The 144179-nt window shown below is 36.3% G+C and overlaps 2 protein-coding genes and 2 pseudogenes across 2 annotated transcripts; 3 read left to right on the forward strand and 1 right to left on the reverse strand.

Annotated features, from left to right (window-relative positions):
* Nucleotides 1-35991: 35991 nt before the first annotated feature.
* On the forward strand, nucleotides 35992-38628 carry LOC129894740 (uncharacterized; annotated as a pseudogene).
* Nucleotides 38629-56529: 17901 nt separating this feature from the next.
* Nucleotides 56530-98096, forward strand: LOC129894741 (uncharacterized). The gene is made up of 3 exons (XM_055970395.1): nucleotides 56530-56708; nucleotides 77050-77237; nucleotides 97915-98096. Exons 1-3 carry the CDS (start codon nucleotides 56530-56532, stop codon nucleotides 98094-98096), a joined length of 549 nt encoding a protein of 182 aa, XP_055826370.1.
* Nucleotides 98097-99129: 1033 nt separating this feature from the next.
* LOC129894240 (filament-like plant protein 3) lies at nucleotides 99130-104057 on the forward strand. Its single transcript, XM_055969829.1, has 5 exons — nucleotides 99130-99546; nucleotides 99657-99793; nucleotides 99999-100179; nucleotides 100772-102456; nucleotides 103513-104057. The coding sequence occupies exons 2-5, from the start codon at nucleotides 99686-99688 to the stop codon at nucleotides 103648-103650; spliced, it is 2112 nt and encodes a 703-aa protein (XP_055825804.1). The 5' UTR covers nucleotides 99130-99546; nucleotides 99657-99685; the 3' UTR covers nucleotides 103651-104057.
* A 19739-nt stretch (nucleotides 104058-123796) lies between these two features.
* LOC129897996 (5S ribosomal RNA) lies at nucleotides 123797-123916 on the reverse strand (annotated as a pseudogene).
* Nucleotides 123917-144179: the final 20263 nt, after the last annotated feature.

The raw sequence follows: 144179 nt of genomic DNA on the forward strand, positions 1-144179 counted from the left end.
AAAATGACCTATTCTATGAATTATTAAGTTTATGAATAATATATGTTAAGTATGATTACTATGTTATGTATTCCGTGGGATTTAGCTTAGCACCGAATGATGACTTGAGGTGGGGGCTCTACCTACGGGGTCCTTATAAAGAGTCTCTTGTCTCATAACTACGTGCCACCATAGAATTTTCCTTTATGGCCTAGCTAGTGGATCCACATATAGCGTATGTACATGACCCACCTAGCGGGGTATAGTCTACCTTGGCAAGTAGATTCCCCTTTCTTTTGTTGTATGGAGAGACATTTGGTTTCCATGTTATAGCTCGCATAGTCTTATTATCGGTTATGGTTTTATCCCACATATGTATGTTCTATTATGTTCTTTCATAATTTCAACTATGCCTTTTAAATGCTTCGATCATTAGGTTTTCTTATGACTTTACCTATCCTCTTTATCATATATATTAATTGATCATTGCATCCTATGATTTATGTTGCATGTCATGCCCACATACTTAGTACATTCAAACATGCTAACTTATATTGTTGCCTACATTGTCTGATAATGTAGGAGTTGAGGCTCACATTCCCACACATGGCTAGTTGAGCTTCCATATCGGCGGAGTTTTGGTGAGTCTTCATCTATTAAGGACTAGTTATGAGTTATTTCCTTTTCTAAAGACTTTGTTATATTAATATTGAGAGTGAGCTAGGGACATGTCTTAGTCACCGCCCATCTTACGTAGTAAAGGAATTATTGGACCTATGTTGTAGAGTCTATGTAATCAAGTTTACACTTCTTTTATGATCATGTTTTTTACTCTTCCTATGTTATTTCCGCATTTTCTTTACCTTATGTATGTTTAGGATATGTCAAGAGGCTTGGTTGGAGCCCTTCGGAGTTTCGATCACCGTGTTATTGCTAGGCCCTAGGTCGAGTCATGACAAGAAAACTTACCTCAAATCACAAGCAAATTTATCCCTTTGATGAACATATTATCAAAATTTCAATTGCTAAGAAAAATTTATATCTAAACTTATGTTTCAAGAAAAACTTCTCAATTAACAATTGTTTATTAAAAATTAATGAGAATTTATTATTATAAACTTCAAGATCATATAAAAATCACATAAAAAAAATCTTAGTTAATAATTGTCTATCAAGAATATATGATAATTTACTATTTAAATATCAAGAACATAGTAAAATTAATAAGTAGAAGCAAAAGAAGTTGTCCAAAAGTCCTGACTCCCTTTTTCAGATGCTCAACGTTATTATTTTGGTTTGTTTCCTTTTTTTCTTTTAAATTTTTGTGTGTACACATTTTTTTTGCGTAACAACATATATAGGTTGTTAATAATTTTTTTTTGAAAGAAAAATGAAAACTCACATTCTTATGAAGGATAATAGGAACAACTCATTCAGTCTCCCAACAAATGAAAAATGATTTCTTTGAACTACCATACTAATTTTCTTAATAACTCTTACCGTATATTTTATTGTTAATTGTTACCATATATTTTAGACTCTTTAATTTTTAAAAAGATGGTTTTGTCTAAAGGAGATACTTTTAATGAAGGGCAAAAACTTCAAACAACATTATTAAAGACCTTCACACTTTTAATATCGTACTAGTATCTATAAACGTGCTTTGCACGTTACTTCGTATAAATTATCATACAAAAAGAACTCTGATGACTAATTATCACGACCCGCTTTCTCCGGTCATGATGACGTCTACTATGAACCACCATTAAGCAAGCCGACCCATATTCCAGAATTGTGAGTAATGGAATGTCAGGGTAGAAGACCAATAATTCAACTAAAACAGTAATAAAATAACAAAAACACAAATGAACGGCGAAAGCACAATGAAATATATACAAGCCAAAAGATCCCTCCTATAACCTAGAAGCCACATGTATAAAGCTACTACAAAAAGAGTATAAGTCCCAAAAATGGACCACAGAAACAAGATTGTCTCAAAAAGTAAAAATAGAAAAATTATTATTACAGAAGGAGACGGGTAAATCCAGAATGTGCTCACCCTCGCCTCCGATCAATACTGCAGTTGGCTCGAGATCAATGTTGATAGCTAGTACTCAGACTTTTATCACAAAAATAGATGATGAGTGTAGTATGAGTACAAAAAAAATATGTACCCAGTAGGCATCATAGGCCAACTAAGCAAGGTAAGTAATACTAAACTGAAAGTCGAGAAACTTATCACAATTAAAGACAAAAATAAGAAATCAAGGTAGGTATGTACATGAGCGTACTCAACACAAAAAGAGAGAGAAACTAACTAACTTTGTCGGGCTCCCATAAACCCGATGGGTACGCTCATGTACAGGACTAAAAGTAACAACCTTGACGGACCACCATAAGCCCGACAGGAGCAAGAATAGTTGAAGTAAGATGGGAGAATCTGATGAAGTTCCAATGATGCCGCAACTTTCCTTGAACTTGAACCGAACCATTCTATAAGCTTGAGGATTTAACCAAAGCTGAACATAGCTAAGGACTTAAACCTCAGAGTCATAAAGGGATCAGGGACTTGAGACGAGATTTGAAACTAACCAAGGACCTGAACCCAGGTTTGGATAATCGTGGACTTGATCTAAGTTAATAGATAATAGTGGACTTGAACCCGAGTAAGAGAGACCAAGGAATTAAACCAAGGTAATAGATATTCATGGTTTTGAACCACGGGTAAGAGAGACCAAGGACTTGAACCAAGGTAATAGTAGAAATGGACTCTAACCAAAGCTAGTAAGTAATAGTGGTGATGTACTTGAACCAAGGTTGATAATGACAGTAGACTTGAACCACGACTAAGTAAGGCCAGAGACTTGAACCAAGGCAATAATAGCAAGGCAAGGACTTGAACCCTGCCCGATGGAGTGAATTGGGGATCTGAACCACGAACAGAGGCAAGTCGGTCAGAATCAGGATCAACAACCAATCGAGTTCCACGGGGAGTATCCTTAATCTGAGTGCCATCAATAAATCACTTTAGTCCAACCACATCCAACCAAAATTGACAAAAAGAATTTTAGAACAAAGAACCAGGTGATACAAAACTGATAGAAGGGTAGGACATTATGGAGGTAAGGTTCCAAAGCTGTAATACTACCTAGCTAAAGCTCAGACTATCAGACTCAAGTCTGCTATATTAGTCTAGAAGGAGCTAAGCTATTCGAAATGACATCAGAGAACTTCCAAAGCCCGCCCCGTACAAAAAATATGCAAGTCTAAGGGAAACACTAGTCTAAGTCTAGATTAAGGCCAAACATGCTTCCAAGGACATAAACCAAACACACAATACATGCCACTAGATGTTGATGATCAACACTAGACAAGAGATATGCTCAACTAGCCCGAATTACCCAAAAATAGAGCCTACAATATGAATTTTAGGAATTTAGCATGCTCAACACCCAAACACCCCCAAACACATACAAATCAGCATACAATTGCCTAAACATGCTTAGTCTAAAGAGGAGAAACCGTAGCCTACTTGTAGGATGACCGCGCGTGCTCCAACTCACGGAACTAGAGCTTTTCCCTTTCGAACAGCCTCAGAACAGTGCCACGCTGTCAACAATAGAATCACAACGTCAATACAGTTATTTTGACATAAAAATTATCAAGTTTGGAGATGGTCTAATTTCGGAGTCAAAATAGGGAATTGAGGGACTCGTTCTATAGTTTATGGAATTGACTTTGAGAATAGGTCCTAAAAACTACCTCTAGCTTGTGTTCCAAAAAGGAACGTAATTCACCCATCAAAACAACTACAACGCCAACATGCACCATAATTGACAGCCTAGCTCAAGAACAACTAAAATCTCAGGGAAAAGGTCAAATTACCTCAAACAAAGACTTTAATCCTACTTATTAACACACCACTGGATTCCCCTCGAAAATCCATGCAACTTAGCATTTTGAATTGCCTTAATCGCCCCAATATTGAGAGAGAAATTGTGTCTCAATGATAGAACTATAACTAAAAATGGGACTTTAAAATAAGCCTTAGGTGTCGCAATAGCGACCCCGATGATTGCTTAAGCAACACCCACCAATATCTAGGCATCACTTTAGCGACACAAGGTCACTTAAGTGACCTGTTGCTTTAATGACCCCTGTACCCTGGTGCTTGGTTAGCTTAGCGACCTTCTGGTTGCTTTAGATGTTTTCACTTTAGTGATCAGGAAATGCTTTAGCGACGGCACCAAACTTAATTGGTGCAAAATGGACTTTGGCTTGTTCAATCCTCCGACAAGGTGCTCGGAATTTGTTTGAAACCCCATGCGCACAAATGAGATATGCTACCCCACCAAATTCGATGTTATGGACTAAATGACACATTCGAAATTCCCATACAAGGTCATTTCAACGAAAAATGGGTCCTACACCCAAATACCATTTGAGCTAAATTCTACAACGGGCCTCGAAATTAGGCCGGAAGTCTCAGAAGGCGAACGAAGAGTCATTCTAGACCAAACTCGATATTCTAAAACAAACCGCACTGACAAAATTTTTATCCGAGTGAGTTTTCCAAAAATATTGACCAAAGTCAACCACAAACTAAATTTCAAAGGCAAAAGAACCAAAGTGTCATAACCCGATTTCTCAGTTCATAATGGCGCCTACTATGACCCACTAGTAGGCAAGCTGACCCATATTTCGGAATTATTTGTAATGGGATGTCAGGGTAGAAAACCAACACTATAACTATAAACAATAAAGAAATAACAAGAATTTAATTGAACGGCGGAAGCAAAACAAAGTATATATACAAATAAAAAGATCCATTCCAAAACATAGAAGTTACATATACAGGGCTACTACAAAAAGAGTACAAGTCCCAAAAGTGGACCACAGAAACAGGGTTGTCTCAAAAAGCAAAAGATGGGAAAAATATATGTACAGAGGGAGATGGGTAAATCAGAATGTTAAAAGCTGATAGATAGTACTCGGGCCTGCATCATGAAGATAGAAACAATGTGTAGTATGACTACCAAACAACACGTACCAAGTAGATATCATAGGACAACTGAGCAAGATAAGCAAAAGTAAAATGAAATGCAAGAAAATAATCACAACTAAAGACTGGACAAGAAGTAAATGTAGGTATGTACATGAGCGTACTCAACACACAAAGAGAGAAAAAAATGGCAGCCCGGTGCACTAAGGCTCCTGCTATGCACCGGGATTCCATAAACTCAATGGGTACGCTCCTACACAAGTCTAAAGGTAAATACCTGAATGAACTCCCATAAACCCAAAAGGATTAAAAATAGTTGAAGTAAAATGAACGGATCCGATAAAGTTCCAATAATGCCACCAATTTCCTTGACTTGAACCAAACCATCCCAAAAGCATGAAGCTTTAACTCAAAGCTGAGAATAGATAAGGACTTCAATCAAAGATTCATCAGAGGATCAAGAACCCCAATTGAGATTTGAAAGCCACCAAGGACTTGAACCAAGGTAAAAGATAATCGTGGACTTGAACCATATGCAAAAAGGTACCAAGGACTTGAAACCCGGTAATAGATAATCATGGATTTGAACTATGTGTAAGAGAGACCACGGAATTGAACTGAGTAATAGTAGCTAAGGGCTCGAACCAAAGCAAGTAAGGAGTGATGGACTTGAACTGAGGCTATATAAAGGCAGTGGGCTCGAACCATGTCTAAGGAAGAAGTGATGGACTTAAATCAAGGCTATAATACAAAGGAAGGGGCTTGAACCCCGCCGGTGGAATGAATTGGGGACTTGAACCACGAACAAAGGCGAGTCTAGAAGAATTAGGATCAGCAGCCAACTAAGCATCATGGGCAGTACCCCCAAACCGAGTGCCATCAGTAAATCACTCCAGCCCAAACCACATCCAACTAGAATCGTTAAGAAGACTTCCAAATCCAAGAACCAAGCAATACATGAATATTAGAAGAATAGGGCATTATGGAGATAAGGTTCCCAAATTTTGTAACTGCCTAGCTAAAGCTTAGACTATCAGACTCAAGTCTGCTATATCAGTCTAGAGGGAGCTATGTTGTTCGAACAATGTCAGAGAATTTCTCAGGACCAACAACACTAAAATTGCGCAACTCTAAGGCAACACTAGTCTAAACCTAGACTAAGGACAAGTATGCTTTCAAATATATAAACCAAAGACACAGCACATACCACAAGGTAGGGATACTCAACAATAACAGGAGTCATGCTTTATCAGTCTGAAACTTCCCCCAAAATAACACCTAGGACATGAATTCTAGTAATTTAGCATGCTCGACGCCCAAACCCCTCCAAGCTCATACAATTTACTATAAAAGTGCCTAAACATGCTCAATCTAAAGGGAGAAAAATCGTAGCCTACCTGTAGGCCGACCACACGTGCTCCAACTAATAGAATTAGAGCTTTTCACTTTTAAAAAACCTTCGAACACTGTCATGCTATCAATAATAGAATCATAATATTAATATGGTCGTTATGATACTAAAATTATCGAATTTAGTAACGGGCCAATTTCAAAGTCAAAATTAGGAATTATGGGACCCGCTCCATAGCTCACGGAATTGACTTTGAAAGTAGGTTCTAAATACTATCCCCCAACTTATGTTCCAAAAAGGAACACAATTCACACACAAAAATCAGCCACAAGCAAGCATGCAACACAATTGACAACTTAGCTCAAGAATAACCAACTCGAATGAAAAAAGGAAATTTTCCTCAAGGGAAGAATTAATTCCTATTTCTGATCATACCACCGGAATCCTCTTGAAAGATCACGCAATCTATCCCTTGGAATCACTCAAATCACTTCCAAATTGAGAGAGAAATCGCCCTTCAAAATTGTAAGAATAAAGATGAAATTGGGACTAAAACAAGCCTCAGTGTCACAAAAGCGAATACCCGTTAGTCGCTTAAGTGACCATCTCAAAAAGGAGGGTATCACTTTAGAAACACCAGTCACTTTAGCGACAATTGCATTAGCAATCAGGATTCGCTTTAGCGAGCACCAGAATCAGCTAGTGCAAAAAGAAACTTAGCATGTCAAATTCTCTAACGGGGTGCCCGGGATTCATTTGGAACCCCGTGCGAGCAAGAACATATATACTACCCCACTAAATTAGACATTTTGGACTCAATGGTGCATTCAAAATTACTATATGATGTTATTTTAATAAAAAGTGGGTCCCACACTCAAGTGCCATTTTGAGTCTAATTCTACAATGGGGTAGAATTAGACCAAAATCCCCAGGAAGCGAACCAACGGTCATTCTAGACCAAACTCGACATTATAAAACTAACCGTGCTATCAGAATTTGCATTCGAGCATGTTTTCATAGAATGTTGACCAAAGTCAACCATATGCCAATTTCAAAGGCAAAGTGCTAAATGGCCCCAAACTCGTACTGATTGCCTCGATACTTATGCCGACTATGATACTAGCCTAATTTGGTCATTCTAGAGCTGATAGAACCATTAGAATTCTGATATGAGGTTGTTCTCCTAAAGTTACGATCAAAGTCAACTTTTTAAAGTTATAAAAGCTTCAAAATAAGGAAACGGGCCTAAAACCCAAACGAACGACCAGGTGACCAAACAGTTAGTGCCAGCAAGTCATAAAAGACTTGGGGTCACTACAGGAATGCTCTAACTGATGAAATGAATGCTTTATTTCTAAAATGGCCTGGAGGGTCATTACAACATTCACTACTAAAAAACCTTTCGTCCATGAAAGTAAACATCAAGAAGTACTTGAATGCTCAAATAAGCCAGAGAACTGTGCTTTCATCTCCTATTCAGTCTCTTAGGTAGGGATGATGTCTCCAGCAGAGATACACGAAGGAACACCCTTTCACTAACATAAAATCTCAACGGCCGGCGCCTACGGTCTGCATAACTCTGGTTTCTACTCTGAGTTGTCCTGAGCCTATCCTGAATCACCCTCATATGATCTAAGTCCTCCTGCATCAACTCTAGTGTCGCTCCGTAGGATAGCGACAACGCCTACCATATAAGGCCTCAGACGAGGCCATCTGAATACTGGAGTGGTAGTTTTTATTGTACGCAAACTCTGCCAAGGGAAAAAACTAATCCCAGTGACCCTCAAAATCTATAACACAAGCCCGCAACATATCCTTGAGAAGTTGAATAGTGTGCTCTGACATGCTATCAGTTTGCGGGTGAAACGTTATGCTAAGGTTGACACAAGTACCCAACTCCTCCTGAAATGTCCTCCAAAAGGTGGATATGAACTGTAAGCCCTGCTCTGAGATAATAGAGATAGACACCATAAAGATGGACCACCTCCCAAATATGGATACGGGCCAACCTCTTGGCACTGTAGGAAGTATGAGTAGGGAGGAAGTGGGCCAACTTGGTCAATCGATCCACAATGACACAAATACTATTAAGACCATAGGAATTGTGAGGCAACCCCATAATAAAGTCCATGGTGATCTGCACCCACTTCTACTCAAAAATGGTAATCTCTAAAGCTTGCCACTAGGCCTCAAATGCTCGGCCTTAACCTGCTGACAACTCAACCAATGTGACACATAATCCATAATATCTCTCCTCATGCCTCTCTACCAGTAATACTGCCTCAAGTCATGATAAATCTTAGTGGTGCCTCGATGGATAGAATATATGGAATCATGGGTATTACTAAGGATCAACTGAATCAAACCCCCAACTCTCGAAATACAGAGACGACCACTAATTCCCAATACCCAATCTGAATCTAAAGTAGTTAGGCCAGTGTCATCTCCCAAAGCCTGATCTTAATGTGTAACTCAATCCTCATCCTCAAATTGACAGTTGCGAATTAGATCTAATAGAGATGACTAAGCTTCCACATAGGCTAGCACATATCGAGAATCAGAGATGTCAAGCCAAATGATTCGGTTAGCTAAGGAATGGATGTCCAAAGCTAATGGTCACTCCACAGTAGAAAGGAAGGTTAGACTATCCATACTCACCACCTTCCAACTTAAGGCATCTCCTACTACATTTGCCTTGCCCAGATGGTAGAGAATAAAGAGGTTGTAATCTTTCAAGAGCTCAATCCAGCAGTGCTACCTTAAATTAACATCCCTCTAGCTCATAATATACTAAAGGCTCTTGTGATCAGTGTAAATCTCGCATAGAACTCCTTACAGGTAGTGCCTCCAAATCTTAAGCGCAAAAACTACCGCCGCCAACTCTAAGTCATGAGTGGGATAATTACGCTAATACAGCTTAAGATGCCTTAATGCATAAGCAACAACCCAGCCATGCTAGATCAGAACACAACCCATACAACCATCGAATCCATCATAATAAACGGTGAAGCCCTCGCTCTCAATTAGAAGAGTCAATATAGAAGCAATGGTAAGAAACTCCATGAACCTCAGAAAGCTCCTCTCATACTCCTCTGACCATACAAAAAGAACATCTTGTCGGGTCAATGGAGTCAGATGTGCCGCTATAGTAGAGAACCCCTCAACAAATTATTGTAGTACCCTGCCAACCCGATAAAACTATGAATCTCATTCACAAAGGTGGGCCTGGCCCAATCACGAATAGCCTCAATCTTTACTGAATCTACCATAATGCCCTACTTGGACACCACGTACCCCAAGATGCTATGAACTTAAGCCAAAACTCACACTTTGAGAACTTGGCATAAAGCTATTGATCTCTAAAAGTCTAGAGCACTACTCTTAAATGCTTCTTATGCTCATCCCAACTCTGTGAGTATACCATAATGTCATCGATGAAGACTATGACAAATGAGTCTAGGTATGGCCTAAATACTTGAGTTATTAAGTCTATGAATAAGACAGGGGCATTAGTCAACCCAAAAAAACATCACTAGGTACTTATAATGGCCGTAATGAGTCCTAAATGCAGTCTTAGGGACGTCCTCATCTCTAATCCTCAACTGATAGTAGCCGAATCTTAAATCAATCTTAGAAAATACCATGACACCTTGAAGCTGGTGAAATAGATCATCAATCCTAGACATGGGGTAATGGTTCTTCACCGTCACCTTGTTCAACTGCCTATAATCGATACACATCTATATAGTACCATTCTTCTTAACGAACAGGACTACGAAACCCCAAGGCAATACACTAGGCCAAATTAATCCTTTATCCAAGTGATCCTAAAGCTGAACACTGAGTTCCTTGAGCTCTATGGGGGAGATATGGTACGGTGGGATGGAAATAGGATGATTACTCAGCTCTACATCACTGGAGAAGTCAATACCATGGTCAGGAGGAAGGTCAAGCAGGTCGGCAAGAAATATATTTGTAAACTCTTCGACTATAGGTACTGAATCAACTGTAGGGCCCTCCCTATTTACATCTCTAACACAAACAAAATATGCCAAACATCCGCTTGCCACTAACCTCTAAGCCCAAAAATAAGATATCACCCCAATCAGTGTGTGACTACAAGAGCCCTGCCACACCACCGATAGAATACTAGGCATGGCTAAGGTAACGGTCTTGGTATAGCAATCTAAGACCGCTCGATGAGGAGACAACCATTCCATGCCCAGAATTAAATAAAAATCCACCCTGTCAAGAAAAATAAGATCAACCCTAGTGTCTCGCCCATGAATAGTCACTAGGCAGGATCTAAACACCTGATCCACTACTAAAGAATCACCTACCGAGGTCGAAACACTCAATGTCTAAACTAAGGGATCTAGACTCATACTCAGTGGAGGGGCACAATATACAGATATATAATAATAGGTGGAGCTTGGATGAAATAACGTGGATGTAGGCTGATGACATAATAAAACTATACCTGTGATCACATCGTCCGAGGCCTCAGCCTCTTTTCTAGTTGGAGTTGTATAAAAGTGGGCCTGGGCTCCTCTACCCTACGCATCAACTCTGCCTCCTACCCTGCCTCCCTAAGGACCTCCTCGTGCACTATGATGACCACTACTGTGGTTTTGGCCCTAGCCTCTCCCTCTAATAGGGACGTGCTACTTCTGGCACAGGTTTAGTTGCCTATGGAGCTGGTGTGGCTAGCCTACAGTGAGGGCACTCAAGGGACCAATGATCTACCTCCTCTCACTCATTTCACCCCTATGATTGTCAGCTCAAAGCTAGAGGTTGGCCACCTCAATCGAAAGAACTTATTTGTAAAACACCACAGCCCTAATCGAATCGACGCTTAGAGCTACCCTAACAATATTAGTCACTATCTGAAGTATGAAGGGAGTCCTGGAAGGGGCATCTAGACTAGCCAGGCTGAAATCTCTTGTGAGATCTATCATAGGACTTCCTGGTTCTAAAGCGGCGCCCAACCTGGCTATCCTCCTACCTAGCTCTCTTGCTACTTCCCCCCCTTAGACCTCGCAATGGAGCTGCTCAAGAGTACGGGCATGGTCTACTACATCCAGAAATAAGCGGCCCGCTGAGACTAAAGAATGAGTCTAAATCCATAACTTGACCCTCAATCCTCTAATAAAGCATCAATATCTCTCCTTCTTAGTAGGTAAGATCATAGAGGTATGCCTAAAGAGCTTATGAAATCAGGCCTCATACTTTGATATGGTTATTGGGCCCCGCTCTAAATATGAAAACTAATCTAGGAGCTGATCTCTGATGCTTATGGAATAAATCGGGCTAAGAAGGCCTCTAAAAATTTAGCCCACGATACCAGTAGAGACCCAGCTGGCCTGATCTTGAAGTATGAATACCACCATTGTCGGGTAGGATTGTCTAGCTGATAAGCAGTAATATCGTCTCCACTGACTCTATTAGACCCAAAGTCTGCAGCTATTCTCGGCAAGTAGAAACTCATGGTCATCCTCACCCACAACCTTAGAAAACCTCGACGATGATAGTTTAAGGAACACCCCAAGCATCTTCTGCTCCCAAAGTGGCATGACGCCCTCCAAATCATCAAGCTAAATGGCAGGTGCTAGTGGCTGCTGAACAACTAGTGCCTTGGGCATAGGCTGGTCTTGCGGAATTGAAGCAGTTAGAGTTGGTGCCTGCCACATACCCCCAATAGCAGCCAGTATCTGAGTAAACATAGCCTGAAGGTCTGGAGCTACAACTAGCGTAGGCAGTGGCTGGGTCATCCCCGACCCCATCGAATGATAATGTACTAGAGCTACTGGTGGCTCCACCTAGGGCTTTGGAGTTTTCTCCCTATCCCAGTCTAGAGTTGTAGCCCTGGTATGACCTTGAGGTCAGTCTCTAACCCTAGCACGCATGCAATTTATCCTGTAAAAGAGTGGAATAAGTAAGATTACCAAAAATCGATAAGACACACACTATAGGAGAGCGATACAAAAGAGACACATTCATAAAAACATCATATAGACTCTCAAAGATAAGTCACGGATGTCTCTGCACCGATCTGCTGGACTCTACTACATGTTAGCTCTGTACAAGTGAATTGATGGGGCTATGATATAAACTTGTCACAACCGGATTTCTCATATTATGATGGCGCCTACTACGACTTATAAGGAAGCAAGATGACCCATATCCCAAAATTGTGAGTAATGGGATGTAAGGGTAGAAAACCAATACTACAACTAAAAACAATAACGAAATAACAAAATTTACCTGAACAGGGCAGAAGTAAAATAAAATTTATATACAAATAAAAGGATCCCTCCCAAAACATAAAAGTTACATGTACAGAGCTACCACAAAAAGAATACAAACCCTAAAAGTAGACCACAAAAATAGGGTTTTCTCATAAAGCAAAAGATAGGAAAAATATATGTACAGAGGGAGACGGGTAAATCCAAAATGCTATGTGCTCACCCTCACCTCCGATAAATCCAAATCAACGTTGATAACTAGTACTCAGACATGCATCATGAAGACAGATGCAGAGTGTAGTATGAGTACCAAATAATAGGTACCAAGTAGGCATTATAGGGCAATTGAGAAAGATAAGTAAAATTAAACTGACATGCGAGAAAATAATCACAACCAAAGACAAGACAAGAAGTATATATAGGTATGTACACAAGGTTACTCACACACAAAGAGAGAGAAACTACTAAATCCACTAGGATCCCATAAATATGACGGGTATGCTCATGCACAAGTCTAAATGTAACAACCTGAATGGACTCCCATAAGCCCGACAGGATCAAAGATAGTTGAAGTAAAATGAATGGATACGATAAAGCTCAAAAGCCTAAAGCTTTAACTCAAAATTGAGAATAGATAATGACATGAACCAAAGATTGATCAGAGGATCAAGAACCTGAACCGAGATTTGAAAGCAACCAAGGTGATAAATAATTGTGGACTTGAACCATATGCAAAAAGGGACCTAGGACTTGAACCCCGATAACAGAAAATCATGGATTTGAACCACATGTAAGAGAGACTATGGACTTGAATTGGTTAATACTAGCTAAGGGCTCTAACCAAAGCAACTAAAGAGCGATGGACTTGAACCAAGGCTATATAAAGGAAGTAGGCTCAAACCATGTCTAAGTAAGGAGAGATGGACTTGAACTACAGGTATATAAAGGTGGTGGGTTTGAACCACAGCTAAGTAAAAAACAATGGACTTGAACCAAGGCTATAATACCAAGGCAAGGGCTTGAACCCAGCTCGGTGCAGTGAATTAGGGACTTGAACCATGAATAAAGGAGAGTCGGTCAAAATTAGGATCAACGGCCAACCGATCATCATGTGGGGTACCCTTAAACTGAGTATCATTAGTAAATCATTCCAACCCGAACCCACATCCATCTAAAATCATTGAGAAGATTTCCAAACCAAGAACCAAGTGATACAGGACCATTAGAAGAATAAGGCATTATGGAGGTAAGGTTCCCAAGTTGTGTAATTTCCTAGCTAAAGCTCAGACTATTAGACTCAAGTCTTCTATATCAACCTACAGGGAGCTAAGTTATCCGAATGATGTCGGAGAATTTCTAAGGCCCAATGACACAAAAATCACGCAAGACTAAGGCAACACCAGTATAAACCTCGACTAAGCCCAAGTGTGCTTCCAAATATGTAAACCAAAGGTGAATCACATACCACAAGGTAGAGATAATCAATAATAATAGGAGTCATGCTTTATCAGTCAAAAACTTTCCCCAAAATAACACCTAGGATATGAATTTTAGTAATTTAGCATACTCGACGCCCAAACCTGTCCAAGCTCATACAATTCAGTGTACAAGTGCCTAGACATTCTTAGTCTAAAGAGAGAAAAATCGTAGTCTACATGTAGGCCGACCACGCGCGCTCCAACACACAGAACCAAAGCTTTTCCTTTCCAAATGGCATCCGAACACTGCCACACTATCAATAATAGAATCACAATGTTAATACGCTTTTTATGTCATCAAATTATTGAATTCAAATATGGTCCAATTTTGGAGTCAAAATTGAGAATTGTAGGACCCGCACCGTAACTCACAAAATTGAATCCAAAAGTAGGTTCAAAATTATAATGACCCTAAAGGTCATTTTGGGAATTTTTTATAAAATAATTACTTTTCCCCTCCCTCTAGTTCTTCGAGTCTTTTCTGATTTTTATCGAGTGTGGGTTTTGGGAAAATTCTATGAAAAGGTTCAGTTTTGGAAATCTTGTGTTTTATAAGCTTTAAGGGTTTGAAAGTGACATTTTTGGTCAACCGGAGCTAAGAGTCTCAAAGATGGAATTCTGTCAATTCCAGCAACTCTAGAATAGGGAAATTGGTTTTGGAGAGTTTACGGAATGAGAATTAGGGTTGCAACAAAGAATTGAGGTCTTGAGTTGGGAATTTGAGGAATTTTACGTCAAGGTTTGACTTTGGTTAACTTTTGGAGTTCTGATGCTTGAAATGGAATTCCGATGACTCTGTTGGATTCAGGGAATATTTTTGGTCTAGAAGAAGTCTTAGTGGAATTTTTAGAGGTTCCGAGCCTATTTTGGTATTTTGGAAGCTTAAGTTGGTTTAGTTGCAACTTTTTGAGTTCAGGTCAAGGAGACCTTGAATTTGAATTCTGATGATTCCATTGAGTCCGGAACATCGAAATTAATATAGTAGCATATAAAGTTTGTGTTTTCGGGATTCTAAACAAATCTCGAGGGTTGATTCCAAGAGTTGAGACTTAGTGTTTCTGTTGTGTTATCTGCAATCTAGTGCAGGGACATTTGTTCTTCGCGATCATGTAGGCCTAATCGCAATCGTGAAGGCTTAGCTGAGTTAATCATCGTGATCACGAGGAGTTTTCCACGATTGAAATGCTCAATTAATGATTTAACCAAAGATTACTCATCGCGATCGTGAGGAAGGGTGTCACAATTGTGAAGAGGAATACCTGGGCAGACATGAAATTTCCCAAAAATGGGGATTTATCTCATTTCCTCAATTGTTGAACCCTAGAAGCTCGTCCTAGGAAATTTTGAAAGGAATAGTCAAGGATTTTTGTGTGGGTAAGTGTTCTTGACTAAAATCTTTCATTACCCAATGATTTTAACGTGATTTTCACTTTGAATCATGATTTAAAAGCTTCAAAGTTGAGGGGTTTCACAAGAACTTTTCATTTCTTTAAATTGGTGTTTGAGTGTTGATTTTAATTCCAAATTCAAATTGGTTTTTAGTATTAGTTTCTAAATACCTCGAGGATCATTTTTATGTAAAAATTTCCGAATTTTGTTCGTTTTTCAAAATCGGGTATTTCGGGCTGCTTGGGGTCAGTTATAGGCCTAGTGTTAAATTATCGAATTAGGTGTCATAAGACTCATATTCTTATTGGGATTACTTATTTGAATAGATTATCTTGATTTGAAACGTCGATATAAGGGTAAAGCTTAGATTCTGGCGTAGTTTGAGGTTGAAATCAAGGCAAGTGAATTTCTAAATCTATGTCTAAGCTTGTAGGATCATGTATTCGTGCTTTTACGTATTTGGAAGTGATGGGAATTGATTTTTGGGATTAGATGATGTTAATTGAGGTTGAAACATATTGATATTGAAATAAGGGGTAGTAGGTGGCAAATGAGAGGGTTTATACATGTTGAGTTCAATATGTGTTGATACTTGACTTATCATTGATATTTGAATATACTATTGAGATATAAGTTGTAATTTGTTGATATTATCATTCCATCATTGTATTTTACATGGATATTTCATATTTGCATTGGTTCTTATACTTTGAGATTTAATTTGATTCGATAATTATGCCAAAGGGAAATGGTTCCGATGAGAAATGATTTATGTCGAAGGGAAATAGTTCCGACAAGAGATGAGTTATGCCGAAGGGAAATGATTCCTGCAGATACATGGTCCATGTGTGGCCCCCATGGATTCCATCCTGCTAGTCAGCGGCTGTGTATCATCTAGGACAGACATGCATCACTATATGTGACATTACATTGCATTTTGCATCATATATTTGCCATTTTAGATTGTTTTACCCCTGCTATCCCTTTGATCTGTATTATTGACTATTGTGATCCTATTTGATACCTGAGTTGTACTGTTGCAAATACTTATATGTATACTTATATTGTGCTTCTAGATCTATTAGACTAGGCTAATTTCCGTGTAAGTTGTAGTCTGGGGGTTGGATGGTATGAGAGGAGTACCTGTGTCTTATTAACTTAGCTTAGTCTTAGAAGTTTGCTTGCTGGGTACTGCATCGGTGGTACTCATCCTTGATACCTACACTTGCGTAGGTTCTGAGTAAAGACAGTGATCCTGCTCTCTCATCTTCTATCTGTGGCTTTCTGAGGAGATTCGAGAGGTAGCTATTGATGCCGACCATCTTTCTCATTCCTCTTTATCTTTTACTTTGATCTATTTGAGGTAGAAAGGTTGAGACTTGTATTTCTTCAGTTTCTTATATTAGAAGGCATGTACATGTGACAACCAGTCCGTGGGGGATTTTGTAATGACTAAGATTTCTCCTTTTGACATTTAAAATGCTTATTTTAAACTATTTCTGTATTTAATTCCGCATTTAGAGGGTTAGGATGGCTTGGTGTGACCCACTCCGTAACTCATAAAATTGACTCCAAAAGTAGGTTCTAAATACTATCCCCCAGCTTATGTTTCAAAAAGGAACACAATTCACACACAAAAATCAGCTACAACCAAGCATGCAACACATTGACAGCTCAAGAACAATCAACTCGCAGGAAAAAAGAGAAATTTACCTCAAGGGAAGAATTAATTCATAGTTCTTATCACACCACCGGAATCCCCTTAAAAAATCATGCAATCTAGCCCTTAGAATCACTCAAATTGCCTCCAAATTGAGAGAGAAATCGCCCTTCAAAGTTGTAAAAATGAGGCTGAGAGTAGGACTAAAATGAGCCTCAGGTGTCGCAAAAGAGAACACCAGTTGGTCGCTTAAACAACCAACTCACAAAGGAGGGCATTTAGCGACACCAGGTCGCTTAAGCGACAGTCCCTTTAGTGGCAGGTTTGTTGCTTTAGCGACAGGTTTGTCTCTTAAGCGACACTTTCCCAAGAGGGCTTAGTCACTTTAGTGACACTCAATTTTGCGACCAGGAGTCTCTTTAGAGACGACACCATACTCAGTTGGTGCAAAAATGAATTTAGCATGTCAAATTCTCCGATGGAGTGCTTGAAATTCGTTTGGAACCCCGTGCAAGCAAATGATATATGCTACCCTACCAAATTAGACATTTTGGACTTAATGAAGCATTTCAAATTTCCATACGAGGTCATTTTAATGAAAAGTTATCCCCACACCCAAGTGTCATTTCGAGCCTAATTCCACAACGGGTCTCAAGATTAGAACTGAAGCCTCGGGTAGCAAACGAAGGGTCGTTCTAGACTAAACTCGACATTCTAGAACTAACCGCATTGTCAGAATTTTCATCCGAATATATTTTCTAAAAATGTTGACCAAAGTCAATCATAGGCCAAGTTTCAAAGGCAATAACGCCTAATGTCACCAAACTCATACTAATTGTCTCGATACTTCTGCCGACCATGGTACTAGCCTAGTTTGGCCATTTTAGAGCTGATGGAACCATCAGAATTCCATTTTGAGGTCGTTCTCCCAAAGTCAACTTTTCAAGTTATAAAAGCTCTAAAACAGGAAAATGGGCTTAAAACCCAAACAAACAACTAGGCGACCGATCAGTCAGTGCCAGAAAGTCATAAATGACTTGGGGTCTCTATAGGAATGCTCTAAATGATAAAATAAATGATTTATTTCTAAACTGACCTAGAGGGTCATTACACAAAGGGTCCCAAACTCGTACTAATAGATTCAATACTCATACCGACCATCCTACTAGCTAAATTTAGCCATTTTGGAGCTGATAGAACTATCAGAATCCCATTATGAGGTCGTTTTGCTGAAGTTATGACCAAAATCAACTTTTTAAGTTATAAAAGCTCTAAAATAGGGAAACAAGCCTAAAACCCAGCGAATGACTAGACGATTGAACAGTAATTTCCAAACAAGTCATAAATGACTTTGGATCACTATAGGAATGCTCTAAATGACAAAATGAATGCTTTATTTCAAAAATGACCTAGAGGGTCATTACACTAAGTTGGAGTCTCATCATGATACTCGACTCGAGATGCGAACCCAAAATCCAACCACGATAACCAACACAAAAATTGAGACTCTACTTCTTAACCAAGACTTAACCTTGACTCCTGATCCATTTCTCGATCCAACACTTATTCTAGGAATCGATCTAAGACCCAACTTTTGACTCGAGATTCGATCTCGATATTTGACTCTAGACCCGACTCAAAACTCAATTCCGATATTCGACCTCAACACTTGACAATCGACATTGATTCTGAATAGCACTTCCGACACCAACTCCCGGCCTAGGACCAGATCCAAATTTTGACTTGGGACTCAACTTTCAACCTAAGGTTCGACCTTGTACCCAACTTTTGAACTGGGATATGACCCCACCCAACCCTAACATCTGACATAAGATTGACCCCGACTTTCGACTTTCAACTTTCAACTTTCAACTCTTGGCCCGACCCGATTTCTGACTCATGATCTTACCCAGACATCAGACCTTGGATCTGATTTGCAAACCGGGATCTAACCTCGAGTATGACCTAGGACTCAATCCCGACTTCTAACACATGACCCAAATTCAACTTTTGATTTGGGATCCAACTTTTAAATCAGAATCAAACCACAAGATCCGACTTTCAAATCGGGATCTGATCTTGACACTCAACCCCAACGATCGATTAAGGACTCACTCCTATACTTGACCTGGGATTTGACCTTGATACTCGATCTGAAATTTGACTTCGACACCCGACATGAAACCCCACCTTGACACCTAACTTGGGATCCAACCCTGATATTCTAGAATCTTACCTCAAGTTTTGACTTGGGATCCGACACTCAAATTGAGATCCGACCCTGAATCCAGGAGTTAGGTCTCGAATCATCTTGAATTTAAGGGGAAAAAGTTAATGACGGAAGGTTGTATCTCATTAAATTATTGATTGAGCATTGCCTTTATTGAAAGACTATATAATAGATAAAATTATCATTTACTATTTTTCTACAATAGACAAAATTGTCATTTACTATTTTGTTTAAATAATTATTATGCAAATATGTAGGACTTTGAAATTAAGTAAAGTTATAACTATTAAATATTTACTCCTTAAGGATAAAAAACTCGTTCAATATTTAATGGATATTTTGCTTGATCAATATTATTAAATGTGTAGAAATTATCTAGTCATAGTTTACTTGAAATAGATTTAATGCTAAGCTCTTTGTATTAATAGGATAATATGTATCCTACAATAAACTTAGTCCTAATAGAAATATGTTCGTTTAGTCCTAGTACAAAATTATATTTATACTCATTAGTAATTTTTTAGATAGAGGAAATTTTAACTTAAAAGGGTAAAAAAACTTTTTGGTGGATATTGTGGTCAATCAATATTTGTATTCGTGCTTTTATAATAATATAGATATAAATAGATTATCTTTTAAGTTACCTGATGGTACAAAAAAATCTTGTACACTGACAGTGCACCAAAGTTAAATACTATACTTAATTAGTTATTTGGTTAATATCTAGTGATTTTTGCAGCGTAGAATATTCTCTCTCTTTGGCCATGCTGCTCGGAGTTAAAATATAAGTCAATCCACACCTATACAAACTTAAAAGTTCCTAATTTGAATTGTAAACCTAAAATAAAGAAAACCCTAAATAGAGAATCATAAACAAAGACATATAAATAATCTAAACACGGCAGGAAAACTAATTACAATAATCTAATGAAGTCAAATAATAATTTGAGAAAAATAGTAAATGACATTTTTTTTCTATTGTACAAATCTAAGAACAAAATGTTCAACCAACAATTCTAACAAAAAATATGTAGTGTCTATAAAGTAATAAGATTTAATAGTTAAAATTGTAATTGATTTTAAAATACTAAATGAAAAACTTACCTTAAATCACAAGTGAATTTGTCTCTACTATCAATATTTCAAAAAAAATCGCAATTAGCAATTTTCTGTCAAAAAATATGATAATCATAGTAATTTTAAGAACATACTAGAATTTTAGAAAAGATACCTCAAATCACATTCAAATATCTTTAATCAAAGATACTATCAAGATTTCAATTGATAAAAAAATTTATATACGTGAACTTATTTTTCATTAAAAATTTCTCAATTAAGAATTCTCTATTAAGAATAGATGACAATTTATTGTTGCAAACATCAAGAAAATACTAAGAAATTAGGAAACTTACCTCAAATCACAAGTAAATTTGTCTCTTGAAACATCAACACTATCAAGATTTCAAAAAAATAAAAACTTCTCAATCAGTAATTGTCTATCAAGAATACATAGTTTATTATTTACTACGTTCTAGTTTATTATTGTATACTATAAGAACATACTAAAATTTTAGAAAACTTACTCAAATCACAAGCAAATTTATCCCTTTGATCATATATACTATCAAAACATCAATTGGTAAGAAAAATTTATATCTTAGCCTGTTTTTCAAGAAAAGCTTCTCAAGTAACAATTGTCGATAACAAATTCATGATAATTTATTATTGTTAAATTCAAGATCATACAAAAATTACAACAAAAAAAATCTCAATTAATAATTATCTGTGAAGAATACATGAATTTCCTATTTAAGTATCAAGAACATAGTAAAATTAATAAGTAGAAGCGAAAGAAGTTGTCCAAAGTCCTAACACCCTTTTTCATATGTTCAACGTTATTGTTTTGGTTTGTTTCTTTTTTTATTTTATATTTTGTGTGTACTCTTTTTCTTTAGCGGAACAACATATATAGGTTAGTAATATTTTTTCAAAAAAAAACAAAAAATTATATTCTTATGCAAGGTATCTGGAACAACTTTTGAACAAGCACAATTATTAATTTTCCTAATAATTCTTACCATATATTTTATTGTTAATTGTTATCATATTGTAATGACCTTGAAGGTTATTTTTAGAATTTATTGTAAAATGACCATTTCACCCTTCTCGATAGTTGCCTAGGGTAATTTTTTATCAGTGTTGGCTGTTGGTTTTGGTAAATTCTTTGAAAAGTTGAGTCTTGGAGTTTTTAAGATTTTTTGTCATGACTCGAAATCCGGGCGTGATAGCACTTATCCTTTTCTACCTGACAAGTCAGCCTAACCCAACAAAATGCGGAAGTAAAAGCGAAAACGGTTCAAAAATAAGAAATTTGAATATAAAAGCGTAAGTCTTAGTCAACTACAAAATCCCCCACGGACTAGTGGTCACATGTATAAGCCTCTAAATATAAGGATACTCAAATAAATACAAGTCTCAAAACTCTGTCTCATGATTAGAACAAAGTACAAGTAAAGAGGAACATGAAGATCGTCGGCATTAACAGCTACCTCTCAAGTTTTCTCTAGTAAGCCTCGGATGAAGGAAAGATAAGTGGGTCTCTGTCCAGGCTCAGAAGCTACACAAGTGTAGTTAGCAAGGAGTGAGTACCAACAATGCGGTACCCAACAAGTAAATAACTAAGACTAAGCAAAGTTAAAAGAATGCAAGTACTCCTGTCATACCATCCCACACCCAGACTACAACCTGCACACAAATCAGCTAAGTCTCACAGTTCTAACAGCAAAGTACAAGTATATATATGTATAATCAATAGTACAACTCAAGTCTCAGTCAAATCACACCAATCAATAGTATAAATCATGGAAATATCAGGGGTAAACACAATCCACGAATGGCAAAGGATGTATAATGCAATGTAGTGCAATGCAATGTCTCGTATAGTGATGCATGTCTATCCTAATGATAGACATCCGCCGAAACCATTTTCCTTCGACATAAATATCAATCGCCAGAACCATTTCCCTTTAGCATAATCATTACTCGCCAAAACCATTTCCCTTCGGCATTGCCAGAACTATTTTTCTTTAGCATAATCCTCAAATCAATTCCATCTCAATATATCAGAATCAATGCAAATAGGCAATGTTCATGTAAATCTCAATAATGGAATGATATCAAGAACAAGTCATAACTCATATCACAACAATCTATCCACATTTTCATCTCAATATATATCAGAACCTATTCAAATAGGCAATGTTCATTTAAATCACAATAATGGAATGATATCAACGATAAGTCATAACTCATGTCACAACAATCTATTCACATACCCACAATTAGTCAAAGACTTAATCATATCAAACGCATTATTATAACTCATCAAATTTATCATTTATCACCCCATTCTTCATTATCAAGTTCAAGTGAATATCAAATATCTTTCAACCCACTTTCTATTACTTCTCAACACATAAGACACGAATACATGATCCTACAAGCTTAAACAAAGGTTTAGAAATTCACTTGCCTTGAATTCAATCTTGGACTACTCTAAAATCTGAGCTTTACCCTTACGCCGACATTCTAAATTAACATAAGCTATTCAAATATGGAATCCCAATAAGAACACAAGTCTAATGATACCAAAATTAATATTTTTGAAAATTGGGTTGAATCTAACCCAAAAAATGCAATTTCGTAAATGAATAGAAAATTTAGAAATTTTTACAAAAAAATGATCCTTGAGGTATTTAGAAACTAATGTTGAAAACCAATTTGAATTTGGAGTTGAAATCAGCCGTCAAACACCAATTTCACTAAAATCTGTGTTCTTAAGAAAATCTTAAATATCCAGATTCGAAACCTCGACTCAAATCTGAAATATTTCTTGAACAAATATATTACCCATGTTTATTAAGGTTCAAATATGGAATTTCATCAAAAATGGAGTTAAAATCGACCTTGAAATCCTCAATTTAGCAAATTTTAACTTTACCGAAAAATCTAAATTATACGTGGTTAATATGATGAAAATAATTGATGAATCAATAATTTTATGCCAAAATCAATTTACCTAAAACACAAGGATCCTAAATATACCTTTTTCATCAAAAAGAGAGTTCAAATCGATAAAACCCCTATATTTCCCAAGAAATTTACAAATAAGGAAACAAAACCAGATGAAGAAATCATGAGAAAATATCGAATTGAGGATTGTATACTAACCCTCATATTATATAGAGAAGAAATTCATAAGAATCACTCAATTCTGAGCTCTAGAACTCCCGTTATGTTCAAAATACCAAATGAACACAGCCTAAAATTTATATACATGTACAACTCTATTTGCACCAGAAAATCTGCAGCTTATATTTTCACTAAAAGAGTCATAAATACTACATACTATAGTGAAATAACCCGATTCATTTTCCTAAATGCCTTAAATAATGAGACGGACCTGCACCTTAAATCGAAACTCAATTTAGAACTCGTTTGCTCAGTCAAATATCATTTCTGCTTGGTAAACAATTATTTTTTATTTTGTGATAAAAGTTCAATTTTGGCTTAGTGAAAATGCACCAAACTTTGCAGATAAGTCCTATAATTCATGCTCAAAATTTTAGAAGTTTGGAATAATTTTTTGATCTTTAAAACTAATAATGAACCTTTTAGTTGCCACAATTTGCTGAAATGGCGCCAAAACACCCAAAAAAAACTTAAAAACTCACCCAAAACTCATTCGGAACTTCCCGAACACAAACCATATATGCTACTACCTTGAAAATGATATTTCAGAGTCAATACAACCGGCAAAATTCAAATTCGAGGTCTCCGTGACCCGAAACTCAAAAAGTCGCAACTAAACTAACTTAGGCCTTCAAAATACCAAAATGAGCTTGGGACTTCCAAAAATTACAATGAAGCCCTTTCTAGCATTAGAATCACCTCCTGAAACCATTGAAACCATAAGAAATCCAATTCAAGCACCCAAAACCTCAAATGTTGACCAAAGTCAAACTTCGATCAAACTTTAACTCAATTTCCAACTTCAGACCTGAATTTCACGTTTCAACTTCAAATCTGATTCTGACAACTCTCCTAGACAAATTTCCATATTTCGGAACTGATGGAATTGATGAAATTCTATTCTGAGACTCAAAACTCTAAATGACTCCAAAACTCAAAATTTGACAACTTAAACCTTCAAAACTCATTTATCTGACAAAACCTCAACTTTTGACAAGATTTTCAAAACCAACTTTCAAACCCAATCTAAAATGACTCGGGATAACTAAAGGGAGGGGTAAAATAGTAATTTTATTAAAAATATCGAAAATGACCTTCAGGGTCATTACATCATCCACCACTAAAACTCATGTTCGTCTTTGAGCATAAAGTAAAAGAAAGAAGGATACTTGATGCTACCAAGATCCCGAGGCATAACCTCCAAGTTCGGTATTCATCTTTCCCAATTGAACCTATCCTTAGACCATACCATCAGGATCAACTATCAAAACTGAACTTATAAATTAATATTAAAAAATCTACAACCCAGGAGTGATTACCAAGCCACATGCTAATCCATGAACCAAACCTGAACTGAAACTCTCTAAATCACAACACAACCATAGGAATGAACATTTTTCTCACATAACCATGAGAAGATTCTTAATACTATCTGCTAAAACCCAGATTGAATCCAGAACTAACCACCAAGCATGCATAATGCACACACCCATCACTAATCTTAGTTAAATTTCCTTTTCTTAACCTAATCCTTCCACGAGCTTTAGTTGCAATCACCTAATATTTAGACAATGCATAATCATCAAGTGAGAACCCAACTAATTTCATCCAAAGAAGCAGATGATCATGTAACCACTTGATGTGTAGTACATCCAAGCATATAAAACCTCTAATAACATGGTAGAAAAACTAGAACAGTAGCTGTGATTGTAGTCAATTCCCAAACAGAAAAATTAGGCCCAATGGTCCTACAAGTATCAAATGACACCTAGCTGAACATGTCCTCAATGACAAGGTAAAAACCAAGACTGTCGAGAAACTACAATATATGAGGTAGATCTTCTATAAGTTCTCTTAAGCAAGATGAAACTTGTAGAATTTTTGAAATCTTCAACTGCCACAAGGCAACACCAAATCCGCCTCATCTGAAATAACCAAACTTGTGTCAGCATCTTACTTTACCAAAAAGGGCATGATCAGTACATCTGATCCACCATTAGACAGAGAATTATATACTAAACCCTGTCTGAAACAAGGTAGGTGGTCAGATAAAAATATATGTAACTGAAGTTGAATATCACAAGATACTCCTTCCATAGTGTCCATAACTCACATTCTCATTCGCCTGACTCCATAATCAGCCAGCCTAGTCTCATAACAATCGTAGACACACTCGATTTATTGACTTTTTCATACTCTCTACAATACTCCAATGAAGCTAACACTACCAATACTACTAAAATATCATAGTCACACCGGCTAGTTACTTTACTCTCAGACCGCCATTAGCATCCAGGTTTTCTTAGCAACACCTTGTTATTCCCAAGATTTCAAACTATGGACCTTTCTCTTCCCATTTAAGCATCCCATGATAGGTATGAGTCTCAACCAATTGTTAAAACTCCAAATTTCAAATCTCATAGTACTTTTCCATTAAGATAAATTATTGAAATACGACCAATATCAATTCCACACAATCTTATACTTACCCATTTTAACTACTATTCAACCATCATATACATCATGCTACACTTAGAGGAACCCTTCCTTACCCCGATAATTCTGTATACTATGAACACATGACCCAATACCAAATGCTTGAACTCTTTAATGCACCAATTCATGTTCCTTTACTTAACTCATTTATCATCATTATTTTCTTGGCCAAGCATCCACAACATATTACCTTTTAACTTAAATCAAGCTTCTCAAATGAGAACTTTATTGAACTTTTTTACAACCGAAAGTAATAAACTCTACAACTCAAACCATGCACAAGTTCTTCCAAATGCTCCATAATCAACACAATCAATCATTCCTTGCCTTGCCAATTCATACCTTAACAAAAATCAACCACCACGAATGTAGACTTACAATGGAAAACTTGAAATTTCGATTCAAATCATGTAAACCAATCCCCTTATCAATCAACATTAGCTCATACCTGGAAGATTTTATTCAATCACATACCTTAGCTTATCATTAGACACTATACATAGATCTTACCCTGTCCCTTATTAGGAACCCAAATTATGCTAGTTGTCATACTCGAGAATACTATAGAACTTAACACAATGCTAGAGCTGAATGTCCATAGACTCCACTCTCAAAGAATGCTCAACCCAATTGAGGAACACCATATATTATTCCCATAACCAGAATAAGAAGGACGAAGCCATGTATTCTAGAACCCAAATTTCCACATGAATATGCTACTTATCAAGTGGTAGCAACTGAAATCTTAGATACTCGCAAGTCATCATTATCATATTGGATCCCCTTATCCAAAAGACATCACTACATAGTTGCATCTTAATTAGAGTCTTTCCCGAACTACTATTTCCATGCTCAGCCACTCTTGCCATTATCACAGAGTTAACCTTATCATCCAGTGATACCTCAAACTTGTTCTACTATCTAATCGTGTGAATTAATCAATTCCCATATATATTCTCTTATTGTTATACTCACTTGCGTTCACGCAAGTATACTTGATAGAACTTTCTCCACCCATAAGTTTATCCTTTTAATGTCAATCCACTTCTTTTGGCTAATAAAGAACTCACCAATCCCTAATTAGATCCTCGAAATACATGTCACCATTCAAACACATTAATTCCCTACCAAAGATCCACCACTATAATTTCTTTTATAAACCATGCCTAACTCAAGTGTCGTAGTAACAACTAGTTGGTTTCTCAAATACAAATGCAATATCGAACATCATTGCCTGAGTAGGTGAAACAACTGATAACTCCTCAATAGCTAGTATTCATGTTTGTTAATTGATGTCTCCGTTCCCATATATTACTAGCACCATACCATGAGAGCTCGACAGATCCACCACCAGAATACATCATACCCATCAAAGAGATCAATCTCAGATGGTCTATATCTTTCTACCTATTATGTAACTGCCATAGATTACCAAAACATTTCAGTCTCTAACCGAAAATGATATGCACCTTTTCGTAGGCTAGGTTGATAGCAGAAGCAACACAGCTCATAACCTCATCCAAGTAAACACAGGTATCATGACAATAGGCATATCATAATCCTTCCTGATATAAACCCACTATATAAAATCATCGTAGAAATTATGATCTTGGTTGGTACAATGTTATTGTCATAATACAATATGTAACACAATCCTTTATGATGAATTTCATAGTCTGTAATCCCCAAAGTCATAGTTTTCACCGCATATTCATTCCCCTAATTATATAATTCTTCATTGTCAAACCACTTCAAAGGTCGAATAAGCCACAAAAATGCTATTTTTTGTTGCTGAATAACTAATCAGACAGGATGAGATGTTCATGAATTCTCTTAACAATTGTTCATCTTTCAATGCCATAACCTCGGAATATATCATTGAACCACAACCTTACTCATCATTTTCGAGTCGCAAAGCATTCCAAGTCTGACTATACATCCTTCTCATAATTATATCACTTCTGCCTCAATGCCAGATCTGACACTAACACCAAGAGACAACACCTCAATTGCTCACATGCAGGACCAAGTATAAGTCATCGCTATAAGAAAGAGGATGAAGTGAAATAATAGGAATTAGATTGGATTAAGGACACACGATAGAGAATCAAGAAGAGAAAGTATTTTCTAACAGTTTTTATAGCCTCTCGAAGATAAGTACGGACGTCTCTATATCTATCCTTGAGACTCTACTTAGACTTGGCTTATACATGTGAGACCTATGAATCTGGGGTTCTGATACCATTTTGTCATGATCCAAAATTCAGACGTGATGGCACTTATCCTTTTCCATCGGACAAGTCATCCTAACACACCAAAATGCGGAAGTAAAAGCAGAAACAGTTCAAAAATAAGTAATTTGAATATAAAAGCGGAAGTCTTAGTCAACTACAAAATCCCCCATGGACTAGTTGTCATATGTACAAGCCTCTAAATATAAGGATACTCAAATAAATACAAGTCTCAAAACTCTGTCTCTCGAATAGAATAATATACAAGTAAAGAGGAATAAGAAGATCGTCGGCATTAACATCTGCCTCTTAAGTCTCCTTTAGTAAGCCTCGGATGAATGAAAGATAACTTGATCACTGTCCGAGCTTAAAACCAATATAAGTGTAGTTAGCAAGGAGTGATTACCAACAATGCGGTACCCAATAAGTAAACAACTAAGACTAAGCAAAGCTAATAGAATGCAATTACTCCTGTCATACCATCCAACCCCCAAACTCCAACCTGCATAGAAATTAGATCATCCTTAAAGTTCTAATAGTACAGTACAAGTATATATATGTATCATCAATAGTACAACTCAATTCTCATTCAAATCACACCAATCAATAGTATAAATCACGGAAATATTTGGGGTAAACATAATTCATAAATGGCAAAGGATGTATGATGCAATGTAGTGCAATGCAATGTCACATATAGTGATGCATGTCTGTCCTAATGATACACATCCACTGACTAGCAGGCTTGAACCCATGAGGGCTACAGATGGACCATGTATCCATCGGAACCATTTCTGTTCGGCATAAATATCAATAGTTGAAACCATTTTTCTTCGACATCGTTGGAACCATTTTCCTTCGACATCGCCAAAACTATTTCCCTTTGACATAATCCTCAAATCAATTCAATCTCAATAGTCAATGTTCATGTAAATCACAATAATGGAATGATATCAACAATAAGTAATAACTCATTACATAACAATTTATCCATATTTCCATCTCAATATATATCAGAACCTATTCAAATAGGCAATGTTTATGTAAATCACAATAATGGAATGATATCAACGACAAGTCATAACTCATGTCACAACAATCTATTCATATACCCACAATTAGTCAAAGACTTAATCTTATCAAGCACTGCATTATAACCTATCAAATTTACCATTTAGTACCCCATTCTTCGTTATCTAGTTCAAGTGAATATCAAATAACTTTCAAACCACTTTCTATTACTTCTCAACACATAAGACACGAATACATGATCCTACAAGCTTAAATAAAGGTTTAAAAATTTACTTGCCTCAAATTCAATCTCGGACTACTCTAAAATATGAGCTTTACCCTTATGCCGACGTTCTGAATCAAGATAATCTATTAAAATATACAATCCCAATAGGAACATGAGTCTAATGATACCAAAATCAATGTTTTTGAAAACTCGGCTGAATCTGACCTAAGAAATGCAATTTCGTAAATGAATAGAAAATTCAGAATTTTTATATGAAAATGATCTTTGAGGTATTTAGAAACTAATGTTGAAAAACAATTTGAATTTGGAGTTGAAATCAGCCCTCAAACACCAATTTCACTAGAATCTACGTTTTTGAGAAACCCCCAAATATCAGGATCCAAAACCCCGACTCAAATCTGAAATATTTTCTTGAAAAATATCTTACCCATGTTTAGTAAAGTTTAAATATGAAATTTTATTTTAAAATGGAGTTAAAATCGACTTTGAAATCCTCAATTTAACAAACTTTAAATTTATCGAAAAAATTCAAATTATACACATTTAATAAAATGAAAATAATTAATGAATCAACAAATTTATGCCAAAATCAGTTTACCCAAAACACAAGGATCCTAAATATACCATTTTCATAAATAAAAAAAGGAGTCCAAATCGATAAAATCCCAATTTTTTCCAAGAAATTTACGGATAAGGAAATAAAACCAGATGAAGAAATCATGAGAAAATATTGAATTGAGGATTATAAATTAACCCTCATATTGTATCGAGAAGAAATTTGCAAGAATAACTCCATTACGAGCTCTAAAACTCTCGATATGCTTAAAATACCAAATGAACACAGTCTGAAATTTATATACATGTATAACTCTATTTGCACTAGAAAATCTACAACTTATATTTTCATTAAAAGAGCAGTAAATACCGCATACGATAGAGAAATGACCTAATTTTTTTCCTAAATGTCTTAAATAATGATATGGACCTTCACCTTCAATCGAAACTCAATTTTGAACTCGATTGCCCAGACAAATATCATTTCTACTTGGTAAACAATTATTTGTTATTTTGTGATAAAAGTTTAATTTTGGCTTAGCGAAAAATGCATCAAACTTTATAAAGAAGTCTTATAATTCATGCTCAAAATTTTAAAAGTTTGGAATAATTTTTCTATCTTTAAAACTAATAATGAACCTTTTAGTTGCCACAATTTGTCGAAACAACGCTAAAGCATCCAAGAAACTTAAAAACTCACGCAAAACTCATTCGGAACTTCCCGAACACAAAAATAATATGCTACTAGCTAGGAAATGATATTTCATACTCAATGAAATCAACGGAATTCAAATTCAAGGTCTTCATGACCCGACTCTCGAAAAGTTGCAACTAAACTAATTTAGGCCTCCAAAATATCAAAATGAGCTCGGAACTTCCAAATTATAACGAAGCTCTTTCTAGTGTTAGAATCACCTCTCAAAATCATTGGAACCATCAGAAATCTAATCCAAGCACCCGAACCCCAAATGTTGACCAAAGTCAATCTTGGATCAAACTTTAACTCAATATCAAACTTTGGACCTAAATTCTATATTTCAACTCTAAATCTAATTCCGGCAACTCTCCTAGACTAGTTTCTACATTTTAGAACTGATGGAATTGATAGAATTCTATTCCGAGACTCAAAACTCCAAATGACTGCAAAACTCAAAATTTGACAACTTAAGCCTTTAAAACTCATTTCTCTAGCAAAACCTCAACTTTTCATAAAATTTCCAAAAACCAACTCTCAAACCCGATCTAAAATGACTCGGGGCAACTGAAGGGAGGGATAAAATGGTAATGTTATCGAAAATATCAAAAATGACCTTCAGGGTCATTATATTTTTAAAGGCTTAAAGTGTTCAAAAGTGGTATTTGAGACAAATCAAATCTATGAGTCTTAGAATAGAATTTGATCAATTCCATCAGCTTTGGAACATGGAATTTGGTCTAGCAAAGTTGACGGAATTCAATTTGGAGTTGTAACGAAGATTGGAGGTCCTAAGTTGGAAATTCTTGAAATTTTGATCATAGAGTTGACTTTGGTCAACATTCGGACATTCAATGTTTGGAATGGAATTCCAAAAACTCCTTTGGATTCGGATGATAATTTTACATCTAGGGGTGGTTTTGGTTGAATTTTGGAGGTCCCAATCGCGCCTCCATTCCCACATTCGTGGTGGATCACCTTGATGACCTCCACGTTCGTAGAGGGAGTGGCCGCATTCACAGAAGGCAGTGTGGGATACCTTTGAGTTCGCGACACAACCCCCCAAGTTTGTGAAGGTCAATTCTGGATATACTCCGCGTTCGTGGACAGTAAATTGTTGTCAGTTTAATGAAATTCTCAAAAGTCGGGATTTATCCCATTTCCACCATTTTTGAGTTAGAGGAGCTTGGTAGAGGCGAATTTAAAGGGATATTTTCGTGGTATTTTAGTGGGTAAGTCTTGTTAACTCGAAATCATCATTTTCCATTGATAAATTGTTGTTTTTAATTCTAATTTGAGGGTTTTAAGTTGAGGAATTGATTTTTTTCAAGAACCTAGAATTTTTCATAAATTAATGATTATGAACTGATTTGAAGTCCAAATTTGAAACGATACTTTTGATATAAATTTTGATTTTAGTTTAGTATATTTGGCTACGCACATTAAATATTTAATTAAATGAATTATTTACTTTTGGTCTTTTTCCTTTATCCACAAATTTACCAAAAGCATTAACCGTATCAACACTTAATTACTTATGTTGTGTTAACGATAAATATAATTCTATAAGTTTAACATATTTTCTATTCGAATAGATAAAAATACATGTTTTAATTAGTGAAGGTTAAATATGTTGAATCATATATACTAATAAAGTAGGGGCTAAGCACATTTGGCTAGGAAATAAGTTATTTTCGGATTGTTATCCCATCCTTAGGTGTCGTTTGGCCCCAAATAGTTTTTTGGGAAACACTTGAAAAAAACTTGGGAACTAGTGTTTTGCCATATAATTCCGGGAAGTTGGAAAGTTTGAAAAAATATATTTAGCAAAATATCCCAACTTTTGGAAATTTGGGATGTTTTAAAAATTTAAAAATTATCCAAACTTTTATATTTTATAAAAACACCCATCATTTATTGTCGAGAAGAGTTTGATCGTAGAATGTGATAAGATTTTATAAAAGAATAGTTTGTTATTACCTCCTCCGAAAAAGAATAGTTTGCGTGACAAGATTGAAAAAAAAACAATTTATTTTTAATTCGATTAATGTATTGCTCTTACCCATATTGTTATTTTATTTTTGTTTATTGTTTTTTTAACTAAAGGTCGGGCCAAGGCCCTTTTATTGAGATAGAAGAAATATATAAGAAAAATTACTTAATTGAATGTGTTTTAAAAAATATTTATCATTTTTAAATATACTTTTATTTTATTATCATTTTTAACAATCAGTAACAATAATTTAATTAAATAAGACATTATATACACTTTTTATTTGAAGAAAAGGAAAGGGCGTTATCTCTCTCTTTCTCTAAGGGTTTTTCTTCAGTTTCTGCATCTTTCTCTCTCTTATTCCTTCATCTCTTCTTCATTCTTCCCTTATTCCTTCATCTTTTTATATGTTTCAAATAAAACTCATAGGTTTTACGTGCACAATTATAATAAAAGGTCAAAAATCTCCTAGAAGAACCCCATAAATTCGAATTATTGATTCAACTGGCAGTGGTGAAGTGAATGTCGTTCCTAATTTTAATTTGAGAATTTCTGCAAATCAATCTCCAGAAGAAGTTGGTGGTGAGGTTAATCAAAATTTCCAAACATTGCATGTGAAGAAAAAGTGAGGTATAAGTAAGAAAAAAACCAGTGAATTGAGTTCTAAATCTAAATCGAAAAAAAAATTAGTTGATGTTGCATCGACATCTAAGAAATTTGTTGACAGTGATGATAATTTTTAGGATTTACCTCCTGAATTTCAATTAAAGAAAGTGAGACCTACAGTTGCTCAGGATAAGAATCCAAAAAGTCGAAATTGATTGTCTAAAAATACGGTTCCACCAGAGAGTTTATATCCGGTATGTCATTCTACCAACACATTATTTAACTGATAACATTTTCAATCTATTTAGGTGTATTTTCTTAGTTTGTTGTTGTTTTAAACTTGTGTGCTAGATGTTGAAGAAAACATTTGTGTATTTGATACTTTTATTATAGTCTAAATTTATTTGCTCAAGTTTATTATATAAGTGATTGTTGGGAGTTTTTCCATGAATTGTTAGATCTTTTATTTGCAATTTATTTAATTTTTAAATAAATAAATATAAATGAATTAAACTTTGAACTAAAACGTATTACACATACATTAAAGTTGAATTAGAAGAAAATTAGAGATGAATGAAATCTGTAATTAATTGAAAAAAGTTTTTAGTGATCTGTACACCACAAAAATGAATTAAACTTTGAATAAAAATGTGTATTATACACACATTAAAGTTGAATTAGAAGAGAATTAGAGATGAATGAAATATGTAGCTAATGAAAAATGTTTTCAGTGATTTGTATACCAAAAAAATGAATTAAACTTTGAACTAAAATGTGTATTACACACACATTAAAGTTGAATTAGAAGAGAATTAGAGACCGTGATCTTTAATTCTAATATACAACCTATGTTAGCATCTTCCTACTTATTGGAACAATCAATAATCTCATTCATCATCCTCCCATAAATCTAATGTTTTTAGAACTAGCCACATGTAGACCAGCAAAAACTGCAGGCAAACAAGAATTCAAAGCAGATTTCTTTACCATATGATTCTTCAAGCTTATTCTCCCTCATAACTATTGGCTTTTCAATGAGAATAATTTAATCTAATTTAAGACTGCTCTGGCAGAAATACAAGGTAAGGCTACATACAATAGACCCTTGTGGTCAGACCCTTCCCCAAACCCCGCGCATAGCGGGAGCTTTAGTGCACCGGGCTGCCCCTTTTTTTTTCAAGAGTCTTTCATTATTAAAAAAGGAGTGAAAAGAAAATAATAATATCTCTTTTTTTTGCAAAAAGCAAGGCAATCATTAAAGTTTAATATGTTTGTGATGATGTATTTTCCTTGAAACTTGAGCAGTACACATTCGCAGTAGTTCATTTTTAAATAAAATATTTGATTTGCTTTTATTTTACATCGGAGCCATGTCTGTTTCTTTTCCTTTTTCCTTGATTGCTGATGAAATCTTTAAATGTATAACTATTGCATGACTAGCTCTTTTTTATATATCTGCACTCTACAGTATCTCTGTATGATCACTTTAAATCAAGTATAATTTGATAAAATTCTGATTTATTGTTGAGTGAAGTTTCTTTGTTTTGAAATCACTTCTTATGTTAGATTCATAATCCCTTCATTTTTTGTATTTATCTTATCTTATTGTTGCGCTTAACACCAAAGGCACATTTGATATCAATAAATAGATCTTCTAAGATTGCAACTTCATCACCATACTTCTTAACTAGCTAATATTAGCACCGATAAAGCTACTCTTCTTTCCTTGAAATCTCACATATCTTTTAAGTCCTATTTGAGGGTTCATGTTAAGATATAATTATCTATATTGATAGATTTATAATATTTATATGCAGGATCGTAAATTCTGGAGACATCCAGATTTTTTGTATTCTTCAAGTAGGTGGTCGTCATATACTAATAATGATGTGATTGAGAAAATAAAACTTTCTTTATTTGAAAAACAGCTCGAGTTGTTTAGGATACTTATTTTGGTTACTTTCTTGACCTTCCAAAAATGACCACACAAATACAACTTATTCATTGCCTTATGAATAGGGAGTTAAAACACACACCAGATGATGTGTTTGTTGTTGAATTAAATGAGAAGAGGTTGTTTTTTGATCTTAGGGAATTAATGTTTCAGATTCTCCTTGTCGGTTGTTGAGCAATTATTTCTCTGAATAAATCATTATTCAAAAGAATCATCTACCAAGTTGTTTTTATCAAAAAAATTCATAAATGATGATTTCGCCATTTCACTAGATGTTTTGTTCTGTATTACTGATATTTTATTCTCATATTAGAACAATGAATACCAAATTAGTAATAGAGATTTCTACCTTGTGGAAAGTGGATAATTCAATTCTTACCCGTGGGATTTAGATGTCTACAAGAAGTTGTTTGATAATGTGAGGCACAAGCTTAATTCAACCAATTAGTACTATAGATTAGGTGGATTGCCTCTTGCCCTTCAAATTTGGATTTTTGAGTGTTGTGCTAGAGTCGATGAAGATTTAGCTCTTTGAATTTCTGATTCTATTCCAAGAATTTTGAGGTGGAAAACAGTTGCTGAAAGTCCTTGGCAAAAGCATATTGAAAATGGCATCTTCATGCCTACGAAATGCAAGGTATCTATACAAAGTTAATATAATTTATGGCACATATATATTAGTTCAACTCAAGTTAATATATCTATTTGTTTCTGTATTTTAATTTTAGTTTGAGAATATAGTGGCAAGAGAAGATGAGATATCTAAATTGAGGCTTCCTGAACCTCGTGATTATCATTCTAAAATCTTAAAATTGGAGCCGAAAGGATCAAAGCATAGTCTAGATATGTTTACTAGGGAGGTTATAGAGTTGAGAAAAGAACTTGTAAAGGTATAAGCTAACTTGGGTTTAGGCTTTATCTTTTTTAAAAATTGTTATTCTAATATTTGTGTTATATTTGATTATATACCAGGCGAATGAAAATCACAAAGTTCTTGAAGAGAAGTTAGACTTACAATCTATTCAAATAAAAGAATTTGTGATGAATTTCAACAAGCAATTATTGAAGGATATTTCTTTGTTATTTGCTAAGAGAGACATCAACAGTTCTTTTACTCAAAACGCCAGGAAATCATCTAACAAAAAGGCTAGAGAGACATTTTCGGGTGGATTAGACTTCAATGGAAGTTTTTTATGTTTTTAATACATCTATAATATATTGTTTTGCTTGCTAGCAGGGAGTTAACTAGTAGTTTATTTATTGTTTAGAGTCTTTACTTATCTAAGTTGTAGTTTAAGCTTGAATTTTTTATTCACATATTTTTCTTGTAATATATTTTAATTACATACAACATTTTATCCTTATGTTGATCCATCAATACATGTGTCAAGAGGGCATGACACTCAAGTTGTAGAATCAACTCAGCATGAAAAATCTCAAGTGTTTAAAGCTTCCGTTAAATTTGTTACTGTTGGCAATTCTGAAAGCAAAATTGGTAATGAAGAATTTAATACAAATATAATACACATTTCATATACTTTCATTCAACTTTGTTTAAATTATTCATGTTATGTACATATGAAGATGTTGCAAGAATTGCTATTGAATAAGTTTTATCTGAGGTTGTTGATGATATAAATGGTATTAGTTTTATTTTGAAAGTTCAAATAAACTTCTTTGATCTCTAATTACTCTACCTGCTCCTCCCTTAATGCATTACTAAAAGATTTATTTTGTATATAGGAGAAGAGGCTGCTGATCTTAATTCAATTGAGGTGCATCTAATAGTAGTGCAGCTAACAAAGGTGAACTATATTATGGTGCATCTACTGATGCCGATGCGGCAAAGGGTTGTCAAAAAACTCCTCAAACGCTTGATGACTTCATGTTGTGTGCTGAAGATCTTTCCCATATCCGTAAGGCAGAAGCATCATATCTAAGAAAGAAAGCCACTGATGAGCAAAATAAAAAGAAAAAAAAAGCCACTATTGATGAAAATAAAAAGAAAGCGACACCGAAGAAGCGTGCAAGAAAAACATTTCCACAAAAGTCAATTAAATCTCCTTATATACAACATTTTGAATCTGGAGGGACTTTATGTGTAACACATTAAATATTTGAGATAAAGCATTCCTTTTCACTTGTAATCGGAGTAGATGATGAATCTGATTTGATAGATTCATTCACTTCATGGATTTATACGGGTACAAAAAAGAGGTAATTTATTTATGTTTGTTGTTTTATATGTCAAAAAATTTCTTTAGTTTAAATGAGTTAACTGACTGAAAATTTTATTTTTTTATACTTTAAAGAGGAAAGAAACCGTACCCGGATGTTGTTAATGTTCTCAATCTAGCATTTGAATTAGGTGTTTTCAATGTACAAGCAAAAGAATAGTTTTTCAAATTGGCACATTCTAGTCAAGCATGAAATGATGAGGTTAGTTATGTAAACTCCAGTTGAACACTCTCATTTTTCTGTACAAGCTTTAAAGATCTCACTGAATTGATATTTGTTACAGATTTAAAGTATTATCTGACACTTGACATCATATTTAATCTTTTGCAGCACCTTGACATCATTTTTTATTATATTAGAAAGAAGGAGAAGTATGAAACCAACAATAATGTTCGATTTACAATTACTAATTGTCTATTCAAGACAAAGATTGCTCAATTTTATTTTTAACTTTATGAAGCTCATGAAAATAAGAAGAAATTTGGAATCAAAGCTTCGGATGCTATTGCTGAGTATATATGCGGACGTCGTTTGTTGGCAAGCACCCCATGGGACAAAGTGGATTATGTTCTCTTTCCAGTAAACATTAAAGAGGGTTATCATTGTATTTTTGTTGTGTTTGATATTATTGAAAGATATTTGAAGGTGTATGATTCATTTCTGACTAGAGGGGGGGGGGTGAATTTTCTGATTCAAAATGCTGCTGGCATGATTTCATCAATTTTACCATACTACTTGAGTGTGGTCAAGTTCTATGAAAAGCGTCCTGAATTGAAGAAATCACCTAAATACAATGGCAAAAATGAGTTTGAGCTCATTGAATCTAAGTTCATAACTGAAGGGATTCCTAGACAACAAGAAGATTCATTGTAAGTTTAATTATTTATCAAATAAATACTATTTTTGTATTGATCTTATTAAACTCAATATTATTTTTATAATAATTTTATATTTTAAATTTTGTAGGGATTGTGGAGTTTTTATGGCTGCATTTGCGGAGTTAGTGAGCAATGGTTAGGATATTGCAAATCAACAACTAAGTGCAGACAGTCTCTGAAAGAGGTTTGGAGCTCTACTATGGGAATATGCAGTGAAGAAGCAAAAAAGTAAGCTTCCAAGTGAAGACAAAAGACCACATAAATAAATAAATATAGTTATATTAGTTAAAATGTCTATGGAAACTATGTTGTCTAAAAACAGTTTATAGTTGATGTATTAGTTAGGTTTTGAAGATTATTTTGTGCTATCTTTTTCAAGATGATTTTTATTCATGTAAAATACACTTTTAATTAGTTTTTTGTTCATGTACAATATATCTTTTTTTTTATAATGCAATACATAGCTACGTTAAAGTTAAAGTGTTTCAATAGTGTTATCAAACTGAAACCTGCATTATGAATTAAACTTGAAAGAAAAATGAATTAAACTTGAATGAAAAATGAATTAAACTTGAATGAAAAATAAATTACATACATATTAAAATTGAATTAGAATAGAATTAGACACGAATGAAAAGTGTAGCTTATGAAAAAGTCTTCAGTGATCTATAGAAACACAAAAATGAATTACATACACACTAAAGTTGAATTAGAAGAGAATTAGACACAAATGAACATCAACAAGCTCTTCAACAACTAAAAACATGTAACAACCTCTAGAATTGCAACATCAAGACTTGCAACAACTCAACCAACAATTTCACAGAGCTACAAAAGATGTAGGTTGCTGGAGCTGAGGTGGATTGGAAATGATATATCTGCATTTGTAGAGCTGCAACACCAACTCCAACCAACAAACTACTGAGCTGTAGCAAACTCCACTCCTACAGCAACTCCAAAGATGTTGCAGTTGGGCTCCCTTGGATGCAAGCTGTAACTTACAACAACAACTTCCAACAACAAAAACTCCTGAAATGCTGAGCTACATTGGGACAGAACTAAAGTTGCATTTTGGCCATCCTTTGGACATTAACATCTTCAGCTTTCACTCTTCAACAAGAGGAGAATTTATAACTCCTAGACTGGGTATTTGCAAAGCTGCAGGGACTTAATTCCTCCACTTCTTGGACAATCTTGGTATGACAAGATTAATAAGAACAAAGAGGAAAAAAAATTCTCGATCCATGTGAAATAGAAATTTTGTATACTTGATCTTCTTCATACTAGCTATGTTGATATATAGCTTATTTGAATAGGACTAGTGTAGGCTACTTTATTGTATTCTCATGGAATGGGAGAGTCTCCCTCATTTACGTTTTTTTCTTAGTCATAGTGTACCGAGAGGAGTCCTCTTATTGGTTTATCTTTTTCTAGTTAGTAGATAGCACCTTTTTGTATCGGGGATGAGTTAGTCGACCTTAGTAGGTTAGTCGAATTGCGAACCAACTTAGATTTGGAGGTAAGGTTTTATGTCCCCCTCCTTGTATCTTTTATTTTATGTATAATAAGGCTTGGGTGTTGTTTAACCCTGGCTGTGCACGAGAGGTGAGAGCCTCGGGTAGGGTTTATTCCCGCGAAAAAAAAAGCCTCCAGTAATCCATAGAACACAAAAATAAATTAGACTTGAACTAAAAATGAATTACATACACACTAAAGTTGAATTAGAAGAGAATTAGACATGAATGAAAATTGTAGCTAATGAAAAAGTCTTCAGTGATCTATAGACCACAAAAAATGAATTAAACTTGAACTAAAAAATGAATTCTTGTTGCAAACTAATGACCTAAAACAAACAGAGTTTATTCTTTATTTCAAATGTCATTCTTTATTCTTAATCCAAAGGCCTAACATTCTTGCAAGTCTTCTTGTTGTGACCTTGTTGTCCATAATTACTGCATGTTATTTTTGATTTTTTGAATCTATCTTCTCTCAATTGCGTGTCTTTTATATTTTGGCCTCTCAGGAGGTCTCTTTCCAAGTGGTGGAAGTACAACCTCTTCAAGAATGTGTGTTAGTATATTCCAGGTGCTTTCATCTGGGAGAGGATTCAAGTGAAACTAGTACGTCAATAATAAATTCCATCTTGTGTAGTAATCAAAGCACTATTTTTCATAATCAGTGTGTTTTGTTGTTAAAAAAGCCAAAGCATGTGGACATGGTTGCTCATCAAATTGAAATCTCCCAAATGTGCATGTACGTTGTTAAAGACATACCGTGAATCGTGTAATGCCATCAAGTATTGTATACAAATATTCATTTATCTCCCTAACCTATGAAAAATAACAAGAAATATAAGCAAGAGAGATGTTACATGTGAATCAAAAGAAAAAATATTAGCAAAAAGAAATTTACAGATACCATACTCTTTATTTCTCCGATGCAGTTTTGTTACGTTGTAAAAAAAATCATAATGTTTTCCAAGGTAAAATCTTGAAAATATTGCATTTGACCTGTTATTGTTATTTCATTTTTGAACAAGTTGTCTCATGAATTCTAAGAGGTGCAAGACTGTAAGAACTTTAGCATGTCTTATTCTTGAATTGACTGATTCTGCAATATTTGATGTCATCATCCAAGTTCTATTTACCTGAGCATGAACACATGACCATTTATTGTATCCAATGTTCAGCAAGTAGTCTTTAATCCTCTTGTCTATCTTCTCAACAATTGCCATATGTTGATTAAACTCTACCATGGTGTATGTTTTTGCCATAGAATAGAACAATTCTGTTACCTTTTGCTGACTCTTTCTGAAGTTTTTTATTATTTTTTGCAACAAGTGTCATATACACGCGAAATGAGATATTTCATCATAGACAGTTGAAGTTGCCTTAATAATGCTTGCATGCTTATCCGAAATAATACACATATCTGATCTTTGAACAAATGCCTCTTTAAATTGTTCAAAATACCACCTTCAAGATGCATCATTCTCTGAATCAACAATGGCATAAGCAAGAGGCAGTAAACTCCCTGCATCAGGTATAATGTTTAATACATTTTTGTTTCATGTGTAATACACTTTTAATATATTATGCAGACTTTTAATACAAATTAGAATTTCATTTATAGAAGCATTAGTATTGTATTCAGAAAGTCTCACCTGCTGCATCTAAGGTATTAGCTGTTAGCATTGTCCCTTTGTATGCTCCTTTTAGAAAAGTTTCATCAAGAACTATAATTGGTCTACAATACTCTTATCCTTTTATCTATGTAAACAGAGCTACAAATGCATATAGAAAATGGTCATCCTCTAATTTGTGGAATCTTATGTAAGAACCAGGGTAAGTTGCCTCTAGTATGTGAAAGTAATTTGACAACTTTGCATATGATTGAGTCGAATCACCTCGGACTAATTCAAGAGCTTTTTCTTTAGATCTTCAAGCTTGCATATATGTGAGCCGCACACCATATTCCTGCAACATGTCATTTTGTATATCTCTTGGTGTGTAGTTGTCATCTGGATTAATACATTTGGAAACAATAATACTCCCAACAACTGTCTTTGTTTCTTGTCTTTCCGATAATGAATTATGTAGCAACAAACACGTGTGTTCGCTTTCAAAATCTCTAATAGCGAACATTTGAGATTTATTCACGCTTGAAGAGCATAAATTCCAACTAAAATTTTCTCTGAGGCATTGTATTGAATAACTGTTAAAAAATAATTATTAATAGATAATCAATAATATAAACTAACTTGAATTTGAGTCTTACCATGTTGAGCTTGATCTCAATGTCTTGAATTCCAAGTGTTTAAGAATGGAATGTCTTTTTAGTGCACTGGTAAGGACATATTTATTTTTGTAAACTTGATCTTTCTCAAAAAATGATTGATTGGGGTTAATAATTATGTCTGGTTGTATTTCTTCTTGCTCATCAACTTCCTCATATGATCCAAAGCCAATTAACTCTAGTGCATCACCGATACCACTAAATGCATTAGAAATGTATGAATTGTGTGTAATCCTCATGTCTTCTGAAGTGTCTAAATATAATAGTGGAATTAAGGTGGAATCACTCTCCAAGTTGATCGATTCAGTTGTTGGGGCATATAAAGGGTATTTTGACATATCTCTATGTTCCTTTTTGGTTTAAATATATAATTTTACTCCCATATCGTTATGAATTTGAATTGGAGGAGACCTTTCATCAATCTTTTATCTGATTTCAACTTTACTTGTTGATGTGTCTATTGACAATTGAGCAACAATCACAGAAATGAGGCTAGCAAATGTTGAATCGATATTTATCAACACACCATCTGCCAAGTAATTAATATACTTGTTGCTAGAATCCCATCGGCCATTAAAGTAAAGTAGCACAGCCAGATTAGCCATGTTTTTCTCCTGCATATTTTTTGTTGAATTAGAAGAGAATTAGACATGAATGAAACATATAACTAATAAAACCAGCCTTCAGTGATCTGTAGGCGATAAATATAATTAAACTTGAACAATTAATGTATTACACATACATTAAACTTGAATTAGAAGAGAATTAGATACGAATAAAACTTGTACTAATAAAACCAGTCTTCAGTGATTTGTAGGCTACATAAATAAATTAAACTTGAACAACAAAGGTATTATACACACATTAAACTTGAATTAGAAGAGAATTAGACACAAATGAAACATGTATCTAATGAAACCCGCCTTCAGTGATCTGTAGGTCACAAAAATGAATTAAAGTTGAACAACAAAGGAATTACACACACATTAAACTTGAATTAGAAGAGAATTAGAGATGAATGAAACTTGTAGCTAATGAAACCAGCCTTCTCTGTAGGCCACAAAAATGAATTAAACTTGAACAGCAAAGGTATTACACACACATTAAACTTGAATTAAAAGAGTATTAGACACGAATAAAATATGTAGCTAACACAACCAACCTTCATTGATTTGTAGATCACAAAAATGAATTAAACTTGAACAACAAATGTATTACATACACATTAAACTGGAATTAAAAGAGAATTAGACATGAATAAAATTTGTATCTAATGAAACCAACCTTTAGTGATATGTAGGCCACAAAAATTAATTAAACTTGAACAAAAACTGTATTACACACACATTAAACAAGTAAACAAGTAATTATGATAAACGTAGAAACAAAAATAAACTTTCATATTGAATTACAACTGAATACAAATCGTGTATCGCTAATGAATTAGGTATGCAATCTAATTCAAACCTCAAACAATTAAACATTCAACCATTCAAACCTTTAAGTAATCACAGATCTCTACTCAGAAATCACAATATTCTTCAACTGATTCAAATCTACATTCACCTAAATTTTGCTATTCTTCTGCAATAACCACTGAATACACATCACTTAATTCCAAAATTAGAGTATTAATGTTGTATAAAATTGTGGTTGAAAGGCTATGAAGGTAAGTATTTCCCTAATTTTAGAAAATATTATGGGTGAGAAGATTGGAGAGAATATTGGTGTAGCAAATTTGGAGAGAAATAGGGGAAGAGAAAACAGGAGGTGAGAGTTTTAGAAGTGTAAGGACCGTACTCTTACCCTTATTAATCCAGTAGTCTCCTCCACCACCTTTACACAATTATGAGGAGCCTTATCAAACATGTAGAAAAAACTCTTACCCTTATTAATCTGTTGTCCTCACTGACATTCATATTTATTCAAAACCTCCATTATAAGAATAAGAGATTTCCTGTCTGCAGAAGCAAAAATAATAGTATCATCTGCATATGCGAAGTGGTTCAGGTTGTCACTCGATTTGGTCATCCTAAAGCTCTTAAATTCATTATTCATAAACAAATGATTTAATGCATGGGACAGAACCTCTGGAGTAAGACTAAATAAAGCAGGAGATGAAGGATCACCCTGCTTTACTCCTCTAATAGAGTGACAAAAGCCATGTGCCTGATCATTAATAAGAATAGAATATTAATTATTAGCCACAATTCTCCAGATCAGATCTGCTGCACCTGCATCAAAGCCCATTTGAATTAGGACACTTGTTAAAAAGCTCCAATTCACCCTATCATAAGCTTTAGCCATGGCTAATTTAATGACAGCATTTGCTGGTTTTCCCCTCTTCTTGATGTCAGTAATGATCTTCTGTGCTAGTAGCACATTTTCTGAAATGCTCCTGCCCTTTACAAAACCTGACTGATTCTGGGATATCAATCTAGGTAATAATCACTCCAACCCATCATGTAAAATTCTTGAAATCACCTTGTTAATAAAATTACTCAAACTATAATTGGCCTTAAGTCTGAAAAAAGTCTAAATGTTAGACTTTTTAGGAATTTATACCAAATTATTATGGGTAATTGATTTTGGTAAGGTAAATCCTTGGAAAAAAACATGCACAATATTAATCATATCCTCTCCCATAATCTCCAACAAGATTAGTAAAAATAACCTGTGAATCCATCAGGACCACATGCACTATCACCATTAAAACTAAACACCACATTTTTAACCTCATCTGACATAGGAATAGCTTTTAACAAACCATTATCAATACTAGAAACGTGCTGATTTATATGATGCAATAGAGAAAATTAAGATCCTAAATCAGTTCCATTGAACTGATCTTGATAAAATTTCAAAGCTTCTACTGCAATCTCATACTCTCCTTCTGCCTAACTTCCATCAGATTTGATTATTCTATTTAAGGCTAATTTCTTTCTCCTTTCTCTTACCAAGCAGTGGAAGAACTTGGTATTTTTATCTCCTTCTGTAAACCATTGAATACAAGCCTTTTGCCTCCAAAAATATTCTTCATAGTGAAGATATAACTTATATTCATAATGAGCATACTACTGGATTCTCCTAATAATAGCAGAAGGATGATCTCTAAATAGTTTTTCTTTCACTCTTACAATCTCCTCCCTGATCTGCCACTACTTGAATATGTCACCAATTTTTTCTTTGCTCCATTTTGATAAAGCTAATTTAGTCTTCTTCTGTTTAAGCTTCCATTGAATGAAAACATCACCAGAGAAATGTGTTGACCAGTTATACTTTACCACTTTTTTAAAATCCTCTCTTTCAGTCCAGAACTTCAGAAATCTAAAAGGTTTATAGATTTTGTGAGGTACACCTTTTCTAGCAAGTATTAAAGGAGCATGGTCAGAGCCTGTTCTTGCCAAATGCTAAATCTCTATGTTTCCCATTAAATCTTGCATACCCTGATTAAATAAAATCCTATACAATCTCTTAAAAATACATTCCTTATCAGTCGTACCATTCCACCAAGTAAATGGACTACCAGAGAAGTTAAGATCAACAAGGTCACATGAGTTTATGCAGAAAGCAAAATCTTCATATTCCGAAGGATAAATAGGCAGTCCTCCAATCTTTTCTTCCTCAGCTAGTATAACAATAAAATCTCCTCCCACCATCCATGGCATATCATAATTAAAATTAATGGAGTATAAATCATCCCAGAGACCAAGTCTCTTTTCTTCAGAGCACTTAGCATACACCATTGTTGCCAATAACTAATTAGCATCTTCCAAAGTTAACTGCAAAGTAAGTTGCTGTCCAAAGTCTAAAATCACTCCAACTTGAATATGCTCCTTCACAAACAGCCATATTTGACCATTTGAGTTGTAATTCACATATTGCATCCTTAATCTTCTTTTGAACTTCTGTATTTTCTTTGTATCCTGAAAAGGAGCCATCAAAGCAATAAAATGGAACTTGTGATGTCTGTTTAGCATTTGAACTCTATGGAATACATTTTGAGTTCTTACAGACCTTATATTCCAAAAGAGACCTTTTAGAGTCATTTAACGCCTAATTTCCCAACCCTCTATCAGATCCTCAATTAACACATCCCTTGTTTCTCCTGCCCCCATATCTGCAGGTGTATTATCTACTTTATTAAAATTTGATGGATTCATCAGAACCTTCTCATGATTTACTTGTTTTTGATCTATAGGTACAATTGCTAAATGGTGCTGGCTTATATCATATCCTGTCTCCTTCTGCTGTTCTATATAGGAATCTGCAGTCTCAGAATGTTGAATTGTACTTCCAGTTATTTGTCCCCCTTTTGTATTTTTTATAGTTATCTTTGCTATTTTTGTTGTTGCTGTTCCCTGAAACCCTTCCCTATTACTTAGCAAAGGTTTGTGTGATCCACTCTTTTGTGGAGGAATATTGATGCCCTCTTCCTCTATTGATAGAACATCAAAGGTGTTTCCAGTATTCACTCCTTTCTTAGGAGTGTAGGCTCACTTATTGAGAAATTGATCTGAGTTTCGTTCCATAGTGAACATTTGATTGGTGGGATTCCAGTATCTTCTTGTTATTTTTTTCTTTCTAGTTTCTGCTGTGACATCGCTGTTTGTATTCAATACTTTTGGATGTTGTGCCTCCTCAACATTGTTAGCTTCTTCAGTTTGAGTATTGAGTTTCCTTAGTTCAGTATGTAATGATCTACTGTCTTCTTCATCATGACCTTGAATCTTGCAGTAATTGCAATACTTGGGAAGCATGTCATAGTGAATTTTGACCCTTTCAATCCCTAACTCATGAATTCCTTCATTTATAATCTCCATCTCTACATATTTAGGAAAATCAGATAGCGGATCCACCTGCACTTTCACTCTTGAGCAACTTGGCCTAGTTTTGTTTATTGTAGCCATGTCTAAGTGTAATGGCTTTCCAACTATTAAGGCAATAGAGAATAATGCCTCCTTCACAAAGAATGTAGGTTTTAATTCAGTAAAACGAAATCCAAGCCATAGCCTGTGTAGTCTCTTCTTCCACTTTGAATTTAGCATAGCCTCATGATATAAGAGTATCCGTCCTTAGCCAAAATCTAGTAGATATTCTTTGACATAAAGTTGATAAAATCCTCCTGTTTATCAAGCCTTATCAGAATGTGTTTATGTCGAAATAATCCTATCTTACACTCTCCTTTGATATTGCAATATATAGGTATTAATAATCTCAGCTCCTCTAGATCTGGCCAGCCATATGAGAACTTTCCCACCACCACAAATTGAAGGTTCTCAATGGTGTTCATCCTATCAACTTCATCTTCCGTCCACATAATCCTAGAAATTTCATTTGTGTAGGATATCTTCTTCATTGGTATTGTTTATTGTTATCAATTATGTTACAAGTTTTTTTAACGAAACATATTATTATAAAATAATAACATAAACTTATCGGTATTTTAAATAATTTTTAGAACTTCCGAGTACAAAAATATTTTTTGAAATAGTCGAATATTCTTGGAAAAATTTGTGGCCAAACGCATGGTGAAACTTCACTCAAAAATTACTTGCCAAGAATATTTGGAAACTTGGGGTCAAACACTAGCTTAATATGGAATAAAAGCAACACTACAATTCCGAGACAATTAATTACAGAATAAGTTTGTAATCATAAAATTTACTAAATATAAATTTATAAATGATTCAAATTATATTGAATTCAGGATATATTAATCGAGAAAATAGTCAAATGCCTCCTTAGTTTATTCATCAATTTTCAGCTAAACACCTATACTTTACGGGGCTCCTATTACCCTCTGAACTATTTAAAAGTGGAATTAATTCCACCCTAAAAAGTCATAGCCAGATATGTGTTTGATGGTGATATACACGCGCCCAACAGGTATATTTACCTATTAATTTAATTTTTAATTAATTTTTTTCCTTATTCAGTTGCCTTTTCTTCCCCAACCATGACAACACTCCCTCTCAAATCAAAACCTCTCACAACAATGGCGGTACTCATTTATTCTTCGCAAAATCTCCAAATCTATTATTCTCCTCAAAATCACTACATTAACTCTCTTCGCTGGCTCCCTAAACTCTCTGTACCACCACATTATCTTCACGTTTTTTGATTTTTTGATTTCAAATCCTCCACTTCTTACCTCCAAATTCTGAACTTATCCAATGAAAGTTCAAGGTCAAACCCATCAAAAATCATACTTCAATCTTCACTCACACAACCATCAAGAGTTACTTCATTGACAACTTTGCAAAACCCCAATAAATTCCTTATTGTTGTCTTCACTTTTTTAGATTTTTTGTTGCTTTATAAAACTGTATGGTTAATAAATTGTTCTATTTTTTCAATTCAATGCACAAAAAAAGATTTCATTTGAATCGGATTAATGAAATTGATGTGAGCAAAAATGAATTGGATTTTATTAATGTTGAGGAAGATGGTTGGTTTTTGTCGATTTAGTGCATGAAAAAGAATTTCATTTGGATCGGTTTAATGAAATGATGTGAGCAAAAAATGAATTGGAGTTTGTGAGAGTTGGAGAAGATGGAAGAATTAATTGGGTGAGTTTTGTTGGAGAGTTTGTTGGAGAAAATGGTGGCTCAGGTATGGTAGTGGTGGAGGAAGTATAGGCAGAAAAATAAGAAAAAGAGATAATTAAAGAAAAAAGAAAAGAAAATCCATAATCAATAAAATATATAATATAAAAATAATTTTTACTGTTATTGTTGCTGCTCACTCTATTTAAGAGAGTAAATACACTATATATGCCACATCAACATTTAGGGTGAAATTAATTTCACTTTTAAATAGTTCAGGGGGATAATAGGATCCCCATAAAGTATAACTGTGTAGTTGAGAATTGGCGAATAGGTCGGAGAGGCATTTGACTATTTTCTCTATATTAATCCAAATAAATATTATGGATTAATTATTTAAATCCAATAAATATGAATTTAATTAAAATTCAAATTCATTGATTTGGGCTATAATAGATGAGCCACTTTACTAAGCCCAATACCATCTCATCCTAAAGGCTCATTTTGGATGTCACGTGTCAAGTGACATGTCATGCCAAGTCAAACAAATAAACCAATAGGATCATGCCACGTGTGAAAATGACAAGCCCTATTTGTTAAAGCCCATTATGCCATGTCACTTAAATCTGATTGGCTGGATGTAAGCATGTTCTTATCACAACTCCTCTATTCCACAACTATAAATAGAGGTTCTCATAATTCTGAAAGGAGACTAGAATTCTAGCAAAAAGCCAGAGAGAGCTCGTGGATCAAACGCCATATGTTTCTCTATAAGCTACAAGTTCTATAATTCAAGTACCCAAACAATAAAGTTCAAGAACAACTTAACATCAAGGCCACTAAATTCATGAACAAGCTTGAAAGCCCTTGAATTCAAGTATAAGTCAAGATCAAGTCCAAGATTCAAGATCAAGTTTACAAAGCCCTTGAATTTATATTCGAAAGGAAAAATTAGAGGATTCACAGAGATTGTAACACTCCTATTCAAAAATCAAATACTACGATTGTTGCGATAGTTTTTGCTCTTGATTATTATTTTTTTGACGCGAATTTTATTGTCTACAAACTCTGGCACACCCAGTGGGACAATCTCTACCTCTCATCTAAACTTTTCAAGCATCAAAGTATATCGAAATGACTTCTAAAAAGATCAACTCCCAATCCACTTCCTCCAAGATTGCTGACTCCAAGTTCTCTACTAATGTAGAAGGAATCCTTCGTATTACCTTTGGAAGTTTTGGAGCTGTTACGAGGTGAAAGGACACTGTGTTGGGATAAAAAACATGTCAAGTCTCATCCACATCAACCCTTATCTTTTGGTCTTCAACTCCAAAAGGATCAAAATCCTCCACAAATACCTCAGAAGGAGGAAGCGGTGTTGCTGAAAAGATCAAGAGGACTTTAGCTCTACTCGAGCGCTCTAGCTCAAAAGACTCTACCACAAATGAGAATCATGATTCAACTTATAGATCCTCTCCACATTCACCATGTAATGTGAGTCCATTGAAGATCAACTTATATTATAATCCATGCTACTCTCCTATAACCCCAATAATCATGCAAGCAATGGTAACTTACGCTTCATCCATGAAAAAATAACTTGCAAAATTGATGAAGTTAGTTGAAGGATTGACAAAGCATGTATACCATCAAGAGTCTCGAATTGATAAATTGATGGATAGGATGGAGGATCTCTTAGATGGAGATGCCAGTCATGCAATCGAAAAGGGTGTAGAAGTTTAAGAGATTAAAGATCCTAGAAAACAAGCACCACCTGTCAAGGAGATGCCAGACTCTTCTGAAAGGATGATCCCACTCGATCGATTGAAGGAGTTCATTGAAGGGACCATCAAAGATGAATATGAAATCTCCATCAAGTCTTCCTATATGTATGCCAAGCCATACACTGCAAGAATTTATAGCTTCAAAATGCCTGTCGATTATCAACCTCCCAAATTTCAGTAGTTTGAGGGAAAAGAAAACCCAAAGAAATGTGTTACACACTTTTTGGAAATGTGCAATAATACTAGGACCTATGGATACTATCTTGTGAAGTAGTTTTTCTGCTCTTTGAAAGGAAATGCCTTTGATTGGTACACCGATCTCGAACCCAATTCTATTGATAGTTGGGAGCAACTACAACGTGAGTTTCTCAATTGCTTTTATACCAAAAGGAGTACGATGCGCATGGTATAGATCATAAATACTCATCAAAGGAAGGATAAACTGGTCATAGACTTTATAAATCGGTGGAGAAATGCGAACCTAAATTGCAAAGATAGACTTAGTGAAGCTTCTTCCATAGAAATGTGTATCTAAGAAATGCATTGGGAGATTCTTTACATCTTATAAGGAATAAATCCAAATTCATTCAAAGATCTAGCTACTTGAGCTCACAATATGGAGTTGAGCATTTCTTTTGCTTGAAAAGACGTGATGTTTGTCCATGATCCTCGCAAAGGAAAGGAAAAATAGGAACCCAAGAGGTGGACCAAATTTGTGCCCAGGAATGACAAAGAATCCATGAATGTTAATGTGTCACTTGTAAAGTTTACCACAAAGGAAAACAAGAAGCAAAGTGTAAAGATGACTTTTCAAGAGCGTCTGAATAGAAAGTCGACCTTGAGGGAGATACAACAAAAGGAATATCCATTCCTAGATTCTAACGTCTTTGAAATTTCGAATGAGTTGCTTGAACTAAAAATCATTAAGTTACCAGAGATGAAGCGACCTAATGAAGCTGAAAAAACTAATGACCCAAATTATTTCAAGTATCATAAACTTGTAAGTCACCCTCTGGAAAAATGTTTTGTCTTCAAGGATAGAGTTATGCGATTATCTAACAAAAAGAAGATTGTATTTGATGATGAGAAGGCCAGTTTTAACCAAACTATCATATTTGGCTCACTTGATCCAGTCCAAATATGTATCTATGAAAAGTATAAAAAAGATTCATTGGAGCACGACAAATACCAAGTCGACGTAGACGATGATGAAGGTTTGATTTTTGTGACTAGGCAAAAATGCAAAAAGAAAATTTTGCGAAAAGAATTGTCCGAGCAACCAATCAGAAGAAAGATGGTAAGGATAATGAAGAAGTAAAAACCAATCAAGCATCTGAAGAGGGCAAAGGTTAAAGTGCATCACCACCAGAAACGTCGACGTCCTGTGACTCTAGAGGAATTCTTACCAAGTTGGTTCTTTGCAAAGGCTACTCAAGACAGAATTAAGGCGTTATGTTTCAATGCCGATAAAGAAGAGACAGTGAGTGAAACCTCGCCAAAGGTTTTTTTCTAACAAAAACAAATCAATAAGAGAAATCTCATCAATGTTGTCTCCTTCACCTTCTAAAAAGCATGTTGAACCCTCTACCCAAGAAGTACATATGTGTGACACAAAAATAACATTTACATAGGTTGATCTTCTATTTGGTGAAACACTACATAATCGTCCTTTGTATAAGGCAGGTCATGTGCTAGAGAAGAATATAAATAGAATCCTGATAAATAAAGGATCTGGAGTTAACATTCTGTCCATTCATTTGAAGGAACTTGGTCTCACGACCAAAGAACTTAGTAAAAGTTGTTTGTTGATGCAAGGATTCAATCAAGGTGGTTAGAGGTCCATAGGCTCTATCAAATTAGAAATCCACTTGGAAGATTTGCGATCAAGTGCATGGATGTATGTGATCGATGCAAAAGCTTCATATAATCTATTGCTTGGAAGACCTTGGGTACATGAGAACAAAATTGTCTCATTTTCTTACTATCAATGTTTGAAGTATCTTGAAGATGGAATTGAAAGGAAAATATTTGTTGATGATAATCCTTTCACTGAAGTTGAGTCACACTTTACTAATGCAAAATTCTATCTTAAGAGTTATGTTGTGAAAGAGGTAAAACTTAATGACGTCAAATCAACCAAGTTCGATAAGCTTCTGAATAAAAAAGCTGATGTGGCTATCAGAAAAGTCAAAGCTGATATTAAGGAGCCTTGTACCGTTCTTAATGAAGGAAAGCTCATGTCCTCAAAAATGAAGTTGACTTCTATACTCCGCTACATCCCAAAGGCAAAAAAAGAGGAAAGTCAATCATTTGACATCCAAGAAAATATGCTAAGAGGCCTGATTCTTCCTATTAAACTGATTGAAGCGATAAATTCATCTTCTACGCTATTGGGAAAGTCGATCGCTCCAAATCCACCGCGATATGTGACTCTCTCTACAAGACGCATAAAAGAAATCCAAATGCTTACAAGTTATTTATGAAGGCTGGATACAACCCTAATAAACCATCAAAATTAAGGAAACTCCTATTAGAAGATACAACCAGGCAACCACGCGAAGTCTTAGGCTATAGCCAATTTCCACCGGTCCATATCTCTGTAATAAGGGCAAGCAATAACTACATCACTGTGGAAGATGAGTCTGCTACTTCCAATAAAAGGCCTTCCGTCTTTGATCAACTTGTAAGAACGACTGCAAGAACTTCTGTGTTTGAGAGGTTAGGTCCATTGAAAAAGAAGGATAACAAGTATGGGAGAAGTTACCTAAGAGTGACAACGCTTTCCTCACCTATGATCCAAAGGGATTTCAAATGTTTTATTCTTTCTAGAAAGAGGCGATAAGTGGAACTTATGGTTTCATGTGATGAGGTGTTGAAGGCAAAGACTCGCACTGTGATTTAACCAAGGAGTGCGAGGAAGATGAAGAAAGTGTGGGCTCCTCATATCATATCATAATCCAGAGTGAGCATGATATCTTGCCTCAAATGAAGATTGGTGGAGAGTTGGGAGATATTTCCTGGTGCTATCATATATCTTCAACGACAATGATCCTCAAATAGAGGAAGATGTTGGAGATGCTCCACCAGAACTTGAAGAAGGAGTGAAGACAATGATAGATCCCTCAAATAAAGTTAACCTTGGCACCAATGAAGATCCAAGGCCAAATTACCTAAGTTCTTTTCTAGAAGTTGATAAAGAAATTGCTTATATGAATATACTCAAAAAATATAGGGATGTCTTCGCTTGGAGTTATAAAGAAATGCCTGGCTTGAATCCTAAAGTAGCACTTCATTAATTGGTAGTCAAGAATTATGCTGACCTATTAAGCAAGCTCAAAGGCATTTTAGGCCTGACTTGGTTCCATTGATAGAGAATGAAATTAATAAACTCATTGAGGCAGGCTTTATTCGTGAAGTCAAATACCCTACATGGATTTCAAGTATTATTCCTGTGAGGAAGAAGAATGGACAAATTTGAGTTTGTGTTGACTTTAGAGATCTCAATAATACGTGCCCTAAAGATGAGTTTCCACTTCCCATTCTGGAGATGATGATTTATGCTACCACTTATTATAAGGCGATGTTATTCATGGATGGTTCTTCCAGCTATAACCAAATCTGCATATCCCCAAAAGATGAAAAACTCATTGCATTTCGCATTCCTAAAGGCATTTATTGCTATAAAGTGATGCCTTTTGGTTTAAAGAATGCTGGTGCCACATATCAAAGGGCTATGCAAAATATATTTGATGACTTGCTCCACAAAAAATATCGAATGTTATATTGATAACTTAGTGGTAAAGTCGAGAAAGAAGAGTGACCATTTGAAAGACTTAAGAATGGTGTTTGAGTTGCTTCGAAGATATCAACTGATGATGAATTCATTGAAATATTCCTTTGGAGTTACTTCTAGCAAGTTTCTTGGCTTTATACGACATCGAAGAATTGAGATTGATCAATCGCAAATTGATGCTATCATGAAGATGCTTGAGCCTCAAAACATTAATGAGCTAAAAAGACTTCAAGGAAAGTTAGCCTACTTGAGGAGGTCATCTAAAATATAGCTCGAAGATACCAACAATTTAGCCATCTTATGAAGAAGGGTACTCCTTTCAAGTAGGACCAAACTTGTAGCAATGCCTTTGAAAGTATCAAAGCATATCTGGTGAAGTATCTAGTTCTAGCATCCCCTATACCTTGAAAACCATTGATACTCTACATTACGGCAAAAGAAAGGTCTATAAGAGCCCTATTATCTCAAGAAAATAATGAAGGAAAGGAAAACTCTCTTTATTACTTAAACAGAATGATGACATCAAATGAGCTGAATCATTCTCCAATTGAAAAGTTATGCTTAGCACTAGTCTTCTTAATCCAAACGATGAAGCATTATTTTCAAGCTCACATTGTTCGCCTTGTGTATAAAGCAAATCATATCAAGTTTGTTATGTCGAAGCCAGTCTTTAGTGACTATCTAGCAAGGTTGTACCTCCAATTCCAACAGTTGGAGATTCTGTACATCCCTCTAAAAGCTGTAAAGGGGCTAGTATTGGCAGACTTCTTGGCAGACCACCTAATACCCGATGGTTGGGAGTTAACTGATGAGCTTCCTGATAAGATGCGATGGTCATTGAAATTCTACCTCTTTGGAAGATGTAATTTGATGGGGCTGCACATCATGGAAGAGTTGGTGCTGGCATGGTGTTTGTCACTTCACAAGGAGAGGTTCTATCATTCTCCTTTACTTTGAAGCAATATTGCTCCAACAATTTTGTTGAATACCAAGCGCTAATTCTTGGACTTAAAATGGCTAACGATATAAAGCAATTATAATTACAATTCTTTGGTGACTCTGAGTTGGTAATCAATTAGCTCTTAGGAAGCAATGAGGTCAAGAAACCTGAAATATGCCCTTATCATGGTTATGCTTAAAAGTTGATAGGATGGATTGGATATGTAACCCTCCAACACATACCAAGGAAGGAAAACAAGAGAGTTGATGCCCTGACTGCTCCAGCTTTAACTCTAATTCTTCCAGATCAAACGTAAATTACTATCCATCAAAAATGGGTAGTACTACCGCCAAATGAGGATGAATATACAGAAAATGAGCTTGAGAATATTGTCATTATTTCTAAAGCCGTAAAGAAATATTGGACACAACCTATTACAAACTATTTGTGCTATAGGATACTTCCAGAAAATCCGAAGAGAAGGACTGACATTCATCGTTGCACCTCACTTCCTATACTACAATGACACATTATATAGAAAGTCATTCGATGGAGTACTCTTACAATGTTAGGTAGAGGAAGAAGCAGTCCAAGCTCTACAAGAAGCACATTCAGGAGTATGTGGATCAAATCAATCTGGACCAAATCTCCACTTTCACACAAAAAGAATGGGGTACTACTGGCCGACCATGGTGAAAGATTGCTTAGACTATGCTCAAAGGTGCAAGGCTTGCCAATTTCATGCAAATTTCATACACCCGCCACCCAAAGTATTACATCCAACTATCGCATCTTGGCCATTCGATGCTTGGGGATTGGATATTATTGGGCCACTGCCAAAGTCTTCTGGTGGACACTTGTATATCTTGGTTGCAACTGACTACTTCTTAAAATGGGTCGAAGCTGTCACTCTTAAAGAAGTGAAGAAGGAGAATATTGCAAACTTTATTCGGTTGAATATCATCTACCGATTTGGCATTCCTCGCTATATAATAAAAGACAATGGCAAGTCGTTTGATAACAAGCTAATGAACAAAATTTGTGATCTCTTCGGTTTCAAGTAGCGCAAATCATATATATATAATGCTGCTGCCAATGGTCTAGCTGAAGAATTCAATAAAACTCTATGCAATCTGCTAAAAAACATTATCTCCAAGTCCAAACGAGACTGACATAAAAGAATGGAAGAAACTTTATGGGCATATAGGAAGACATATCGCACACCAACTCAAGCAATCCCATATTCACTTGCTTTTGGAGTTGAAGCAATCCTAACACTTGAGCGTCAAATACCTTCTTTAAGACTTGCTATCCAAGAATGGCTTAGTGAGGAAGAAAATTCTCAACTATGTCTTGCTGAGTTAGAAGCATGTCATGACCCGACCTAAGGCCTAGTCGTAACACGACGATCGGGATGTGAGGGACCCCAACCATAAGCCATCTTAGCATATATCGTATATATAAGGTAAAGAATAATATAAATATGAGCAGAAGTAATCATTAAGTGGTAAATGGGACTAAGGGAAATTAAGTCCATAAACGTCCAATCCATACTACACCAATGAATATCGTCTAAACATCCCTCTAGTCTAATATTTGACGGGGACTTAGGACAAGCTCATAGCTCACCCTAACAATAGAAGAAAGTGAAGACAATAGTAATCATGAATAAAAGTCTTGTCCTCGGTAGAATGACTCACCAACTTCTTTGAAATCTAAAGAAATCTCTAGCCATGAGTAAAATGATCGTGAGTGTCATCCATCCCTACATTATGAGACAATATAGGCAAAATATGTATTAGTACGTTTGAATGTACTAAGTATGTGAGGTATGCATGAACAAGTAAAAGAACGTAATTAATAAGCCATAAGATGCATAACCAATCATAATGAATATGAGTAAAGTTTAAAAGCAATTTAAAACATATGGAACTCATGGTCAATGCATATCATAAGAACTCCAACTTCTAACTCATAGCTTTAACTTGAACTTGTGTGGGATAGGACCTTTAACCGACAACTAAGACCATGCGAGCTATTTCATGGAATCCAATGACTCCTATATCGAGATAGGCCGATGACTCCTGTATCAAAAAAGGAGAGGCTACCTTGTAAGGGCATGCTCCAAAGGTAACTCAACTCAACTCAACTGGCTATATGGATCCACTAGCTAGGCCATGAAGGCAACCTATGTGGGAAACGTAGTTTGGGACTTTAGGTTGCTACTAGGATTCCCTTGGATTACAAACTGCGTTATCCGACCAAACCCACCTAGAAGTCCTCTCGGTGCTTAGTCAAGATCCCAATGGAAGCTCATTAAAACATAGTTATAACATAGTAGGGGAAAGATAGTAACTACATATCAATCCATCTTTAAAACATAATAGGAATCACTCATCTATTCAGTGATTCATAAGAATCTATAACTTTGGTGTGAATTTTATGAAATTTGAAAGCCCTAGTTTTAGCTTGAAGGAGAAACCTTGAGAGACTCTGTTTTTGCCTTAGGAATTTTCAGAGAATGAATTGAATAAGAGGGGAATTTAAAGAATAGAATATTTATAGACTTTGAATTTGGCCATAAAACTGTCTAGGTTCATTGAACCAAACTTTGAAAAAGATATAATTGCCCTTCATTTAATCCCAAATTTTGAACCGAAGAATGAGTTCCTATGGGTCGTCGAAGTGTTGATGAATCATCTAAACGACTCGTCTTGCAGGTCTGAGAAAAGTACCAAAAATATAGTCTGTAAAGTTTGGGAACGGGCAAGGTTTATGGCTTGTCTTCTTGTATACTGGTCATCCTGTTGGCTCATTCTGCAGGTCTCAAAAAACTGCAAAATACAAGTCTTTGAAGTTTTGTGAGGGATAGTACTTACGACCTATCATAGCTTCTATGAGCCATTCTATCATTGTAGAGTTGACCTTGAGGAATTTCTTGAACGAGGCCTCAAAAATCATCATACGGAAACTTTCTACAGGTCGTCTACTGGAGAATGGACCGTAATAGTGAGTCATAGGACCTTCTTTTAAGGTTGGTCCCAACTAACCATAACTAATCCCTCCACGACTCATTTCTATGGGTCATGTAAACTTCCACAACTCGTAGAGACAGTCCTGAACTTGGGTCCAGTTCAAGATTTGGGAATTTTTCTCCTAGGTTCCAACCTTTCGACTTATGGGGTTCTACAATATCTCCCCCTTGGAAACATTCATCCTCAAATGAGATTAACTTATCATAGAAAGAACACGGAAAGGGGACTAGCAACCCAACTTGAACATGACGACATCTTATAATGCATGAAACATGAAACTTTAACTTAACACAAAATCATAATTTTTAAAATCAACTTTTTCATGAACACGCATGCATATGAATGACATAGGAGGAACTGAATACGTAAGAGTTCAATTAGCTTAAATAGGAACAACTTACTACTTTAGGCTTGAGTAAAGAGAAAGACGTATGGGTATCGTTTTATCATATCCACCTCCGCCTCCCAAGTAGCACTTTCTACTTGTTGATTCCTCCGTAACACTTTGATGGGCACAACTTTTTTGTTTCTTAACTTCTTAACTTGCCGGTCTAAGATTTCCACTAGAACTTCTTCATAAGTCAAATTTTCCTCAACACTTACATCTTTCAAGGGAAAAATAAAGTTTGGATCACCCACAAACCTCCTCAACATAGACACATAAAATACCGAGTGAACTATAACTAACTCGAATGACAAATCTAACTCATAAGCCACTTTGCCAACACATCTCAATACCTTGTAAGGTCCAACATATCTAGAATTCAATTTCCCTTTCTTGCAAAAATGCATTACACCCTTCAAGGGTGAAACCTTCAAATAGACCCAATCATCCACTTCAAATTCAAGCTTTCTTTTCCAAACATGGGAATAGGACTTTTGACGACTTTGAGCTGCCTTCAACCTCTCCCTTATGAGTCTTACCTTCTCCATAGCATCGATAACAAAATCTGGACCTATCAAGGCCATCTCACCTATTTTAAACCATCCCACCGGGGATCTCCATCTTCTCTCATACAATGCTTCAAAATGAGTCATTTGGATGCTAGAGTTTATAGCTATTATTATAGGCAAACCCAATAAATGGAAAATGTTCATCCCAACTTCTTTTAAAATCAATAATACATGCCCTTAATATATCCTCTAAAGTTTGGATCGTTCTTTCGGCTTGACCATCGGTTTGAGGATAAAAAGTGGTACTGAACTTAACCTTTGTACCGAGACCCTTTTGAAATGACTTCCAAAAATATGAAGTGAATTGTGTACCTCGATCTGATATAATGGATGAAGACATACCTTAAAGTCTCACCAACTCACATACATACAACTTAGTTTAATCTTCGGTGCCATAGAAATTCTTAACTGGTAGAAAATGAGATGACTTGGTCATCCGATCTACAACAACCCAAATGAAATCATGTTGTTTCTTAGTATGAGGTAAACCCATTATGAAATCCATATTCACATTTTCCCACTTCCAAGTAGAAATCTCAATATCTTGGGATAGACCTCTTGGTCTTTGATACTCAACTTTGACCTATTAGTAATTTGGACACGTAGCTACAAACTACACTATGTCCCTCTTCATACCATTCCACCAATACATTTCTCTCAAGGAACGATACATGTTGGTGGAACCTGGATGAATCAAATATTGGGAACTATGGGCTTCATTCAATATCAAATCTCTCAACCCATCAACATTGGGTACACACAACCGACCTTGGTAACGTAGCACACTATCTCCCCCTTGAGAGAAAGCCTCAATAGCTTTTTCAGCCATCAACTTCTTTAACTCGACCAATATTGGATCTTGGTCTTTCTTGGCCTTGAAATCTGCTACAACAGATGATTCCGAACCATTATGAACAAGAACACCTTCATCATTAGAATCAACCAAACGTACACCTAAACGTCCCAACCTATGAACATCTTTAATCAATTCTTCCTTATCTTCTTCAATATGTGCCACACTACTCATGGACAACCTACTTAGTACATTGGCAACAACATTTTTCTTTCCTGAATGATACAACACACTCATATCATATTCTTTAAAAAATTCAAGCCATCTCCTTTTTCCGAAGGTTCAAATCTTTTTGATTAAAGATATAGTGTAAACTCTTATGTTCGGTGAACACATCCACATGAACACCATAAATATAGTATCTCCAAATCTTCAAGGCAAACACAACCGTTGCTACTTCAAGATCATAGGTTGGATAGTTTCATTCAAGCAACTTAAGTTGCCTAGAAGTATAGGCTATTACCTTACCAATACGCTTTAAGATCCTATACCACTCCTCACCACTATATTCAATCAAACTCCAGACCTAATCAAGAAGCACCCAATGCACCACACATTCACCCACATTCCATCAACACCACATTCAAGCCTAGTTCCATAACCATTCTAATACACTCACTTGAAACCCTTAACAAAATGTCATCCATAGCCTACTACAGTACTCACATATCGACAACCATGCATTCAAGCCTACCATTCTAACTACTTTATGGCTCCCTTGAAGTCAACATCTCTTAAGAATTTTCAAATCTACCTTAGATTCTCTACATCCATATTTGCATTAAACTCCTACCAAAAGGCACACCAATATATTCTTACTTATGTATTGCACACAACAGGATCCATCTAGCTCTTCCTCTATTTCTATAGCCTTAAATAGGGTGAGCATGCCACAATTTATCATGATATGGAACAACCACTCTCTTTATCTATCATGACCCATCTACCATCATTTATATTATAACACACAACCAACCTTGATAACTAAGTACTCCATCTCCGCCTTGTGGGAATAATCAAATCTTATAGCAAGGTAAGGAGTAACAAAAGATAATGTAGCACCCGGATCTAACAATGCATAGATATAAAAGTCAAATACTTTCAACATACCAGTCATAACATCAAGCGAATCCTCTAACTCCTAACAAGTCTGAAGGGTATAAAATCTCTCTTGGCTTTGACTGCCACCCGAAGTAGTAGCACTTTGATCTGGATAATCTATAGTTGGGTATGAGCCTGAGCCTGGGGTATAGTACCTCTCCTACACTCTCTTGTATGATGACCTAGCTTTCCATACTTATAGCAAACATCTAATCCCGTTAAGCACTCTCCTTTATGGTATTTCCCATACTTAGAATAGTGTGGAATAGTAGATCCACTAAAACCACCACCGGGTTTGGATTGAGAAGTCCTCCTTCACATTGAGCCCTCTTAAAATCCCTCTCTTTCCTAGAAGCTGTCGGACAGTCCCTCTCCTTATGTCCACTTTTTCCACAACTATAACAACTTTTTGTACCGGCCAAGCACTTCCATAGATAATTCTTACTGCACCAGTAGCATGAGGAGTAGGAGTTTTCCTTTCCATCACTCTTTCTTGTATTCTAGATGGATGTTTCCCCTTTAAATATCTTTTGATGATTAATGTCATTTGATCTCTTAACATCCCTTTTTCTCAACCTTTTCCTTCCTTTAATATTCATACTCATAGGAGTTACTTTTTGTTGATTTAATTGAGAGGTCAGAGCTCGAGCTAATAACATGAGAACATATCGGAGCTCCACATTAGAGATTTAGCGCTTATGGATGGGTCAATTGAAATAGAAGGGATACCATCTTGACTAACCTCCTGGTTGCTTTCTTCTTGATGAGGCATACTCTGAAATGCGTAGGACATGAGTTAGAAGGAATTCCTATAGAGTTCAACTCTATTACAAGATAGGATTATAAAAGAAGTGGGACTTTTCCTTAAATATTTTGTACCCTCCTATTCATGGATGTGATGCACTTTACACGAATGAATAAGACTCTACTTAACGCGGCATGTTAAACACCCTAGTACTCTTCTAAATCTTGTGCTCTGATACTAAGTTTGTCACGGCCCGACCTAAAGCCTAGTCGTAACACGGCGATTGGGATATAAGAGACTGCAACCATAAGCCATCTTAGCATACATCGCATTATAAGATAAAGAACAATATAAAGATGAGAGGAAGTAATCATTAAGTGGGGAATGGGATTAAGGGAAATTAAGTCTATAAATATCTAATCCGGACAACACTAATGAATATCATTTAAATATTCATCTAATTTAATCTTTGATAGGGGTTTAGGACAAGCTCCAAGCTTACCCTAACAATAGAAGAAAGTGAAGACAATAGTAATCATGAATAAAAATCTTGTCCTCGGTAGAATGAGGACTCACTAACTTCTTTGAAATCTGAAGAAATATCTAGCCACGAATAAGATGATCGTGAGTGTCTTTTGTCCCTACATTATGAGATAATGTAGACAAATATGCGTTAGTAAATTTGAATGTACTAAGTATATGAGATATGCATGAACAAGTAAAAGAATATAATCAATATGCCATAAGATGCATGACCAATCATAATGAATATGAGTAAAGTTCAAAAGCAATTTATAACATATGGAACTCATGGTCAATGCATATCATAAGAAATCCAACTTTTAACTCATATCTTTAACTTGAACTTGTGTGGGATAGGACCTTTAATCGACAATTAAGAACATGCGAGCTATTACATGGAATTTTATGACTCCTGCATCTAGACAGGCCGATGAATCTTGCATTAAAATAGGGGAGGCTACCTTGCTAGGGCATACTCTAAAGGTAATTCAACTCAACTCAACTAGGCTATATGGATCCACTAGTTAGGCCATGAAAGCAACCTATATGGGTAACGTATTTTAGGACTTTAGGTTGCCACTAGAATTCCTTTAGATAACCAACTACGTTATCCGACCGAACCTACCTAGAAATCCTCTTGGTGCTTAGTCAATATTCCAACAAAAAATTATGAAAATATAATCATAACATAGTAGGAAAAGTTAGTAACTGCCTATCAATTCATCTTTAAAACATAATAGGAATAGCTCATCTACTCAGTGATTCATAAAAAATAATAACTTCGGTGAGAATTGTCCTTATCACCATCTTTAAATTATTTTTTGATGTTAAATCTGATCATCATCATAACTTTAACTTAGGATCATAAATCTCAACTTTAACTCATATAAAACTTTCATTGAAAGTCATTTAACTCATTATCAACTCATAAACTCATCTTGAATTCATAATTATAGCTTGAAAATACAGCTTTATGCATGGACATTTATAAATCAACTTGAAATCATGCAATTCATATGAGAACATACATATAAACATCATTGTTAACATTTAAAAATAAAATCAAATTACCCCAATGCAATTCATCAAACTAGGGTTCATAATCAGATGTAAATAAAATGAAAACTTGAGAAATCTTTGGGGCTTCATGGGTGAAAAGAGCCCATGAATGAATCCCCACATACCTTGCTTGAATTCACTAAGGATTGAAGAGGAACCTTGAAAAAATCTGAAAACCCTAGCTTTAGCTTGAAGGAGAAATCTTGAGAGATTTTGTTCTTGCCTTAGGAATTTTGAGAGAATGAATAGAATATGAGGGGAATTTCAAGAATAGAATATTTATAGACTTTGAATTTGGCCATAAAAGTGTCTAGGTTAATTGAACCAAACTTTGAAAAAAACACAATTGCCCTTTATTTAATCTCAAATTTCATACCTACAAATGAGTTCTTACGGGTCGTTGAAGTGTTGACAAATCGTCTAAATGACTCGTCCTGCAGGTCTGAGAAAAATATCAAAAATCAAGTCTCTGAAGTTTGGGAATGGGTATGGCTCATCTTCTTGTCTACGGGTTGTCTTGGTTGCTCGTTCTGCAGGTCTCAAAAACCTGCAAAATACAAGTCTCTGACGGATGGTTCTTACGACCCATCATAGCTTCTACGAGACATCCTGTCAAGTCATAAACTTAACCTTGAGGAATTCCTTGAATAAGGACTCAGAAGTCATCCTACGACTTCCATCAGTTTGGACTATTAGATAGTCGGATTCTAAGGGAATTTTTAAGTTTGGTATATTTTTAACTTTTTCCTTTATTTGTTTTACCAATTTAATATCTTCTGCATTAAAATATTTTTTTCTTTACTTTCTTTCTTAGCTTATAAAGGTCCAGCTATTTTTCCTAAGTTTTGAATAAAATTTCGTGCATAGTTTATAAGGCCTAAGAATTTCTATTGATCTTTTGTATTATCTAATTTGTCTGACATATTTAATACCTTTTTAATTATATGTGGCTGTAACATTATTTTTCCATCTCCTAATGTTACTCCTAGGAAATTAATGTGTGTCTTGCATAGTTTCATTTTTTTTTACTAATTATAATTTTATATTTTATAAATAGCCTAAAAATAGTTTGTAGGTGTCCTAGATGTTCTTGGATATCTTTACTAAATACTAGAATGTCATCTATGTAGACTAATACAAAGTTCTTATAGTCTCCAAACATATCGTCCATCTCTCTTTGAAATATGGGCGGTGCTGTCTTTAAACCAAAAGGCATGGTGAGCCATTCAAAATGTCTTTCAGGACAAGTGAACGTTGTCCACTGTATGCTTTCTGGGTGTAATTTTTCTTGCCAATATCCAGATTTACAATCAAATTTATTGAATAGTTTTTTACCTTGTATTCTATTTATTAGTTCATTTTTGTCTGTTATTTATATGCATCTGTTCTAGTATTATCATTTAATCTTTTGTAATTTATTACCATCCTAGCTTTTTCTCTTACTTACTCACTATGGTTTCTTACCATGAATGCAGCAGATCTATGTTTAGATGTAGATCATCTTATTACTTCTAATTTTAATAGTTCTTTGCGTTATTTACTTAATTTCTCTGTGTTTTTATTATTGGCTTCTATAGCGGCTATTTTTATAGTATATTCTGGATTTATTATGTCTAGTTTACACATGATTTTATTACAACCCCAATGTATTAAGGGTTTTTGACCAATTATCTCCATTTCGTCTAATATCGCTATTATGTTGTCTAAATCCTTAAGATTTTTTTATTGTTCCTATGGTATTTCTTTCTTTCTGAAAATTATAGAATTCAGTTTCTATATTTATGAGAGTGTAATCCTTTTCTCTATCTTCTAAGTATGATTATTCTAAATAATCATCATATTCTTCATATAGGTTTTGTGAAGAACAACTACCTTTATCACCACATTCTTCACAACATGGCGTTGTACTCTCTTTGGGAATTGTATGTCTTTAATTTGAGATCTTCCTTTTGTAGGAGGGTTTATAGTTTGTACTAGATCTATTTTGATATCTAAATCTTTTGCCAGTATTTTATACATATTGTATGTAGTCTTGTAAAATTCATTACATCTATATAATGATTATAAAGGTTATATGTTCTGTCCATTTGTATTGTTGATATAGGTTCTTTAAATATTTTTAATACTTTTATTGGCAATAACTTTGTATTTATAAGACAACTTGTGCATTCTGTATCTACAAGTGCTAATGTTTCTATTTCTATGTCTTTAATTCTTAACTCTAGCTAATACTTTTATGGTTCCAAACGCTTTGTCTTCATTACATATGAGGCTAGCATTATTTTTTTCAATATCCATGATTTCCGTTTCTATGTTGTCTAGATGTATCGTTCCTTGTGTACAAGTTTCATCTAAGTCTACTTTTTGTTTTCCTTTTTTTTAGGGTAATTAGTCTTTGTTCGAACTCATTTAATCGTGTCTCTAGAATTATTAGTCTTAAATTAGTAGCTGAGTATTTTACTGGCGTTTGTTCTTGCTGTTTACTTACTTTTATTTCTAGTTTAGCTTTTATGCATGTGATGCATGCTTTCATATAACATTTCTAACATTTAGCTCTATTTGTTTTACTAGGATACCATTTACATACGCTACATTGATTACTATCTATTCTTTTATGTCTTTCAAAATTATGACTACATTCTTGCCCTATATTCATGATAGTACTTAATTGTAAATCTTCTAAATTTAGCATTCATCTTTCTAATCTTATTTCATTTATTAGATTATCTTCTTCAAAGTCTGACGATTCTGATTGAGTCTTTTAATCTATTTCAATACTCATAATAGAGTATATACTTTCTGTATCTGATATGTATTCGTCCATGTTTAACAAGGTTTCTTGTAAGTCTTCTACTAACTGAGAGTTTCTAGTCTTACTATTGTTTCTTTTGGTATATTTGCTAAATGTTCTATACTTCCACAAGTATAGCATTCTACTTATTTTTATAGATTCTATCATTTCTATATTTTCTAACATGTCTATCTTTATTTAAATAAGGCTTTTTGGCTGATAATCTTCTTAAGTAGTATTTTTTTACGTCTGTATGGCTTCTGATTATACGAAGATCGTCTTTTGTATTTCTTCTACTTACGTGGTTCTTTATAATAGCTTTGAGTCATATATATTATTGCCTTACAGAAATTCATTTTATTTTTTTTAGGTTGTTTCTGTATTTGCATATTAGTACATTTTTCTTGTAGTATTTCCATTACATGTTGTATTTTTTGTCCTATTGATCATAGAGTTGTAGGATTTTGTTCTATGCCTTCTCGTTTATACCATCTTTCTTCTATTTCTCTTTCTAAGGCTTTGTGAAATAACTTTTTACCTAGTTCTTCGTCAAAGGTGTTACCACTAACAGTGCAGTAATAAAAATAGTCTCTAAGAAAGTCTTTTATATGCATCCAATTTGTAATACTTAATTGTTCTAATTTTATAACAATATTTCTTTGTAAAGCTACTAATCCACTATTTGGGTCTTCACCTGTTAACAACACATGTATTTTATTAGCAAAATTATATGGGTTTGGTCCTAGGTCTACTAAGCTTTGAAATTCTTGGGGATAAGATTGTTTATAGGCTTTCCATACTACTTTACATGATTCTCCTAAAAAGGTTTCTAAATATTTATACATTGTTTCTCCTTCTTTTTCAGGGTAGCTCTTTATAAAGTCTGCTACTACTATTCCTTTCCATATATCTATAACAGTATTCCACATTTGTGGATCATGAGTAGCTATATTAAGTATTTTACCCTTATTTCCTCCTTCTTGTAATCTAATAGGTTCTTCTATTGGCATTCTTCTTTCTATTGGTTTAATGTTTTCTTTTATTTTTGTGGTCGGTGTAGACCAGGCTTTTCTTGGTAGATTGCCAGTACTATGACCAATAGTTGGAGCTTAATGGTTGTTTGGAAAGGGCTAGCACTATGAAAACTAGTTGTTTCATTCATTAAGTCTTTATGACTAATTTGTGATATTATGTCATCTTCTTCCTGGTCTGAATTTTCATTTAAACACTCTGTTTCTTCTATCCTGTATGCTAAATTATCATCTCTTTCTTTACATAGTCTAAAATGTTCAATTGTTTTCATTATATCCATTTTATCCCTTTTGTAACCTTTACATTTAAAAACACTATAATTATTTTGTTTGTATAATATTTTTGCTTCTTCAATAGCATTATCTACTTCATAGCCTTCTTGTATTAATTCTATGTTCATAAATTCTTCTTGTTCTGTGGCTATTGTCCTTTTTGTGTCTGTGTCATCTACTTTATTTTGACTAGTATAATTATAGTCTGTAAACCTTATTGAGGTTTCTCCCTTGGAACTAGTATACATTAGATGGTTTTCTGGCGCAAACACCTTAGGTTTTCTTAGTTTATCTAGGTTCCATTCTAAACCTGCATATTCTTTTGAATTAATTTTAATTGGTTTTATTAATTTTATACCTTTGTTACCCATTACTTCTACACCATCATTTACTTGAAGCTTAAATTTTGTATTTCTACTTAGTGTCATTTTTCCTATAAAGCCCATAAACATCAACAAATTATTTCCATTATTTATTTCTTCATATCCTTTAGTTTGTATTCCGATCTTAATATGTTTGCCAAATTCTTTTAAGTTTATTCAAAAATCTGAGCTAATATAAAATATTCCTTCGTTATTTGTCATATCTACCTCGGTTAATTTGATTATGGATTTCTTTAAGTCTGACCATCTATCATCATATAATACTATTAAGACTTTAGATCCTAAATTTTTTCTAGTTAGTCCTTTTATTCCTATGACTATTAGTCTCATGTGCATTAACATTAATTTAGGATTTCTAATTATTTTCAAGAAAGTAGGGTTAACTAAGTTTAAAGTTGAAAAGTTTCTCCTATGACAGACATTTCCTCTTCTCTATAATGTCTATATAAGTGATTGTCTTTAGAGAAACATCTAACATTGTATAATGTCTTAGGGTTTAATAGTTTTAGTTGATTTTGTTGAAATATCTATAAATCTTTGTCTACACCTATTATTTCATTTAATTCTTGATTTTATTCTTCACTAGGGTGTCTTCGGGATAAAATTTTAGATCTAAAATTATTACCAATTCTGTTATTTGAATAGCTTACTCTTTGTCTGTCTCTTTGACTATTTTCTTCGGCTGTCCTTCTTGGTCTATGTGAAAGAAAGTCCATGGTTGTAATTTTTTAACTAATTGTTGTTTTTCTTTTTGTGCGGTTATTTCTATCCTTTTTAATTGACTAATTAGCTTGTCTATTTTTGTATTGTTAGGTACTTGCAGTTCAGGTTGTTTTTCTTTGATTAATTTATCGATTTTGATATTTAGCTCGGGCTAAGCTTCCCTTTCTTGCCGAATATCATTACCCCTTCATGGGTGACACCTTCAAGAACACCCAATCATTAATCTAAAACTCTAAAGGTCGATGTCGATTATCTGCATATGATTTCTGTCGATTTTGGGCTACTAATAATCTCTCCTGAATGAGCTTCACTTTATTCACAGCTTGCTGAATCATGTCTGGGCCTATTAGTTTAGTCTCACCAATACCAAACCAACCAATAGGTGACCTACACTTCCTGCCATACAAAGCCTTGTACGGTGCCATCTGGATACTAGAATGGTAGCTATTATTTTTAAAAAAACTCAATAAGTGACAAATGATTATCCCAGCTACCTCTGAAGTCAATAATATTGGCTCGTAACATATCTTCTAGTGTCTGAATAGTACGTTCAGCCTGTCCATCAGTATGAGGGTGAAATGTTGTACTAAGATTACCTGTGTTCCTAATCCCTTCTAGAATAACCTCCAGAAGTTAGTTGTAAATTGAGCTCTTCTATCTGAGATAATAGATGTGGGAATCCCGTGGAGTCTTAATATCTCTTTGATATATAACCTCGCATAGTCCTCAGCTGAATATGTAGTCCTGACTGGAAGAAAATAGGCTGATTTTGTCAGCCTATCTATAATAATCCATATGGAATCATACTTCCATGGAGTGCGAGGAGAGCCTGTAATGAAGTATCTATTAATTGCTTCCCATTTTCAAGTTAGGATTTCCATCTCCTGTAATAGTCCGCAAGACTTCTAATGCTCAATCTTAATATGTTGGCAATTTGGACACTGGGCTACGAACTCTGCTATGTCCTTCTTCATGCCATCCCACCAGTATAAACATCTAAGGTCATGCTACATCTCTTTTGACCCTAGATGAACAAAATATCGGGCATAGTGTGCCTCTCCCATAACCTATTATCGTAGCCCTACAATCTCAGTTACACAAAGTCTGCCCCTATATCTTAGCACTCCATCAGGTGTGATCTCGAATGGGGTCTTTTCCTTTTGAAGGGTTGCATCCCTATACTATGCTAGAACAGGGTCCTCGTACTTGAGTCGCTTGACCTCTTCCATGATAGAGGATTCAACAACTCCTCGAATAGAAACTCGACCATCATTAGAATCAACCAAATGGACTCCAAGGTTAGCTAACTGGTACACCTCACAGACTATCTTCTTCCGTTCTGACATCTGCCAAGCTACCCATAGATTTATGGCTGAGTACATCTGCTACAACATTCACTTTTCCTAGGTGGTATAAAATATCAATATCATAATCTTTTAGCAACTCTAGCCACCTTCTCTGCTGCAAATTTAAGTCCTTCTGCTTACAGATGTATTGGAGACTTTTGTGATCCGTGTAGATATCAATATGCACACTATATAGATAATGCCTCCATATTTTCAAAGCATGAATTACTGCTGCTAACTCCAGATCATAAGTAGGATAATTTCTTTCGTGCTTTCTGAGTTGCCGGGAGGTATAGGCTATGACCCTGCCATATTGCATCAATACACAACCTAGCCCAACACCGGAAGCATCATAATAAATGACATAGCCATCTGGTTCCTCAGGAAGATTTAGGATTGGGGTTGTAGTCAACTTATCTTTCAGCAACTGAAAGCTTTGTTCACAAGCATCGGTCCACTGGAACTTAGCTACCTTTTGAGTTAGCCTTGTTAAAGGCACTAAAATCGAAGCAAACTTCTCTACGAATCTCCTGTAATATCCTGCTAGCCCAGAAAACTATGTACCTCAGTAGACGTCATAGGTCTAGGCCAAATCTTTACAACCTCAATTTTTTGTGTATCTTCTCGAATACCATTAGCTCCAATAATATGCCGCAAAAATGCTACTGAAGTCAACCAGAATTCACATTTAGAGAACTTAGCATACAACTTCTAGTGATGGAGCACCCCAAGTATTGTCCTCAAATGATCCGCATGCTCCTCTTTAGATTGTGAGTATACCAGAATATCATCAATAAAAACAATCATAAACAGGTCTAGGAATGGCTTAAATACTCGGTTCATTAGATCCATAAACACTGCTGGAGCATTGGTCAGCCCAAAAGACATCACCCTAAACTCATAATGCCCGTATCGGGTCCTGAATGCAGTCTTTGGGATATATGCTTCTTTCACCTATATCTGATGATAGCCTGACCGCAGGTCTATATTTGATAAACACTTAGCACCCTGCAACTGGTCAAATAAATCATCAATCCTGGATAGGAAATATCTATTCTTTATTGTTACCTTGTTCAACTACCTATAATCAATACACATTCACAGCGACCCATCTTTCTTTCTTAAATAATACCGGTGCTACCTAAGGTGATGTGCTGGGCCTAATGAAGCCTTTTTCTAACAAGTCTCTCAGTTTCTCTTTCAACTCCTTCAGCTCTGCGGGTGCCATTCTGTAAGGGGAATAGATATAGACTGACTCTATCTCCCACTCAGGAGGAAGACTTGGAAGTTCATCTAGAAATTTAATAACTATTGGGACTGACTGAAGAGTCGGTACTTCTTCTTCCAAGTTAGGTACACGAACTAGATGGTAAATATACCCCTTCTTCACCATCTTCCTTGCCTTGAGGTATGAAATAAACTTACCCCTCAGTGATGCCGTATTCCCTAGCTATTCTATAATTGGTTCTCCTAGAAACTGAAATCGAACTGCTTTTTCTCTACAATCAATAGTAGCATAATAAGAAGCTAACTAATCCATTCCCACAATAATATCAAATTCTGTCATATCTAACTCTATCAAATCTGCCTTGGTGTGGCGACCATATATAATCACCAAAAATCTCTATATACTTGCTTAGCTATAACAGAATCCTCTACCGGTGTAGCTACCTTAAATAGTTCTATCAACTTAGGTTTTATTCCAATTCTATTAGCAACAAAGGAAGATATATATGATAAGGTGGATCCTGGATCTATCAATACATATACGTCCCGAGAAAAGATCAATACTATACCTATAACCACATTTGGTGATGCCTCTTGATCCTGTCTATTGGTCAAAACATATATGGGGTTCGAGGGACCGTTAGAACTGGAAGCTCCACCATGACCTCTACCATGGCCTGCTGATGTATAAATACCCTGCCCCATAGGGCATATAGCCACCGAAGGAGAAGAACTAGCAACTGACCTAGTAGGCTGAGTTGCATCCCCTAGACTACCCCCGAATGGACACTCCCTCATCATATGGCCTTGAGGACCATACGTAAAGCAAGAACCTGTGGAATAACGACATTTTCCAAAATAGGACCTACCATAATAAGGACACCGAGGAAAAGATGGCCTCGACTGGCATAAACCCCTGCTCGTTTGTGAACCTAAAACCCTAGAGCTCTGACCGGCTTCTGAATATCCTGTGCTATCCAATCTCCTTCCTGTGAACTATAGGGGTGCACTCTGGGATGGCTGAGAAGGATATCTACTATACTACTAAGGCTGCCTGCCTTGAAATTCACCAGAATAACTAGCCGATCTAGCTCTCTTACGCTGGCCTTTGTCATGATCTCTATCGGGCTAACACCTCCTATGCCGACCCTCTACCCCTACGCATATACGTGTACCCAAGCAAAATCCATACTTGGATGAGAAGCATAGCCATATATCTACCAATCAACTAACGATCCCGCCCTATCACATAATAATACACTCTATTAGCCATATCAGCTACAATAGTGGGCGCATGTCTCGCCAACAAATCAAACTCAAGGCTATAATCTTGAACACTCCTGCTATTCATCCTCAAATGTAAGAACCTATCAACTCGGGCTCGTTTCATCTCTAGAGGTAGAAAGTGGCCAAGGAAGGCCTCCCCAAACTCATCCCATACCGCTAGAGAAGCACCCTCGCCCCTAGATAACTCCCAAGATTCATATCAATTAATGGATACATCACGCAATCGATATGAAGTCAACTTAACAAACTCAGTCTTAGAAGCCCTAATTATCCTCAATGTATGCTGAATCTGTCGGATAAACTTCTATGGGTCATCTGCAGGCCTCGACCCATAAAATTCTAGGGGGCTACAAGTCAAGAAGTCATGAACCCTTAAACTATCATGTCTATCAGCTTAATCAACTCCTAGACCATGCTGACAAGTCTGCCCTGCCATTAACCTGGTCAATAACTAAATTGTGTCTCTCATCGCTCTATCCTCCGCCCCTGGCTGGAGAGCTGGAGGCTCAGACGTTGGAGCTGGCAGTGGATCCGCATCTTGATCTATAGTTGTCGCTGCTCTTAGCTCCTCTGGAGGTGGTGTAGCAGAGCTCACTGACTAAAGTATAATCTCGGGCATGGACTGGGCATAAGACTTAGTGACTCTTTGAGTATGACTAGTCTCTCCTGCTGCTGATTTGCTCTTTTGGGCAGCTGTCACTTTCTTTGGAGGCATAGTTGTAGACAAAATTAATATGTTAGTGAGGGATTTTCCTAATAACATAGCTCTATCACACAATCTAGAGTAAGAAAGGAAGACAACATCCTAAATGACTTATAACTTCCTGTTTATAGATGTGGTGTACAATACACCAATAAACAAGACTCCATTAGACACGGTTTGTAGACACTCCAGGACGAACTACTCTGATACTACTTTTGTCACGACCCAACCCCGTAGGCCATGACTGGGGCCCGATCTGTACACCCACATACATACCTATTAGAGGTAGTCAAGCTGAACCACGAATAATATGATAACTTACATAAGAACTCCAATGGTTCATGATATTTTTATATAATAATTCCCTGTCATTTATCTCTTGAGGAGTCACTACTATCATATCATGAAAGGACGCGCAAGCCGACAAGGCTGCCATTACATGTCAATATCCATAGCATATCGTATAGACTCAGCTAAACAAACTTATACACAACCCACACATATGTTTACAAACCTCTAAGAGTATCAACAATATCATATGGCGGGACAAAGGCCCCGCTGTACCCTTGAATAAACAAATATATACATCAAAAGGATTGGTACCAAAAATGTAGGCTCCGTAACAATGGAGCACTCCAAACTAGCTGAGTGGAAATTCTAAGCTGGCGAATTCCCGAAATGAGTATCTGTATCTACGGGCATAAAATGCAGCCCCCCGAAGAAAGGGGGTTAGTACGGAATATGTACTGAGTATATAAAGCATAAAATACCATAAAGGAGATCACATCTGAAATAAAGATTCATGAGACAAGTATGATAATCAATAAATCACTGTACATACATCTTATGAAATGAAGTCATGCATATCATTATCATATAATGTACCCGGCCCATTATGGGACTCGCAATTATAATTATATTATTATATTGTCATATGTGTATATATATACCGTACCCATCCCTCTAGAAAGGGATTTGGTGAATAGAGTAGTGTACACTTTACCGTACCTAACCCATTATGGGACTTGGTGTCATAACCATAACATCATTTCATCATATACCATACCCGACCTTCTAGTAAGGAACTCGGTGAATAATGTAGTAAAATTGTGCACGACAACATATCCGGCTCAAGACTCGGTGAATAATACAATAACAATATGCACAAATAGAATATCATGAGCAATCATGTACAATTAGATCATCATCTGAGACTCAATAGAATGAGTGGAATAACTAACACTTGAATGCCCAAAGTATAAAATTTATTGGCTAAGGCAGTATAGTTCATGACAGGTCCGCATTGTGGACCTGGCCATGAGGAATAAACCAAGCAAAATTAAGAATTTAAGCAAGGCAGTATGGTCTGCGACAAGTCTGCGTCACAGACTTTTGACATGTAGAGACCAAATTGAAACTTGAACTTAATCTGCGAGGCAGTGTGGTCCGCGACAGGTCCGTTCGCGGACTTGGGACAAGTATTGATCAAACCTGAAGCTTGAATATAATTTGCTAGACAGTGTGGTCCGCGATAACTATTGTAAGATAAGGACGCTAATTATGATAAAGTTTGTAAAAATAGGGACTTTTATACACTAGCAACTATCCAATATATAGAGTATTTGAGGGGCAATAGCTCAATCACATTAGGAACTCTAACATCAAGAACTAAATAAGGATCATGAATTACATTCAGAATTTATGAATAGAATTACCCCAAACTCATATCATTCATTACTTAAATCTAAGGCATTCCAAAAAGAAAGAAGAAATAGATTTACATGCCTTGAACTCTATCTAAATGTCCAACGTCTACTTCTCGAGCTCGTGGGTCTAAAATTAAGATAACATAGGCCATAGTTATATATCCACATCACTTATTAACTAAATCCAAGTATAAATGAAACTTAACAAAATTCGGGCAGCTTTTTCCCTACAACGTAATAATTCTCAAAATTCCAATTTAGCCAAACACCAATTAAAATATCAACAACAACAATACCAATAATTTCACATCAATATAGAATTAAATTCATCCTTATGTTACTTCCAAAATAGCCCAATATACATTTGGATGTTAATGCTTGTATTCACCCCTTTATTTCCATATACCCATAGTATAACAACAACAACTACAGCCAATCCTCCAATATTTCAGCCCACAAAATAGTTCGTAATAACCACGAAACAGTCTCCAAAATATCATTGCAAAACAGCCACAAATATTATACCAAACCGCTCCAAAATATATATAATATCTTCATATACTTTATTTTTCTAAATTCAAGAACAACAACTCATCAATAACATCAACAATTATTATACATCATAACTCAACTAATTCCATCCATTTAATTCACCCAAAATAGCCACTTAATCCATAAATCTCAAACAAAATGACAAAAGACTTTATAACGCTATTTTCTCCATTCTAATCCATTTAATCCACCCTTATTTATGCTTTCCTAGTCTCTTTGTATCAAGAGGAGTCCTCTTCTTTAGGTGCATAGTTTTTAGGATCCGTTTGCTTGTATCGAGGATGAGTTGGTCGACCTTAGTAGGATGACCGACTTATGAATCACCATAGGACTGGAGGTTAGGTTTATGTCCCCCTCCTTGTATTTTTCCATTTTTTATCTATAATAAATCTTGGGGGTGCTACTCAATAAATAAATAAATAAAATAAAAAATCCATTAAAAACTCTAAATAAACTTGTGCACAATGAAAAAGGGACTTTAATATTACCTTAAGTATGTAGCAACCACATTAACACTCTCTTTATTAGTTGATTTTTAGCTCAAATTGAAGGCAACATGACGTACAACACTTTTCTCTTCATGAGCTTCGGGATTCGGGGCTCAGATTTTGGTCGAAATTGATGTTTCTCTCTAGGATTCTCCCCTCTCTCTCTAGAAATTTCTGGTATTCTTGGTCTGAAAATGAGGAAGGGAGGCTGAAAATATCCCTTAAAGGGTGTGGGTATTGGGCCTGACCCGAGTTGGAGTTGGGTTGGGCCGAATCCATTGTTCAGCTCGACCCTTTTGCCTTAAAACATCCATATATCCTTATACCAATGTCTTCTCCCAACCCACGACCTATGGTTGGAAATATATTTCAATTATATACAACTTTCATTTTTAAAATTATCCCAAATTCTCAAATTCTAAATGGTTTATGGCCTTCCAAAGTCAGCCTACCCGAAAATGTGACTTTAAGAAAAAAATATTTGATGGCTGCCATTTTGCTTTGGCTCAAGGGTCTTTCTTAATTTGCCTTTAACTTCACATATATTATCCATATAACTTGTCATTTACAACCGAATCGTGTCGTTTTAAAATTCAAAGTTAAAAGTCCTTGAATTTATGTCCGGTAGCTCATTAATAGTCCAATATGCAAAAATACGGAATATAACAGTTGTACTTAAAACACTGGTTTATATAACTGTTCTTTTAACCAATAAAGGTTCTTTTTAAGTTTAGATCTAAATTTTCATTCTTCGTGTATCTAATTTTGTCTTAATCGAATTCTCTTTATGTATTCTAATGGCATGAATATTATCCTAATGGAACAGAATGAAGTATTTCTTTGTAACATCTTATCCTAATATTAGAGCAACTAACTTGTCTTTCTAGATATTCTAACTATCCATATAAATATCCTATGTAAGAGTTGCAGCAGCAGCAGGTAGCAGCAATAGTAGTGGTGGTAGCAGCTGTAGTGGTGGTAGCAGCAGTAGTGCGAGTGGCAACAGCAGTAGTGTGAGTGGCAATAGTAGTGGGAGTGGCAGTCGTAGGGGCAGTGGCAGTGGTAGCAGTCGTAGTGGTAGCAGGAGCAGGAGCAGCAGCAACAACAGGAGTAGTAGGAGGATTTGTAGTAGGAGTAGTAGGAGGAGTAGGAGTAGTTGTCACAACCCAAGCCTAGAGCCTAGACTTGACATGGCGAATGAGGAACTCAAAAGTACCTCAAACAAACCTCTTAGCATTCTTTTAGCCTTTCATTGGTAATGATGATAAATAAACAAGCGGAAATCATAATAGTAAATCTTCAACTTACATATGTCCAACAATACCTCTAACTATTAGATTTAACTTGGCTAAGACAAGTCCCTAGCTCACCCTCAATCATAATAGAAGAAATGCCATAGTAAAATATCTTAACATATCATAAGCTAGAAAGATAAAGGAGTATTGTTCCCGGAACATGAGAACTCACAAAAAGTAATCTTCAACGAAATCTCATCTAGCCATGTGGAGGAGAACGAGGAGGAACACTGATTCCTACACAGTGATATCATGTAGGCAAAAGAGTATGCGTTAGTACTTTCAATGTACTAAGTATGTAAGGATGCATGAACATTGAGGAAATACTAAAACATTTATGTAATATGTAATGTATGCATAATAAATCATATAGATATCCTTTAAAACATTTATTTTGTGGGAAGATGACCATAACCGACATTTAAGACCATGCGAGCTATTACATGGAATCCAACATGACCCCCTACGTTAGCCGGGGAGACTACTTGTGTAACATCCCCTAAAAATGTTGTATACGATGTTTCAATTTTCGCCTAAACATGATACAGCCTCTGTATTTTGGGCATAACCTTTCATAGGAATATCCAAATTACGTGATTCAAATTTCGGAGTAACCACAAGATCATTACCTACAACTTTTATGTAGACCATATTTTAATATTTGGAGGTTAAGTAGGTCAAATAAATTACTTTTTGTAAGGTAGGATGCTGTGACGGAAATGAGTGTTTATAGAAGAAAAATCATATCTCACTGTAGGTTTATCCAAATTAGTTGATTCTTGAACTATATGAAACTAGACTTCCATATCTACAATTCTTATGAAGACACCAAATCCTAATAAGGAATTTATCTTATTCAAACGCAGCTCCCAAAAGGAGTATTCTGTCAAAAATAACTCATTTCACCTACCATAGAAAGATCTAGATACATTTGACATCACTCATAACATAAATTGTCCTCCATTTAACATCATCCATGACATCAATATATTCCACTAAATTTTCAGATTTTTTTTATAATTATTTTATTTATTGTTAGGTCTCTCTTTCCCACCTATAAATACCCACCTTATTTCCTCATTTTATTCATCAAGCTTTCTCAAGCAAATCTTCTCTCTATACATTTCTTTACATATTCTCAAATATAGTTTTAGTTCTTAGTAGTAAAGAAATACTATTCCGGTGATTCATATACTCCGAGTAGTACACAAAACGTTCCGGCAAGGAGAGAAGCTAGGACTCAAGAGTGTTCATTAAGTCTTTCGATACCAACTAAAGCTTCGGTTTCCAGGTATGTAAGGCTTCAATGAGAGTATTCCTTCCACTCTCATGCCTAAATTATTTTGATTATATGATAAATTAAATTTATTTTTTTTAAGCTTTACTCTTAAGTTATGTAGATGTTTATCCATGAGTTCTTCCATCCATATAGTCCAAAAACTATTTCAATTAAGTCTCTTGATTTTAAGTAATATTTTTTTATGGTAAATTCTTATTTTTACTTAATAATATGAATCATGGTTAAACTAATGATTATTGCTCTATTTTGATGCAACATAATTTCATATATATGAATTGATGGTTTACAAGTAATTCCTCTATTTATCTATTTAAAGACTCTTGAAATTCATGGTGGGTTGTTTAAAGCATGATTTTTAATTAATGGATTTCAAAGTATTTATGAATATTTATTTACATACATATTTGCAAGTTGAAGTGATTTGAACCCACCTAGTTTTACTATGTTTTTAATAAAGTTTAACTTGAAAGCTTTGACTCCAAATAAATATTTATGAAAGCAATATCTATGATCAAAAAGGGAGTCTTATGAAATGAAAGAATGATGAAATGATATTAATGATGGATTCTTTATGCAATAAGGACAATTCTTGCATATTTGAATTATCAAATGTTTTAATGAGCTATTCTACCGAATATGATGTTTGAATTCTCAAGTTATATGCTATGAATATTTTGAAGTATTAAACTATTCCGTGGGATTGACTTAGCACCGAATGAGGCATTGAGGTGGGATTCGATAAGGGAATCCTAGTAGCAACCCCTTGTCTCATTAACTATGTGCCAACATAGGAGCCCTTGTAGGTTTAGGCTAATGGATCCATAGATAGCCCTTAAAGTTAAAGTTAAAAAAATGAATGAAGTTGATGGAGTTCTACCTGGCAAGTAGTCTCCCTGGCCAACGTAGGGGGTTATGTTGGATTCCATGTAATAGCTCGCATGGTATTAAATGACGCTTATGGTTATTTTCCCACAAAATGAATGTTTTAAAGGATATCCATATGATTTATTATGCATGTATTACATTATGTTCCATATTGCATAAATGTTATAATATTTCCTCAATGTTCATGCATCCTTACATACTTAGTACATTCAAAGTACTAACGCATACTCTTTTGCCTACATGATATCACCATGTAGGGATCAGTGTTCCTCCTCGTTCTCCTCTACGTGGCTAGTTGATATTCCATTGAAGACTACTTTTGGTGAGTTCCCATGTTCCGGGAACAATACTCCTTTATCTTTCTAGCTTATGATATGTTAAGATATTTTATTATGGCATTTCTTCTATTATGATTGAGGGTGAGCTAGGAACTTGTCTTAGCCCCATTAAATCTAATAGTTAGAGGTATTGTTGGACATATGTAAGTTGAAGATTTATTATTATGATTTCCGCTTGTTTATTTATTATCATTATCTATGAAAGGCTAAAAGAATGCTAAGAGGCTTGTTTGAGGTACTTTTGGGTTCCTCATTCGCCATGTCACGTCTACATAGGAGCCCTTGTAGGTTTAGGCTAATGGATCCATAGATAGCCCTTAAAGTTAAAGTTAAAAAAATGAATGAAGTTGATGGAGTTCTACCTGGCAAGTAGTCTCCCCGGCCAACGTAGGGGGTTATGTTGGATTCCATGTAATAGCTCGCATGGTCTTAAATGTCGGTTATGGTTATTTTCCCACAAAATCAATATTTTAAAGGATATCCGTATAATTTATTATGCATATATTACATTATGTTCCATATTGCATAAATTTTATAATATTTCCTCAATGTTCATGCATCCTTATATACTTAGTACATTCAAAGTACTAACGCATACTATTTTGCCTACATGAAATCACCATGTAGGGATCGGTTCTCCTCCTCGTTCTCCTCCACGTGGCTAGTTGATATTCCATTGAAGATTACTTTTGGTGAGTTCCCATGTTCCGGGAACAATACTCCTTTATCTTTCTAGCTTATGATATGTTAAGATATTTTATTATGGCATTTCTTCTATTATGATTGAGGGTGAGCTAGAAACTTGTCTTAGCCCCATTAAATCTAATAGTTAGAGGTATTGTTGGACATATGTAAGTTGAAGATTTATTATTATGATTTCCGCTTGTTTATTTATTATCATTATCTATGAAAGGCTAAAAGAATGCTAAGAGGCTTGTTTGAGGTACTTTTGGGTTCCTCATTCGCCATGTCACGTCTACATAGGAGCCCTTGTAGGTTTAGGCTAATGGATCCATAGATAGCCCTTAAAGTTAAAGTTAAAAAAATGAATGAAGTTGATGGAGTTCTACCTGGCAAGTAGTCTCCCCGGCCAACGTAGGGGGTTATGTTGGATTCCATGTAATAGCTCGCATGGTCTTAAATGTCGGTTATGGTTATTTTCCCACAAAATCAATATTTTAAAGGATATCCGTATAATTTATTATGCATGTATTACATTATGTTCCATATTGCATAAATTTTATAATATTTCCTCAATGTTCATGCATCCTTATATACTTAGTACATTCAAAGTACTAACGCATACTATTTTGCCTACATGAAATCACCATGTAGGGATCGGTTCTCCTCCTCGTTCTCCTCCACGTGGCTAGTTGATATTCCATTGAAGACTACTTTTGGTGAGTTCTCATGTTCCGGGAACAATACTCCTTTATCTTTCTAGCTTATGATATGTTAAGATATTTTATTATGGCATTTCTTCTATTATGATTGAGGGTGAGCTAGGAACTTGTCTTAGCCCCATTAAATCTAATAGTTAGAGGTATTGTTGGACATATGTAAGTTGAAGATTTATTATTATGTTTTCTGCTTATTTATTTATCATCATTACTTATGAAAGGCTAAAAGAATGCTAAGAGGCTTGTTTGAGGTACTTTCGGGTTCCTCATTCGCTATGTCACGTCTAGGCCCTAGACTTAGGTTGTGACAAACTTGGTATCAGAGCCCGAGGTTTTGAATGATCCTTGGAGTCCAACATACTGCGTCGAATAGGGTCTTGTTCATGGTTGTGAAGTGCGCCATAATTATGAATAAGAGACTATGAGGCGTTTAGGAAAATTTTCACTTCTTTCAAATTCATGTCGTGCCTTAGAGCATCCTAAGCTTTCCTTTAACTAATGACCCATTTTGTGTTCTTTAGATAATGACTCGTGGAAGACCACCTCGAAGAGCAAGGGTTGACGATGAGGACCAAACTCCTCCGGTTCCCAATACCCAATATCATGAGGATGGGGTAACCCATGCTGAGTTTTGTAGTGTTATTACTTTGTTAGCTCAAGTCGTAGCCAACCAAGGGAATCTAGGTGTTCCTCCTCCCCAAATACAAAATCCAGCCTCTAGGATTCAGGATTTCCAAAGGATGAATCCGTCTGAGTTCGATGGTTCTAAACTAGATGAGGACCCTATGGAGTTCATTAATGAGGTATACCGGATTGTGGCTATCATGGGTGTGACACCAAATGAGAAGGCCGAGCTAGTGGCCTATCAACTCAAAGGTGTGGCTCGAGTATGGTATGAACAATGGGTTATTGAGAGGGATGAAGAAATAGGGCCGATAGGATGGGAAGAGTTTAAAGGTGCCTTCCTAGATCGCTTCTTCCCATTAGAGCTAAGGGAGGCCAAAATCCAAGAGTTCATCAACCTCCGTCAAAGGAGTATGAGCGTGAGGGAGTATGCTCTCAAATTCACTAAGTTATCAAAGTATGCTCCCTTCATGGTCTCTGACCCAAGAGCTAGGATGAGCAAGTTTATTTCCGGTGTCTCAAGCTTGGTGTCCAAGGAGTGCAAAACGGCCATGTTGATCAAAGAGATGGATATCTCTCGGTTAATGACTTACGCAGAATAAATTGAAGAAGAGAAGCTTAGAGAGAGATCAAGGGGGTTCAAAAAGGCTAGAGTAGATGGTGGAGGGTTTAACCCTCAAAGGTCCGATCATGGTAACAATGGCAAAGGCCAAGGTGGGCAACGATTTGTGGGATAAGGTTCCACCAATACTCCTCCTATAAAGTTTAACAAGGACAAGAGTGGTAAACCAATGATTCCAAAAGAGAATGTTGCTACTCAAACTTTCCCCACTTGCAAGAAGTGTGGAAGGACTCACAAAGGGGAATGCTTAGCCGACTCCAATGCATGCTTTAAGTGTGGCAAGCTGGGCCACCATGCTAAGGATTGTAGAGATGGTGGTGGTAGGACTCAAGGACAAATTGCTCATGGTCAACAAGTCCAAGGAGGTGTCCAACACACCAACCGCTTTTACGCCTTGCATGGGAGACAAGAGATTGAGGATGCACCCAATGTCATTACCGGTATGTTAAAGGTCTTTTCTTTTGATGTGTATGCACTATTAGATCTGGGTGCAAATTTATCTTTTGTTACTCCATTCCTTGCTAATAGATTTGATGTTTTACCTGAAATGTTATTAGAACCTTATTTGGTGTCTACCCCAATTGGTGAGTCAGTTATTGCTAGAAAGGTCTATAGGGGTTGCCTTATGTCTATCTTGCATAAAGTTATTCCTTGTGATCTCATTGAGCTTGACATGATAGATTTCGATGTCATTCTTGGGATGGATTAGTTACATGCATCTTATGCTTCCATAGATTGTAGGAATCATCGAGTCAAGTTCCAATTTCCAAATGAGCCTGTTATTGAATGGCAGGGTCGTGATTCGGTGGTGAAGGGTCAGTTTATTTCTTATCTTAAGGCTCGCAAAATGATTTCTAAGATGTATTTACCATATTGTGAGGGTTAGGGATGTCAACTCCAAAAGTCCTTCTCTTGAGTCAGTTCCTATAGTCAATGAATTCCCCGATGTCTTTCCTGATGACCTTCCTGGTGTCCCTCCCAAAAGGGAAGTTGATTTTGGTATCGATCTCTTCCCTGATACCCAACCTATCTCTGTTCCTCCTTACCGCATGGCCCCAGCAGAATTGAAAGAGCTGAAGGAACAATTAAAGGACTTGTTAGAGAAGGGGTTCATAAGACCAAGTATTTCGCCATGGGGTGCTCCCGTTCTATTTGTAAAAAAGAAGGATGGGTCACTTCGAATGTGCATAGACTACTGACAATTAAATAAGATGACCATTAAGAACAAGTACCCACTCCCTAGAATAGATGACTTGTTTGATCAATTACAAGGGACAAGTCACTTCTCCAAGATCGACCTTCGGTCTGGCTATCACCAACTACGGGTAAGGGAGTGTGAAATTCCCAAAACAGCCTTCCGAACAAGGTATGGTAACTATGAGTTTGTGGTGATGGGTTTTGGGTTGACGAATGCACCGGCGGTGTTTATGGACTTGATGAATAGGGTGTTCAAACCTTACCTTGATACCTTTGTAGTGGTCTTCATTGATGATATTTTAATTTACTCTCGGGGTGAGGAAGAACATAAAAATCACTTGAGAGTTGTTCTTCAAACATTGAGGGATAAACAATTATTTGCAAAATTTAGTAAGTATGAATTTTGGTTAAAGGAGGTAGCATTTCTTGGTCACGTAGTGTCCGGTGATGGAATCAAGGTTGATCCTAAAAAAATAGAGGCAGTCAAAAATTGGCCTAGACCATTATCTCCTTCAGATATTAGGAGCTTCTTAGGTCTAGCCGGGTACTATAGAAGGTTCGTCAAAGGCTTTTCTTCCATTTCATCTCCTAGGACAAAATTGACCCAAAAGAAATCCAAATTCATATGGACAAATGAGTCTGAGAAGAGTTTCCAGACCTTAAAAGATCGACTTACCTCTGCTCCTATTTTGACTCTCCCAGAAGGATTAGAAGGGTTTGTAGTTTATTGTGATGCTTCAAAGATTGGTTTAGGCTGTGTCTTAATGCAAAAAGGCAAGGTAATAGCCTATGCTTCTACGCAATTAAAGGTGCATGAGGGCAACTACCCTACCCATGACCTTGAATTGGCGGCCGTTGTTTTTGCTCTAAAAATTTGGAGGCATTACCTCTATGGGGTGCATGTGGATGTGTATACTGATCATAAGAGTCTTCAATATATGTTCACCCAAAAGGACCTTAATCTAAGGCAAAGAAGGTGGCTAGAACTCCTTAAGGACTATGACATGAGTGTGCACTATCATCCGGGTAAAGCCAATGTGGCTGCTGATGCACTTAGTAGAGTGTCTATAGGGAGTGTGGCCCATGTGGATGAAAGGAAGAAGGAGTTGGTGAAAGATGTTCACCGATTGGCTAGATTAGGGATGAAGTTGGGTAGTACTAATTATGGGGGTATGGTTGTTCAAAATAGGTCTGAATCCTCTTTGGTGGTGGATGTTAAATCCAAGCAAGATCTTGACCCAAAGTTTATCGAGTTAAAGAAGTTGGTAAAGGAAAAGAAGATAGAGGTCTTTTTCCAAGGGGGAGATGGGGTTCTATACTACCAAGGTCGGATATGTGTTCCAGATGTTGATGGCCTAAGGAGTTTGATCTTGATGGAGGCTCATAATTCTAGATACTCCATTCATCCCGGTTCAACGAAATTGTACCGAGACTTAAAGGAGTTGTATTGGTGGGGTGGCATGAAGAAGGACATAGCAAGGTTTGTGTCTGAATGTACAAATTGCCAACAAGTGAAGGCCGAACATCAAAGGCCAGGTGGCCTAGCCCAAGACATTGAAATCCCTACTTAGAAGTGAGAAGATGTGAATATGGATTTTGTAGTGGGTTTGCCTCATACCCCGAAGCGTCATGACACGATTTGGGTAATTATTGATAGAATGACTAAGTCAGCTCACTTCCTACCGATTAAAACTTCCTATAGTGCCGAAGACTATGCCAAGTTGTATATTCGAGAGTTGGTGAGGTTGCATGGTGTGCCGTTATCCATTATTTCGGATCGTGGTACCCAATTCACTTCTTACTTCTGGAGATCATTTCAAAAAGGCCTCGGTACTAAGGTAAAGTTGAGCACAGCATTCCATCCTCAAACGGATGGGCAAGCCGAAAGGACGATTCAAACACTAGAGGATATGTTAAGGGCTTGTGTGTTGGAGTTTAAAGGGAATTGGGATGATCATCTACCTCTCATCGAGTTTGCCTATAATAATAGTTACCACTCAAGTATTGAGATGGCGCCATTTGAGGCTTTGTATGGGAGATGATGTAGATCACCAGTTGGTTGGTTCGAAGTAGGCGAGATGACCTTGTTGGGCCCCGATTTGGTACTTGATGCTTTAGAGAAGGTGAAGATCATTAGAGAAAGGTTGAAAACGGCTCAAAGTCGTCAAAAGTCCTATTCTGACACTAGAAGAAGGGATCTTGAGTTTAATGTGGATGATTGGGTGTATCTGAAGGTTTCACCCATGAAAGGTATGGTTCAATTTGGCAAGAAAGGTAAATTGAGCCCTAGATATGTAGGGCCTTATAGAATCATGAGACGTGTTGGTAAGGTTGCATATGAGTTGGAATTACCATTGGAAATGGTCATGGTTCATCCAGTGTTTCACGTGTCTATGTTGAAAAAACGTTTGGGTGATCCTAGTTCCATTCTACCTATGGGAGTAGTGAATATTGAAGAAAACTTGACCTATGAAGAAGTTCCTGTAGAAATTTTGGACCGGCAAGTTAAGAGATTGAGGAACAAAGAAGTTGCATCTGTTAAAGTCCTTTGGAGGAATGAACAAATAGAAAGTGCAACATGGGAAGCGGAAGCGGATATGATTAAAAGATACCCTCATATTTTCCCCTCTACCCAAACCTAAGGTATTAAGTTGCCCTTGCTCAATTACTTGAAATCTTTACATCTCAACTTTTCTTGTCATATGCTTGCAAAATTATGAAATATGTTTTAAACAGTATTTTAAATTACACTACTGCATTAATGATAGGTTGTTTGTTAACACTCTAGTCTACTCAAGCTAAGTCTTTTCTCATTCTAGGATGAATTTTTCCAAGGGGGAGATAATGTAACATCCCCTAAAAATGTTGTATACGATGTTTCAATTTTCGCCTAAACATGATACAACCTCTGTATTTTGGGCATAACTTTTCATAGGAATATCCAAATTGCATGATTCAAATTTCTGAGTAACCCCAAGATCATTACCTACAACTTTTATGAAGACCATATTGTAATATTCGGAGGTTAAGTAGGTGAAATAAATTACTTTTTGTAAGGTAGGATGCTGTGACGGAAATGAGTATTTATAGAAGAAAAATCATATCTCACTGTAGGTTTATCCAAATTAGTTGATTCTTGAACTATATGAAACTAGACTTCCATATCTACAATTCTTATGAAGACACCAAATCCTAATACGGAATTTATCTTATTCAAACGCAGCTCCCAAAAGGAGTATTCTGTCAAAAATAACTCATTTCACCTACCATAGAAAGATCTAAATACATTTGACATCACTCATAACATAAATTGTCCTCCATTTAACATCATCCATGACATTAATATATTCCACTAAATTTTCAGATTTTTTTTATAATTATTTTATTTATTGTTAGGTCCCTCTTTTCCACCTATAAATACCCACCTTATTTCCTCATTTTATTCATCAAGCTTTCTCAAGCAAATCTTCTCTCTATACATTTCTTTACATATTCTCAAATATAGTTTTAGTTCTTAGTAGTAAAGAAATACTATTCCGGTGATTCATATACTCCGGGTAGTACACAAAACGTTCCGGCAAGGAGAGAAGCTAGGACTCAAGAGTGTTCATTAAGTCTTTCGATACCAACTAAAGCTTCGGTTTCCAGGTATGTAAGGCTTCAATGAGAGTATTCCTTCCACTCTCATGCCTAAATTATTTTGATTATATGATAAATTAAATTTATTTTTTTTAAGCTTTACTCTTAAGTTATGTAGATGTTTATCCATGAGTTCTTCCATCCATATAGTCCAAAAACTATTTCAATTAAGTCTCTTAATTTTAAGTAATATTTTTTTATGGTAAATTCTTATTTTTACTTAATAATATGAATCATGGTTAAACTAATGATTATTGCTCTATTTTGATGCAACATAATTTCATATATATGAATTGATGGTTTACAAGTAATTCCTCTATTTATCTATTTAAAGACTCTTGAAATTCATGGTGGGTTGTTTAAAGCATGATTTTTAATTAATGGATTTCAAAGTATTTATGAATATTTATTTACATACATATTTGCAAGTTGAAGTGATTTGAACCCACCTAGTTTTACTATGTTTTTAATAAAGTTTAACTTGAAAGCTTTGACTCCAAATAAATATTTATGAAAGCAATATCTATGATCAAAAAGGGAGTCTTATGAAATGAAAGAATGATGAAATGATATTAATGATGGATTCTTTATGCAATAAGGACAATTCTTGCATATTTGAATTATCAAATGTTTTAATGAGCTATTCTACCGAATATGATGTTTGAATTCTCAAGTTATATGCTATGAATATTTTGAAGTATTAAACTATTCCGTGGGATTGACTTAGCACCGAATGAGGCATTGAGGTGGGATTCGATAAGGGAATCCTAGTAGCAACCCCTTGTCTCATTAACTATGTGCCAACATAGGAGCCCTTGTAGGTTTAGGCTAATGGATCCATAGATAGCCCTTAAAGTTAAAGTTAAAAAAATGAATGAAGTTGATGGAGTTCTACCTGGCAAGTAGTCTCCCCGGCCAACGTAGGGGGTTATGTTGGATTCCATGTAATAGCTTGCATGGTCTTAAATGTCGGTTATGGTTATTTTCCCACAAAATGAATGTTTTAAACGATATCCGTATGATTTATTATGCATGTATTACATTATGTTCCATATTGCATAAATTTTATAATATTTCCTCAATGTTCATGCATCCTTATATACTTAGTACATTCAAAGTACTAACGCATACTATTTTGCCTACATGAAATCACCATGTAGGGATCGGTTCTCCTCCTCGTTCTCCTCCACGTGGCTAGTTGATATTCCATTGAAGATTACTTTTGGTGAGTTCCCATGTTCCGGGAACAATACTCCTTTATCTTTCTAGCTTATGATATGTTAAGATATTTTATTATGGCATTTCTTCTATTATGATTGAGGGTGAGCTAGGAACTTGTCTTAGCCCCATTAAATCTAATAGTTAGAGGTATTGTTGGACATATGTAAGTTGAAGATTTATTATTATGTTTTCTGCTTATTTATTTATCATCATTACCTATGAAAGGCTAAAAGAATGTTAAGAGGCTTGTTTGAGGTACTTTCGGGTTCCTCATTCGCCATGTCACCTAGGCCCTAGGCTTGGGTCGTGACAACTTGCCAGGTAAAACTCCGTCAACTTCATTCATTTCTTTAACTTTAACTTTAAGAGCTTTCATAGATCCATTAGCCTAAACCTATAAGGGCCCCTATATTGGCACATAGTTAATGAGACAAGGGGTTGCTACTAGGATTCACTTACCGAATCTCACCTCAATGCCTCATTCGGTGCTAAGTCAATTCCACAGAATAGTTTAATACTTTAAAATATTCATAGCATATAACTTGAGAATTCAAATATCATATTCGATAGAATAGCTCATTAAAATATTTGAAAATTCAAATATGCAAGAATTGTCCTTATTGCATAAAGAATCCATTATTCATATTATTTTATCATTCTTTATTTTCATAAGACTCTCTTTTGATCATAGATATTGTTTTCACAAACATTCATTTAGAGTCAAGGCTTTCAAGTCAAACTTTATTAAAAATATAGTAAAACTAGGTGAGTTCAAATCACTTCAACTTGCAAATATATATGTAAATAAATATACATAAATACTTTAAAATCCATTAATTAAAAATCATGCTTTAAACAACCCACCATAAATTTCAAGAACTCTTAAATAGATAAATAGAGGAATTACTTGCAAACCATCAATTCATACATATGAAATTATGTCGCATCAAAATAGACCAATAATCATTAGTTTAACAATGATTCATAATATTAAGTAAAAATAGGAATTACCATAAGAAAATATTATTTGAAATCAAGAGACTTAATTGAAAGAGTTTTTGGACTACATGGGTGGAAGAACCCATGGATAAATACCCACATAACTTAGAGTAGAGCTTAAAGAAAATAAATATAATTTATCATATAATAAAAATAATTTAGACATGAGAGAGGAAGGAATACTCTCATTGAAGCCTTACATACCTAGAATCTGAAGCTTTAGTCGGAATCGAAAGATTTAATGAACACTCTTGAGTCCTAGCTTTTCTCCTCGCCGGAACATTTTGTGTACTACCCGGAGTATATGAATTATCGGAATAGTATTTCTTCCCTTCTAAGAACTAAAACTATATTTGAGAATGTGTAAAGAAATGTATAGAGAGAAGACTTGTGTGAGAAAGCTTGATGAATAAAATGAGAAAATAAGGTGGGTATTTATAAGTGGGAAAGAGGAACCTAACAATAAATAAAATAATTATAAAGAAAAATCTAAAAATTTAATGGAATATATTGATGTCATGGGTGATATCAAATGGAGGACTATTGATGTCATGAGTGATGTCAAATGTATCTAGATCTTTCCATGGTAGGTGAAATGAGTTATCTTTGACAGAATACTTATTTTTGGAGCTGCGTTTGAACAAGATAAATTCCTTATTAGGATTTGGTGTCTTCATAAGAATTGTAGATATAGAAGTCTACTTTCATGTCGTTCAACAATCAACCAATATGGAGCATCTTACGGTGAGATATGAATTTTCTTCAACAAATACTCCATTTAGTCACAGCACATTGTCTTACAATAATTAATTTACTTGACCTACATAACCTCCACAACTTAACATATGGTCTTCACAAAAGTTATAGCTAATGATGTTTTGATTACTCAAAAATTTCAATCACCTAATTTGGACTATTCTATGAAAAGTTATGCCTAAATTACAGAGGTTGTATCATTTTTAGGCGAGAATTGAAACATCGTATACAACATTTTTAGTGGATATTGCATTATCTCCCCCTTGCGAATATTCGTCCTCGAATGAGGAAATAATTAGAGTGTAAACCAACAACCCATCATTAATGCAATAATGTAATTTAAAACATCGTTTGAAACATATTTCATAATTTTGCAAACATATGACAAGAAAAGTTGAGATGCAAAGATTTCAAGTAATTGAGCAAGGACAACTTAATACCTTAGGTTTGGTTAGAGGGGAAAAGATGAGGGTATCGCTTAATCATATCCGCTTCCGCTTCCCATGTTGCACTTTCTATTTGTTGATTCCTCCAAAGGACTTTAACAGATGCAACTTCTTTGTTCTTCAATCTCTTAACTTGCCGGTCCAACATTTCGACAGGAACTTCTTCATAGGTCAAGTTTTTTTCAATATTCACTACTCCCATAGGTACAATGGAACTAGGATCACCCACTCTTTTTTTCAACATAGATACGTGAAACACCGGATGAACCATGGCCATTTCCAATGGTAACTCCAACTCATATGCAACCTTGCCAATGCGTCTCACGATTCTATAAGGCCCTACATACCTAGGGCTCAATTTCCCTTTCTTCCCAAATCGAACCACACCTTTTATGGGTGAAACCTTCAGATACACCCAATCGTCCACATTAAACTCAAGATCCCTTCTTCTAGTGTCAGAATAGGACTTTTGACGACTTTGAGCCATCTTCAACATTTCTCTAATGATCTTCACCTTCTCTAAAGCATCAAGTACCAAATCGGGGCCCAACAAGGATATCTCACCTACTTCAAACCAACCAACCGGTGATCTACATCGTCTGCCATACAAAGCCTCAAACGGCGCCATCTCAATACTTGAGTGGTAACTATTATTATAGACAAACTCGATGAGCGGTAGATGATCATCCCAATTTCCTTTAAACTCCAACACACAAGCCCTTAACATATCCTCTAGTGTTTGAATCGTCCTTTCGGCTTGCCCATCCGTTTGAGAATGGAATGTTGTACTCAGCTTTACCTTAGTACCGAGGCCTTTCTGAAATGATCTCTAGAAGTGAGAAGTGAATTAGGTACTACGATCCAAAATAATGGATAACGGCACACCATGTAACCTCACCAACTCCCGAATATACAACTTGGCATAGTCTTCGGCACTATAGGAAGTCTTAACCGGTAGGAAGTGAGCTGACTTAGTCATTCTATCAATAATTATCCAAATCGAGTCATGACGCTTCCGGGTATGAGGCAAATCCACTACAAAATCCATATTCACATCTTCCCACTTCCAAATAGGGATTTCAATGTCTTGGGTTAGGCCACCCGGCCTTTGATGTTCGGCCTTCACTTGTTGGCAATTCATACATTTGGACATAAATCTTGCTATGTCCTTTTTCATGCCACCCCACCAATACAACTCCTTTAAGTCTTGATACATTTTCATTGAACTGGGATAAATGAAGTATGTAGAATTATGAGCCTCCATCAAGATCAAACTCCTTAGGCCATTAACATCTAAAACACATATCCGACCTTGGTAGTATAGCACCCCATCTCCCCCTTGGGAAAAGACCTCTATTTTCTTTTCCTTTACCAACTTCTTTAACTCGATAAACTTTGTGTCAAGATCTTGCTTTGATTTAACATCTACCACCAAAGAGGATTCAGACCTATTTTGAACAACCATACCCCCATAATTAGTACTACCCAACTTCACCCCTAATCTAGCCAATCGGTGAACATCTTTCACCAACTCCCTCTTCCTTTCATCCACATGGGCCACACTCCCCATAGACACTCTACTAAGTGCATCAGCAACCACATTGGCTTTATCCGGATGATAGTGAACACTCATGTCATAGTCCTTAAGGAGTTCTAGCCACCTTCTTTGCCTTAGATTAAGGTCCTTTTGGGTGAACACATATTGAAGACTTTTATGATCAGTATACACATCCACATGCACCCTATAGAGGTAATGCGTCCAAATCTTCAGAGCAAAAACAACAGCCGCCAATTCAAGGTCATGGATAGGGTAGTTACGCTCATGCACCTTTAATTGCCTAGAAGCATAGGCTATGACCTTGCCGTTTTGCATTAAGACACAACCTAAACCAATCTTTGAAGCATCACAATAAACTACAAACCCTCTTAATCCTTCTTAAATAGGAGCAGAGGTAAGTTGATCTTTTAAGGTCTGGAAACTCTTCTCACACTCATCTATCCATATGAATTTGGATTTTTTTGGGTCAATTTTGTCATAGGAGATGAGATAGAAGAAAAACCTTTGACAAACCTTCTATAGTACCCGGCTAGACCTAAGAAGCTCCTAATGTTTGAAGGAGATAATGGTCTAGGCTAATTTTTGACTGCCTCTATTTTCTTAGGATCAACCTTGATCCCATCACCAGACACTACGTAACCAAGAAATGCCACCTCCTTTAACAAAAATTCACACTTACTAAATTTTGCAAATAATTGCGTATCCCTCAACGTTTGAAGCACAACTCTCAAGTGATTTTTATGTTCTTCCTCACCCAATGAGTAAATCAAAACATCATCAATGAAGACCACCACAAAGGTATCAAGGTAAGGTTTGAATACCCTATTCATCAAGTCCATGAACACCGTCAGTGCATTCGTCAACCAAAAACTCATCACCACAAACTCAAAGTAACCATACCTTGTTCAAAAGGCTGTTTTGAGAATGTCACACTCCCTCACCCATAGTTGGTGATAGCCGGACCGAAGGTCGATCTTGGAGAAGTGACTTGCCCCTTGTAGTTGATCAAATAAGTCATCTATTCTAGGGAGTGGGTACTTGTTCTTAATGGTCATCTTATTTAATTATTGGTAGTCTATGCACATTTAAAGCGACCCATCCTTCTTTCTCACAAATAATACGAGAGCATCCCATAGTGAAATACTTGGTCTTATGAACCCCTTCTCTAACAAGTCCTTTAATTGTTCCTTCAACTCTTTCAATTTTGTTGGGGCCATACGGTAAGGAGGAATAGAGATAGGTTGGGTATTAGGGAGGAGATCGATACCAAAATCAACTTCCCTTTCGGGAGGGACACCGAGAAGGTCATCGGGAAATACATTGGGGAATTCATTGACTATAGGAACTGACTCAAGAGGAGGACTTTTGGAGTTGACATCCCTAACCCTCACAATGTGGTAAATATAACCCTTAGAAATTATTTTGCGGGCCTTAAGATAAGAAATAAACTTACCCTTCACCACCGAATCACAACATTCTCATTCAATAACAGGCTCATTTGGAAATTGTAACTTAACTCGATGAGTCCTACAATTTATGGAAGCATAAGATGCATGAAACTAATCCATTCCAAGAATGATATCGAAATCTATCATGTCAAGTTCAACGAGATCACAAGGAATAACTTTGTGCAAGATAGACACATGGCAATCCCTATAGACCTTTCTAGCAATAACTGACTCACCAACGGGGGTAGACACCAAATAGGGCTCTAAGAACATTTCAGGTAAAACATCAAATCTATTAGCAAGGAATGGAGTAATAAAAGATAAATTTGCACCCAGATCTAATAGTGCATACACATCAAAAGAAAAGACCTTTAACATACCGGTAATGACATTGGGTGCATTCTAAACCTCTTGTCTCCCATGCAAGGCGTAAAAGCGGTTGGTGTGTTGGACACCTCCTTGGACTTGTTGACCAAGAGAAATTTGGCCTTGAGTCCTACCACCACTATCTTTACAATCCTTAGCATGGTGGCCCAGCTTGCCACACTTAAAGCATGCATTGGAGCCAGCTAAGCATTCCCCTTTGTGAGTCCTTCCACTCTTTTTGCAAGCGGGGAAAGTTTGAGTAGCAACATTCTCTCTTGGAATCATTGGTTTACCACTCTTGTCCTTTTTTAACCTTGGAGAAGGAGTATTGGTGGAACCTTGTCCCACAAATCGTTGCCCACCTTGGCCTTTGCCATTGTTACCATAATCGGACCTTTGAGGGTTAAACCCTCCACCATCCACTTTAGCCTTTTTGAACCCCCTTGATCTCTCTTTAAGATTCTCTTCTTCAATTTATTCTGTGTAAGTCATTAACCGAGAGATATCCATCTCTTTGACCAACATGGCTATTTTGCACTCCTTGGACACCAAGCTTGAGACACCAGAAATAAACTTGCTCATCCTAGCTCTTGGGTCGGAGACCATGAAGGGAGCATACTTGGACAACTTAGTGAATTTGAGAGCATACTCCCTCACGCTCATACTCTCTTGACGGAGGTTGATGAACTCTTGGATTTTGGCCTCCCTTAGCTCTAATGGGAAGAAGCGGTATAGGAAGGCACCTTTGAACTCTTCCTATCCTATTAGCCCTATTTCTTCATCCCTCTCAACAACCCATTGTTCATACCACACTCGAGCCACACCTTTGAATTGATACGCCACTAGCTCGACCTTCTCATTTGGTGGCACACCTATGATAGCCACAATCCGATACACCTCATTAATAAACTCCATAGGGTCCTCATCTAGTTTAGAACCATCGAACTCGGGTGGATTCATCTTTTGGAAATATTGAATCCTAGAGGCTGGATTTTGCATTTGGAGAGGAAGAACACTTAGATGCCCTTGGTTGGCTACGACTTAAGCTAACAAAGTAATAACACTGCGAAACTCGGCATGGGTTACCCCATCCTCATGATGTGGGGCATTGGGAATCGGAGGAGTTTGGTCCTCATCGTCAACCCTTGCTCTTCGAGGTGCTCTTCTTTGAGTCATTATCTAGAGAACACAAAATGGGTCATTAGTTAAAGGAAAGCTTAGGAAGCTCTAAGGTACGACATGAATTTGAAAGAAGTGAAAATTTTCCTAAATGCCTCATAGTCTCCTATTCATAATTGTGGCGCGCTTCACAACCATGAACAAGATCCTATTCGACGTGATATGTTGGACTCCAAGGACCATTCAAAACCTTGGGCTATGATATCAAGTTTTCACGACTCAAGCCTAGGGTCTAGACGTGACATGGCGAATGAGGAACCCGAAAGTACCTCAAACAAGCCTCTTAACATTCTTTTAGCCTTTCATAAGTAATGATGATAAATAAACAAACGAAAATCATTATAGTAAATCTTCAACTTACATATGTCCAACAATACCTCTAACTATTAGATTTAACGGGGCTAAGACAAGTACCTAGCTCACCCTCTATCATAATAGAAGAAATGCCATAGTAAAATATCTTAACATATCATAAGCTAGAAAAATAAAGAAGTATTATTCTCGGAATATGGGAACTCACCAAAAGTAGTCTTCAACGAAATCTCAACTAGCCACGTGGAGGAGAACGAAGATGAGCACTGATCCCTATATAGTGATATCATGTAGGCAAAAGAGTATGCGTTAGTACTTTGAATATACTAAGTATGTAAGGATGCATGAACATTGAGGAAATATTAAAACATTTATGTATTATGTAATGTATGCATAATAAATCATATAGATATCCTTTAAAACATTCATTTTGTGGGAATATGACCATAACCGACATTTAAGACCATGCGAGCTATTACATGGAATCCAACATAACCCCTACGTTGGCCGGAGAGACTACTTGCCAGGTAAAATTCCATCAACTTCATTCATTTCTTTACCTTTAACTTTAAGGGCTTTCATAGATCCATTAGCCTAAGCCTACAAGGGCCCTTATGTTGGCACATAGTTAATGAGATAAGGGGTTGCTACTAGAATTCCCTTATCGAATCCCACCTCAATGCCTCATTCGGTGCTAAGTCAATCCCACGAAATAGTTTAATACTTTAAAATATTCATAGCATATAACTTGAGAATTCAAACATCATATTCGACAGAATAGCTCATTAAAATATTTGAAAATTCAAATATGCAAGAATTGTCCTTATTGCATAAAAAATCCATCATTCATATCATTTTATCATTCTTTATTTTCATAAGACTCTCTTTTGATCATAGATATTATTTTCACAAACATTCATTTAGAGTCAAGGCTTTCAAGTCAAACTTTATTAAAAACATAGTAAAACTAGGTGGGTTCAAATCACTTCAACTTGCAAATATATATGTAAATAAATATACATAAATACTTTGAAATCCATTAATTAAAAATCATGCTTTAAACAACCCACCATAAATTTCAAGAACCCTTAAATAGATAAATAGGGGAATTACTTGCAAACCATCAATTCATACATATGAAATTATGTCGCATCAAAATAGAACAATAATCATTAGTTTAACCATGATTCATACTATTAAGTAAAAATAAGAATTACCATAAGAAAATATTATTTGAAATCAAGAGACTTAATTGAAAGAGTTTTTGGACTACATGGGTGGAAGAACCCATGGATAAATACCCACATAATTTAGAGTAGAGCTTAAAGAAAATAAATATAATTTATCATATAATAAAAATAATTTAGACATGAGAGTGGAAGGAATACTCTCATTGAAGCCTTACATACCTGGAATTCAAAGCTTTAGTCGGAATCGAAAGATTTAATGAACACTCTTGAGTCCTAGCTTTTCTCCTCGCCAGGACGTTTTTTGTACTATCCGGAGTATATGAATTATCGGAATAGTATTTCTTCCCTTCTAAGAACTAAAACTATATTTGAGAATGTGTAAAGAAATGTATAGAGAGAAGACTTGCGTGAGAAAGCTTGATGAATAAAATGAGGAAATAAGGTGGGTATTTATAGGTGGGAAAGAGGAACCTAACAATAAATAAAATAATTATAAAGAAAAATCTGAAAATTTAATGGAATATATTGATGTCATGGGTGATGTCAAATGGAGGACTATTGATGTCATGAGTGATGTCAAATGTATCTAGATCTTTCCATGGTAGGTGAAATGAGTTATCTTTGACAGAATACTCATTTTCAGAGCTGCGTTTGAACAAGATAAATTCCTTATTAGGATTTGGTGTCTTCATAAGAATTGTAGCTATAGAAGTCTAGTTTTATGTCGCTTAAAAGTCAACCAATATGGAGCATCCTACGGTGAGATATGAATTTTCTTCTACAAATACTCCATTTCATCACAGCACACTGTCTTACAATAATTAATTTATTTGACCTACTTAACCTCCAAAACGTAACATATAGTCTTCACAAAAGTTATAGGTAATGATATTTTGATTACTCAGAAATTTCAATCACCTAATTTGGACTATTCTATGAAGAGTTATGCCTAAAATACAGAGGCTATATCATTTTTAGGCGAGAATTAAAACATCGTATACAATAATTTTAGGGGATATTACAATAGTAGTAGGAGTAGCAGGAGGAGGAGAAGGAGTAGTAGGAGTAGTAGTAGGAGGAGTAGGAGTAGGAGTAGGAGTAGGAGGAGCAGCAGGAGCAGGAGCAGCAGCAGTAGCAGGAGCAGGAGCAGCGGCAGCAACATGGCAGGAGCAGCGACGGCAGAAGCAGCAGTAGCAGCGGTGGCGGCAGCAGCAGCAGCACTACTACTACTACTACTACTACTACTACTACTACTACTACTACTACTACTACTACTACTACCACTACTACTATTACTACTACTATTACTACCACCACTACTACTACTACCACCACTACTCCTACTCCGACCCACCCCCACAAAAACAAAGTTTATTTTCTGAAAAAATATTTTTTCATGTTAAAAACTATTTTAAAAAAAAAAACATTTTCTACTCTCTAGCTAATAAGAAAAGATATTTTCTAAAAAATATTTTTCGTTCACCAATCAAACAATAGAAAATATTTTTCCAAAAATATCTTCTACTTACTAACCACACATGAGAAAATAAGTTAGAAACCAACTTATTTTCTAAAAAAAATATTTTCCTTCGTACCAAATACACCCTTAATGTATAACTTCTTGTTTTTCTTTTGTCAAGTGTTGATAGAAAATGTCATAGGTTAAGAAATAAAAGCAACACCCATGTTTTAATTATTGAACTTGACAAAATATGGATAGTATGAAGGAATTTTGAATTATATTTTATCAACATAAAGGATAACAAACTTTGGTCCACCTTTTTTTTTAAAGTTTCCAAAGTTTGGTCTACCTCCTTTTTTTAATTTTTTTTTTGTTTCCTTTCGTCCTGAAATAACCTCTCTATTTACATAAAATAATAATGATAAGATCTACGTGCAATTTATCTTCTCTAAATCTCATGTATGCGATTTCACTAGTATTTTATTGTTGTTATTTCCTTTCGTCCCATTATAGTTTATAATTTACATATTTTGATTCCGCAATTTTTGCCATATGAATTGTTTGTTTTGTGTCCTCTCGCCATCGTCGTGGTACCCACTAGCTGAATTATTATTATACCTTTGAAAATGTTGCAAATACGTGCGCGGGAATAATCTTTTATTTGTTACAACTTACGAGCTACGACTATAAAAATGATTATTTGATAGAACAAAAAAGTCATTGTCTTCTTTTGACGAAGAAACATGGAAAGCAAAGTTATCTTTGTCTTCACTCACCAGCTTCTCCAATTGATATTATTGCTATGAGTATATAGTAATAAAAAGCTCCGATCCTACTTTTTCTTCATATATAAATAAAATCTTTTTATAGGAAATACTTGTATATAGGTAGAAACAAGAGTTAAAAGTTTTTCTGTGTGTAGATTTGCGTTGCATGGATGATGTATATGAAGAAATGATTTTTTTTTAAGGAAAGCCTTGACTCTTTTTTTTTTTTTTGGGATTGGGGGTATCTTTTTCTGGTGGGTCACAATCTTTTTCAGTTTTTGTGTGGTTTGGTTAGGATGGGGTTTATCCCCAAATTTCCTCCGTTTGAGATTTAGAGTAATGATTGTTATGGGGAATGGATATCAACAAGTTTACAATTTGGAATTGAAATGCCTCCAACTTGAAAGAGTGTTAGGTAGTGATTGTGAGGTGTGAATTGTAATCAAAGTCAGCCCCATTTTCAACTGTTTAGGTATAGGCGTTCTGTTTAGTAATTTGCTTATTAATAATTCTTATTTTGTTTAGTTAAGAAAAAATGAGGAGGTAGAGTTTGGATGGACCGGCGGAGTTGGTTGTGGCGGAGGAAGTCATCGGAGAAGAGTCCGAGTGGTGAAACTGAAAGCTCTGCTGGATCCATTTCATCCCATTTCTCTGATGATCAGGTTTCTTCTTTTTCTACTTATTTCCTACTTCCATAATCATTAATTTTACCCTCTTAAGTCTTATCTTTTCCCCCAAACTCCAAAATAGAAAGTGGGAGATGTACGTTAGAAAAATGTAATTATTTCTTTTATTGACGGAAAAAGATACTGAAATATTGGTGTTGTGAAGCCCCATTTTCTTGATGGATCTTTATTTGTTCTAAAGGTTCTTCTGAATCACAACATTCAATCACCTGAAGTCACATCTAAAACAACTCCCACCGATGAACAACTTAATGAGACTGTCAAGACTCTATCAGCTAAATTATCAGAAGCTCTTGTGAACATCCGGGAGAAGGAAGACTTGGTAAAGCAGCATGCAAAAGTAGCCGAGGAAGCTGTCTCAGGTTGAACCTTATTTCCCATCTTATGCTGGTACTCGTTCTGCAACTTCACTAGTTGTCTTTAATGCCAGTCATTAACAATACCAGTATATTTTTGGTCCTTCCTCCACAGTTTTAATTGTTAAAGGACACCATAAAAGACAATGATGCTACTACGTACTCTTGATTCTAATTTATATTACTCTTGTTGAACTCAATATTATATATTATCTATCATATTATGCTTTAAGGGTCATAGGCTTATTGCACAAGCGTAGATCATTGGTTGGCTCTTTATTCACTGTGTTGGCAACAGTTTCTTAATGTAGATTTGTTGTAATTATTGATTTTTTCCATTTTCTTGGGCTGTGTTATGTCAACGATGTTTATGGACCCATTTGAATTGGTTGTGCAAGTGGAGATCCAAACTCCTTTGCAGCTTGACCTGAAGGTCTTAAATGAAGTCAAATCCTAAAATGGAGTATTTAATACTTGAAGTCTAAAGTGGAGCATTTAGTAGTTTCTACACAACTGATTGATAACATGGTATATAATTGTATGTCAGTTAGGTATTTGCTTTTGACATTTCTTTTGGTCAATTATTTTATTCTATAAGGATGGGAGAAGGCTGAAGCTGAAGTATTGATTCAGAAGAGACTAGTTGAGACAGCAAACCAAAAGAACACGATCCTTGAAGAGCGTATCAGTCATCTTGATGGAGCACTTAAAGAGTGTCTGAGACAGCTTCGACAGTCGAGAGAAGAGCAAGAGCAGAATGTCCAGGTCGCTGTGGCCCAGACAAGTTGTGAGTGGGAAATAAGAGAGTCTGAACTTGAAAATAAGTTTGTTCAGCTCCAGTCTGAACTGCAAAGTTCTAAAGCCAAAGACAGTAACGTCCAAGATCTTCAGTGTAAGCTTGAGTATGTGGAGAAACAGAACTCAATACTCAAGATTGAGCTTGTTTCCATATCCGAAGAGCTCAAACTAATGACATCTGAGAGAGACTTAAGCACTCATGCTGCTGAAACGGCCAGCAAACAACAACTCGAGAGTATCAAGAAGGTCGCTAACCTTGAAGCAGAATGCCGTATGCTTAAGGCATTTGTTCGGAAAAGATCAGCAGTTAACGACCACAAGTCTAGCGCTTCTTCCTCTGCTTTTGAACCTTCCACTCATAGTTTGTCAAATACTGGAGAACAGCTGTCTACAGTCGAAAATGATAGTTGCAACACGAGTGGTTTGGAGCCAAATAATAATTACCAGAACAGTTCTGGCTTCTTGTCTTCTGCTTTAGTCTCTGAATTAAGTCAATATAAACATGGAAAGCCACATAAAAGAGACCTTATAGCGTCATCACTAGAGATAAAGCTGATGGATGATTTTCTTGAGATGGAGAAGCTTGCAGCATGTCCTGACACAGTGTTTGAAAGAAGCAATGGCAGAGGAGCACACATCAGAGAGCCCATTTTAAGAACTGAACTTGGAGCCACGACTAGTCAGGCAGCTGAAGTGGAGAAGTTGGGAAAGATGAAGGTGGATAAATTAAAACTAGAGATGGAATTAACTGAATGTCAGGGAGAGCTTAAGATATCGAAAGAACAATTAGAAGAAACCAAGGACAATTTAATTGAAGTAAGAGCTCAGTTATCTATGGAAAATGAAGCCGGGAGAAAATTGGAGGCTGAATTCAAGGCTACTACAACCAAGCTGAAAGACTTAACAGAACATTCACAGAAAATGGAGGCTGAGATTGTGGATCTCAAAGCAAAGTTATCTATGGCAAATGAAGCAAAGAAGAAGATTGAGGCAGAAGTCGAGTCTGCCAATACTATGCTCAAGAATTTAGTTGAACGCTTGGAAGAAGCACAGATTGATGTAGTGGAGCTCCAAGCTCAGCTCATTACAGCCAATGAAGCAAAAAGAGCTGCTGAGGCTGAAGTTGAGGCTATCAATGTGAAGCTTAATAAATTAAAATTTTGCTTGGAGGAAACTGAAGTCAAGTGTTTAGGGATTCAAACCCAACTAGAAATGGTGGAAGGAATGAAATCTGGACTTGAGGCTGAACTTGAGGCTATCAATGCAAAGAAACATGTGTCAGAGTCACAACTTAAAGCGACTGAATTGGAGCTGCAAACATTGCTTTCTAAAGTTGATTGTCTCCAAGAGGAGCTTTTGGAGGAAAGGGATTTGCACCAGAAAACTGCTGCAAAGTTGCAGAAATTAGAAATTAATAATTCAGTGATAAAATCTGTATCCCAGCATCAGCAAGGAACCATATATGGGGAATTTACAATCAATAAGGTCAGTTGCCAAATATTTTTATAGTTCAATCCCTTGTGTATGTATTTAAAACCTTGAAATAGCTTAGAAGTTCTTACAGATCTTGGAAATCAACTGGCAACCTGTTGGTAATTGCTGACCCTTCATTTTCGTAGTTTGTCATCTTCTAGAGGAGATTAAAGAATGATCATATTTTTATGATCTGCAACATTTAAAGAAAAAATTGTTTGTTGTCTGCATATGCAGTGCTATTTTTAGTTGCACAGAATGTGACGATACATGATTTCTTTAGGATGTGTCTATACTTGATTACGGTAAGATATATGGACGTTTAAAAGAAATTTTCAAAGTTGAGTGTCGAAGGTGGAGTAAAATGTTACTTAATGCAGAATATGCAATTGGCTGCATTTGATGTTTCAAAACAATAAAGAATGAACGCAAGAACATATCTTTTATTGTCTAGCTCTTAAAGCATAAGGTTGTAATTATCATTAGAGTAATTATCTTTCTTTAAAAAGAGGACAAGAAGGCTTCATAAGTTATTCAGGTTTTTTGTTACTTTGTAATGTAAAAATGACATTTTATTCAGTAGGTTCTTGAGGACAACCAAACCCAGAAATTAATTTCTCTTAAAGACAAAATGCTTCATATGTTATTCAGGTTTTCTGTTGCTTCAAAGGTGAAAATGCTGTTTAATTAGTAGGTTCTTGAGGACAACTTAAACCCATTTTTACATTCAGATCATGCAATAAGTTTTTGTGTTGCTTTGTGATTTTAATTCTACGGAAGTCCTTATGTTTTACATTATGGTCAGAGGTATAGTGTAGAACATTGCATCTCTTTCATTTTATCTTTTAATAAATGCTAGACATTCCGATTTTTAGATCTCTTCTTGATATAAACTTTTGCAGGCCAGCGGTAAGATAAGACTTACATTAAGGGGGTAATTAGTTTTATGTTGCATGCACAAATTTACATTCCAGAAACCCTTGCCAGTTGTTTTTCAGAAACGGATAAGTTTGGTCAGTGTTTCCTCATATTTATATCCATCTTTTAATATACATATGTGCATGGCAGGATAAAGAAATGGCAATAGCAGCTAGTCGATTTGCAGAGTGCCAAAAGACAATCGCTTCCATTAATCGGCAATTGAAGTCCCTTGCTATCATGGATGATTTCTTGATGGACTCAGATGAGCCATTGCAGATACAATGACATCCCCTTGAAAGGTTTGGTTCAAGAAGTTGCCTTTAAATTAACAGTTTCTTTTCTGAAGGGAGGATGAATGTTGAAGATCGAAATGATAGGGTATTTTGCCGTAGAATTAAAGATGGAACAATTGGATAGCAGAAGAAGTTGCAAAGCTGGAATAACAAAATCTTTGGTGCCATTTTTTAAGTGCTTAGGCATGAACTTATTAGGTAGATCGAAAACAAAATAGTCATGTGATGTACTAGTGAGTGTCAAGTGCATATTTGAAGTATAAAGGTTCCAAATTCATTGTACAGGAAGTTCACGAAAAAAATATGTGCTCATGTATCATACAATTATTGCACGACTCATTATCCTCATCATTAAATGCTAGATTCTCCGCTGGAATGGGTTATACTTATGCCTTTTGAAACCGAATATTAGGAAAAAGTTTCAAGCTCTATAAGATCAATTGAGGTGATTTTATGAAAAATTTAAATTGGGCAATTTGGATATGCTCTTTTAGCCACAATTGAATCACCAACAGGGTTATAGACTGAAAAAGACTCTAACAAGATCTCAGGACTAACAATGAATTTCATAGCAAGATAAGGAGTAACAAATGATAGAGTAACACCCCGATCTAACAATGCATAAATATCAAAGTCAAAGACTTTCAATATACTAGTCACCAAATCGGGTGAATCCTCTAACTTCTGATGAGATTGAAGGGCATAAAATCTATTTTGGCGCTGACCGTCAACCAAAGTAATAGCATGCCGATCCAGATGACCAGTAGCCTGAATCTGAATCTGGGGTCTAGCACCACTCCTACACTCCTTCGCATGATGACCCGCCTTTCCACATCTATAGCATACATCCGATCCCGCTAAGCATTCTTCCTTGTAGTTTCTTCCACATTTCTTGCTTGGAGGGATGTCTTGTTAACCCAGAGCTCCTTCTTTTGCCTTTGGATTAGGCACTTTATCTTTCTCAAATTTTGGAACTAGAGTATTTGAAGAGTTTTGGCCGGAACACTTTTGATGAAACTGAGGACGGCCACCATTTCCGGACTTTCCATGAGAGAAACTACCACCATCGGTTCGAGTCCACTTGAACTCCCTTCTAGACCTCTCCTTCAACTTTTCCTCCTCAATTTGCTCGGCATGTATCATAATTCTTGACATATCCATCTCTTTAATGAGCATGGCGGTTCTACATTCTTTGACCACCAAATCAGACACACCCGAAATAAACTTGCTCATCCGAGCCCTTGGATCCGCAACCATGAAAGGAGCATATTTGGACAACTTTGTGAACTTGAGGGCATATTCCCTCACACTCATGTTATACCTTGGCACAAATTGATGAACTCTTGCACCTTTGCCTCACTCAACTACAAAGGAAAGAATCGGTCAAGGAAAACACCCTTGAATTCTTCCCAATAAACGGGACCATCATCTCCACCTCTTTCATCTTTCCACTAATCATAGCAAACTTGAGAAACCCCTTTGAGTTGATACGCCACCAAATCTGCTTTTTCCACCGAGGTAACACCCATGAAGTCAACAATCTTACCAATACTCTCCATGAACTCTTGTGGATCCTCATCCACTTTAGAATCATGAAACTCAGTAGAGTTCATAAGGGTGAAATCACAAACTCAGCTAATCGTCGTACCCACATTCGGTTTCACAGGAGCTACCACATCTCGGTTAACTTGAGCTGCCATAGTTTGAGCAAGAACTTGGAAAGCGACTCGAAACTCTGCATGAGACACTTGTTTATTTAATGGGTGATTTGGAGCTTGTTTCTCCTCCTCGATGTTCCTTCGGACGGGGTTCCTTCTTGGAGGCATATTTTTGAATTCGCAAAGAGAAAATGTTAGAGGGAGAAGCCTTAGGGTTTAACTCCATCGCACGATGAGATCATGAAAGAAATGATGTTTTTTCTAAGACGCCTCATAGACTCTAATTAATAGACGTGGCATGCTTCACACCGATTAAAAAGATTCTACTTGACGTGGCATGTTTGACTCCCTATTACACTTTAAACCTTGTGCGCTGATACCAAGTTTGTCACGACCCAAGCTAGACCCTAGGTGTGACACGATGATTAGAATCCCGAGGGACCCTAACCAAGACTCTTAGCATATCATTCATGAGCATACATAAGGTAAGTATAACAAATGACCAAGAACATAGATGTGGAAGTAATGCCTCAAAATAAAAATCTCGATAAAGGAGAATAAATGTCAAACTCCAATGGAAAGACAACATAGACTCGTCTAACATGCCTCTACTAACTAGATGGGGGCATAAGACAAGCTCTTATCTCACCAATGACAATATATGAAAAGTCATAAGAACGACGAAAAGACAAAAGTCTTGTGCTCGAAGCGTGATGACTCACCAACAATAGAAAGGTAAAGCTCAACTCTAGCCATGAGTAGGAGGCACGCGAATATTATTTGGCCCTGTATTATGATACAATTTAGGCAAAAGTATGCGTTAGTACATGAAATGCATTGAGTATGTGAAGTATGCATGAATAATAGATATAGGACATAATCAAAATGAGTCATGATATGCATGACCAATGTCTTAAACATGAGTCAAATCATTAAAACCTTAAAAAACATGCCATCATGTGGTCAATGCATCAACAGATCATCATGAGAACTTTATACCTTTTCATATACCTTAATGTGGTATAGGACCTTTAATCGACATATAAGACCATGAGAGCTATATCATAGAATCTGATGTACTCCACATTGAGAAGTGGAAGGCTACCTTGCTGGGGTAGACTCTGTGATGGTACTTTCTCTAACTCTATGCTATATGCAGATCCACTAGCTATGCCATATTGGCATCATAAACTTACGTGGGCAACATAGTTAGGAACTAAAGGTTGCTACTAGAATTTTCTTGAGTAGCTAAAATGGCTACTGGACCGAACCCCACCTTAAAATTCTCTCGGTGCTTAGTCATTATCCGAATGGAACTTTATGAAAACATAGTCATTAGGATCATTATGAAAAGTTATAATAAATACCGATCCATCATTATAAAATAAACATAAGTGTACCTCATCTATCATCTTCATCGTGAGTGTGTGTGGAAAACCCATCACAACCTTTGAAGTTCTTTAACATGATTGTGCGAGAATTTGCCTTATCGCACTATAACTTCTTGCTTAAAGCATCATTTAAGCATCGTTCATAATATTTCATGAATCATTCTTAAACATTGGATATCATTCATAAAACTTGTATGGAAATCTCTTAAAATTCATGATCATGATTCATTGAAAACAGACTTTAAACTAGCATATAACATAGGTGATTGATATCAATCTTGAAATCATGCAACGTGATGTAAATTATGCATAATTTTATCAGTGATCATAAGATATATCATAAGTAAGAAGACCCAATGCAAAATCATAAAATTAGGTCTTTTAGAAGAAAAACTCATAAGAGATTTTGAGAGAAAACTTGAGATTCGTTGGGTGTAAAAGGCCCATGGATGAATTCCCACATAATTTTGATCTAGAAAGCCCTAATTTTGCTCTTTATTGGAGACTTGACTTGAATTTACCTTTGAATTGCTTGAGGAAGAAGAAGACTCTTGAGAGAACACTTTTAGAGAGGATTTGGGGTTTTGAGAGTTTGGGTTAGAATGAAAAGGTTAGGAGGGATTAGGGTAGTTAATAGGTTAGGATAAATTCCCAAAAAAACATTTGCATTCCTTAATGAAAACATAGGAAAGGACCAAAATACCCCAAAACTTTTAATTGAAACTTCGACTAAATGGGAGACCCACCACGATCCGTGAAGCTTAATACAGGATGTTGTGGTGGTTGTGGTGCTGGCTCTGACTTCGGTTCTAAAGGGGTGACCTCCACGAAGACCACCATGGATCATGATGCTCACCATGTACTATGGTGCCTCTCGTGGTCCTCACCTTGGCTCTGGGTCTGGGGTCAAGCTCACAAGAGGCTTCATAGTTCATGAAGCTCTCTACGAGCCGTAGATCCCTCCGTAGACCTCTCTCCTTGACTCCCCTAAACTGTGGTGCCTACATGTATTGACCACGTACCATGGTGCTGAATACAGCCCGTGGTCAGTATTCAGTGAAAAGTTTTCTGCAATTTCCCTCGATACCTCATTTTTCCAACTTTTCAATTTTCGGGGTCTTACAAATGCACTAAGTATGTGAGAATTATTAATGAACAATGATAATAGGACATAGTCAATATGAACATGGAATGCATGACTAATTTCTTAAAACATTAGTGAAACTTGAAAACATTTGATTATCATAATCATAGTCATAATTGTATGGTCAATGCATCATAAACTTAATAATCATGAGAACTTATACCATTTCATATACCTTTGTGGGATAGAACCTTAACAGAAACTTAAGACCACGTGAGTTATAATATGGAATCCAATGTAACTCACACATCGAGAAGAGAGAGGCTACTTTCCAAGGTAGACTCTGTGAGAACATCTTTAACTTGAGCTATGTATGGATCCAATAGCTAGACAATAAAGGCAAACCTACGCGGGCAATATAGTTAGGGACTATAAGTTTCTACTAGAGTTCCCTTGGGTTGCTACTTGTGCTTCCAGACCAAATCCCACCTCAAAGTCCTCTCAGTGCTTAGCCAATATCCCAACAGAATTAACGAAAATATAGTCATTAACATCATTAGGAAAGGCTATAATAAACACAAATCCTCATCATAAAATAATCATAAGAGTAGCTCATTAACATGATCATTTATATGAGAAAACCTTTCGTCTTTAAGAATCCATGAGTTAGTGAGAAAATCACTAACCATATTTAACATGAGTGTGTGAGGAAAACCCTTTATAACTTTTATACTGTCACCAACCCGAACTAGGGACAAGCCATGAAATGACAATTAGAATCCTAAAGGACCCCAACCAAGCTTCTTAGTATATCATTCATGAACATACTTAAGGTAAATGAAATAAATAAGCAAGTTCAAGATACGAAAACAACATCTCAATAAAAACATAAGTCTCAAAATGAGAAAATGACAACACAGACTCTTACTATTTAACATGCCTCTACTACTAGATGGGGGCGTAAGACAATCTCCTAGCTCACCCAATATGAAAGATAAAGAAATTCATCGACTCATACGTAAGTAAAATGTCTCATCCTTGGAACATGAGGACTCACCAACAGCACAACAGTAACAAACTCTAGCCACGAGCGGGTAAAGGATGAACATGATCATCGGACCCAACATTGTGATATATTGTAGGGAAAAAGTATGAGTTAGTACATAGAATGCACTACGTATGTGAGAACATGCATGAACAATAATCATAGGACATAAGCAATATGAAACATGGATGTAAGACTAATATCTTTAAATCATGAATGAAGCTATGAAAACATTAGACTATTTATCTCACTGGTCAATGCATCAAACATCATAGTCATCATAAGAACTTACATATGTGGGTGATAACTGTAACAACCATTAAGACCATGCGAGCTATTAAATGGAATCCGATGATACCTACATCGAGAAGGGGGAGACTACTTTCCAAGGTAGACTCCTTCCAACAATATCATAATCATGTGCTATATGTGGATCCACTAGCTAGGACATATTGGCAATCCTACGGTGGCAACGTAGTTTAAGGGACTAGAGGTTTCTACTAGGGCTTAGGTTGAGCCTCTACCTCAAAGCTCACTCGGTGCTATGTAAATCAACCAACAGAATACATATCATGCAAAAATTCTCAAATCATGCTTGTCATAGATCATAAGCTTTTCATAATTGTAATTCGTAGAAACTTGTTCATAGAAATAACTCATTATCATGTAATTCATATACGATGAGTGTAGGCCTTCCACAAAATATCTTTAGGGTATTAAGTTACCTTCCTCATGAAGGATCTTAAGTCACCCTTTCATTAACTTGCTTAAAAATCATTGAATCATCATTTACCCCTTCTTCATAAGGCATTCATAAACATTGAAAATCATTCATAAGCTTCCATTGAATATAACTTGAAAATCATGATCATAGTTCATAAATCATACTTGAAACTAGCATATAGCACGGTTCATTGAAATTCAACTTGAAAACATGTAATATGATGTTAATTATGCATTAAGGCCAATAGAATTGAAATATATCATAATTAAGAAGACCCAATGCAAATCATGAAATTAGGGCTCTTAAAAGAAGAAATTATAAGAGAATTGAGAAGAAATCTTTGGGATTCCCTGGGTGAAAGGTACCCATGGAAGAATTCCCATATATCCTGATCCTTAGAAGCCCTAAATTAAAGAAAATGGAGGCTTGACCTTGAAGAAATCCATAGACTTGATTGATGAAGGAGAAGACTTGGAGAGCAAACTTCTTAGAGAGAGGATTTTGATTTAGGAGATTAGGATGAGAATGGTAGAGTTAGAAGTGCTTAGGGTAGTTAATATATGGGAATATAGTCCCTAAATTCATCCACATTCATTAATTAAATATAGGGTATGACCAAAATAACCTCACTTAAGACTGAATTTGGGACCCAGGACGGACCCTCACCATGGTTTGTGAAGTTCAATATGGATCGTATTGGGGGTCAGGCTGATAAACTTAACTTATGGGAAAGGATCTTTGAAAGGGGGTGCCCACTACGAGACCCACCATAATTCTTAAAGGGCAATACAACTCGTGGTGGTTGGGACGTGGTTTCTGACTTGGAATAAATTATGAGGGTCTCTGGGGGGCTCACCACGGAGGGTACCACATTTTGTGATGCTCACCATGCTCTCCTGATCCCTGTCGTGGACCTATCCCTATAGAGTCTGAGACTCTAAACTTCTACCAAGGTAGCACATCATGAACCGTAGTCGGAAACATGACCCTTGATGGCCTTCGTGGTCATCATCTGGTGCCAAAAACTAAATTTATTCTGGGAAATATCTTTTGAACCTTATTTTATGACCTTCCTACTTTCAGGGTCTTACAATATCTCCCCCTTGGGGACATTCGTCCTCGAATGGACTCAAACTAGCACGAATGGAATAATAAAGGAACATAGTAGCCGAACATGAATTCAAAACATCTCGAAATGCATAAAACATAGAGTATTCAATCTCAAGCTAAAACATTACTTTAAAACTCTTTTCATGAACATGAATGCATATGGAAACATGAGAATGATTGAAACACATGATTTGGGATGAATGGATCATGAAGGAACTAATTACCTCAACTAGGCATGGAAGGAAAGAGATGAGGATATCAGGACATCATATTGGCTTTGTCTTCCCATTTAGCACCCTTAACCTCTTTGTTCATTCATAACACTTTAACTGAAGTTATTTTCTTGTTCCTCAACTTTCAAACTTGCCGGTCCAAGATCTCAATCGGAACCTCTTCAGATAAGAGACTCTTCTTTACCTCAATGTTGTCCAATGGCATAATGGAACTAGGATCACCAGCAAACTTCCTCAATAAAGACAAATGAAACACTGGATGTATCGATGCCAAATCAGAAGGAAAATCCAACTCATAAGACACCTTACCAACCCACCTCAAAATCTGATATGGACCAACATAGTGGGGACTTAACTTCCCTTTCTAACCAAAATGTATCACACCCTTCATGGGTGAGATCTTCAAGTAAACTCAATTATTAACGTTAAATTCAAGTTCTCTTCTCCTCACATCCAAATAGGACTTTTGTCGACTTTGGGGTATCTCGAGTCTCTCTCTAATGAGCCTAACCTTCTTCATAGCCTCAAAGACCAACTCAGGTCCTGTCAAAGTAACTTTACCCACTTTACACCGACTGATAAGATATCTACACCTACCATACAAAGCCTCAAAAGGAGCCATCTCAATGCTAGAGTGATAACTATTATTATAGACAAACTCTATCAATGGGAAATGATCATCCCAATTTCCCTTAAAATCCATGACGCATGCTCTCAACATGTCCTTTAATGTCTGAATGGTGTGCTCGGCTTGACCATCCATTTGTGGATGAAAAGTTATACCAAGCTTTACTCGAGTACCAAGGCCTTTTTGGAAAGATATCCAAATTTGAGATGTAAACTGAGTACCTCTATCCAAAATGATAGACACAGGAACACCATAAAGCTTAACTAGCTCTTAGATGAATAGTCTAGCATAGTCCTCAGCTGAATATGAAGTCTTAATAGGAAGAAAATGAGCCGACTTAGTCATTCGGTCAACAATCACCCAAATAGAATGATGTTGCCTATGAGTAAGAGGCAACCCAATAATGAAGTCCATATTCAAGGCTTCCCACTTTCAAGTAGGAATCTCAATGTCTTGATCCAAAACCTCCCAATTTTTATGCTCAACTTTCACTTATTGACAATTAGGACACTTAGCCACAAACTCTGCAATATTCCTTTTTATGTCATTCCACCAATACACTTCCCTTAAATCTCGATACATCTTTGTCGAACTCGGATGAATAGAATACTGTGAACTATGAACCTCGAATAATATCATATCTCTCAATCCATCAACATTGGGAACACATAATCGACCTTGATATCTCAAAACACCATCTCCCCCTTGAGAGAAAGACCAAGTGGCTTTTTCGGCAACCACTTTCTTCAATTCCACCAAAGAAGGATCATGTTAAACCCCACATCTTTGAACTCGGAAGGTCCCTTAAGTTACTTAGAAGCTAGTATGTGAGCTACTTAAGTTACGACCCTATTGAACAACTCTAAGAAGGGAGAATGTGACACCCCGTGGTAGGGAAGGTTGGAAATAGGGTCAAGAGAAGTCGGAAGGAGTTGGAGGCCAAGTAACGAGTCGTAGGACTCGACTTATCTACATAAAATATTAAGTTAAAAGTCTTACATACGTGAGCTACTTGATTACATACAAAGCTTATGTAGCAAGGGTTTCATAGGCTCTTAAAGTGAGACAAGATTACGAACGAGATTACGAACCCACGAGGAAGGAAAACAATTTCGCGGGGCAGCCAATGGGAGGGTGACACATGGCAGCACCTAAGCAGGCAGGTGACCCACCTGCTTGGGGGAGGTGGTCCCCACTGCCACGTGGCAGCCCCTCCTTGAACAGGTAGGTGCGGTGGCCCAATAGGGGATGGACACGTGTCACACCCTAAAGCCACATATATATGTTGATATGTATCATATACTTCAGTTATCCATCAAAACATCAGCCAACATAGAAAAAACAACGTGAGGGAGAGAAATAGAGAGGCAGCCATGGTTCTTGAAGTTTAAAGGTTAGTTTTCCAATTTTCTTCCGTGAATTAATTATATACGGTGTACCTTAAGTACGTGGATACGTATATATGTATTTTAAGACCTTCATGGAACTAAAACTCCAGCTTTGCAATTGGAATTTGGAAGAGAAAATAAGAGAAAACGCTAGTTAACAAACCCGTTTTGGGAAGGGACAGTGGTTAGTAATATTGGTATAACTTCTTGTTTATAGCCTCGTTTCGGGTGATTCAATATGTTTTAGAAAGGTATTTCATGGGTATATAACTTTCATTTAGACTCCAAAATCCAGTTTTACTTTTAGCATCTCGAAAAAGGGTGATGAAGTGTAGAGGAGGTACTGCCCAGATTTGGTTTTGGAAATCCTACACGGACAACTGTGAGTATTTTGGTCATATCTTTTTGTACCAAAATTGATGTAGGGATTATTCAAAATTCTTTGAGACCCTAAGACACATGTAAATAACTTTCATAAAGGACGTAAATCCTGTTTCCCTCCATTACCCCTTCGAAACGAAGCGACAAGGTAAAACAGTAAGCAGTCCAGATTTCACATTTTGGATAGTTTTGGCGAGTTTGACAAGTTTAACGTAAGGTAAGGCCTTTATATTTAACTTTGAGCTTTATGGTGTTGTTATGGAGCATTTTACCCGCCCTATAGGTGGCTGTAAGTGTGTAAATATCATTGGAACACTTGACGTTCGGAATAAACTAAATTAGAGTCGCTAGAAGTGAATTGTCAACGAAATAAAGTGTCGTCTTGTGAGTTGCTGCTGCAGGGGTGTGGCTTCTTATTGCAGGGCCTGAATATGTCCTAATGTGGGTTAGGGTGCTGCTGATTGAAGACACATGACCCCTCGTTACGTATAACTAAAGGCGTCACAAAATAAAGGCTAGACGCCCTATTTTGATATCGTATTTTTGAATAAGTCATTTGGAATTTATTTTGTATATTGTTGGTATGAATTGCTGCAGGTTGTTGTTGTTGGTTGGCTGTAGGTCTTAGGGACCTAATTGGAAATTTGTATAGGGCACATTACAGGGGAGGTGCTGCCCAATTTTCGTCGACGCCTTAGCGAATAACAAAACTAGTCGGGGAAACGACTAAGGAAATAAATTTCATTAATACTAAGATGTAACCTAGGGTGCTGGAAAGTAAAAGGCGTTGATATTCATACTACTTTCATGTTGAATAGGTTCAAAGGACGGCGAGGCAAGCAGGATAAGTAATAATTCAGACAAGGTATGTAAAGCTTTCTCTTTGCATGTTTTGGTATAAGTTCGTACAACTATCTTTCTTTCCTTTTGGCAAGTTTTAGCCTTAAGTGAATTGTGTGTGGAATGTGGGGATAATTCCATTCCCAAAACTCCAAGTAGGCCTCATAACCCCTATCCACTGCTTAGTTTTGGAATTTCTGTAAGGATTGAGTATTGCCTATGTCACGACCCAACCCCATAGGCCGCGACTGGGATCCGACCTGGACCCCCCGTACACATATCTATTAGCTGAGGTCACATTGAATCATAAACAAGACAATATCATGTAACAGAGCCCCACTGGGCGATAACATTTTCATAAACTGTAGCCCTTTTCATTTGTATCACAACATGACAGGGCACATAGGCCGACAAGGCTGCCATAACATAATAACATATATCATATATCATGTAGACCCAGTTGAATCAAACTGACATACACAACTCACATATACATGTCTGCAGACCTCTAAACAAATAAATGACAACATATGGCGGGACAGGGCCCCCGCCGTACCCCTAAATGGATAAAACAATTTCTATACATCCGTGGACAGTATCAAAAACTAGGCCCCGATACAATGGAGCCTTTTTCAGCTGGGCTGCATGGAATCCTAAGCTGACGGACTCCCAAAATCTGTATCTGTACCTGCGGGCATGAACGCAGCCCCCCGAGAAAGGGGGTCAGTACGATATGTGTACTGAGTATGTAAAACATAATATAATACAACTGGAAACATATCTGAGATAGAGAATCAAGGGATAAGATATCAATTCAGAAACCTGTACCTGTACTTTATGAATTACAAAAACATGCATGTTCGAGTCATATCATATAGCCGGCCCTTTCGGGGGTCCGGTGAATCATCTCTGTAAAATCATCTCTGTAAAACCATCATGGCCCCAGTGCCATCACCAACTTATTACAACACATCATCATATATTTATACACGTATCCTGGCCCTCTATTGAGGGACTCAGTGAATGATGCAGTGAACTGTGCACGAGAACATATCCTGGCCCGAGACTCAAGGAAATAAGTATTACGGTATACACGAGTAGAGTAGTGAGTAACTATATGCAATTTAAATCGTTATCAGAGACTCGACAGAATAAGAAAGTTAAGCTTTTATTTGGGAACCCGAGTGACGGTGTAGTCATCTCGAGTGTCCTCTAAATGCCATTATGGACTGTCTCAATTATAATCTCGGGGCTCCTAGACATGTACTAAAGTAAAGCCAAATCGCTTAAGGAACTAGAAACATTTGTTAACATATAGTCTGTAAGACTTGGAGCCTGTACATTTGTTACCTTTTTAACATATAAAAGTTTCCAGGGAAATAGTTCGATTATTATAAAAGTTCGATATTCAGACGTAAATAAGAGATGCTAAGAATGGAGTTACCCCGGAAATCATATCATGTTTAACCTACAACTAAGACATGCCAGAAGAAGAAAGAACTATATATGGTCTGTACTTTCCTTTATGGGATCTGCATACACATATTTCATACCCGGCCCATCATGGGGCTCGGTGAATCATTATGGCATCATAATCTCACTTTCGTACCAAATACGTATCAAAGGAAATGAGAGATAGCTTTCCACATACTAGTGTTTAACACATAGAAGCCTTACTAGGCAATACTCAATTCTTGCAGAAATTCCAATACTAAACAGTGGACATGGGTTATGAGGCATACTTGGAGTTTTGGGAATGGAATTATCCCCACATTCCACACACACTTCACTTAAGGCTAAAACTTACCAAAAGGAAAGAAAGATAGCTGTACGAACTTATACCAAAACATGCCAAGACAAAGCTTTACATACTTTTTGGGAGTTACCCATTATCCTGCTCGTCTCGTCGTCTTCCGAACCTATTCAATATGAAAGTAATATGAATATCAACTACTCTTAACTTTCTAGCATCTTGGATTATGCCTTAATGTTAATGGAATTTATTTCCTTAGTCGTTTCCTCGACTAGTCCTTTAGTTTGTTAAGGCGTTAACAAAAATTGGGCAGCACCTCCCCTATAATGTGCCCTATCCGAATTTCCAATTAGGTCCCTAAGACCTACAGCCAACCAACAACAATAACCTGCAGCAACTCAGACCAACAATATATAATATATACTCCAAACGACCTATCCAAAATACGATATCAAAATGAAGTTTCTAGTTTCCATTTTTGTCAAATCTTTAACCGTGAGAAGCGGGGGTCATGTGGATGAAACCAGAATCTCCCCCACCTCATTTAGAACATGTTTAGGCCCTGCAACCACAAGCCACACCCCTGCAGCAGCACCTCACAAGAACAACACTTTGTTTCGACAACAATTCAACTATAACGACTACAAATTAGTTTATTCCGAACGCCAAGTACTTCTAAGGCATTTTTATATTTCCAGCCACCAATAGGGCGTGTAAAACCCTTTATAACAACACCATAAAGTCCAACTTAAAAGAAGAAACCTTACCTTACCCGAAATTGGCCAAAATTGTCAAGTCGCACCTCGGAACTTCTCTAGACGTGCTGAAATTAGGAGGACTATTTGTATGACTTCCTTGCTGCCCCAAATTGAAATTTTTGGTTGTCAAAAACTATTATATAACCTTGTAACAACTCAAATAATTAATTCACGGAACAAAACTCATAGGCTCACCTTTTGGAGACCAAACCCGTAACCCTCTCTTTTTGGCTTTCTAAGTTTTCCTTCAACTTTTTCTTGTTTGTTCCAAGTGTAAAATTGAAACCATGGTTCTGTAGGCATCCTAAGACACATATATACACCTCCACATGTTTAAGCAACACTGTATATACTTAATTTATGGAGCAAAAGTGGAAGCTTACCTTTGTTTTCCTTGTTGCCGCCATAACACTCTCTCTTAGCCTTAGGTTGTTTTTTCTCCCTTTTGTTCACATTTTTGGCTGAAATTCTGGATAAGTGAATGACTAAGAGTCATTTTAACATGTATATATGGGATGCCTTGGAGGTGACACGTGTCATCCCCTTAGGGTGACACGTGTCGAGCCATAATTGGCCACTGTATCATGCTGCCAACTAGGGGCTGCCATGTGGCAGTGGGGTCCACCCCCCCAAGCAGGTGGGTCACCTACTTGACCCCATGAAGGTGGGTCACCTTCTTGCTTGAGGTGCTGCCACGTGTCGCTTCTTCATTGGCTACCACGTGTCGTCTTTTTTTCCCTTCCTCGCGGGCTCGTAATCTCGTCTTATTTTTTGTACCTATGTAATCCGTGCTACATAAGTTTGATATATGCTTAAGTAGATCAAGTGAATATGACTTTTAACTTAGTAGCTTACATAGGTAAATCGAGTCCTACGACTCATTACTTGGCCTCCAATTCCTTTCGGACTCTTATGATTTCATCTCCAACCTTCTCTAGTATGGGGTATCACATTCTCCCTTCCTTAGAGCCGTTTGATAGTGTCATAACTTAAGTGGCTCACATACTAGCTTCTAAGTAACTTAAGGAACCTTCCGAGTTCAAAGATGTGGGGTGTAACATCCTTCCCCCCTTTAGAACATTCGTCCTCGAATGTTAAATGCAACCTTCTGTAAGACTTTATATAAATTATAGAGGGGTTCCTTTCCTTTATGCTATCACCTGCATTCCCATCTATATTATTAACATACGAGTTCTCAAGAGTTGGAGTTACCTATAGACATCGGTTACAGGTGCAAATACTTGTATTTCATGTTCTCTTCAGTTCCCCGATCATCCTCTTTCTGGTTTTGGTTTTTTTTTTCACCGTAACATGATGGAAGGTACGTATTTATTCTACAATCTTTCAGTTCGCTGATCTAGGATGGCGGTAGGTTTTTCCTCACCAGATTCCATCTTCTGGACCTCACCTATGGCATATACCCTGGGTGTCTCCCAGTATCTTTGTAAAGCATTCTTATCTGATTGACTGGGCGTATAGTTTCCAAATGAGGTGGTAAGTTGAACTTACCAGCAACGTTACCCACCTTATGAGTAACTTGATACCGTCTAACATATTTTGGGTCAATTTCCTTTTCTAGGTGACCCTATGATGAACATCCAATCATCAACTTGAACTCTATATGTCGACGTCGATTATCTGTATATCATTCCTGCCGACTCTGGGCTTTTAGTCAATAGCTTGCTTAATCATGTCGAGGCCATTGGAATACTAGTGTAGTAATTATTATTGTAGGCAACTTGATAAGTGATGGATAATCATTCCGGCTACCTTCGAAGTTAATCTCCCGGCTTGTGACATATCTTCTAGCGTCTAATAGTGCGCTCAATCTGTTTAGTAGCTCGAGGGAGGAATGCGGTACTAAGACCTGTCTATGCTCCTGACCTCTTCTTGGACTGATCTCAAGGCGTTAATTATAATTGAAGTCCCTTTATCTGGGATATTAGATGAGGAAACCTCACGGAACCTTACCATTCTCCATGTTCTATAACTCCCTCTAATTTCAGCAGCATAGGTGCTCTTGATTGGAAGCAAATGGGCTGATTCATTATCCTAATCACAATAACTCATATAGCACCCTACTCCTACCGAGTATAAAATAGGTGCGTAATGACGTGGATAATTTGGGAACCGTTAGCCTCATATAGTCTTTCTCGACTCCTTTCAGAACTTTAACTGGCACTTTATTCTTTTGGGTCTTTCTTCTCCCTTATCCTATATTCGATGTCGGGGAAGATCTTTGGTCCACTCGTGGCCATGTCTCACTTCAACCATAGTATCAGATCCATCTCGATAGTTTGACTTAACCCATCTCTGCATCTCTCAATTGTTAATCACAACTTGGGCTCCCTTGCCTAGGACAATAGCTGTGGAGACTCCGTAAGGTCCTACCACTCTTTTACCTTACAACTTTATACCTTCTCGGCGGAGTAGGTAACCTGTGATCGAAGGAGCAAGGGTCAACACCATTAATTCACAGGTAACATTTGTGGAATTTTTAACCTTGGGTATTACTTCCTGTCATCCGTAAGTTACATCAACTGTTTTGCTTTTTCTTGCCCTCAGAGTTGGTTGCCCAATGGTGTCGAAATTCCCTCGACTACTGGTCCATATAACCCTTCGGTGGTTTGCCTCTTATTAACAGGTACTATGTTGACGAACTGTGGCATTCGAATGTGTCATCAGTTAGCAAGTAGCTAATCCTCCTTGTTTTGCTTAAGTCCTTGTTAGAATTACTTTAACGTATCTTATGATACTCTAGGTACGTAATCCCATATTGTTTCTCTGTCCCCAGTTCAGATTCCTCCATCTCGCGTGATTATACCAGCACTAACGCATTACGTTCCATCAGAATTTCAAAGTTAAGCATGCTGGGGCGGGAGTAATATTGGGATGGGTGACCTCATTTGGAAGTCTTCGTGTCGCATTTCACTGTAATCCTTTCCATGATGTGCGGCCACTCAATTTAGCCCAAGATTTACCTCAGCGTTATCTCGCGAGTCTTTATGTTTTGCCTTATCCTTTTCTCTGTTATCTTGCAACCAGTATCGGTGTAGACCTTTAGTTCTGCTATGACCATATCCCTTTTTGTATGCACCCATTCATTAGGGTGGGCTACTGAGTAGCGCCAAAGTTCGTTCATATAGTGACCCTTGGAGCTGCTTTGACTCTTGTCTATTATTAGCTGGCATAGCTTTAAAGGAATTTGACATATACGCTTCCCTATCCTCGATTCACTTTGTGTTCTCCTTATTTTCTACCACAAGAGGCTTTCTATTCCATTTTCTTTGGTTATTTATCTATCGCAACATCAATTGTGACTAACTCTATAACCAACATTTTGGCTTTTGGTCAAGCATACTGTCGTTATCCTTTGTAGTATCTCTTGAATTATTCAATATCCTTTCATTAGTACATTCTTCTGTTTTTATATGCAGCCGCCTTCTAGCGTTATGTTGTTTAGGGTCTCGTCACAACCTTCTCAACATTGCCTTATGTAGCATTCTGGCTTCCGTTCAATTACTTGTGGCTTCCAGACCTTTCTAACTTGGTTCGGTAGGATATCTTATTGAAGTTTAGACGTCCATCTCAAATATATTACCATATCGATTGCCTTCACCTTACTTTTGCCATTTTCTCATTAACTTCCCCCCTTTAGAGGGTACTCGTGCTTTCCTCTGTATGTACTTGTAGTCATTCCAATTTCAATTAGGCGGTACTAGTATTCTGGGAATAACTATTCCAGGTTTTCTTAAGGTAGTGGCTTTGTCCCAACCTATATCCTTTGTTTCTTGGAATGAATGGAAGTTGTTCGAATTATTCTTTAAGTTTGCCATCCTCGTCCCTTGAGGGCTCCACTATTTTTGGGGCGACGTGGTGTACCCGCATCATTTTTTTGTATCTTAAGCTCCATACTCTTACTGTGTACTCAACGCAGACTTTTAACTTAGTTAGCCGCTACTAATGGCGCCTTATTAGCGGTCTCACTTTATCCTTGCATACTGGTATCACATTATTTAATTCATACTTATATATCCCCCTTTTTTTTTGTTCGTATTCGTATTCAGTTCCTGACATCTCTTTGAGGTGCTTCTATTAGAAGTTCTTTCCCCAATTAGTCGGTGGCAAATTATAAACTATTATCGTACATCATTTTCCAACCATTGTTTGAAGGGATCAGAACCTCTTAAACATCACAGTACTTTTTTTTGGTAGTACTTGACCTACCTGGTCTCCTTCTGAGTTTATCCTCGAGTTATGAACAACTCATCTAATTTACAATTAGGAGTTGAGGGCTTGGTATTTTTTTTAAAAGAGTGAAACTCATTCACGGGACATCTTATCCTTCATTCTGGACCCTTTGTGTATATCCCTACAATACAAATACGGCTGGAGATACCGTAATCTGAACTTTACTACTTCAAAATAATTTCCTCGAGTAAGAAAAGTATCCCTTATTGACGACATGAAGAGTACCTCTTATAGTTTTAATTAAACATAATAAGGGTACTTGATATCAATCTCCAAGACATCCTAAAAATCTATGTTTCATTCCCTGTCTTCGTCCTGGGAAAATTTCGACAGAGTTCCCTCTATATTTCTTACTTATCCCAAACCTGTACGCAGAAATTATCAACAATGCCTCACAGGGCCAACACATATATATATTCGTGTCATGTCATATTACCGCCACCATGCCTCATAGGGCCAATATTTACATGCATTTATCATTATTTCCTGTTACAGCCACACAGGGCCTTCTACATTATTTAAGAACAATACTGACAAAACTACCCCATATAGTTAACAAAACTCTCCCTATCCTGTGCCTGCAGCTCATTTAGTCCCTTGTTCGTCCCGATGACCTAGGAGATGAGGTATATTCTTCCTTCTCCTCATCTATGTACCGTCTACTTGTCTGTCCTTCATCATCTCCCTCGCTTGAGTCTGCGAGACCCAAATAACCCGGCGACCTCTGGTTTATCGATGTCCAAGATAAGGGGCTTGAGTATGCAGTAACACTTACCGTAGAAGCCGGCCTGACATAGTGCTCCGTCATCAAAGCAACTGGCGTGGCTTCCGAAACAGCTTTCCTGATCATTGGACATTCTAGGGCTATCGTCGTTGGGCCTTCCATGGAATCAGCCTTACTCGTACACTGGGAGCCCTCCAAAGGATCAGTCTCGATTGAATAACTAGGGTCTTCCGAGGGGTCAGTTTCAATAGAATAGCTCGGACTCTTTCTGCTCGGTCCTACAGCCGAAGATCTCAGCCCCGAGAGTTCCCTGGGGGTCTTTCCAACTCCCCCTCCGCTGTCTGGAGCTGGTTGTTCCATCCTTCGCCCTGATCTGTACACATCTATGAGAAAGTACATTAGAACAATTTCCTTTTCAGGGACATTACCATACACATAATAGCTTAGTAAGAAGAGATCATCCTAACGACATAGCTCTATCGCACGATCTTAGATACCAAAGGAAGGTAACATCTTAAGTGCCCTGTAGCTTCCTGTTTATAGATGTGGCGCGCAACACACCGATAAACAAGACTCTACTAGACACGGTCTGCAGACACTCCGAGGACGAACCGCTCTGATACCACTTCTGTCACGACCCAACCCCGTAGGCCGCGACTGGGATCCGACCTGGACCCCCCGTACACATATCTATTAGCTGAGGTCACATTGAATCATAAACAAGACAATATCATATAACAGAGCCCCACTGGGACAGTATCAAAAACTAGGCCCCGATACACATATCTATTACTGTGATGTTTAAGAGGTTTTGATTTCTTCCAATAATGATTGGGAAATGATTTATGATAACCGTTTATAGTTCTCCACCGACTAATTGGGGAAGGAGCTTCGAACAGAAGCACCACAAAGAGATGTGAGGAACTGAATGCGAATACGAATTAAAAAGGGGATATGTAAGTATGAACTGAACAGTGTGATACGAGTATGCAGGGATAAATTGGAACCACTAGTAAGACGCACTTCGTACGCGTTGCCTAAGTTAAAGGCCTGCATTGAGAACGGAGTAAGAGCATGGGTCTTAAGATACAAAGAAATGACGCGTGTACGCAACGTCGCCCCAAAAATAGTGGAATCCTTAAGGGATGAGGATGGAAAACTTAAGGAACAAATGACGTAACTTCTATTCGCCCCAAGAAGCAAAGGATATAGGTTGGGACAAAACCACTACTTCGAGAAAACCTGGAATAGTTATTGTCGGAATACTAGCACTACCTAATTGGGATTGGAACAACTACAGGTTCTAAGTAATTCTTGGAAAAAGAAAAAGTAGAAGGTGGCCTTGGACGAGTTGTTCCCTGGGTCACATTGTTCAAGTACTGATTAGTAGATAAGACATCACGTTAGATATGGAAAGGTTCTCGTTGCTTCGTAATTTAATCAAGGCTCCGTACGTGGATAGTCAGATTATAAACATGCAGATAAACGAAGACATGATGCGGTACCAAATAGATTGGTGAAAGGAATTGGACAAAAGTTTAGACTGGACATAGAGACGTAGAACAAAGTACAAACAAAGGAAAGTGCGGGTACCCCCTAAAGGGGGGAAGTTAATTAGAAAATGGCAAAGGTAGGAGGAGGCAATTGATATAGCAATAAATCTGAGATAGACGTCTAAACTTCGATAAGATATCTTGCTAAACCAAGTTGGAAAGGTCCAGAAGTTACCAATAATTGGATGGAAGCCGGAATGCTACATAAGGTAGCGTTAAGAAGTTTGTGACGAGACCTTGAACAACATAACACTAGAAGGCGGCTGCGTATAAAAACAGAAGAATGTACCAATGAAAGGATATCGAATAATTCAAGAGACACTACAAAGGATAACGACAGTATGCTAGACCAAAAGCCAAAATGTTGGTTATAGAGTTAGTCGCAAATGATGTTGCGATAGATAAATAACCAAAGAAAAAGGAATAGAAAGCCTCATGTGGTAGAAAATAAGGCGAACACAAAGTGAATAAAGGATCGTGGAGCTAAAGGTCTACGCCGATACTAGATGCAAGATAACAGACGAAAGGACAGGGCAAAACAAAAAGACTCGCGAGACAGTGCTGAGGTAAATCTGGAGCTAAGTTGAGTGCCCGCACCTCATGGAAAAGGTTACAATGAAACGCGACACGAAGACTTCCCATGGAGGTCACCCATCCCGATATTACTCTCGCCCCAACACGCTTAACTTCAATATTCTGATGGAACTTAATGCGTTAGTGCTGGTGTGATCACGTGAGATGGAAGAATCTGAACTAGTGATGGAGAAACGATATGAGATTATGTACCCAGAGTATTATAAGATACGTTAAGGAAATTGTAACAAGGGCTTAAGCAAAACAAGAAGGATTAGCTAATTTCTAATTGACGACGCACTCGAATGCCACAACTCATCAACATAGAGCTAGTTAATGAGAGGGAAACCGCAGAATGGCTATATGGGCCAGTGGGCGAGGGAATTTCGACACCACTTGGTAGCCAACTCTGAGGGAAAAAAAGCAGGACCCAAAAGATCGAATGCCAGTTAAAGTTCTGAAAAGAGTCGAGAAGGACTATATGAGGCTATAGGTTCCCAAATTATCAACGTCATTATGAACCTATTTTGTACTCTGTAGGAGTAGGGTGCTATATGGGTTATTGTGAGTAGGCTAACGAATCAGCTCATTTGCTTCCAAGCAAGACCACCTGTGCCGCTAGAACTAGGTGAAGTTATATGACAAGGAAGTAGTAAGGTTCCGTGAGGTTTCCTCATCTAATATCCCATATAAAGGGACTTCAATTATAATTAACGCCTTGAGATAAGTCCAAGAAGAGATCAGGAGCACATACACGTCTTAGTACCGTATTTCTCCCTTGAGCTACTAAACAGACTGAGCGCACTATTAGACGCTAGAAGATATGTCACAAGCCGGAATGGTTATTGTGAGTAGGCTAACGAATCAGCTCATTTGCTTCCAAGCAAGACCACCTGTGCCGCTAGAACTAGGTGAAGTTATATGACAAGGAAGTAGTAAGGTTCCGTGAGGTTTCCTCATCTAATATCCCATATAAAGGGACTTCAATTATAATTAACGCCTTGAGATCAGTCCAAGAAGAGATCAGGAGCACAGACAGGTCTTAGTACCGTATTTCTCCCTTGAGCTACTAAACAGACTGAGCGCACTATTAGACGCTAGAAGATATGTCACAAGCCGGGAGACTAACTTCGAAGGTAGCCGGAATGATTATCCCTCACTTATCAAGTTGCCTACAATAATAATTACTACTCCAGTATTCCAATGGCCCCGACATGATTAAGCAAGCTATTGACTAAAAGCCCAGAGTCGGCAAGAATGATATACAGATAATCGACATCGACATACATAGTTCAAGTTGATGATTGGATGTTCATCATAGGGTCACCTAGAAAAGGAAATTGACCCAAAATATGTTAAACGGTATCAAGTTACTCATAAGGTGGGCAATATGCCTGGTAAGTTCAGCTTACCACCTCATTTGGAAACAATACGCCCAGTCCATCAGATAAGAATGCTTCACAAAGATACTGATGAGACACCCAGGGTATATGCCATAGGTGAGGTCCAGGAGATGGAATCCGGTGAGGAAAAACCTACCGCCATCCTAGATCGGCGAACTGAAAAATTGAAGAATAAAGACGTACCTTCCGTCATGTTACGGTGGAAAAACCAAAACCAGAAAGAGGATGATCGGGAAACTGAAAAGAACATGAAATACAAGTATTCGCACATGTAACCGATATCTACAGGTAACTCTAACTCTTGAGAACTCGTATATTAACAATATAGATGGGAATGTATGTGATAGCATAAAGGAAAGGAACCCCTATAAAGTCTTAAAGGAAATTGCATTTAACATTCGGGGACGAATGTTCTAAAGGGGGAAAGGATGTTACACCCCACATTTTTGAACTCGGAAGGTCCCTTAAGTTACTTAGAAGCTAGTATATGAGCTACTTAAGTTACGACCCTATTGAACAACTCTAAGAAGGGAGAATGTGACACCCCGTGGTAGGGAAGGTTGGAAAAAGGGTCAAGAGAAGTCGGAAGGAGTTGGACGCCAAGTAACGAGTCGTAGGACTCGACTTATCTACGTAAAATATTAAGTTAAAAGTCTTACATACGTAAGTTACTTGATTACATACCAAGCTTATGTAGCAAGGGTTTCATAGGCTCTTAAAGTGAGACGAGATTACGAACGAGATTATGAACCCACGAGGAAGAAAAAAAAAATCACGGGGCAGCCAATGGGAGGGTGACACGTGGTAGCACCTAAGCAGGCAGGTAACCCACCTGCTTGGGGGAGGTGGGCCCCACTACCACGTGGCAGCCCCTCCTTGAACAGGTAGGTGCGGTGGCCCAATAGGGGCTGGACATGTGTCACCTCTTGGGGTTGACACGTGTCACACCCTAAAGCCACATATATATGTTGATATGTATCATATACTTCAGTTATCCATCAAAACATCAGCCAACATAGAAAAAAAACGTGAGGGAGAGAAATAGAGAGGCAGCCATGGTTCTTGAAGTTTAAAGGTTAGTTTTCCAATTTTCTTCCGTGAATTAATTATATACGGTGTACCTTAAGTACGTGTATACGTATATATGTATTTTAAGACCTTCATGGAACTAAAACTCCAGCTTTGCAATTGGAATTTGGAAGAGAAAATAAGAGAAAACGCTAGTTAACAAACCCGTTTTGGGAAGGGACAGTGGTTAGTAATATTGGTATAACTTCTTGTTTATAGCCTCGTTTTGGGTGATTCAATATGTTTTGGAAAGGTATTTCATGGGTATATAACTTTCATTTAGACTCCAAAATCCATTTTTACTTTTAGCATCTCGAAAAAGGGTGATGAAGTGTAGAGGAGGTACTGCCCAGATTTGGTTTTGGAAATCCTACACGGACAGCTGTGAGTATTTTGGTCATATCTTTTTGTACAAAATTGATGTAGGGATTATTCAAAATTCTTTGAGACCCTAAGACACATGTATATAACTTTCATAAAGGACGTAAATCCTGTTTTCCTCCATTACCCCTCGAAACGAAGCGACAAGGTAAAACAGTAAGCTGTCCAGATTTCACATTTTGGATAGTTTTGGCGAGTTTGACAAGTTTAACGTAAGGTAAGGCCTTTATATTTAACTTTGAGCTTTATGGTGTTGTTATGGAGCATTTTACCCGCCCTATAGGTGGCTGTAAGTGTGTAAATATCATTGGAACACTTGACGTTTGGAATAAACTAAATTGGAGTCGCTAGAAGTGAATTGTCATCGAAATAAAGTGTCATCTTGTGAGTTGCTGCTGCAGGGGTGTGGCTTCTTATTGCAGGGCCTGAATATGTCCTAATGTGTGTTAGGGTGCTGCTGGTTGAATCCACATGAACCCTCGTTACGTATAACTAAAGGCGTCACAAAATAAAGGCTAGACGCCCTATTTTGATATCGTATTTTTGAATAAGTCGTTTGGAATTTATGTTGTATATTGTTGGTATGAATTGCTGCAGGTTGTTGTTGTTGGTTGGCTGTAGGTCTTAGGGACCTAATTGGAAATTTGGATAGGGCACATTACAGGGGAGGTGCTGCCCTATTTTCGTCGACGTCTTAGCGAATAACAAAACTAGTCGGGGAAACGACTAAGGAAATAGATTCCATTAATACTAAGATGTAACCTAGGGTGCTAGAAAGTAAAAGGCGTTGATATTCATACTACTTTCATGTTGAATAGGTTCAAAGGACGGCGAGGCAAGCAGGATAAGTAATAATTCAGACAAGGTATGTAAAGCTTTCTCTTTGCATGTTTTGGTATAAGTTCGTACAACTATCTTTCTTTCCTTTTGGCAAGTTTTAGCCTTAAGTGAATTGTGTGTGGAATGTGGGGATAATTCCATTCCCAAAACTCCAAGTAGGCCTCATAACCCCTATCCACTGCTTAGTTTTGGAATTTCTGTAAGGATTGAGTATTGCCTAGTAAGGCTTCTACGTGTTAAACAGTAGTGTGTGAAAAGCTATCTCTCATTTTCCTTGACACGTATTTGATACAAAAATGAGATTATGATGCCATAATGATTCACCGAGCCCCATGATGGGCCGGGTATGAAATATGTGTATGCAGATCCCCTGAAGGGAAGTACAGACTACATAAAGCTTATTCTCTTTCTTCTTTTGGTCATGCCTTTGTCTTAGTTGTAAGTTGAATATGATCTGAGCTCTAGGGTAACTCTATTCTCAAACATCTCTTATTTACTTCTGCATATTGAACTCCTACAGTAGTCAAACTATTTCCCTGGAAACTGGTATATGTTAAAAAGGTACCAAAGGTACAGGCTCCAAGTCTTAAAGACTATACGAGATTAAGTGTTTTGAATCCATAAATGATTTGGCCCTACATTAATACATGTCTAGGGTCCCCGAGATTACTTTTGAGACAGCCCATAATGGCATTTAGAGGACACTCGAGATGACTACACCGTTACTCGGGTCCTCAAACAAAAGCTTAACTTTCTTATTCTGTTGAGTCTCTGATAATGATTTAAATTGCATATAGTTACTCACTACTCTACTAGTGTATATTATAACGCTTCTTTCCCTGAGTCCCGGGTCAGGATATGTTCTCGTGCACAGTTCACTGCATTATTCCCTGAGTCCCTCAATAGAGGTCCAGGATACGTGTATAGATATATGATGATGTGTTGTAATAAGGATGTGATGGCACTGGGGCCATGATTGTTTTACAGAGATGATTCACCGGACCCTCGAAAGGGCCGACTATATGATATGACTCGAACATGCATGTTTTTGTAATTCAGAAAGTACAGGTACAAGTTTCTGAATTGATATCTTATCCTCTGTTTCTCTATCTCAGATATGCTTCCAGTTGTATTATATTATGTTTTACATACTCAGTACATATATCGTACTGACCCCCTTTCTCGGGGGGCTGCGTTCATGCCCGCAGGTACAGATACAGATTTTGGGAGTCCGTCAGCTTAGGATTCCATGCAACTCAATTGGAAGAGGCTCCATTATATCGGGGCCTAGTTTTGATACTGTCCACAGATATATAAAAATTATTTCATCTATTTAGGGGTACGGCGGGGCCCTGTCCCGCCATATGTTGTCATTTATATGTTTAGAGGTCTGCAGACATGTATATGTGGGTTGTGTATGTCAGTTTGATTCAGCTGGGTCTACATGATATATGATATATGTTATTATGTTATGGCAGTCTTGTCGGCTTGCGTTCCCTATCGTGTTGTGGTACAAACGAAAAGAGCTACAGGTTTATGGAAATGTTATCGCCCAATGGGGATTTGTTACATGATATTGTTTATTTACAGTTCAATGTGACCACAGCTGATAGATATGTATACGGGGGGTCTAGATCGGACCCCAGTCGCGGCCTACGGGGTTAGGTCATGACATATCACGATCCTACTTTGCCTTAACGTCAACCACAAGAGATGATTCAGAATCATTTTGCACAATAACACCACCATCCTCGGAATCAACCAATCGAACTCCCAAACTGTCTAATCTATGCACATCCCGTATTAGCTCTTTCTTATACTTAATATGGGCAACACTATTCATGGACAATTTACTAAGAGCATCGGCAAATATATTTGCCTTACTCGGATGGTATAACAAACATATCATAGTCCTTCAATAATTCAAGTCATCTCATTTGTCGAAGATTCAAGTTCTTTTGAGTGAACATTTTGCAAGTAGTGTCTCCACAACCTCATAAAAAATACTACCGTTGTCAATTCTAAGTCATGTATTGGATAATTCTTTTTATGCACCTTGAGTTGCCTTGAAGAATAAGTTATCACTTTACTATTTCGCATTAGAACACAATTGAGACCAACTCGTGAAGCATTAAAATACACAACAAATCCATTGGATCCTTCAGGTAAAGTCAACACTAGAGCGGATGTAAGCCTATCCTTCAACTCTTTGAAGCTTTTCTCACATGCCTCGGACCATTAGAATTGTACCTTCTTTTGAGTCATTTTAGTCAAGGGCGATGCAATGGAAGAGAAACCTTCAACAAACCGTCTATAATAACTAGCTAAGCCCAAGAAACTTCGAATATCGAAGGGAGTCAATGGTCTAGGCCAATTCTTCACCGCCTCAGTCTTCTTTGGATCAACCATAATTCCCTTTCTGGAAATGATATTACCAAGGAAAGCAAAAATTCACATTTACTAAATTTCTCATACAACTAACGGTCTTTGAGAATATGCAACACAATCCTCAAATTATCGGCATGCTCTTCCTCACTCTTAGAATAGATCAAAATATCATCGATAAACTCAATCCCAAATATATCCAAGAACTGTTTGAACACCCCGTTCATTAAATTCATAAAAGCTGCTAGGGCATTCGTTAGTCCAAAAGACATAATCAAGAATTCGAAGTGACCATACCGAGTTCTGAAAGTCATCTTCAGAATGTCACATTCCCTTACTCGGAGTTGATGATAACCTGATCAAATATCAATCTTTAAAAAGTGGCTTGCTCCATGAAGTTGATCGAACATGTCATGAATCCTTGAAATGGGATAATTATTCTTAATTCTTACTTTGTTCAACTGCTCATAGTCAATACACATATGTAGAGAACCATCTTTCTTTCTAACAAAGAGAATCGAAGCACTCTATAGAGAGATATTCGATCTAATGAAAACCTTACCTAACAAATCCTTCAACAAGTCCTTTAACTCTTTCAATTCTACTGAAGCCAATTGTTTAGGAGAAATAAAGATAGGCTGAGTATCGGGGAGGAGATCGATACCAAAGTCTATTTCCCTTTTGGGAGAAATTCCTAGGAGATCATTGGAGTAAAATTTCAAAAATTCATTAACAATAGGGACTGACTCAAGAGTAGGAGTTTCAGATTTAGTATCTCTAACCCGAACTAGATGATATATGCAACATTTGGAAATCATTTTTCGAGCTTTAAGGTAAGAGATGAATTGACTCTTAAAAATGGAATTTCTACCTTTTCATTTTAGGACTGACTCATTTCGAAATTGAAACTTAACCACACGGGTTCTACAACACATGGAAGCATAACATGCATAAAGGAAATCCATACAGAGAATAACATCGAAATCGGTCATATCAAGATCTACAAGATCAACTAAGGTGATTTTATGCAAAACGGAAATTGAGCAATTTCTATAGACTATTTTAGCCTTAACTGAATCATCAACAGGAGTATAGACCGAAAAAGGCTGTAGAAAGATCTCGGGACTAACAATAAATCTCATAGCAAGGTAAGGTGTAACAAATGATAGAGTAGCACCCAGATCTAACAATACTATAAACATCAAAGTCAAAGACTTTCAACATACCCGTGATCACATAGAGAGAATCCTCAACCTCTTACCTAGCTTGAAGGGCATACAACCTATTTTGATGTGGACCACCACCTTGTGGATCTTTCCACCTTGAGTAGTTTGACCTTGAGGATGCCCTTCCTTCCCCTTGCTAGGGCATTCAGAGATCGTGTTCCCCATCATTTTGCATCCAAACATGCACCCGTACCAACTAAACATTTACCTCCATGATTTCTCCACACTTGGTACACCTAGGAAGAGTAGATCCACTAACAACTTCTTGTGCCTTATGATTAAAGGCCCTATCCTTATCAAACCTTTAACTCGAAGTTTTTGAAGAACCTTAGCCTTGAAACTTTTGTCCTTGTTAAAAACAACCATTACGACCTCCAGATTTTGAATGAGAAAACCCACCTTCTTGCCAAGCCTTCTTTGACTCCCTTACCTTCCTCTCTCCTTAAGCTTCTCCCCTTTAATTTTCTCGGCATAAGTCATTAGCCTAGAAATATCCATCTCCTTGATGAGCATAACAGCTTGACATTTTGTTATTACCGAGTCTGATACACTAGAAATAAACTTATTCATTCAGGGACGAAAGTTGGCTATCAAAGAAGGAGCATATTTAGAGAACTTTGTGAACTTGAGGGCATACTCCCTCACACTCATGTTTCTTGATTGAGGTTAATAAACTCCAAAAACTTCGCCTCCCTCAAATCAAGTGGAAAAAAGTGATCAAGAAAGACAACTTTGAAATCTTCCCAACCTATAGGACCCTCTTCAACTCTTTCGAGTTTTTCATTATTTGAACAAAACTTGAGGGACACCTTTAAGTTGATAGGCTACCAATTTCTCCATATCCTCCCAAGATACTCCTATGATATCAACAATTTTTGTACAACTCATCATGAAGTCTTGGGTATCCTCATCAACCTTGGATCCATGAAATTTGGGAGGGTTCATCCTTGTGAAATCTCTAACTTTTGAAGTCGTTGTACTCACATTTGAAGGAGCATCTATCCCTCAGTTCACTTGAGTAGTAACGTCTTGGGCTAGCACTTGAAAGTGGCTTGGAACTCCGCATTAGACACTTGATTATTCAAAGGGTCATTTGGAGCTTATTGCTCCTCTTTAACAACATTCCTTCGGATGGGGTATCTTCAAGGAAGCATGATTCTGTAATCGTCGCAAAGAGAAGCATTAAAGGAGGAAACCTTAGAGTTCAAATTATAGCACAATGAGATCAGAAAGAAGTGAAGTATTTCCTAAGACGTCTCATAACCTCCTATTCATAAATATGGTGCACTTCACATCGATGAGAAAGACTCTACTTAACACGGCATGTTAGACTCCCTAAGACACTTTAAATCTTGTGCTCTGATACCAAGTTTTTCACGACCCGAACTAAGGCCTAGCCGTGAAATAATGATTAGAATACCGAAGGACCCCAACCAAGCCTTTTCGCATTTCATTCATGAGCATACTTAAGGTAAATAAAGTAAATAAGCAAGATCAAGATACAGAAAAACCATCTCAATAAAAGCATAAGTCTCAAAATGAGGAAAAGACAACACACACTCTCACTATCTAAATTCTTAAGCTTTTCATAATCATAATTCATAGAAACTTGTTCATAGGAATAACTCATTATCATGTAATTCATGTAATGAGGGTGTAGGCCTTCCACAAAATATCTTTAGGGTCTTAAGTCACCTTCTTCATTAAGAATCTTAAGTCACCCTTTCATTAAATTTCTTAACAATCATTGAATCATCATTTACCCCTTTTCATAAGGCATTCATAAACCTTGAAAGTCATTCATGATTTCCCATTGAATATAACTTGAAAATCATGATCATAGTTCATAAATCGTACTTGTACTAACATATATCATGGGTCATTAAAATTCAACTTGAAAATATGCAATATGATGTGAATTATGCATAATAAGGCCAATAGCATTGAAATATATCATAATTAAGAAGACCAATGCAAATCATGAAATTAAGGCTTTTAGAAGAAGAATTCATAAGAGAATCGAGAAAAAATATTTGGGATTCCATGGGTGAAATGTACCCATGGAAGAAGTCCCACATACCTTGATTCTTAGAAGCCCTAAATTGAAAAGAATGGAAGCTTGACTTTGAAGAAATTCCTACACTTGACTGATGAAAGAGAAGACTTGGAGAACAAACTTCTTAGAGAGAGGATTTGATTTAGGAGATTAGGGTGAGAATGAGAGAGTTATAAGGGCTTACCGTAGTTAATATATGGGAATATAGTCCCAAAAACCATCCACATTCATTAATAAAATATAGGGAATGATCAAAATAACTCCACTTAAAATTAAATTCGAGACCTAGAACGGACCCTTACCACGACCCGTGAAGGTCAATACTGACTGTATTGGGGGTTGTGGTGATGGACTTACCTTATGGAAAACGATCTTTGAAAGGGGGTGCCCACCACGAGACCCACCACGGTCCGTGAAGGGTAATACGACTCGTGGTGGTTGGGACGTGGTTCCTGATTTGGAAGAATTTATGAGGTTGGTTAAAAGATATGGAAACTACAAAAAATAGAGTAACATTTTAGTGTAAGTTTTTTTCTAAAGAAAAGAAAATTTTACAAAAAAATATATGTTTTGTTTTATTTTGATTTTTATAAATAATTTATTGTTTTCTTAATTATATTTTAGTTCTAGCTATTTTAACTATTCTATATTTTATTAGTATGGAAAGAATTAATTATTATTTATTATTATATTTTTTTTATCTTTCAAAATAAATAACCCATCTTCCACTCACATTTTGTTTTCCTCAACTTATCTAGACTACCCCCACTATCCCAACACCATTTCACTTATCTCCCACACCTCTCACATATTTACATCTATATACTACAACACAGCAAAAGAAGAAGACCTCATCTTCCATATCGGCACACAAGAAAAAAAGACCTCAAGAAAAACTCTCACAAAAAACCAACAACATAGTACAAAAAAAACAACCACAAAAGACGTACAAACACAGAAAAGAGAGGAGAAATAAAAAAAATCTTATTTCATCACACCGTTCGAGCTCTTGTTCGTTGGCTCTGGTTTTGGATCTTGTAGAAGAGTTTAACATTTTCTAACACTTGGAAATCAGTATATTGTAGCTTCTCTGTTGTGAATTAATCTTCTCCAAAAGGTAACACGTAATTTTTATTGTATGATTTGATTTCACGGTTATAAAAGACTTGATTACAAGGTTACGAGGTTGCTCAAATTCTATGTGTGTTTAAATTTGGCTTTATAATATTGATATGTATTTGAACTTTTTATATAGTTAAATTTAAAGTAAAATTGTGGTTCAACATGTGATTACTTCTCGCATGCTTAAAGATTCAATTTTTAACTTGTTCTTGATTAAAACATGAAACTTGATGTTCTAAGTTATGTAATTAATTGATATTCTGATGATATTAAATTTTAATGAGTTAAGTAAATTTTCCACTTTGCATGTTAAATATTTTTTTATTTGATAAAATAAAAATAAAGATCTGCAACTTTCTTTGCATTTTTTAGTGATGAATCTATTCAGATTATTAAATAAATAAGTTAATGTCAATCTATCTTATTAACTTTGGTTGTGTCATGACCTGAACTAAGGTCAAGCCGCAACATGGCTATCGGGATTACGAGGGATCCCAACCAAGATATCTTAGCATACATAAGGTAGAGAAACGTAAAAAATAAGTGGAAGTAATAACTCAAGGGAATGGGTCTAAGGGATAGAAAACTCCATAGATGTCCAACCGAACTACATCACATAGCATCTAAACATTCCTCTAGTCTAGTCTTTGATGGGGGCTTAGGACAAGCTCCTAGCTCACTAAAAAAATAGAATAAAGTAATGAAATGATGTGAAAAAAAATTCATATCCTCGATGATATGAGGACTCACCAACTTCTTGGAGAATACTAAGCACTCTAGCCACGAATCGGATGATCGACGTTCGCCCCTACATTATGATACAATGTAGGCAAAAGATGTGTTAGTACATAGAAGGTACTAAGTATGTGAGAAGTACATGAAAAAGTAATAGGACATGATCAATATGACATAAGATGCATGACCGACAGCATGAGCAAAGCTTCAAAACATTTTAAAACATATGAAAACTCATGGTTAATGCATATCATAAAACTTCATAGCTTAACTTTCAACTTGTGTAGAATAATATCTTTAACCGACATCTTAAGACCATGCGAGCTATAACATAGAATCCGATGTAACCCTCATCGAGAAGGGGAGACTACCTTGACAGGGTATACTCCGTCATGGTACTCAACTCAACTCAATTGTGCTATATGTGGTTCCACTAGCTGCAATCCTATGCGGGCAACGTAGTTTGATACTTTAGGTTGCTACTAGGATTCCCTTGGGTAACTAGCTGCGTTACCGAACTGAATCCCATTTAGAAGTTTTCTCGGTGCTTAGTCAATATCCCAATGGAATTCATTAAAACATGATCATAAACATTAAAGGAAAAGATAGTATCTACCTATCAATCCATCTATATAAAACATAATAAGAATAGCTCATTAACTTTAGTGATTCATAGGAATCCATAACTTCGGTGAGAATTGTCCTTATCACCATCTTAAACATGATTGTGTGAGAATTGTACTTATCACACCATAATAATTTTATGTGATCATAATTAATCATCATCATAACTTTCATCATTAAATCATAATCTAAATTTTAAATCATGAAAGTTTCTTTAAACATCATTAAACTCATAATCAACTCATGAAAATCATCTTTAACTTCATAATCATACTTGGAAATAGCTTTACGCATGAGCATTCATAATTCAACTTAAAATCATGCAATTCATATGAAAATATGCCTATAAAGATCATTGATAATCATCTAAAATGAAATTGAAATATCCCAATGCAATTCATCAAAACTAGGGTTCATAAACCATTGAAAATTGAGGAAAACATGGAGAAACTTTGGAACTCCATAGGTGAAAGGAACTCATTGATCAATCCTCACATACCTTGATTGAATTCACTTAGAATTGAAGAAGAAATCTTGGTGAAATTTGAAACCCTAGCTTGAAACTTGGAGAGGAACCTTGAGAGAATTGAGTTCTTGCCTTGGAGAATTGTTTTTTAAAAGAAAGATTTAGAATGAAGAAATTTCAAAGGATTGGGTAGAATAGGCTTGAAATTAACCATAATTGTGTCTAGGCTCATTGAACCGAACTTGAGAAATGACATAAATACCCCTCATTAAAATTGGGAGTTTGGACGTATGAATCAGCTCTTATATCTCGTCCTCAAATCTACAATTCGTAGACTTGAATCATAGTGCATGTCTTTGAGAAGACTTAAAAATATGGTCTCTGAACTTTCTATGCGAGTCGTCATTATGACTCATAACCACGTCTACGGTTCATAGACTTTTCCATCCTGCAAGTCTTAATTTTTGAGATTTTGGGAGCTTCTGAAGTGCACCTATGAGTCATAATTATCACTCATCGTTATGCCTACGAGTCGCCATCTAAACTCGTCTTATGGGCCTGAAAACCTGCAAGTTTGTAAATCTCTGAAGTTTGGAACTGGGTCATCCTTACAACTCATCAACAGGACGATGAATCGTCTTGTTGAGTCGTAGGAAATCCTTAGTGACTTTTTTGAACAAGTCCAAGGACTGCCTCTACGACTCGTTTCTATGAGTCATAGGAACCTCTACGAATCGTAGAGTGGGTTGTAGACCTGAAATTTGTTTCGTTTCTTGAGGTTTCTCCTTCGTTCTAACTTTTTGACTTTCGGAGTCTTACAGGTTGTTGACTTTTGACTTTAGTAAGTTGCATCGTTTAACTTCTAACAAAAAATTATTTTTAACTTTTCATTTTTTAATGACTTTGTTAGTTGAATTTATTTTAATTGAATGTTAGGAGCATGATTAGGTAGAAAAATATTAAAATGTTAAACAAATTTGAGGCTTGACATACAAATAAATAAATAATTCGTGCCAAGATTGGAAAGCGCTGCTACCAATATACCACACACTAATAAAATAAGATAGTTTTAAATAATTTATAATAAATCGAATAGGGTAGGTAAATAACTTTTTTATTCTTAAGCTTATATGTATAATATATTTAAAATTAGTACAAGCCATATATAAATTAATAAATCAACCATGTTGGAACCACGAGACTTGAGAGGTGCTTAATACCTTCTTTTTGGTCAGCTGAATTCCTTTTCTAGATTTCTAGTTCGCAAATCAATAAAAAAATAAAGAGTCAACTTTCTTTTGATTAAGAATTTAAATAAGGTGACTTGGAACAACCAAATTCAATTACAAGTGGCGACTCCGAAATAATAAAATAATCTCCTTTTCAAAATATTCACTTAAATTTGAAAAACTTGTCGAAAAAGGGGTGTGACATCTCTGGCGACTCTGTTGGGGATAACCAAAATTCAAATTTGTTAATATTGACTTATGTATGGCTTTTATTAATTTTATTATATTGTATTTGTTTTCCTAATTTGTTGATTGCTTGTTTATCTAGTGCTTTTATATTATTTGAAATGTAATATAAATTGTCTAGCTCGCACACTCATCTAAGTATTCTGAAAGATACATTGCATTCAGAGATGTGATCTATGCTCCCGAACATTTCTTTGATATACCAGAGATACGATTACTCTCCTGGGAAGAATTTTATAGTCAAACATATTTTAGGATGAGAAAGACAAATAGTGAGGTCGAAAAGCCTTCTATCGGTAATTTGTCCCTTTCTGACTCGAGTTGTCCACTTGTTTTATAGCCAGTCTAAACACCCATTCCATGAGGTTGTTATACCTAGTAGAACAAGCCTAGGACAGTGATTATTCTTAATAGAATCCGCTTTATCTGCATCATATGTATATTTAACTTAGTGTGACTCAACACAGAGGTCATGTCCATCTAGGCCATGAACCATCTTTCAGACCCAGCCTGTTTATGACTATGTGCTATTCGTTACATTCTTTGAAAGATTCTATTTGAATGTTGACCGACATTAGAATAAATTAGTAAAATGAAAAAAAAAAGAATCTTTCTCAATTTTTAATAAATATAAAAAATTAGTAAAATCTCAAATAGTTCGGTTCTTGCATTTTTGCAGTAAAATGACCGAAACAAAAAACATTCCTCCTAGGGTTCAGTGATCTTTATTCAATATTTTTTAAAAAATCATCTTTATTCAAGAAATTCAAAAAAAAAGATTTTATCCTCTAAAATTCAAAAAAAAGTTTTCTTGCTACACATATATGAAATTCTGAACTACGCACACCTGAGAAAGATATGTAGGCAACTTTCCTTGGGTTTGGTGGTACTTATTTAAAAAAAATTCAAAAAAAAAGTTTTTCCATATTCAAAAACAAAACAAATATTTCATTGTTCAAACAAGCTAAAAAAATAAATTCTTATTTCATATTCAGCAAAAAAAAAAGTTTTTTTTCTGAGATTTTTGAACTACGCACACCTGATTCTCACATCGTTGAGATACGTAGATAACACTCCTTAGATTTAGTGATCCTTATTCAAGAAATTCAAAAAAAGTGAAAGAAAGTATTATTCCCTGTTGTAAAAAATATTTCTTATTAAAATGATGGAGTATGTTTATGAACCATCTTTCAGAACAACACATTCATAAAAAAAATTATTCCTTATTTATAAAAATAAAAGAAAATATTTATTTCTTATTAAAAAAAATACGAAGTTGGCTTATGATCTTTGTCAACTACGTAGACCTGATTCTCACAACGTTGAGATACGTAGGCATCCCTCCACGGAATTGGTGATATAAGTTCGAAAATTCAAAAAAAAAAGTTTTAAATGCTCATTCAAAATCAAATAAAAAAAGTTTGTTCACTCTTGTTCCAAAAATTTAAAAAGTTTTTTCCTCCTTCAAAAAATAAAAAATAAAAGTTTTCTTACTGTATGTTTCACAAGCTTTACGAACTTCACACACCTGATTTTCACACCTTGATGAGATATGTATCCAACCCTCCTTGGGTTCGGTCATCTTAATTCAAGAAATTCAATGTTTTTTATTCCTTATTAAAAATGTCCAAAAAAGCTTTTATTACTTGTTCATAAAAATAAAAGAAAATGTTATTTCTTATAATAAAAAATATAATGTTTTCTTATGATCTTAGTGAACTACACACACTTGATTCTCACTTCGTTGAGATATGTAGACATCCCTTCATTAGATCAGTGATATAAGTTCAAAATTCAAAATCTTCATTCAAAATCAAAAAAAAAATGTTTGTTCACTCTACTCTGAAAAAAAGTAAAAGCCTTCTTCAAAAATAAAACATAAAAAAAGTTTTCTTACTTAATGTTTCAGAAGCTTTGTGAACTATGCACACCTAATTTTCATCATCCGAAGGAAATACATAGTAAATCCCCTATGCATGTGATATTCCTTAATACAAAAGATTTTTAATTCTTATTAAAAAAATTAAAAAAGTGTTTCTTGACTTAATTGGTACCAACATATTTAGAAGTGTGCATGAAAAAAAGTGTTAAACTATCTGGCATGATAGAGGGAACCAACTTTGTTGTGACCAATAGATTCTCTTGGTGCCTCTTAATTATACTTACATGACTCGTGAGAAATTATCTTGCTCAAAATTAGGGTTAAAATAAATTTGATCTCATTGTTTCATGTATATTGTGCGGTGAGCTTTAGATCTAAAATTCAATGACATTGTTTTGTAGATCTAGAACTTGGCCTGAATGCCTGTTGATGCAAAATTTTGAGCAAAACTGAACTTTGGAAAGGATTGTAGGCTTTCTTTGACCCCATTGTGCCTTTGAAGCCTACCAAATGTCATGTAATCCATAAAACTCCCCATTTGAGTCTATATTTCTTTTTATTCGAATAACCACATCTTAACCTATATCATTATCAGCGTATAAATGTACTACTCCTTGATCCTACCTCTCTGACTACACTGATGTCACGATTCAAAAGTCGAAGTCATGATGACACCCATTCCAAACCCCATCCCAATGCGTAAGTCAAAAAGTAACCATACGAGACTCTCAAAAGGGAAGTCAGGCCACAGTATACACAATAAAAGGGCAACAACAACAAAATAATTCCCAAAACCTGTTGTTATAAGTGTAAAAAGTATCTAAAAACAAAAATTTGAGTCTGAATATACGGTTTAAGTCTCTGAATATAGAAAAGACTAAAAATGAAAGAGGGAATAGTGATGATCTTGATTCTAAGATCTCAGCACTGATTTGATGATAATGTATCCACTGGAATGAACTACTACTGAACACCCTGGCTAGTATCCGCACCAAAAGGAACACAAAAGTAGGGGTGAGTACAAACCACATATTCTCAGTAGGTTTAACTGACTGAGTATAAGGAATTAATCAAAAAACTATGAAATAAACTAAAGAACACTTCCACCTGCACACAGAAAAGTTCTACTTCGACTACGCTGCTGCCAATTTATATAGAACGGTGCGAGTAAAGTAAACACATAATACAGTTCAATATCACAGTTAGACAGATAGGTCAAGTATCATAGGTATCAGTGCAATGCAATGTATTATGATGATGCAATGATATAATGATATGGTGGGATCAAGGCTATTGCACAACCTATCGTATACACCTATTGAGCTATGCTACCAAACAAGATCCATGAGGGTCTCGAAGACCATATACCTCATCACAATCTCAATGTATCAACTACTTCATCACCCAACTCATGGCCAAGGACTCATGATACTAATGTCTCATTTATTTGCCACCTATCTCGTAGTCAGGGATATAAAAGATGTCACATTTTCTCTTTCAAAAGGGTTTCTACAGTTCTCAACTTCCCAATGATCAATAATAGTATGAATGAGGATGAATGCAATCACAATATATAATGTATGGAGGTAATATTCAACTCAACATGTAGTACCAGGTTCAAAGTTCTCAAAACTTAACCTAAGCATGATATTTACCCTCAATAGACAGTAATGGGAAGGAAAATACATCAATTAAGTGTTCACACTTTCTCAACAATAAATCACTACTCAGGCATGCTTAAAATCCTCAACTCAACCTCTCAGACAGCATTACCAATCAAATTACCTCTACTCATCTCTACTCATTCAAGTCATAGATTACAAAGTCTCAATCATGGATAAAATATAAGATAAGGCCCCTACACGGGATACATAGCCCATATAAGCCCCCACACCGGCATCACAATATCAATTATCAGTTCCAAATAACACTACGACCCCATCCCAAAGTTTACAACATAGATCTTGACTAATCACCCCAACTCAGCCCCAAGAAGGATAGTCAAACCTACCTCAATTGTTGAAACTGTACTCGAATGCTCTATCGGATGAACGACCTTTGAATTCAATGTCCAAAATGATAACCCACTATCAAGAATAAAACATACGTATCATAAGGAGTCCAATGACATCCATATTGATAGGTTTTAGAACTAGAGATAAAATAGTCTAAAAATTAATTAATTTTGAAAAGGTTCAAATCTGGAATTTTATTAAAAAATCACGTTCTACTCATTGAGGGGAGTTTGTGGGTGATAATCCCATAAAAATAGGCCAAGAAACAAGGTAGAAATCACTGAAACCGAATTGAAATTTAAACACCAAAATACCCAACAATTATCACTTAAAACTAGACTTAATCAAGCATTAAAGGAAAGAAAATTTACCGATAAATGATGATAAATTGAAAAAGGAACTTACCCACATGAAAACCTTCAAGAACTTGATCCAAAATCGCCTACTCAAAGCTCAAAATGAATAATGATGGTGGTTTTTCCGGAAATGGGTCTGTTTTCATAACTTAACACTGTTCACGCATAAAATACCTATCACGATCACGAGCAACTTATCCTCGTGATCGCGAGGCAATGGAAAAAGACTCATTGGAATCATGTGAAAAGATTCGCGATCGCGTAGAAAAAAATCTGAGCAGGTCGCGATCGCTAGGAACTCTTCGCGATAGCAAATAACACGTGGACCTGCACCATAAACCAAAAACCAAAAACAACAGCTAAAACACCATCCAAAAATGCCTCGGTTGGACCCTTAGAAATCATTCGGGGTCTGATAAAAATAAACCGAATGTGCTACTCTACTAAATTGGACATTTAGGACTCAATGGAATCATCTAATTTTTGAAAAGAAATTGTTTTGACTAAAATAGCCTCCCGGATCCCTTATTGGCCTAAAACTCAACTCTTTGGCCAAAAACTCAAAATAAAAATTAAGGTCCCGGGGCTGGAAGTCAAGGTTCAAATAGACCAACTCGACGTTCCAGACGTAGCAGAACTGACAGAATTCTCATCTGACACTCGAATCTCAAAACGTTGATCGAAGTCAAACCAACACATTTAAAACTTCACTTTTTAACTTAAGATCTCAAATTCACATATCAACTCCAATTCTATTTTTGATGACTCTCCTAGACCAAATTCCCCACTCTAGAGCTGATGAAACTGGCAGAATGTCGTTCTGAGATCCTTAACTCCATTTGGAACTAAAAACCACATTTTCACCTTTTAACTCTATAGAATTCAAGAATATGCCCATTTAACTACCTATTAAGACGTTAACACATTCAACCACATAAACTAAACAAATAATACTTGAAGACAATAATGATAGGGGTTAAATAGTATTTCACATAAATTTCCGAAAATGGCCCTCAAGGCCATTACAACAACCACCACTAAAAAGGATATTCGTCCTCAAACATAAGATAAAGAAAAGTACCTCGAGTCTCAAAAGGCTGAGGGTACCAGACCCACATATCAGAATCTAACTCCCACGTCGCCTCCTCAATAGGCCAATGCCTCCACTGTACCTTGACTAAAAGGATCTCCTTGGTCCTGAGTCTATGAATCTGTCTGTCTAGGATAGCTACCGGCTCCTCCTCATAAGTCAAAGTTGGACCCAACTCTACCGCATCATAAGAGATCATATGGGACTCATTCAGTATGTACTTGCAAAGCATGGAGACATGAAACACCGGATTGATAGCCGACAATATAGGGGATAAGGCCAACTCATAAGCCACCCCACCCACTCTCCTAAAAATCTCAAATGGGCCAATAAACCTCGGGCTAAGATTTCCTTTATTCCCAAACCTCATCACACCCTTCATGGGTAATATTTTAAGCCATACACAATCACCCACCATGAACTCTAAGGGTCAAACCCTTCTGTCAGCATAACTCTTTTGATGACTCTAGGTTGCCAATAGTCGACCCTGAATCAAATGTACCCGTTCCATAGCATCTCAGAGTAAGTCAATATCTAATGCATCAACCACAACTAAATCAAACTGCCTAATGGGTGACCTGTACCTACGATCATACAATGCCTCAAATGGTACCATTTGAATGCTGGAGTGATAACTATTATTATAGGCTATCTCTGCTAAGGGAAAGTGTTGGTCCCATTGAGCACCAAAATCAATCAAACAGGCCCTAAGCATAGCCTCCAACACCTGACTAGTCTGCTCGAACTGGCCATCAATTTGGGAATGAAATGCTAAAGTTATCTCTAGTCGCGTGCCCAAACTACGCTGCAATGCCCCCCAAAAGTGAGTGGTGAAAACTGAACTCTTATCTGACACAATAGAGATAGCCACTCCATGCAACCTAACAATCTCCCAAAGGTAGATCCTAGCTAACTGGTCCGCATTGTAGCTAGTCTTTACCAGAAGGAAATGGGTTGATTTGGTCAAGCGGTCCATAATCACCCAGACAGATTCATACTTATCCAATGCCATAGGTAATCTAAACACGAAGTCCATAGAAATACACTCCCACTTCCACTCGATAATGGGCATTCTTTGTATAGAACCACCCAGTTTCTGATGCTCATACTTCACTTATTGGCAATTCAGACACAGCCACAAGTCAACAATGTCCCTCTTCATGCCATACCACCAATAGTGTTGTTTTAAGTAATGAAATTCTTTGATACTCTCGAGTGAATCGAATATTTGGAACAATGACCCTCCTCTATACGTTCCCAATCACTAAATAAATAAATAATTTGTGGCAAGATTGGAAAGCAC

Source organism: Solanum dulcamara, chromosome 7, assembly GCF_947179165.1.
Source record: "Solanum dulcamara chromosome 7, daSolDulc1.2, whole genome shotgun sequence".
Classification (NCBI taxonomy): Eukaryota; Viridiplantae; Streptophyta; class Magnoliopsida; order Solanales; family Solanaceae; genus Solanum; species Solanum dulcamara.

Bases quoted from the DNA above. Each gene is read 5' to 3' on its own strand.
- LOC129894741 (XM_055970395.1), top strand. From the start codon at position 56,530: ATGGAAGAAACTTTATGGGCATATAGGAAGACATATCGCACACCAACT. The intron at 56,709-77,049 runs GTTAGAAGCATG...ATCCTATGTAAG, and splicing joins TCTCAACTATGTCTTGCTGA to AGTTGCAGCAGCAGCAGGTA. The intron at 77,238-97,914 runs GTAGTAGGAGGA...CAATAATTTTAG, and splicing joins GAGCAGCAGCAACAACAGGA to GGGATATTACAATAGTAGTA.
- LOC129894240 (XM_055969829.1), top strand. From the start codon at position 99,686: ATGGACCGGCGGAGTTGGTTGTGGCGGAGGAAGTCATCGGAGAAGAGT. The intron at 99,794-99,998 runs GTTTCTTCTTTT...TTTGTTCTAAAG, and splicing joins CCCATTTCTCTGATGATCAG to GTTCTTCTGAATCACAACAT. The intron at 102,457-103,512 runs GTCAGTTGCCAA...TGTGCATGGCAG, and splicing joins GGGAATTTACAATCAATAAG to GATAAAGAAATGGCAATAGC.